The following is a 144,179-nucleotide window of genomic DNA, read 5'->3' on the forward strand; positions in this document are numbered from 1 at the left end:
GTGAAATTGTAGCGTAAACCTCGAGAACTTTAACCTCCTCCGAGCGTCGATACGCTCAGATAGAAAGAGAAGCTCTAGCTGTTACTTGGTCAGCCGAAAAATATGAAGAATATATTTTAGGGTGGCATGTAATTTTTGAAACAGATCACAAACCATTGTTGCAAATATTGAAAACAAAAAATCTCGACGATTTATCTCCCCGTTTACTGCGTTTCCGTTTAAGATTGATGCGATATGATATGCAATACATTCCAGGAAAAGAATTGTTTATAGCGGATTCTTTATCTAGAAGTCCCCTGTCAGATGTCGAACTGTCAAATGAACTAGAATGCGAAACAGATGTATTTGTTAATTTTATTGTGAAAAGTTATCCTATTAGAGACGTATATCTCGAAAGAATTATGAAAGCGCAGAGTGAAAACGATGTCTGCCAACAATAGCATGTTTATTCCGTCGACGGTTGGCAAGATAAAAGCAAAATTCCGAAGAATTTAGTTTTGTTTTATCAGTATCGAAATGACATAAATTTTTCTCACGGTCTGCTTCTTAAGGGTACTAGAATTGTGATTCCTTCTCTTATGCAAGAAGAAGTTTTAACAGCCATTCATTCGGGACACCAAGGAATTGTAAAATGTCGTCGAAGGTGTAAAGAATCAGTATGGTGGTTAGGTTTAAGTGCTCAAATTGAGAAACTTGTAAAAAATTGCCCAAATTGTATTGAAGAGCGAACAAACCCGAGAGAAACTTTTAGAACCGAAAACCTGCCAACGCGTCCATGACAAAGAATAGCTGCTGATTTGTTTAAGCATAATAAATGGTATCTTATTGTTGTAGATTATTTTTCACGCTATTTCGAAATAATTAAATTAAATTCGCTAACAGACGAAATTGTAATCGAAGGAATAATCGAGCTCTTTTCAAGGCATGGAATATGCGAGGAACTTGTTTCTGATAACAGACCTCAATTTAGAGAGGGATTTGCAAAATTTGCAAAAACATTTAACTTTCGACACATAACTAGCTCACCTTATTATATCCAATCGAATGGCGAAGTTAAAGCTGCAGTAAAAACAGCAAAAAACTTAATAAAGAAAAACGGTCAGAACAATGTAGAAATAGCTAAAGCTCTTTTATCCTATTGAAGTACTCCGTTATCAAATGGATTTTCAGCGGCTGAAATGCTTATGAGCAGAAAATTGCGCAACGAAGTACCAATTTTGCTAAGCAAATTGCAAAGCGACATTAAAACACACGAAGTTTATAAAAAAAATCTCGATTTAAAAACAAAACAGGCGAATGATTATAATACACGGAGAGAGATTTTGTATTAATATTTGTTAAAATTGGCAATAGAATTTAATATATTCTTTTTCAATTTAGGGAAATCGTGTTTTATATTAAAAATTAATATTGTGCATATTAGTAGGCAGCCCTTGATATATTTTACAAAAATTAATAAAATTGTAATACAATTTAATAAAAGAATTATAATTTTTAAAAATGACTATATTAAAATCGCAGTCCGTGAAAGTATCGAAAGAATAAGAAAAATTGAAATAGTTCTTTTAAATTTTAGAATATAATACATATTTCAATCTTTAATATAGTCAATACTAAAAATTATGAGTGAGTCGAAAAGGAAGGAAATAAAAAGACGTAGGAAGGAGGAGGATAAAATTATCGTTTCGAAAGTATTTCGCACACACACCAATAAGCTAACGCAAGCATCATACTATACATCATACTATACAAACACAAACTATATACAATTTCGGAGATCTATGTTAAAACCTATAAACGCATACATATAAACTTAACTTAAATACAAATAAACGCAATAACGCACGCACGCTGTACATTGGGAGATACAGTTCTCAACTTCCTTATATACTAAACTCGAGAAATTTTCGGAACTTGTGAGAAAGTGATATTTTCTCCATATTTTGTTTAAAAAAGTTCTTAATTTATTTTACATTATAAATACATACTTTTGTATGCTGGGTCAAAATTTTATTCAGAAATGTTTATCATAATACTGTTTTAAAATTGTTTGTTTCTGGAAAATGATTTCTATTGAAATTATATCCAATTTTTCGTTATATAAAAAAACCCATCATTTAATTTATTGGCATAAGAAAATGCAGCATATTTTAAATCATTTTTTTAAATACCTTCCAATGTCCTAATTCATTTTCGTACACGGAAAAAAATTAATATCTAAACTTGAAATAATATTAATTTGAAATCCAATGGAATGTAAGTATGTCTAAAATAGACATTATAGTCACAATTAAATTCACATCTCTGATTTAGAGATTTGTTAATTTCACAACTTATCTGATGTGAATTATATTGCGTTTTAAGTTCATCATTGTCAAAGAATATTTAAACCATTTTAATTATTTAAGTATTAATTTTATATTTTAAATGCAGTTTCATTCCCAGTTTTCACTTTCCATATTTTACGAATGTTTTTCGCGTTATCACGTGTGGGACATATTTTTATTCATTAGTATTTTCAGGTTAAACTTTCGTTTGACACTTGAAAACCTAACCTATATTGAAAGTTGTACCAAACCATGTTTTTTTATTAAGAAATAGAAAAAGAATGTTTATATTGTGTGATGTTGAGATAATTTGATTCAAATAAAGAAATGAAATAATAAAAAATTCATATTATCTTTAAAAAATGTCCAATTTTTTATGATTGTCAATGGATTTGTTTATAAGTTCATACTAAAAGAAAAATATACATTCTTTGAATAATTCTCACTTTAAATTGTGATAAATCATAAAATTTGATATTTCTAATATCATTTTCAGGCATAAAAATACGGATTCTTCACACTGATAATATATGCGGATTAGATATAACTCTAAATTTCAGTTTTAGAGATCTGTTCAAATCACACATCCGATTCCAGTGATAGTTTATGCCTAAATCTCATATTAAATCTCTAATTTAGAGATTAATTTTTTTCCGTGTAAATTTTGAATGCTCTCAAATGCTCATTTAAAAGACAATGGACTATGCCTTTTACTACAATTAGGAAATCTTCATTGTCGATTAAAATTATTGAATGAACAAAATAAAATTGTTCACCAAATTCCGACACATTTTGACACATCAAATTAAAATATTTTGGGGTAAACACAACGTGCACATGTTGCCACGAGGTTTGACTCGGATAATTTCGGAACTGCTCGACTGAAATATTCGGCTAATCTCGGACAGCTTCGTAACCGCTCTACGTCAGCCTGACGTCAGCCCATAGCCTGCTATGGCCTGCTACTAGGCTGGTCATAATTTTTATTATAGTCGATAATACTATTCATAACTAAATTAACAACTTATGTAATTCTTCGATAGTATTTAGTATAATCATCTGGTAATACTTTTTACTATTGCATACTTTCTTACTTATAATATTACAACTTCTTATTGACTATTTCAATTTCTATTACTTCAGAATAATACAAAGTAATAATTTGATTATAAACTTTCTTAAAAATGGTAATATTAATTCATAAATGTACATGATTTCCCCAAATTGCAATCGGTTTTACTAAATACTAATATAATAATACGAAATATTAAAACAGAATCTCTCTCCGTGTAAAAATTAGTTTTTTGGAAATAACTCGAAAAGTTTAGGGTTTAGCAAAAAGTTGTCAACAGCAAAGTTGTAGATGATGCAAAACCGAGAAAAAAAGTCTCTGGTAGCAAAATCGCATATGCAATAATGTCGGAGATAATGGAGTCGGAATATTGAATTTTTTTCAAAAAAGCGCACAAAAAATATAAATAGAGAGTGGTTTTTCCGAAAATTACGACTTTTTTGTGTACAATTATGTTTTTCGAGTATTTTAGGGTGAGAATATGTCAAAATCAGTTAACTGACTTTTATTCCTTTCAAAAAATTCGATTTTCAGTGTTATTTTAAGATTTTTTTGACCATTTAAGAGACTATAACTTCGAAAATTGAGTTTTTTAAAAAAAATGTTGTAAAGAAAAGTTGTTTGTATTTTCCTAATCTAAAATAATATAAAGTTAAAAATTCTGAAATTTGAAAAAATTGAGTTTTCAAAATTTTGAAACTACCGTAGTTTTTGTAGTTTTCAACGAAAATGGCTCGTTAACGAACTTAACCTTCATTTTTACACCAACTTTAAGTGTGTTAAATTTAAAAACGATCAGATAAGATTTTTAAAAGTTATTGTGTCAACAACATTTTGGTCTACAGACGGACATACATACATACAGACAGACAGACAGACACACAGACTCGCCGGACCATGTTTTTCGGGTTCAGGGGACCTCAAAACGTAAATATTTCATAAAATTATCAAAAGTCAATTTTCGACCAAAACTAATACTTTCTCATGTGATGAGAATGTAATAAAAATTAGTTTTTTGGAAATAACTCGAAAAGTTTAGGGTTTAGCAAAAAGTTGTCAACAGCAAAGTTGTAGATGATGCAAAACCGAGAAAAAAAGTCTCTGGTAGCAAAATCGCATATGCAATAATGTCGGAGATAATGGAGTCGGAATATTGAATTTTTTTCAAAAAAGCGCACAAAAAATATAAATAGAGAGTGGTTTTTCCGAAAATTACGACTTTTTTGTGTACAAATATGTTTTTCGAGTATTATAGGGTGAGAATATGTCAAAATCAGTTAACTGACTTTTATTCCTTTCAAAAAATTCGATTTTCAGTGTTATTTTAAGATTTTTTTTAGTTTTTTTGACCATTTAAGAGACTATAACTTCGAAAATTGAGTTTTTTAAAAAAAATGTTGTAGAGAAAAGTTGTTTGTATTTTCCTAATCTAAAATAATATAAAGCTAACAATTCTAAAATTTGAAAAAATTGAGTTTTCAGAATTTTGAAACTACCGTAGTTTTTGTAGTTTTCAACGAAAATGGCTCGTTAACGAACTTAACCTTCATTTTTACACCAACTTTAAGTGTGTTAAATTTAAAAACGATCAGATAAGATTTTTAAAAGTTATTGTGTCAACAACATTTTGGTCTACAGACGGACATACATACATACAGACAGACAGACAGACAGACAGACAGACAGACAGACAGACAGACAGACAGACAGACAGACAGACACACAGACAGACGGACAGTTTAGTTCCAATAAAATAAAAAAAAATTTCCCAAAATTTGAAGCCGATTGATTAATATTAACACGTGCCAGAGATCCATCGAAATTTCCCATTAAAAATACATAGGAAAAATGCACTTTTTAAAAAAAAATTCATAACTTTTTTAATTTTCATGCAAAAAATTCTCCAGGTCACATTTGCCTTCATTTTTAGCTGCACTATAAGATAGCACTTTGCCAAAAATTTAATTTTGAAAAATTTTTAAAATGGCGGATGATTAAAGTGGGTCATAAAAGAGGCATTATTCCTGAACTGCCCCAAAAATAAAAAAAAGTTCTTGGATTTTCTTTATACTTTGGAAATATGTTACCCTAGTAGGTACAAGTTACTACACCAATTTACAGGTCCAACCCCCCACCCCAATCAAAAGGGTGGGGGGTTGAAATTTCAGATTCAACTCGAACATGCATTCTTTAAACATTTGTAGTTTCTACTTTAATTATTCAATTAAAAAATGTAAGTAGTGTTTTAGAAAGGTTTTTTTGTGTACTTTTAAAATATTTTATTTATATAATAAAAAAAAATTTTTTTGCAAAAATTTTTTAAAATAAATAGTTTTTTGCAATTTTGTGCAAGTTCGGTAGTTTTTATTTTCTTTTAAATAATCTCAAATGAAAGCTTGGGAATTCCCCTAAAAGAAGATATAAGTCTGAAAATGGGCCGAAACAATTTGCCAAAGATATAGTGTAATAAGTAAAATTTGTCCGTCCGCTCGCGCACTCCAGCGCGATGAACAGTGGGATTTTTTTTCAACTTACTATTGAAAATTGTCTAGAAACTACAAATTTTATCGGATGTTGATGATCTTGATTTAAAATTACTAAGAGATCCATCAAAGTCGATTTTTGAATTTTTAATTGTTTATTTTTTTCTTGTTACTCAAAAATTTGACAAATTACAATATTTTTAGAAAAAATCATGTTAGTTTTTTTATTTTTCCATTACACATGATCGAAATCAATTTAAATTACTCTAGTATGACCACCGGACAATTAATAAAGCATAATACAATTTATTTAAATTGTTGCAAACAATGTTAATTAACAAATAGATTACTTCGGACCTTATTCATAAAAAAAATTGGTTTTTTTGCAGACAAGTTAAAATTTATGTCTAATTTAGTAAAAAACTATTTTACAGTTAAAAATTATCATTAATATTAACAATTATATAAACAATAATCAACTTCCTTTTGTATTTGTAAACATTTTCGTCATTTTTCAACCTTTAAATATTTATATCATATGTACATTCTTTCAAAAACTTAAAAAATTTATTTGCTTAAACAATTACATTTGTTATAAACAAATTTTTCATTTTTTAACAAATAATTAGCTTTTTTCATCAAACAAAATTTTTTCCTTTTTTATATTTACTATCATAAAAAAGAACTCCTTAATGAAATGGGAATACTATAAATTATTCATTTAATTCTAACGAACATTATAAGTTAAGAAATATTTAACTTTGTTATTTTTTCACAGAAAAATATATTTATTTATATGCATTTAAATGTAAACTGTTTTAACTGAATAATGGTTTACTTCATTAAAAATATAAATGGGCAATTCCACGTGAGATTTCAGTCGACCTCTTAAAATCGGCCAAAAATATTTTTTTTCTATTCTGTATTGAAAAAAAACAGATACGTATTTTTTTATTATTTTTTTGGAGGCCAAATTTTTGAGTTATGAATTTTCAAAATTTTCGCTTTTTAAATGTAGGTATATTTTTAATGTCAGATAACTCAAAAAATATTGCTTCTTTTCATTTTTTGACAAGAGAAAAAAAGTTTTGTTTTTCTCTCTACTTTTGAATAATCATAACAACAAATTTTTTTTTCATTTTTTATTAAAAAAATAAAAAAATTTTATAAACAAATTAATTTTTTTTAACTTTGGGTATGATAAATTTTTAATTTTCTTTTTTTAAAACATACCTGGAAATGATAAGAAGGTTTTGCAAAAAGTTTCAGAGTGGGCCTGACAAGTTTGATGGGTCCAAAAAAATAATTAAGCTCTCCGTGCAGGTCGCACGCACGTGGCACAATTTGATTTTTTTACAATTTATTATTAAAAATTGTTTAGAGCCTAAAAATTCAATAATAATCAAAATCCGATAAAATTTGTAGGCTCTAGACAATTTTTAATAATAAATTGTAAAAAAATCCCATTGTGCCACGAGCGTGCGACCTGCATGGACAGCTTAATTATTTTTTTGGATCCATCAAACTTGTCAGGCCCACTCTGAAACTTTTTGCAAAACCTTCTTATCATTTCCAGGTATGTTTTAAAAAAAGAAAATTAAAAATTTATCATACCCAAAGTTAAAAAAAATTAATTTGTTTATAAAATTTTTTTATTTTTTTAATAAAAAATGAAAAAAAAAATTTGTTGTTATGATTATTCAAAAGTAGAGAGAAAAACAAAACTTTTTTCTCTTGTCAAAAAATAAAAAGAAGCAATATTTTTTTAGTTATCTGACATTAAAAATATACCTACATTTAAAAAGCGAAAATTTTGAAAATTCATAACTCAAAAATTTGGCCTCCAAAAAAATAATAAAAAAATACGTATCTGTTTTTTTTCAATACAGAATAGAAAAAAAATATTTTTGGCCGATTTTAAGAGGTCGACTGAAATCTCACGTGGAATTGCCCAAATATTTCTTAACTTATAATGTTCGTTAAAATTAAATGAATAATTTATAGTATTCCCATTTCATTAAGGAGTTCTTTTTTATGATAGTAAATATAAAAAAAAGGAAAAAATTTTGTTTGATGAAAAAAGCTACTTATTTGTTTAAAAATGAAAAGTTTGTTTATAACAAATGTAATTGTTTAAGCTAATAAATTTTTTATGTTTTTGAAAGAATGTACATATGATATAAATATTTAAAGTTTAAAAAATGACGAAAATGTTTACAAATACAAAAGAAAGTTGATTATTGTTTATATAATTGTTAATATTAATGATAATTTTTAACTGTAAAATAGTTTTTTACTAAATTAGACATAAATTTTAACTTGTCTGCAAAAAAACCAATTTTTTTTATGAAGAAGGTCCGAAGTAATCTATTTGTTAATTAACATTGTTTGCAACAATTTAAATAAATTGTATTATGGTTTATTAATTGTCCGGTGGTCATACTAGACTAATTTAAATTGATTTCGATCATGTGTAATGGAAAAATAAAAAAACTAACATGATTTTTTCTAAAAATATTGTAATTTGTCAAATTTTTGAGTAACAAGAAAAAAATAAACAATTCAAAATTCAAAAATCGACTTTGATGGATCTCTTAGTAATTTTAAATCAAGAACATCAACATCCGATAAAATTTGTAGTTTCTAGACAATTTTCAATAGTAAGTTGAAAAAAAATCCCACTGTTCATCGCGCTGGAGTGCGCGAGCGGACGGACAAATTTTACTTATTACACTATATCTTTGGCAAATTGTTTCAGCTCATTTTCAGACTTATATCTTCTTTCAGGGGAATTCCTAAGCTTTCATTTGAGATTATTAAAAAGAAAATAAAAACTACCGAACTTGCACAAAATTGCAAAAAACTATTTATTTTAAAAAATTTTTTTTTATTATGTCGACAGTATGAAGTATGAGTGTGTATTGTAAAGAGTGGGGACGAGTTCACAGTCCTTTAAAACTAAAGCATAAGCAGGTGTGGTCAGATTAATTAGTCGCTACTCAAAGTGATAGCACGTTTGTCTTCCAATAAGGCTCAGTGAAGAACTTGAAGGATTGATTATCTCCAAGTTTTTGTACTTTTACTTGTTAAATAAATAAAGTAGAGTTGGCTCTCAGTTGAGTAACCAACTCACCAAAAATAATAATATTAGTTGTTTCTTACGGCGACAACATAATTGGTGGCAGCGCTAGGATATTCAATAAAATTTGGAAGTTCATCCAGATTTTGAGTATCCAGAACCCAGAGTTAGTTCCAGATAAACAAAGTGATTATCTAAAGTGAACGAGAAAGTAAAGAAAAAGCAGAGATCTACAGAGTGATATCCAGAGTTATCCAGATCTACAGAGAGGTATCCAGAGAGTTATCCAGATCTACAGAGTGATATCCAGAGAGTTATCCAGATCTACAGAGAGGTATCCAGAGTTATCCAGATCTACAGAGGTATCCAGAGAGTTATCCAAATCTACGAAGCAGAGTTCGAGATTATCCAGAACTACGATCCAGACCAACAGTAAGGTATATAAAAGAAAATTACGAATCTTTAGAACAAGAGTATAAGTCCACTTTACGTACGTTGAACGGCGACCTTCATAGGGTGTGGCTAAGTTTGTTTTAAAGCGTTGGTATACTCCGTGATTTTATGAGTATTGCCATCGACAATAAACTAAAAAAAAACGAATTTCATATTCTTGTGTACTCCTTGTAGCAGGATTGCAAGAAATGAAATTTGAAATTAGAAAACGCGAACGGATATAAAATAAAAATTGTACGAAACGATATAGGAAATTTATAAAATTAAACTGGATTTAAATTCATATAGAGAAAGTAGGGAAAACGAAACAATAGACACAGACAGTTCATCCCTTTCAATATCACTGACTGACAGACTAAAATTAGACAATATTCTAAACATCATGCCAGAAACATCAAGTGCTTCAAATGACCATTTGCAAAATATTCTTGCAAAAATGGAGAGATTCGAAACGAGATTAGTAGCGATGGAACAACCAGTTAGAAGAGAGGAAGGTTTACCCTTAAATGAAAACGAATTAAATAGCGATCACGAAGAATTAGAAGAAGTTACAGAATATGATTTTGGGAAAAGCATAAAATTAGTACCAGAATTTAACGGAAGCGGTTTAGAAAATTTCATTCATCTAATAAGATTATCTAAAAGAAAAACGAAAAGAAATGAAAGATTAACATTACTGCATGCAATAATTGCACAAAAATTAGTAGGAAGAGCAGCAAATACAATTAGAGCAGATGCAGTTAAAACCTTTGCCGATTTTTTTGAGAGATTAAGAATTTTATTTGGAGAAAAAGATAGTTTAGAATCACTTCAAAGGGCTCGCGATTCATGTATAATGGGCAAAAATGAAGGTTTAGAGTCATTCACCTCAAGATTTATGCAGTGTCAGGATAAAATCAGGCAGTCTATAGATAGTATGAATATAACACCTCAAGAAACTTTCGTAAGACATCTTAAGAAATATACGTGAAGAATTTGAAATTAGAATCCGTCCTCAGAAACCGAAAACGCTGAATGAATGTTTTAATATTGCCTCAGAAATTAACGTGAATTTGAAAGATAAAAGAAGAATTGACAATTTTACCAGAAACCCAAGAAATGAAAACCCAGTACCAACACCAAGATTTAGCAAACCGAGAAATTTAGAAAAATTCAACCATTGTAAAAATTTAGGACATACAGAGGATGTTTGTAGAGGAAAATTAAAAGGTTTACCACCACGTCAAGAAAAAACTCAAAATTTTCAGTCACGACCAATCAACACCAAACCACCAGACCGAGTGCAGCTAAGCGAAGAATTTTCTTTATCGGAGAACCCGCTAAGCACGACTTTCCACCGATACCAAGAGAACGAAGAAGACACGACACACCTATTGTGGCTTTAAAATTTGATAAGTTAGCATCAGGAAAATTTGTAGTTGATACAGGATCAAATATATCAATTATAAAAGAAAGTATGTTAGAAGGGAAAAACTTTAAAAAATACGCGCCTCATAATGTTTTAACAATCGGAAACAATCCCATAATGTTCGAATATTCTATTTGTTTAAAACTTTACGGTAAAGAATCAGTTTTTCAAGTTACAAAAGATGAAAATGCATTTAGAGAAAACGGTTTAATTGGAATGAATTTACTTTACGATCAAAAATTTAAAATTGACTTGGAAAAAGGTATTTTAAATTTAGGGCCTAAAATACTTCATCCGCAATCTAGTGCAGATAAGAGAGATAAAATCTGTTTCATTAATTTTGAAGGAGGATATTCAGCAGTTACAAAATACAATTATGAAGGAAAACCGATTTTACCACTAAATACAGCAAAAATTGAAAGTATGTATGATGCTTATGAAGACTTATGGATAGATTCTATAAATAAATTGAGTGACGAAAAAATTTATCAATTCAACAGTAGTGAAAGAATTAAAGAATTACTATCGAAAACACGACTAGACCACATAAAAGAAGGAAAAGAAGATTTACTAAGAATTATAACAGAATTTCACGACATTTTTCCATTAGGAAACGACCCTTTACCTTTAACTAAATTAACAGAGCATACAATTAGAACGACAGACGATCAACCTGTAAATACAAAACAATATAGATATCCACCTATGTTACAGGAAGAAGTTTACGAACAAATTAACGAAATGTTAAAGAAAAATATTCTTCGAGAAAGCATGTCTCCTTTCAATTCACTGTTGTGGATAGTTCCAAAGAAAAAAGACGCTTCAGGCAAAGTAAAATGGCGAATTGTTATAGATTATCGGAAACTAAATGAAAAAACTATTTTAGATAAATATCCTTTGCCATGTATTGATGAGATTATTCAACAATTAGAAAATTCTAAATTCTTTTCTTGCTTTGATCTTGCTTCCGGATTTCATCAAATAGGAATGAATCCCAAGGACAAAGAAAAAACAGCTTTTAGCACAAACGAAGGTCATTATGAATATAATAGAATGCCTTTTGGTTTAAAAAATGCCCCTCCAACATTTCAAAGAATGATAAATAATGGATTAAAAGGACTAATAGGTAATGGATGTTTTGCTTATATTGACGATATTATTGTTTACGGAAGAACTTTGGAAGAACATAATAAAAATTTGAAGAATTTGTTTATAAGACTACGACAAGTTGGACTCAAATTACAGCCTGATAAATGCGAATATTTGCGACCAGAATTGGAATATTTAGGTCATGTTATTACAAAAGAAGGTATAAAGCCAAATCCAGATAGAATTGAAAAAGTGAAGAATTATCCAAGACCAAAAACTCAAAAACAGATTAAGCAATTTTTAGGGCTTATTGGTTATTACAGGAAATTTATTAAAAACTTCTCTAAAATAGCAAATCCATTAACTAAACTACTACGAAAGGAAATTACATTTGAGTGGACACAGAAAGAAGAAAACGCATTTTCCGAATTAAGAGATAAATTAATATCAGCACCGATTCTACAATTTCCAGATTGGAATCAAGTTTTCGTTTTAACAACTGATGCATCAAATGAAGGATTAGGAGCAATTTTATCACAAGGACAAATCGGAGAAGATAAACCAATAGCATTTGCTTCAAGAACATTAAATAAAGCTGAAATAAATTACACGACGACTGAAAAAGAATTATTAGCAATTTTATGGGCAGTTAAACATTTTAGACACCATCTTTTTGGACGAAGATTTAAAATTGTAACAGATCACAAACCCTTAGTTTGGTTATTTAATGTAAAAGATCCGACAAGCAGATTAATGAGATGGAGACTAAAATTGGAAGAATATGATTATGAAATTATTTATAAGAAAGGAGTTGCTAACACAAATGCTGACGCCTTATCGCGAATTCCAAGGGTTCAGATGACAACAGATGGTACATATGACACGTTAGAACAGCAGAACGCGCGTACTACAGGTGTAAACGAAGAAAATGATAACATGGAAATAGATACGCAAACAGAAGTCGACAATTCAATAGTTGATGACGAAAATAAAAACGAAAATATGGAAATAGATTCACAGACGGAAGAAAGTGATCAATCAATAATTAAAGATGAATTTAAAGTAATAAAGACTATAAAATTGATTACAGGTACTAAAGAAAAACGACAAGGATATGAAAATTATTCTCTTTTGGAACCGATAAGTAATTTGAGAAGTATACTTAAACCTATAAGAGACACAAATTATATTTGGAAAATATTAGTTTATGGAAGGAAAACAATACCAAAAGAAAGAGCTATATACAAAGTAGTAAGAGATTTTAACGAGGAAACAGAAGTACAATGGATAAGAGATATACCTCAAATAGAAAATGATGACGCGAATAAAATACGATTGAAAAGAAATAAAATAGAACAAACCGGACAGTTAATCATAAGACAAGAATTTGGACCGACAAAGATAAAAGAAATTTGGATAACGAACGAAGAAACAGAAGAAGATAACAAAATAAAAATTAGTCCTCAGGTGACAAATGACCAATTAACAGAATTCTTAGAAAAAGAAACTAGAGAAGAAAGAATAAGAATTATTTACGAAGATATAGATGAAAGCAAAATATCAAGAATTCTTTTTAAAATGTGGAAAGGCGGTGATAAGGAAATATATTTAATAAAGAAACACATTGAAACAAATAGAAGAAAAATTATAGCAGAAGCACATGAAGGAATATTAGGAGGACACTATTCTAAGGATATTACAGTGCAGAAGATAAGAAATATGACAAACTGGCCCAACATTACAAAAGATGTTGAAGACTTTATCAAAACATGTGATCTATGTCAACGATTTAAACAAAATGAAAGAAAGCAGGAATATTATGAAGAATCAGATATACCAGAAGGACCAAATGATAAAATATCAATAGATCTAGTGGGACCATTAAATGAAACTACGAGCGGAAATAAATACATTTTGGTGATTCAAGATTTTTTGACTAGATATGTGCATTTGGAATCATTGAAGGACAAATCAGCAACTTTAGTCATAGAGGCTATGTGGAAAGGATATTTAAAAACGAACGGAAAACCCTTAGAAATACTTACTGATAATGGAAAAGAATTTATTAATAACGAATTCTCAGATTTAATGACCGAATTAAAAATAAAACATGTAAAAACTTCAGTTTATCACCCACAAAGTAATGGAAAGAATGAAAGATCACACAAGAAGATTAACGAATATTTAAGTATTTATGCGCAAAAAGATGAATGGTATAAAGAGTTACCCAAAGCAATGTTAACATACAATATGACAATAAACAGAATTACAGGATTTTCTCCGTTTGAACTACAGAATGGCAGAAAAGCAAGAGAAGCATTTGAAACAGCAAACAAAATAACGAACCTCGTAAAGAAAAACGAATTAAAACAATTAGAACATGAAAACAAATTACATGTTGCAAGAAGAAATATCAATGAATCTCAAAGAAAACAAATTCTGACTGATAAAAAGACAATTGCAGTTGGGGAATAAATATTCATAAGAAATCATATGAGAAAAAAGGGAGACCCCTTGTGGTTAGGACCACATGTAGTTTTGCATAAAATTGGGAATACATACACGATAGAAAATAATAGAAAGGTACATAGAGAAGATATTAAGAAATATTTTGTTTTAGATAGTGAAGAAGACGATTTGGATGACAACAACAATGGCAATTCTGATGAAGATTTTGATAATGAACCTCGTGCTGGTTGTAGCAGAAACTGATTATAATATAACGGAATTAAAAGGCAATATATATAAGGAAGAAATAGGAAAAGCGTACTTATATTCAGAGGAATGGAAATTGATGATTATGATAAATGTTACGAGAACTGAAGATAGAATAGTTGTTATTCAAAAAATATTAACACAGGTTAGTCATCTATGCATAACTAAATGTCAAGAAAATTACGAAATTAAAACTATCGCTTCTAGATTTAGTCGTTTAAGGGAAAAAGAATCACTATTATATAACATAATGGGTAAACAAAGAGTTAAAAGAGGACTTTTAAATATAATAGGAGACGCATCAAAAATATTATTTGGGACATTAAGCGATTCAGATTTAAATATAATTAATAAAGAATTTGATCAATTATATAATGATAATAAGGTTTCAAATGAAGCAATAAAAAACAATACTAAAGTAATAAAAATGATCTTAGATTCGTCATCTCAAGATTATAAGTTCTTAGAAAATAAACTTGTAGCAGACTACGATATGTTCAACCAAATGAAAGCAGAAATAAATAATAACAAAAAGAGCTTGTTTATACATCAAAAATTATTGATAGTCGAAACTTTAATAGAAGAAATGAACGATGACATAGATTTAGCAATAAGTTCAATTAATCTAGGGAAACATGGTATTATAAATCCTCAAATTCTAACGCCTAAAATGTTGCATGAAACTATTGATGGATTTGAAAAGGAATTTAGAACTAAATATCACATCGAAAGCGATAAGAGAAACTATCAACATATTATAGACATTAGTGATATCACTACAATTATTAAAAATCATCACTTAGTATACATAATTAAAATTCCGATTTTAGATGAAGAAGAAATGACAATAGTAAGAAATTTACCAACTGAATACGTACCGATTGACAAGACAGATTTAGAAAAATGTAGTACTATAGAAGACTATAAAATTTGTAAGAGAAATCAACCGAATTATTTAACGTATCAAACAGAAAATTGTGACGCGGATTTAATAAAAATGTCTAATAAGAATTGTCTAAAATCTCCATTACTACTCAGCGATGAAACGTTTATGAAAACAGAAATAGGTTATATATGTGTATTTGTAAAAGAGACAGTTATAGATATAGTGTGCGAAAATAATAATTATAATGGTAAAAAATTGGGTACTTTTCTAATAACAGGGAATAGATGTAAGCTATATACAAATGAAATAAAACTAGATCTTAATATATCGATAAGAAATATAACTAAATATGTCGAGGACACAATCACAATAGAATTAGATTTTGAGAAAGATGACTTAAAATTAATTAACGATAAATTACCAAAATTACCAAGATTTCTTAATTTAGATAGAATAAAAGAAGCGAAAACTAGTATGGAAGATACTGAAACGATGTTAGATAAAATAAAAACACATGAAAGATTTAAGAGTTGGACAGAAAAGTCTTTGACGTATTTAGAGTATATAGGATATGCAAGTATTGTAATTATAATCTTCTATATATTGTTTAAAACGGGAATTATACAGTGTATTTTAAATTTGATAAGATATTGTATTGGGAATTGTTACACAAATTGTAGTTTTAATAATACAGGTCCAACTCAGCATGTAGCTATTGAGAAAAATCTGCAAGGATTAAATTTTGAATTATATTCGAAACCTCCTAGAAGGAAACCTGCATCGAATTTTTAAATAAAAGTTAATTTAAAAATCATCGACAATTTAAAGGGGGGAGGTGTCGACAGTATGAAGTATGAGTGTGTATTGTAAAGAGTGGGGACGAGTTCACAGTCCTTTAAAACTAAAGCATAAGCAGGTGTGGTCAGATTAATCAGTCGCTACTCAAAGTGATAGCACGTTTGTCTTCCAATAAGGCTCAGTGAAGAATTGGAAGGATTGATTATCTCCAAGTTTTTGTACTTTTACTTGTTAAATAAATAAAGTAGAGTTGGCTCTCAGTTGAGTAACCAACTCACCAAAAATAATAATATTAGTTGTTTCTTACGGCGACAACAATTATATAAATAAAATATTTTAAAAGTACACAAAAAAACCTTTCTAAAACACTACTTACTTTTTTTAATTGAATAATTTAAGTAGAAACTACAAATGTTTAAAGAATGCATGTTCGAGTTGAAGCTGAAATTTCAACCCCCCACCCTTTTGATTGGGGTGGGGGGTTGGACCTGTAAATTGGTGTAGTAACTTGTACCTACTAGGGTAACATATTTCCAAAGTATAAAGGAAATCCAAGAACTTTTTTTTATTTTTGGGGCAGTTCAGGAATAATGCCTCAAAAATGCACTACAATATATCCAAGGTTTTAACACATAAGTGTTGTCAAAAATTCAAAAAAATTTCTTACTCGGGGCTATTTTCGATCGTTTATCATGAATCTGATATTAGAAATTAATTTTCAAAATTTTGGATCCAATATGGCAGGTTCCAAATTTTAATTTTCTACATTTTCGAAGTAAATATTCTAAAACAACGTCAAGGGCGATATTTGGAAGCGCTATTTACACTCAGAGAAAAAGTTTATTTCACTTAACCAAACTGTTTAATTAACCTATTCTATTTGTCACGATAAAACAATTTTGTTGATTTAAATAAAAATTTGGTTTATTTTAATAAATACGTAAAATTTGTTTGGTTATTGGAAAGAAATTTTTTATTTGAAGTTGTTTGTTTCATTTAACCAAATTTGTGTTTTGAATAGAGAATATTGTTTAGTTAAATACAGTTTGTTCGACACAACACACAAATTTGTTTGATTCAACCAAATCATTTTATTTGAGTCAAACAAACATATTTGCTTGTCTCAAAAAGTACATGTGTGAATTTAAAAATGGCGATCTCACTTGTCTACAGTCCGCGTTCGCGTCAAATTTATTTGTTAAATCGGTAAATCAAAGAAAAAAAATTATAAGTGTCGGTTAAATAAATATTAAATACATTGTGTTCATTGACTTACTGCATATTTAATTTGTACCAGTGAGAAGAATATTTACAAAAAGGTTTTGTGAAGTTTTCAGTTTGTTGTTTCGAATAAACTTTTTTCTGAGTGCACGTATAAAAATCATAATTATAATATGTTTAATGTAATATTTCAAATGTTTTTTATAATTAAGTAATTTTGTTTATATGAAGAAATAAATATATAATATTTTACTTAATTGTTATTTATTTTCCTCTAATAATGTTTGAGTTTCCTAATTTAATATTTTCTAGTATACATATTATTGGTTAATTTATAATTTATTATATGTATAATTTTAAAATATCAATAATTATATAATAAATTATAAATTAACCAATAATACGTACTAGAAAATATTAAATTAGGAAATTCAAATATTATTAGAGGAAAATAAATAACAAAATTAAGTAAACAAAAATATTTATTTAAATGAACCAAATATCTTTACTAAAACTATTTATTTGAATCAAACAAATCTTTTCTCTTGAAATAAACAAATTTTTTAGTTAAATATTAAATAAAATTTTTTGGTTAAGTGTAATAAGCATTTGGTTAATACAAATAAACGTATTGGAAGAAATTTTTTGGTTGAATCAAACAAACGTTTGGTTGACTGTATAGCAATGCATTTATTTGGTTGATTCAACCAAAATTTGGTTGATTCGAACAAATTTTTTTCTGAGTGTACGAATCTAATGTTAAAATTTTATTTTTCAAATTATTCGATCCACTATGACGGATTCAAAATTATGATTTTCTACATTTTTAAGTAAATAGTCTAAATATTAATTTATAGATTAATATTTCCAAAAAATAATTATTGGGATGTTTTAGAAACTCTTTTATAGAAATTTAACTTTTTATACCTCTGCTCTTAAAAATTGATTATTAAAGGAATATTTAAAAAAAAATTTTGAATCCGCCATGCCATATTAGATTCGGTAATTTAAAAAATAAATTTTTAACATTAGATTCGTAAATAGCGCTTCCAAATATCGCCCTTGACGTTGTTTTAGAATATTTACTTCGAAAATGTAGAAAATTAAAATTTGGAACCTGCCATATTGGATCCAAAATTTTGAAAATTAATTTCTAATATCAGATTCATGATAAACGATCGAAAATAGCCCCGAGTAAGAAATTTTTTTGAATTTTTGACAACACTTATGTGTTAAAACCTTGGATATATTGTAGTGCATTTTTATGACCCACTTTAATCATCCGCCATTTTAAAAATTTTTCAAAATTAAATTTTTGGCAAAGTGCTATCTTATAGTGCAGCTAAAAATGAAGGCAAATGTGACCTGGAGAATTTTTTGCATGAAAATTAAAAAAGTTATGAATTTTTTTTTAAAAAGTGCATTTTTCCTATGTATTTTTAATGGGAAATTTCGATGGATCTCTGGCACGTGTTAATATTAATCAATCGGCTTCAAATTTTGGGAAATTTTTTTTTATTTTATTGGAACTAAACTGGGGGGTGGCGTAAACAAAATTCGAAAGTCGCATTGTTACGGACACCCTATTGTGCACGTTTGTACGCTCGCTTCATATTCCGCCTCGCTACGGAGTTTAATTCCGCGGTACGCGCTCCCACTAAAGTCGCAATATCTCGAGAACTATTAGAGTCTCCATAAATTTTTTTTATGAAATGAAAGGTGAAATTACAAGGAATCGATATTTACTTATTAGAAAATTCAAAAATTAGGCCAACTGAACTAAAAATTAATTCAAAAAATTTTTTTGACTTTTTTTTGACAAATTTTGGAAATTTTTTTTTGTTCATAATATCAAATTAAACTACGTATTTTTAACTATATCGCCTGTAAATTTTATTAAAATCGATCAAAAAGTTTCAGAGTTCTTAATTTTTGGAAAAAACGCAACACTCATTTTCAATATTGCGTAGCGGCCGCCATTTTGAAAATTTTTCAAAATCCTTTTAGGGTTAAATTTAATTCATATAAGACTTCTATTTCCCAAGGTTTCGAAGAAATCGGAAGACCACTTGCAAATCGCTTTTTTTCTGACGGAGTCTTACCCATAAATAAAATAATACTAATAAAGTTAATACTTGAGTATTATAAGAATAAGAAATGAATAAAATTTAAATATAGAATATAAAACTAACTTGAACGTAGAGAGAAGTTAGAATTTAATTAACAATAATAAAATAATGAATATAAAATAATAACAATTAGAAAATCTTAGCAAAATCTTAAAATAAGCCCTAGAGTCTCGCTCAGACGTTGACGACCACATTGCCATTTTCTCCTGTGAGTCTGCAAAAATAACAAAAGAAAACACGGTGTTAATATTTAACCCCTACTTGCCTTCCGTGGCATTTTACAAAATATTCGCGAAACCGTTCTAGAATAAGTTTCCGTACTTTACGTAACCGACGATTTCCTGGGCGCTCTAGAAAATTAACCATCCTGCTTCTAGGGGTTAATTAATATTTCGGCAAGCTACCGAAATTCTTGCCAGAACAATAAAATACGTGAATTTATTTGACTTTAATTTTGTTGACTCTACAGACACAATTTCTACTCCTGAGAGCACCCGGGATAAGAATTTGTGTCCGTGACGTCACCACGGGTGGACAGAAGAGCACCTCTGGCCACCGGGGGTGGCAAGCAAGACATTAAAAACTAGAATATGTTTAGCAACCTTCCACGAGAGCACCCCTGGTTAGTCGCCAAACACCTGGTAAAAGAAAGTTCGTTCGACCTAAGAGCACCTGGGTAGAACGAACATTTCTCTTGACGGCATACTACTTACAGAAGAGCACCTCTCCTGAGTATAATGCCCATGAGTTCGTACCTGTTAGGCAAGAAGAGCACCTTGAGCCATGGCGGTAGACGAACTGACGATCTACGATCGTGCAACGAGGTACCTTGGTCTCTCGTGAGCTAGAGAGACGAGCGCCGACGTTTCTCGCTCTCTGCAATGGCTAGCGCGACGACTATGGCAATTGCTTATGCATTGCAATATACCTTCGTTACAAATTCAATTATTTACATAAATGATTCTCCGAAAGAATATAATTACGTCGATAAATAACAAAATTATTCCTGAAAATTCAATTATTTTGAGGAATTTTAATAAAATTCATTGCAAAATCCAATTATTCTCATTAATAACAATATTCATCAAAAGAATTTAATTATTTTTAAAAGTACTCAAATTTTTCTTGGAAATTTAATTATTTTCATAAATAATATAATGCTTTTTATGAATTCAATAAATTTCAAAAAAAATTTAATAAAATGCTACACAGACATTCAATTATTCTTAAAAATTTCAATAAAATTCTTTGTATTTAATTATTTTTAAAAACTTTTCGCAATTCAATGATTTTCAATATCTCCTATTTTTATAAAATTTCCAAACAAAATTTAATTATTTAAAAAATTTGTTGTAAAAATCTTCGTAAAAATTCAATTCTTTTCATGAATAATAAAAATTTCAAAGAAATTGAATTTTTTAAATTAGAATTTGCAGAAAATTGGTCGAAAGAAATTAATTATTTAAGAATTTTCATAAAAATCTTACCAAGAATTAAATTATTTTCATAAATATTTTAATTCTTTCATTAAAATTCGTTGCAGGAATTCAATTTATTATAAATTTATTATAAATATTTTTGATGAAAATTGGAAAAAAGTGAGGAAAATAAAATGTAAAATAGAATTTTTGTCAGTTTTGTGAAGCGTCTTAACGATTTTTTTGTCGTCAAGTTTAATTTTTCTAAAGCTACTTTTTTACTACTTTTATTATTTTTAAAGCTATTTTTTGATACTTTTTCAAAATTAATCATCGAGTGCGAAGTCTAAAATCCTATACAATAAATGTAATACAAAATTTAAGCAGTCATATATTTTATTTATTTGTCTTTTATATTTATTTATTTATTTATTTACTTCTATTAATTTACTTTGCTTTTGTTTATTATTAATTTATTTTTTATTGCTTTTTAAAGTAAATGTATATATTTTTATATAATTATTTTGAAAATGAATTATTCTTTAACAAATCCTAATAAATGTCATACAAAATTTTATAACTAAAATGTTTTACTTATTTGTTTTTTAATTTTATTTATATATTTTTAACTATATTTATTATTACTTTATTATTAGGTATTATTTTTCTATTTTAAATTGTTTTTAAGTAAATAATTACGTTTTGCTTCCTCATATTGCTTCCTCATAAAGGAAGCCTTATAGTGATGTCGATTTCCGAATTTTTTAGAACTAATTATTTTTACAAATTTTCAAGTGTAGTATACATAATTCGTCGAGAGGAACAAATGTCCGGATGTATGTGTGTATGTATGTGTGTGTGTGTATGTCACCGATTCTTGTGGACAAATTTTCTCTTACACGTCTTGACGGATTTTGATAAAATTTTGTAGGTGTATTACGGTCACGAATACCAAAAATCAGACAAAAGGATTTTCAAAAATATCTAAAAAAAAAAATTTTTTCAACAATTTTTTAATTTTTGAAAAAATTAATTTTTGGATTTTTTGAAATAACTTTTTTCTATATTAAAATTTTTATTAATTCTTGTCAAAATTGCATTCCTGACATAAAAACGAATCGATTCATGTATATAAAGTATATATTTTATCAAAATTTATAGAATTAATAAATATTTTAAATTTTCACAAAAAATTGAAATTTTGTATTTTTTGACAATTTATCTTAACACTTTATTTTATATTTTATTAATTTATATTTTTATATAATTATTAAAAAAATGAACTATTATTAAAAAAAATTACCTTTGGTTTATAATAGTTATGTTTATAAATTTGCTCAAATTTATCCAAGGAACCTTGCACCATATCTTTTCCCCAAGTTGTTTTATTGAAGGTCTCAAGTTTATGCTTTGGATCTAAGATAAGTATAGCACAATAAACCCAGTTGCTTTTTTGATAGTGCTTCATTAATTTTGAGTAACAGGATTCCAATCCTTGTAAAAGAGAAGAATCAAGCCAAGAGTTATCAATTTCGGGTTCGATTTATCATTTCATAGGTGGAATTCCATCTAGTCGAAACGTTAATATTACAAGAATACATAGTTTCTTCCATAATAGTGCAGCAACTTTGCAATTTGTTTCGCCATTGCTCTGAAAACTTCAAAATTTTTGAAAGATTTCTCAATTTAACCAACGGGAATTTTTCGTTTAAATCATCTGTATTCTCTGATTCGGTAATTTCAAATTCTTCATTTTCTTCTCTTTCAGTATCAATATTTCCGTCAAATTCGTCTTCACTTTCTCCAAAATTGCATTTGTCGATGTTTAGTTTGCTGAGCAAATCTTGTACCCCTAAATTTAAGATATGTGCATAACATTTAAAATGTTGGTCTTCCGCATCAAAATTTAACAATAGTCGGGATAATTATCTCATACATGACGTATTAACAGCTGCATTGTCTAATGTTATTCCTAATATTTTCTCCTTTAAATCGTAACTGTCAATTGCCTTGTAAAAAGTTTTAGCGATATCTTTGCCCGTATGCTTGCCATTAGATGGAATCATGAAAAGAGTTAATGATTGTATTGTCCACAAATCGTCTAAAAAATGGGCTGTTACTTCATAATATGAATGGTTAGCGATAGAAATCCAACCGTCCATATTAAAAGAAATTTTCGACTTATTGTTTTTCAAAATATTCAAAACTACTGCTTCTATTTCAAAATATCTATCCATAGTTAGAGATTTCAATTCGTTTCGAAGTGGCAAAGTTGCATTTGGATTTAAATAATGGAATAATTGTTGAGTATCATTATCATCAAAGAACGATATCGGTAAATATTTTTTAGCGATCCAATCAACAATTTTCTTATTGAAGATTCCTTGCACAAATTTCTAGAATAAATAAAATTTTATTTATTTTATTTATTTTATTATAAATTTTATGTAATAATATTTGCTTTAAAAATCTTTTTAATTTAGAAGAAATATGAATAATAATTTATTAATTCGGAAATATTTAACAAGTATCTAACAATTTTAACCTCTTTATTCTGATCAGTAGTCTCTTTACTTGGATATGTTTTCGAATAAACGTCCGGGTGTTTTTCACGAAGATGTCTCATTAGACCGGTTGTGTTACTGTCCTTCATTTTAATTGTGATACTTGGAGGCATGCATAATTTACAATTCTCTTGTAAAAAATATTCAAATGAATTTTCTAATGGCAATGCGTTATATTTTCGTCTTTTACTTTTGAAACAACTAATTCCGTCTTCATTACTCAGCTTACTGTGTAGAAATTACAAAAAATATTAATTTTTTATTTAACACTAGTACAACTTCTGCGCGCTACGCGCGCCCATTAATTGTTTTTTAACTATAAAAGATTATGCTTCTTTTAAACAAAAACGCTTTAAATGAGCACTTCAATTTTTTTTAATATGTCAATCATTTAGAAATGAATCCCACAAATTCCACAATACATTTAAGTAATTTTCATATGCTTTAATATCTTAAAAATGTTCATATAAAATATTTCGAATATCCAGTAGTGCGAAGAATTTTAATATCCTACAGATATCGTAGGATATCTTAGATATCCCCTATAAACATCTTGAGATTATTCATTAGTCTTTGGAAATTAAGATATCAATTAGATGTAATAATGTTATTTATAGACGCCCTACTCTCTAAATATGAATCAGCGGAAAATCGCTGATTAGGTAGCTATAAGTATGCAGCTGATTTAATCAGTGTATATAAGCTAACAAATCAGTGACTATTCGCTGATTCATTAGTGTATATACGCTGATTGAATCAGCTGCATACTTATAGCTACCTAATCAGCGACTTATCACTGATTTAAATTTAGAGACTACAAATATCTTAGGGATACCCTAATTGTATATAAATGGGAAACATTCAGGGTATTTTTAAATATCACCTAAGTAACACATGACATTACAGTAATGTGACCGTAATGTTCCATGTAATGTTATTAATATACCAATGTAATACAAAAATGAAATTTCAATAACATTAACATGTCCACCCCAATGTGATATTTTAAGTTATTGTAGTTACATTACATGGTAATATTACTGTAATATTGCAGTAATGTGAAAGTATTATCGCAAAGAAAGATAAAAACAATTCTTCTTATATGAAAGGTGATCTTTTTTCGTATTATTACGGTGACATTACTGTAATACTACTGTAATAATATCTAGTATATATTTTATATATAAAAATTATTTTTCTATTGTAAAAGTAACTTAAAATTTTTTATACATTTTACTTGCATTTTCTAAAGAAACGCATGTAGATAAGGTCTCGTAAAAATATCAATTCTATAAAAAATTCGATACAAATAAGCCTATGAAACAAATGTTACTTTTTTGGGACATATAAAAAAGTTAGACAAATCACTAGTGATTCATTCGGACGAAACGAACCGTTAGACGAACGAAATTTTTGTTTTGCAGTTCACTTGATAACTAAACTGTCATTTTGAATTGTTTGACAAAACGAACTTCTATGTCAGAAGCACTCAGATCCAAAAATGTTTCTGATGTCGTAATTTGAATAAACATTATTAAATTTTTCTATAATTTATAATTATAAACTACATTTTAATTCAGTAGTACATTCAAGTTTATTAACCCTCCTGCGTACCTATTTTCACCCATAAAATTGTTTCCAAATGCACAAATTTTTCACACTGTTGGATTTTTCTACAAATTGGTACCTAGGGGTTTTTGGGGTCGCTGATTACGAATCTGAGGTCAGATTTAAAGAATTCAAAATGGCGGATCCAATATGGCGGATGAATTTTTAAAAAATTGTTTGATTGTAATGAAACTTGATATCTAGAGGTTTTGGGGTCGCTGATTACGAATCTGAGGTCAGATTTAAAAAATTCAAAATGGCGGATCCAATATGGCGGATGAGTTTTTAAAAAATTCATCCAAATTTCTTGAAAATTTATAATCGGGGTTTTTTGAGGTCGCTGATTACGAATTTAAGGTCAAATTAGAAAAATTCAAAATGGCGGATCCAATATGGCGGACAAATTTTTAAAAAATTGTTTGGTTTTATTAAAAAATTTTAATGAAACTTGGTGTCTGGGGTTTTTTGAGGTCACTTATTACTAAGCTGAGATCAGATTTTAAAAATACAGAAGATCAGAGCCAATATGGCCGCCAGTTTTAAAAATATTTTAGATTTGTTATAGATATGTTGGTATACTACATAATGATGTTTTATAAATTTAACAATTTAACACATATTTAAACAAATAATTATAGATGTTGATTAACTCCTTGCACAAAAGACTTAGAAACATGCTTTTTCCAAATTTTAAAAGTTAACAAGATCAGTATTATTGTAAGATTCATGTTTGTTAATTGCAAAATTGGAGGTATTTTATTCAACTTAGTTAATTGCAAAATTAGAAGAAATTGCATGCTCTTAGATGTTTTTTGTAAAAAGTTAGTAAATAACAACATTATTTGTTTAAACAATTAAAGAATCGTTCAATTTATGAAGAATCTTCATGTAATATTACTCAGCTTAGTTAATTGTAAAATTAGAAAAAAATTGTATGTTTCTAGATGTTTTTGTAAAAAGTTAGTACATAACAACATTATTTGTTTAAACAATTAAAGAATCGTTAAATTTATAAAAAATCTAAATGTAATATTACTCAGCTTAGTTAATTGCAAAATTAGAAAAAGCTGCATGTTTCTAGATATTTTTTGTAAAAAGTTAGTACATAACAACAATTATTTGTTTAAACAATTAAAGAATTTTTAAATTTATAAAATATTCTTATATTGCCATTTTGAGTTTTGAAAATCTGAACTCAGATTTGTAATTAGCGACCACGAAAACCTCTAGATACCAAGTTTTATTAAATTCAAACAATTTTTTTAAAATTCATCCACCATATTGGATCCGCCATTTTTAATTTTTGTAATCTGACCTTAGATTCGTAATCAGCGACCTCAAAAACCCCCGATTATAAATTTTCAAGAAATTTGGATAAATTTTTGAAAAACTCATCTGCCATATTGGATCCGCTATTTGGATTTTTTAAATATGACCTTAGATTCTTAATCAGCGACCCCAAAAACCCCTAGATACCAAGTTTCATTAAAATCAAACAATTTTTTTAAAATTCATTCGCCATATTGGATCCTCCATTTTTAAATTTTTAAATATGACCTTAGATTCGTAATCAGCGACCTTAAAAACCCCTGATTATAAATTTTCAAGAAATTTGGATAAATTTTTGAAAAACTCATCCGCCATATTGGATCCGCCATTTTGGATTTTTTAAATATGACCTTAGATTCGTAATCAGCGACCTTAAAAACCCACGATTATAAATTTTTAAGAAATTTAGATGAATTTTTGAAAAACTCATCCGCCATATTTGATTCACGATTTTGGATTTTATTAATCTGGCTTCAGATTCTTAATCAGCAACTCCAAAAATCCTTGAGATACCAAGTTTCATTAAAATCAAACAATTTTTTTAAGATAAGTATGTATTTGCAACTTTTATTTTGTGACCTATCCTCTAGTGTTTATAACAAATATTTAATACTTTGTTTATTAACAAATACTTTAATTGGAGACTTTATTATGTATGTATCATTAACTATAAACCTTACACTGTAAGTTGCACTTTGTCTCGTGTGTTAAAGTTAATTTGTTTAAAAGTTATGAGAAAAAATATTTGGACGAGTATACTCGTCCTCGCGCATTTGATAACAACTTAGTTTGGACGAGTATACTCGTCACGGTATGCAGGAGGGTTAATGTATTAATAAAAATAAAAATTTTATTCGGTATTAATTAATCCATTTTTTAATTAATTTTTTATAATTACCTACTATTAAATGAATCGAAGATAATATTACTTCAAATAAAGAATCCTTTTATAATTTAATACAATAAAAATTAACAAATGTATTACTTATTATTAATTATAAATACTCATATTAAATAATATAACAATTAATTAGTTATAAGAAACTTTATAATAACAAAATTGATTAAATTGATTAAATTACATATATTTTGGAAATAATTTGCAAAATGGTTTTAAAAATTTTATAAATCAAACCTATTTTATTTTTTTTAGTTTGTAATATTTAATTTCTGAAAATATCCTATTGAACTCAAATAATTAAAATAAAGTATTAATTGTAATTAAAGTAATCTGTTTTTAAAATAAATAAATTTAAATATCGCTGCCCTGCAAGGGTTCTGCGAATAGAACGTGGTATAGTGTTCCCGAACTGACTTTTTGTGCTGAACACGAATCACACTGTAAAAAGAAAGGTACTAATTCAGTACCAATTTTTGGTACTAAATCGAGATTTGGTTCTATTTTAATACCGAAAATCAACTCTAATTTAGAAGCTTTCATTTACAGTGCAGGGCTTGAAAACTTCCCATCGCGTCACGTTTTAGAGAAAATTGGTATTGAAACCCCTAAAAACTGCGTTTTTGGACATTTTTAAAAAATTATACAGCTAAATCCTGACGTGCTACAAACTTCGCTAATATCAGAAATTAAAAATTAAACCATGCCCTTTCACATGAGCCCTATGACGATTTGATCGCATGCACCCTTAAAGCAGGGGGTGTGTTTATATCTAGGGGTACAAGAATAAAATGTTAATAGAACAAAAATATTTAAAACTCCGTCTATTTCAATGAAACGTTTAAGCGGGGTTGTTGGGGTTGCTATTACGAATAAAAAGTTAGATTTCAAAAATTCAAGTGTATTGGTTTAATTCAATACGAAAGTAAATAAAAATTTAAAAAAATTTATGAATTTTGTTGTTCGAGAAAAATCGGAGAAGCTTTATATGCAGTAAAGAAATGACGTTCGAAGTAAATGTTATAAAGAATACTAAAACTGTGTATTTGTTAAGATCATTTAGCTACAGGATTTATAATACTCTGCTTTCCAGAGTACACTACGGAGAGGCGATCTAAATTACACTCCATTTGTTGTAATTTTTTAGGTCTTTTTGTTCTTTTATATTTTTTTTGTATTTCTAAAAGTACTTTTGTGTTTTATTAAAAAAAATGATGTCTTAAGAAAATTTGAAAAAACAACGAAACGAAAGTGAGCTAATGCAGAAATCATTGAGTTTCAAAGAAGCTTGGTTTTAGAAAAAAAATTTTATATTGTTTAAATAACTGATTTTAATGTCTTTTGTACTAAAAATATTTGTTTGCTCTATCTATATAAATTGTAAAAAAATGTTTTAATTTATTATGTGGAAATAACTTACAGTTCACTGATTGTTTGATAAAAAAACTCAATATTCATTAACTTATTTTTAAACGACGAAAAATATAGAAAATGAATGGAAAATTTCTGTTCTGTATCCACTACTGAAATTGAAAGAATGTTACTTTTCAAAACTGTACTTTTTATAAACTTATCATTCAATTTACATAAAAAAATTGTTTAATATTCTTGAAACATTGAAGAATAAGGTTTTACAATTGCCAGTGATGTGACGTAGATCAACCCATTAATGGAACATGAGTGGCACTTTAATGGTAAAAATTTTGTATCTTTGATGCCAAATTACAATTGCCAGTATTGGGCCAAGCGCCGCCTCAATACTGGAAATTGTAATTTGCCATCAAAGATACAAAATTTTTGCCATTAAAGTGCCACTTATGTTCCATTAATGGGCTGATCTACGTCACATCACTGGCAATTGTCTTTTGTTATTAAAGATTGATCAACTTTTCCGTGAATGTACCATTATTATGCTGAGAGCCGGCCCAGTCTTAGAAAATTTGAAAATCTGACCATCGACGCCATCATTGGCCCAGCAATGGGACGTTTTTAACACCAGTAATGGCCCAGCAATTACTGCCAATTCTCGGCAGACATTATTGGGCCAATGATGGGCCGTTTTTGCAGTCTTGGCATTTCGCACTTGAGTTACCACTAATTCATACTCTCTCTCTCTCTGCTCATTGGTCACTCAATAGACTGCCCACTGGTTGAAAGAAACCCTTTGAACAATAGGCCAGGTACTCGAGCAGGCCTCTCGTTTCTCTTTCTATATATACATATATATATATATAATATTCAATATATCATTTAGTGAAAATTTTTTTCTGTCTCCCTTTTTCTAGTAACTAAACATCAATCGCTCTCTGTTTATAACGCAGAAAAGTTAACGCATACTTATCTCTCTTTCATTTATTGAAAACATTATAAAACTATCTCTCTTCAGGTAACGGTATTGCTTTCTTCCTCTTTTGAAGGAAAATAACATCAGAATGTCTCTCTTTACCTAATTTGCATATCTACTGATTTCATATAAGGATTACAATTAAATTTATAATTAGACTTAAAAATTTATTAAATTCTAAACTCAATTTTAAAAATTTTCAAAGGTTAAAAAGATTTATTTCATTTTCTAAATAAAGTAACCGTTTTAAAAAATTAGATTTTAAATTTTACCTCGGCTGTAATGATTCGGACATTTTTATTATTAAAGCAATTACTTTCCGTTTTTAAGATTCAAATGACGTCTTGCATTTAAATTAGTTCGATCGAAAACGTCGATCGAAACGAGACGATAAAAAACAATAGAAAGTCATTCATCTCGACTAAACGAACAACTTTGTTATTTTTCGATAACAATCGAGCGACACCTAAAATTTATCAGATCGATATGCAACACTACTCCAGACATTTATTTAGAGTGATAACACCCTTCTATAATTAAAATTGCAATGCTCTAACTATTCCCGTTCGAAAGATAATGAATTTTAACGGTTTTGGCAGTTTAACTTTTCGCCCCAGTCTCCCCTATATCTAATAATAAATGTTAATAATTTTGTTACTGAATAATAAAAAATATCAATTATTTATCGATGTTTATTAAATTATCCATTAAATATTTTTAATTGTAAAATGTTTTAAAAGTTGAATTTTGTAATGATTATAATTTTATTATGAATTATTTAATATTCATTTTTAATAATTAAAATAATTCAGGATTAGTATGTGTAAAATTTTTAGTCATAGTTTTCACTTTGCCCTTATAAGTAACAAATATACGGCACTGGCATTAATATATTAGATTAGCCAATGGCAAACTAATAGCAGATTCATAATTAGCATTCCGGACGTCCTTGACGCAACTACTTAAACCGCACGGCCACTGAGTCTCAATGAGAACTCGGGCTTCTTTTCTTTTGGTTTAAAACCAAAAGTCTCATTGAGACTCAGTGGCCGTGCGGTTTAAGTAGTTGCGTCAAGGACGTCCGGAATGCTAATTATGAATCTGCTATTAGTTTGCCAAAATTCAAAATGGCGGATCGAATATGGCGGCTGTCAAAATAAAAAAATTGATCGGATTCGCTTGAAACTTGTTACACGGGGGGTTTTTGTGGTCGCTGATTATGAATCCGATATCAGATTTAAAAAATTCAAAATGGCGGATTCAATATGGCGGACGACATTTTCTAAAATTCATCGGATTCCCTTGAAACTTTTAACTCGGAGGTTTTTAGGGTCGCTGATTACGAATCCGATTTCAGATTTTAAAAATTAACAATGGCGGATCCAATATGGCGGACAACATTTTCTAAAATTCATCGGATTCACTTGAAACTTTTTACTCGGGGGTTATCAGGGTCGATGATTGCGAATATAGCATCAGATTTTTAAAATACAATGCGGCAGTTCGAATATGGCCGGCGCCATTTAAAAAATGTATTAGACTTACTTAGAACTTGTTACTTTGGATTAATTGATGTTGTAGATTAAAAATGTAATATCGGTTTTGAAAATGTCGGATCCAATATAAGAACAAACAAAAAAAATATTAAAAAAACAAAATAACTAATGGAATGTAAAATCCGACCGCATACCTCCACGTGGTAAACTCTGGGGTCATAAGTAGTATACCTACCAGGTGACTGCGGGGTAAAAATGTTGTATTTATCATCGTTTAAAAAGTTGTTCGTAATCAGCGAAAACCCTCTAGTTAGGAGTTTTAAATGAATCCGATGAATTTTAGAAAATTTTGTCCACTATATTGGATCCGCTATTTTGAATTTTCAAAATCTGAAATCGGATTCGTAATGAGCGACCCTGAAAACCCCCGAGTAAAAAGTTTCAAGCGAATCCGATCAATTTTGCTTCCTCGTGAGGAAGCTTTGTAGTCGTTTAATTAACAAAATTTTTAAAAATCCTTTTAACAAATTTTCTTCTATATAGGACTATGTTATATAAGACTCTGAACCACACGGGAAAAAAAAGTTCCCAGATATTTCAGGAATTATTTCCTAACTCTTGGATACGTGGTAACAGCTCTGAACTAGCGACGAACATTCAATGGTAATCAATGAATGTTTGAAAGAAGTTCGGGAACTGTATTAGAAAAAGCTATAAATAGTCCATTAGTCTCTTTTTCATTACTTTCTCAAGTAAAGTTCATGGCACTGGCCGCAACTGTTTCTGAAATTCTCGGGAACTCGTCAAGGAATCTTGGTGCGCAGAAACCCAGTGCGCACCAGTCTCAACAAGTCTCACCGTCAGTAAGACTTGCGTGCCTTATATATTTATTTTATGCTGAGGTATTTAACTCGCCTGTTTAGCTCAGCTGGATAACCCAGTGAGAAATTGCCAATAGACTTTAATCGGTCCAATATCGGTCCAATATTGGTTGCCGTGCTGGGCGCCGATTGACTCCCAATATTGGACCAATATGGGCTGATGCTTGGGATGTAACGGCATCGCCAATCATCGGTTGTCAATATTGGTCCAATATTGGCCGAATATTGGCAACCAAGAGAAAAAAATTTTTTTAAATAAATTTTTTTTAATTAAATAATAATAATAAAAAATTAATGTTTATAATTTTTGTTTAATATATTTATTTGTTTAATTATTTATTTTTAATAATTCATGTAAATAATAAATAATTTATTATTTATAAATTATAATTATTTTAAAATGCAGCAGCTATTAGAAAATAGCATTCTGCAAAAAAATTCTATCATTGAAAAATCAATGATAGGCGAGAGAAATCCGCGTCTTTAAATAGATTCGCAGATGATAGACAAGAGATATCCGCGTCATTAAACGGATTCGCAGATATACTCTGGTCTCGCGACGAATCTCTCGATACTTATATACACTGGAGTCGCCGTGTCAGTTGCGAGAACGGTTACAGCGTCCCTCTTGCGGCAGAGATAAGAATTGTCACGTAAACTGCTAAATCGCTTTACCGACCGCCTTATTATACCTGCAGTTTACGTGACAATTCTTATCTCTGCCGCAAGAGGGACGCTGTAACCATTCTCGCAACTGACACGGCGACTCCAGTGAATATAAGTATCGAGAGATTCGTCGCGAGACCAGAGTATATCTGCGAATCCGTTTAATGACGCGGATATCTCTTGTCTATCATCTGCGAATCTATTTAAAGACGCGGATTTCTCTCGCCTATCATTGATTTTTCAATGATAGAATTTTTTTGCAGAATGCTATTTTCTAATAGCTGCTGCATTTTAAAATAATTATAATTTATAAATAATAAATTATTTATTATTTACATGAATTATTAAAAATAAATAATTAAACAAATAAATATATTAAACAAAAATTATAAACATTAATTTTTTATTATTATTATTTAATTAAAAAAAATTTATTTAAAAAAATTTTTTTCTCTTGGTTGCCAATATTCGGCCAATATTGGACCAATATTGACAACCGATGATTGGCGATGCCGTTACATCCCAAGCATCAGCCCATATTGGTCCAATATTGGGAGCCTTTATTGGACCGATGATCGGTCTCTTGGCTCCCAATATTGGACCGATATTGGACCGGTGAGAAATTTCTCACTGGGAAGACGCCGGACTTCTATTCTCGGGTACGCGAGTTCTGTTTCAGCCGCCGTCGATTTTTCTCTAATATGGTTTTTTCTATTTCAGAAACTTAATAAAAAATAAAAATTGTATGTGACCTTCAAGGATAAATGTGTGTGTGTGTGTGCGCACGTGTCAAGGAGGGGAAGTGGGAGGGGGGAAGCAGAATCCATTTTTTCTTGCATTCTTTTCGATTTTCTTGAACAGTTCCCGACTTTTTCAAGAACAGTTTGCCGAGAAGTGGTGAAATAGTTATAATTTGTAGAGAAATAGTAAATTACATATTTAAACGAGGCAACCTTTAGTTATCTGTGTATTACCCGCCGTATCCAAAAGTTAAGAACAAAGTTCCCGAATAATCCTCGAACTTTTTTTTCCGTGCAGGGTTGTTATTACTAGTACAATTGTACTTTTCTAGTACAATTTGACATGTTCTAGTACACTAGTACCCCAATGACCTTTTTAGTATACTGTAAAAAGTACAATTTTAAAAGTCAGTACAAACTAGTACAAATTACAAAATTTAAAGTTTTTATTAAAAAATAAATATTTTTAAAATTCTAGTTGCTATTGCCTGCGCGCAGGCAGGCAGCCAGTGCAGCCACCAAAGGTGTGAGTGCGCCATAAGAATAGTTAAAACAGAATTTGATTGGTAGATTCCTATCGGTCCAAGTTTTCTGAATGTTTTATGTTTTCTAAACGGTCAGTTAAACGGTGTGGTAAAGACTAAAGAGCAAAATGTGCACCCGAAGTGCTAGAAGAAAACATATTTTAAATCTGTCGCAATCCCGAAAAAGAAGAAAAAAAACTTGTAAAATGCAGGTAATTAATGTTAATTAATATATAAAAAATATATATATATCAAATAATTATAAAAAAATTAAATTCAGTATGTTTGTAAATTTGAGGTTATGTTTGAATATAATATTCTTTTCAATTTACTCTTATAAATAGTCTTCTAAACTTGTATATTTTAATTGTAGAACTAAGTAATAACATATATTTATTATTAATTTATATTTATATATTTTCTATCAATAAAAAAAGTTAAATTTAATGCAAACCTTACTGTAGGATTAAATTAACATATTTTTATTTCTCTATTCTACAGTAAAGTTTCTCAGTTTTTATTTCGTAGAAATTGTTTATTCATTTATGAAATCTTTTTAAAAAGCTTTTTGTAAATCTTGTAATTTCTTTTTATCATTTCATTTTTTCTAGAATTATTAAAATTAATTATTAAAATGTTAAGTTTTTAAACATGTAATCAACGTTTTTTAAATTATCTTTCAAACTTCCCATTAACCGCCATATTGAAAGCTACAACAAATTTAATTGGTCTGTTCTACCGGAATAATAATTCTGCTGTTAGAATTAAATTTTTGTTTATATTTGCAAACACAGCATGTTTATTAGTGATCTACATAACTATATAACCTATAACTCTGTAAAGTTTTCTACAAGTTGAATCTTTTTTATAGTATAGTAGCCTATATTCGATGAAAAATGCTGTTCCTTTGAATACATAAAAATTTCTTTTAATTAATTTTTACAATAGTTTTTAAAATGGATAGGTAAGTCGTATTATTTTCATTTGATTAAATTGTTTAAAAAATAATTTTTGCTTGAGAGAGTAAAGTTTTTTATAGTTTATAAGGAATTGCTTATTTTTCAACTAGAATTTTGTAATCGTTTTAAAGATACTAATATTAGAAAAAAATTACTTTTCTTAAATATACTTTTATAGATAAAAGTAGAACAGTTTTTCTGGTTTAAGTACTTTCGCCGAATAAAAATAGAAAAAAGTACTTATAGTTATTCTAAACATATATTTTATGTAAATTTAATGTTGTAATAAATTTTCTCATTTTAAAATCATTCTTCTAACTATTACTACATCAGAAATTGAGGTTTTAAAAGGTTTGGATTCGTTTGCAATAGATGAACTTCAGGATTCTGATTTCGAAGAAGAAACTGTTACAAAATCAAATAATGAAAATACTGCGAATACAAAAAAAAACGAAACCCCGTGTTCAAAAAATATATAAGCAAAAATTTCGAAAACAGTGGCTTAATGATTTTAAGTGGATTTGTCAATTAGATGGCAAACCAATGTGCAAATTGTGTAACACGTTTGTTACAGGAAGCTCCTTTCATCTTAAACGTCATGCTGAAAGCGCAAATCACATTAAAAAAGTTAATGCCATCGCAAGTGTACCTGATATCGCTGTTGCTATCAATAAGATTAGTTTCGAAGATCATGTTAAAAATGCTGAATTTAAGTTATCATGCTTTATTTGTCAAGAGAATTTGCCGTTTTGTTTAATGGATGTTCTGCCCAAGATTTTTGCTGCTACTTTTGTAGATTCCGAAATCGCCAAAAACTTAAAAATTGCGAGAAACAAAAGCACCAACATTATTTTGACAAAATTGGCACCTTATGCCAAGAATGATTTAATTAAAAAATTACAAAGAAATTTATTTTGCATGATAGTTGATGAGGCAACTGACATATCCGTTACAAAGAGTCTTGTAATTATTGTTAGATTTTGGGACGAAGACGGAGTACATGACCGTTTCTTGGATCTCATCGAATTTACTGATGGCACCGCCGAAGCTCTATTTACTGCTATTTTAAAAATCTTTGACGACAACAAAATTCCTTATACGAATTTAATTGGATTTGCAGCTGACAACGCGAGCGTCATGATGGGTGTGCGCACTGGATTGGGAAAACGATTAAAACAATTGAGGCCTTGGATCCAATAACTCGCCCGACGCTCGAAGACACGCGCTAATACCAGTCGGGTAGCAGTGAGTGGCCCAGAGGCGCTCACTGCTCACTGACTGGCAGTTGCGCGTTCCTCCGAGCGTCGGGCGAGTTATTGGATCCAAGGCCTCAATTGAATCCTAACTTATTCATCTTAGGTTGTGTTTGCCACTCAACACATTTGTGCGCCTCGAGTGCAAGTTGCAAATTGACCTCAACTGTAGAACAATTCACCCGAGATATTTACACATATGTATCGCATAGTTCAAAAAGACTAAATGAACTGAAGGAGTGTCAAATATTTGCTAAAAAAACCACTGAAAATGCTCTATCCTGGGCAAACTCGATGGCTTTCAATCATAGTAAGTTTGGAAAAAATTAATTTTAATTATTAAATTATCTTGTTTGTTATTTTTTATATGATTTATTTTTAGCTTTGAAAATCTGAAATTAATTTGTTTAAATGTTCAACAAGATTATATTTATTTTATTTAATTCTTTTTTTTATTTACAGGCTGTGGTCAAACGAATTCTCGACAATTGGGGACCTTTAACGCTTTTTTTAGAATAGCTTCCACTGAAGACAAGTTGCCGATGGCACAAAATGTTTACAGCGCTCTACAAAATAACATTTTTAAAATTTATTTGACTTTCTTGTCGTATGCTTTAGAATTAGTTACTGACATTAATAGGGAATTTCAAAGCGATAAACCTAAACTACCACATCTGTTAGAACGTGTAAGTGGTTTGTACAAAATTCTGTTGAAATCTTTTATTAAGCCTGAAGTTTTAAACAATTTTGATTTTGCAAAAATTCATGTTACTAATCCGCGAAACTACTTGCCCTTAGAGGCTATGTACTTTAGAGCAAAGGTGGAAAATTTGTTAAATGACGAAAATTTTATTGTAGATTTAAGAGAGTTGCATGATTTTAAGCTTAGAGCATTGGATTATTACGTAGAGCTGTGTTCTCAAATTTCTTCAAGATTTGACTTTAATAGTTCCTATTTGCAATTCGCTTCAAATTTCACCATTAAAAACGCATTGAGTGGAAGAATTAACTCCATTGCATCTTTTAATCGTTTGTTTCTATCAATAGAAGTCGACCCCGAAAGGGTAAATATTAAGTGGCAGAATTTAAGCGAAGTATTTGCTTATGAGGAATTCCAAAATTTTAGTAATATTGACTTTTGGTTAATGGTGAATAAGACTAAAACTGATTTATCAGAACCTTTGTTTCCCAATTTGATGAAAGTAGTAAAGTATTTAATTGTACTACCACATTCTTCCGCGGCTTTGGAAAGGGCTTTTTCGCAATTAAAATTGATGAAAACAAGAATAAGAAATAGGTTAAATATTAAAACAATTTCAGCTGCGATGCGAATTAAAGATGCAATTAAATATAATGTAATCCAATATCAAAATCTTTCTGCCAAACATATTGTTAACTCGTTAAAGGAAAATGAGACTGATTTAAACGAAGAAGAATTGGTAGAAATTCTTCAAGCGATAGATGATAATGACGACTTAATAAATTAAGTCGTCGTCGTCGTTATCATCTATCGCTATTTTGTAAGCTTAAAATAAGTATTTAGAAGTTTAGTCCAATATAATTGTGTTTAAACATTAAAATATTTTATTAAATTCTAGTATTTTGAAGGCTATGTTACAATTTGTAATATTTATTATTTTTAAAGTGTAAACAAATTGTAAAAATATAAGTTAATAAAATTGTTTTATTAAAGCTAAATTAACTTCAAATAATAAAAATTCTTTATTTGTGATTTTATATTGGCTTAAAATAAATAACAAAATTTTTAAAAATTATCCTAAAAAATATTTTTGATGAATAACGCTTTTTCTACTTTTTTCGTGAGTTACGTGCTTTATAATTTCTCTCGTTTTCATTTAGGAGCCATCGAAATACAAAATTTTTAGTTCAAATTTTGAATTTACCGCGTGAAACATAGTAAGTACAATCCTAGTACGAAACAGCGCTAGTAACAGTACAATCTAGTACATATTTTGTCAAAGTCTAGTACACATCCCCTCCACTTTTATAACAACCCTGCCCTGAACAATTGTCCGAATGTGTGTATGTGTGTGTGTGTGTGTGGATCCCGATTTTTGTAAACAAGATAACTCGAAGAGTGTGTTGCGCGCTTCATTTATAGACTAAAAAAGTTCCCCAAATTGCAAATCGATTCATAAAAATTTATTCGAGTTATCGTGAAGGCAAATTTTTCTACAGACAGACGACAGACAGACAGCAGGAAGGAAGAGTAAGGAGACCGAACTCTGTGTAGAAAGCGCTTTAAAAATCTCAGAGAAATATGCACGAAAAGTGCCAGGCTCACTGTGTTCTAGTTGATCGCCAATTAAGTCGATCATGCGCATAAGCTGTGTTGTGTCTCTGTTTCTCGTAAAAATTGTGCGAGTGAGATGTAAGATCTAATGTTTACATTTAGCCGGTCTTAGTGAGATACATATACAATACATTTCGTTTTAATAATTATGTATTTATTTTATTTAAAAAATGTCGTGTTGTGTGCCCGGATGTAAAGAAAGAACAAAAAGAGTCTAAAAACATTAGTCTCTTCTATCCTTCTACGGTATATGTAAATATACTCTAGTTATAAACACAATTCTTCTTAACCATTTTCGCAAAATTTTTCCCTTTTCATAAATATATTATTAAATTATTTTGAAAATCTAAATAATATCACAATTGCAAATAAATAAATTTGCTTTTAAAATTAACACTGTTTAAACTATGTTATATTTACCTTGACATAACCACACTTTTCATCTATGTCAACACTGAACTTTAGTTCAATGCGCATGATCGACTTAATTGGCGATCAACTAGAACACAGTGAGTCTGGCACTTTTCGTACATATTTTTCAGACATTTGTAGAAGCAGAGTTCGGTCTCCTTACTCTTCCTTCCTGACAGACAGACAGACAGACACTTCTCTAAAAACCATTTTTCTGGAATCAGGGGTCATGAAACGTGAAGATTTACCAAAATTAGACAATGCTCAAAATCGCACAAATCCAAGACTTTCTCATTTTTGATGAGAATGTAAAAAGCAAATTTTACGAAAAAATTTTTAAAAAATCAAAATTTTGGCATATTTTGAGTTCTTTTTTGTCCCTAAATTTGTATATTAACCTAAATTTGTCATCTGGAAAAAAATGTAAGTTTTGACATGTTTTTAATGTTTTTTTAATGTTTTGTCTAATGCTTCACTCACTATAAACCTCAATTTTTTGCACTTTTTTGAAAAAAAAATTTATAACTTTTTTGTTTTTTGTTGTACAAAAAAGTATCTCAAGGAAAAATTGCTTGATTTTGTTCAAAATTTAAGGAAAAAAATAAAAAAAATATTTTTTTGAAAATTGTCAAAAATACAAAATTTTGAAAATTTCAAAATTTTGTATTTTTGTTGTTTTTTGACGAAATGGGCTGCCCAACGAACTCAGGCTTCATTTTTATAAACTAAAAAAGTTTCCCAAATTGCAAATCGATTCATAAAAATTTATTCGAGTTATCGTGGAGACACTCTCTAAATCGGAATAAGTGAAATTTCACTTATTTTAAGTGAATATTCACTTATTCCATGTTTCAAAACTCTTCTACGTAGAATAAGTGAATATTCACACATGAAATAAGTGAATTATATTCACTTATGAAATAAGTGAATTATATTCACTTATGAAATAAGTGAATTATATTCACTTATTAATAAGTGAATATTCAATTATGAGATTAGTGAATACTCAGACATTAAGAAGTGAATGTAAATAAATAATCAGGATCAATATTATATAAAAAAAAATATTTATTTACTATCAACTATTTAACACTCTCTTCTCTTCTCATTATCAGTCTGAAACTTATAAACATACCCTCACAGCACCGGGATATTCAGGATATCCCAGAGACGTCCTGGGCATATCGATTTGTTTTCGGAAGTTTGGATATCTCTGGGATATCCTAGGGACGTCCATGGATATCCAGAGGATAATCCAGGGATATCCAAACTTCCGAAAACAAATCGATATCCCCAGGACGTCTCTGGGATATCCTGAATATCCCAGTGCTGTGAGGGTATCAATTTTTCAACTTTTTAAACTAAATTCCCAAACGGTCATTCATCTTAATATTAACCGCAAGCAATGTCGCTTAACTTTGATGATCAACGAGAAACACTACAATGACACTTAATAAGTTGCCTTATACTCGTAGAAAATTATTGGGTGATACTTATAAAGAGTTAGTTTATTGTGTTCTACTTTAACGTTTTGTTTAAGATTTCTCTTATTATATATGTATATAAATACTTAGTAAATAAAAAGTTAGTTATTAGATTACTGTTAATATAATATTTAACTGAATATTTTTTTAAAATTTTATTAAATTTTAAATGACAATTTTTATAATTAAATAAAATAAAACATTTCTAATATATTAACTGAAATGATAAAAACATTAAAAACATTTATTATTACATTAAGTATTTAAACATTTAAAAGTAGGTGTAAATAATAAATTGTAATATAATGCGCAGATGAATTTCTTTTTAACTAAATATTTCACTTATACATAAGTGCGGATTTCACTTATTGATAAGTGAAAACAAGTTCACACATAAAAAAGTGAATATTTCACTTATGTATAAGTAGATTCTACTTATTAATAAGTGAGAAAAAGGTTCACACATAAAAAAAAGTGAAAATTTCACTTATTCAGATTTAGAAAGCAAATTTTTCTACACTGAAAAAAAAGTTCATTGAATCAAGTAAATGCATTTTCTTGACCTGATTTATTTGAAACAAACCCATATTTTCTTATTGGAAGAAATTTATTTTCTTGTGTCAAGTAATTTTGAGCATTGATCAAAGTTATTGAAATAAGAAAATATGGGTTTGACATAAGTAAATATCTTACTGTTTCAAACGAACTGTTTTACATGCGCCAAGTCTCGAAAAAGTATTGAATCAAGAATATCATGTTCTCACGTCAAGTAATTTACCTTGAGTCATTTGGTATCTTGAGTCAAATAATTTTTTTATTTCCTTTAAAGCAACTATTTATTTCATCCAACACCCATAGTCTTGAGCCAAGAAAATGGGAAGATTAATACAAGTTAATAATTGTTTCAACTCAATTAAAAATTATTTTGTTTCAAAGAAATATTAATTAATCTAAGCATTTCTTTTACTTGAAGCATTTCTATATTCTCATGTTTCAAAATCATTAATTTCTTGCGAGAATATTATATTTTCTGGAATGAAATATTTTATTTATTCAATTCAATTAAGTGTAAGATCTTGAATTAAATCATTCTTTTGTTTCCTTTAAAAAAGTTTTTACTTAATTCAACGCTTATATAATCCTGATTCAAGAAAATACGAAGGTTAATATAAGTACACGGAAAAAATTAATTTAGTACATTTTACGAAACTAATTTTGGAATAGCGGATACGGAGAGGAGTTTAGTATAAGATAAAACAGAATCAATAGTAATATATGATGACTGCGTTTCTCGAAAACTCAAAAAAAATTCTATGGAATTCACAAATGATCGGTTGGACGTTCTAATTCAAGAGTTTTGTAAAATGTTTAGCCTGAAGCGCATGCGCCACGGAAAAAAATATTCACGGAGAAAAAAACGAATAAAGCAGAAAAAAGAATTTCTTAATGTACCAATGAGCTCTCAAGACCATTTTTTCTCGTCTTCTATAGGAGATAGATGATTGGTTCGACACATGTAACTGCACTCTACAACGCAATGGTTCGCTTGGATTGGCTTATTTTATTCTGACACTAACTTAACGGAAATACGCATACATATAAACGAATTCTGACGCAACGCACATACAATATAACTCGCACTTGTAGATGAAAGAATTGAGTTTCTTTATATACTAACTGAGGAGATTAAAACTGCGCTTGTGAGAAATGTCAATATACTGAATATTAATTTTTAGAAAAATCATTTTTTTAAAAGTTATACAAAATATTTTATAGTTTTTAAAATAACATTTTTAATTATAATTGGTTATAAAATCTCTATAAAATTTTTCAATTTTAAAAAAATAATTTTATTCTTAATTTTAAATTATAAATAAATTGCAAAAAAATTTTCAAAATTAAATTCAAACTCAAAAAATTTTAATATTAAATTGTCTAAAATTTGAAGTAATAACAGTTAAAACTAATAAAAATTAGAATTAATTAAAATTTTGAGAAATTAATATATATGTACATTTATTGTCATCGGTAAATATTATGATAAACTATAAAATTTATTGGAATGTAAATTAAAAGAAATTAATAATAATTAAAAGTTTGGATTACAAAATCACATAAAAAATGTTACGAATTTGGAACAATGAAATGTGAAATACGTAAAAGAAAACAATTATCCAAATGTTACCGGCAGGTAAAGCAGTTCTCTTTTTCCTTCCACATATTATCTCTATATACAGCAGACAAGTTAATACCGACGCGACGAGACAAGCTTCAACATATCTATTTATAACGCGACTTTTGGTACACCCCGTATAGAATTTTACGAAACTTTGTGTTCGAGAATTCACGATAGACAGCGAAGTGGAAACTCAAACCACGCGTTTTTAGATTGCACGAAACATTTTTACCATTTTCTAATAAAATGTTCACCAGAAAATACGAAACATTTCTACATTCAAGCTTGTTTTATAAATTACAACACTGGTTGCAGTTTCTCGAAAATTGTTCTGCTTAAAGTAGTGAAAGTTTCTGGGTTTTTGAAAAACTTCGTCAAGGAATCTTAAATATCCGCTAGTGCGAAATTAGTTTCGTAAAATCTGCTGAACTTATTTTTTCCGTGTAAATATTTGTTTCAAGTTGATTAAAAATTACATTCAATTAATCCCATATTTATTTGAAGAAAGAAATTCATTTTCTTGTGTCAAGTAAATATTAGCATTGAACAGAATTCTTGAATTAACAATTTAGTATTTGGCAGAACTCAATATGTAATTATTTCAACCAAATATTTTACTTTTCCGAAGTACCAAAAAGTATTGAATCTAGAATATCATGTTCTTAAGCGAAATAATAAAGTATTGTGTGGAGAATTCATGTTTCTTGAATCGAATCATTTTATTTATTTGCTTTGAAACTTTTTTTTACTTAACACAATGTTGTATTTGTGATAAGTATTAATTAAATGTAAATATATATGTAAAATAACAATTATTTAAATAAAAAATATAAATGTTAATTAATTAAATAATAAAAATGTTTGACCTAAGTATTAGAAAAGATGGGATGGGGGTAAGGGGGGGGGTAATTTAAGTAAATAATTTACTTGTATTGAGAAAGTATTTTTTTGATTGAAATCTATAAATTTTCTCAAATCAAGAAAATATTTTCTTGGACAGAGAACATACTTTCTTGATTTGATACATAAATGATTTTGAATTAATATATTCTGCATTTCTTACATGCTACTTAACTTCTTGATCGAATTCCATATTTTCTTGGATCAAGAATATCTGTTCTTCTCACAAAATAAATGTTTTCTTCATTTAAATCTTGAATTACTTGAACGAACGTTACAAAAAATTGAATGAATCAAATAAAATAATTCAATTAACTATATATATTCTTAGAACAAGAAAATATTTTATTCATTTAATACATTTCATACTTCGTATAAGAAGACTAACTTCTTGGTCGAATTACATATTTTCTTGGATCAAGAATATATGTTCTTCTCCCAAATATCCTATGTCAAGAAAATCGTTTTCTTGAATCAATACTTTAATAGTCTTGGCCGTATTCAATCCCACGATTTGCTTCAACCAAGAAAAATTTTCTTGGTTCAATACTTTTTTTTTTCAGTGTACAGACAGACGACAGACAGACAGACAGACACTTCTCTAAAAACCATTTTTCTGGAATCAGGGGGTCATGAAACGTGAAGATTTACCAAAATTAGACAATGCTCAAAATCGCACAAATCCAAGACTTTCTCATTTTTGATGAGAATGTAAAAAGCAAATTTTACGAAAATATTTTTAAAAAATCAAAATTTTGGCATATTTTGAGTTCTTTTTTGTCCCTAAATTTGTATATTAACCTAAATTTGTCATCTGGAAAAAAATGTAAGTTTTGACATGTTTTTAATGTTTTTTTAATGTTTTGTCTAATGCTTCACTCACTATAAACCTCAAAATTTTTTGCACTTTTTTGAAAAAAATATTTATAACTTTTTTGTTTTTTGTTGTACAAAAAAGTACCTTAAGGAAAAGTTGCTTGATTTTGTTCAAAATTTAACGAAAAAAATAAAAAAAAATATTTTTTAAAAAATTGTCAAAAATACAAAATTTTGAAAATTTTGAAAATGTCAAAAAATTCATAACTATTTTCTTTCTTGTTGTACAAAAAAGTGTCTCAAGGAAAAATTGCTTGATTTTGTTTAAAATTTAAGGAAAAAAATACAAAAAAAATATTTTTTTGAAAATTGTCAAAAATACAAAATTTTGAAAATTTCAAAATTTTGTATTTTTGTTGTTTTTTGACGAAATGGGCTGCCCAACGAACTCAGGCTTCATTTTTATGGACTAAAAAAGTGTGCCAAATTGCAAGACGATTCATAAAAATTTATTCGAGTTATCGTGGCGACAAATTTTTCTACAGACAGACGACAGACAGACAGACAGACAGACAGACGGACAGACACTTTTCTAAAAACCATTTTTTTGGAATCAGGGGGTCATGAAACGTAAACGCGATTTAGCAAAATTAGACATTGCTCAAAATCGCACAAATCCAAGACTTTCTCATTTTTGATGAGAATGTAAAAAGCAAATTTTATGAAAAAAATCAAAAAAAGGCAGAATTTTGGAAACTTTTGAGTTCTTTTTTGTTCCTAATTTTGTATTTTTACCTAAATTTGGCATTTAAAAGAAAAAAAGGAAGGTTTCGATATGTTTTTAATGTTTTCTCATGTTTCGGCTAATGCTTCACTCACTATAAATCTCAATTTTTTGCACTTTTTTGGAAAAAAATTTTTTTAATTTGTGTAAAAGATGCAATTGTCGATTCTAATGTTAAGAAAGCTGTATTGGCATAATGTGAACTAATTTTTATTAACACGGCCCCAATATGACAAATTTTCTACTGAAGAGAAGGCTGACAAAAAGTCCAAAAAAAGCAATAAATAGCAAATTAAAAAAAAAAAAAAAATTCATAACTTTTTTGTTTTTTGTTGTACTGAAAAGTGTCTGAGGGAAAAGTTGTTTGTTTTTGCACCAAATTTAAGGAAAAAATTTAAAAAAAATATTTTTTTGAAAATTGTAAAAAATACAAAATTTTGAAATTTTTAAAATTTTGTATTTTTGTTGTTTTTTGACGAAATGGGCTGCCCAACGAACTCAGGCTTCATTTTTATGGACTAAAAAGTTTCCCAAATTGCAAATCGATTCATAAAAATTTATTCGAGTTATCGTGGAGACAAATTTTTCTACAGACAGACGACAGACAGACAGACACTTCTCTAAAAACCATTTTTCTGGAATAAGGGGGTCATGAAACTGACCCCCTTATGGTGAACCCCTTATGGTGACCCCTTTGGTGAAGATTTACCAAAATTAGACAATGCTCAAAATCGCACAAATCCAAGACTTTCTCATTTTTGATGAGAATGTAAAATGAGTTCTTTCTGCAAAATTATGTTGCTGTATAAGAAAATCTTATTCATTTATTTCTAAAATCTTATTCTTTACACCAAGACGGATCGATTGGTATATATAAAGTATATATTTTACTTAAATTTATAGAATTAAAACCAATTATAGACAAAAAATTTGCACTTTTAATAAAAATTCATTTTTTCTTAAAAATCATGTTGCTGTACAATAGAATGTTATTATTTATTGAGAAATAAATAAAAAATCTGATTCTTTGCATCAAGACGAATCGATTGATGTAAATGAAGTATATATTCTATTGAAAATTATAGAATTAATTACAATTAAAGTTGAAAAATTCACTTTTTGACTAAAAATTTTTTTGTTTATTTAGATTCATATTACTGTATAAGAAAATTTTGTTTTTTCTCTTAAGACAAATGAACTTTCTTTTATAAATGTTAAATTGTATGAAAAATGATTTAAAAATGAAATATATTTATCGTTTATGGGTGATTTGCACGTAACTGTAATATTTGGCGGCGTCACAGAAAACACATTCAAAATAAAAAATTTTTGCTTGGGTATGGATACATTTCACAGGTATATATAAAACCTATTCGCAACCACAAATATGTACAAATAGATATTATAATTTTTGATAAATTGCGGAATTCCCTCAAAAATTTCAGCTCCGTGGCGTGTCCGTTTTTTAAAATTTTAAGTTAAAATTCAGAAATTTTATTGAAAACGCCGAAACTGGAAACGAGAATTTTTGTAATATGAATTATGTATATAGGTGAACAATTTGTACATATAATGCATCTTCTAATACTTCTTATAAAATAATAAAATGTAAAATAGTTTTGTCCACAAATTTTTTCAATTTTGTAATAAGATTTTTTTCCCTATAATTTAACTGTTTATGGCACATTTTAATGTTATCTGAGAATTACAATCTAAAATAAGATCCATTAGCAACAAATATCAGTAAAAAAGAGGTTCAAAAATTAGAAGTTCTACACTCAAAAACAATTTTTTTTGTGAAAATGTGAAGGTCACAAAAAAAGTGATCAGTACCGTGGTATTACTATTCTTTTAATCTAAACACTCTCTGTTGTAATTATTACGATTTTTTTGAAAATTACAATAGAAACAAATTATCTGCCCAAAGAAAAGAATTATTTTGCAGAATTGTCGGAGTTAGGTTAGTTTAAATGTCAAATTTCAGCTCCGTGGCGCCTGTGGCGTACAGTGTTGTTATGATTGCTAGTAGAATTTTAAATTTTCATGGGAATTAGCTTTGATAATTGTGACGTATATAAAAGGGGGGCGGTTCCCCACCTATCATTTCAAGAGACTTTATTGAGTTAGTAGTCATTCGACCGTGCTCCAAGTGAGATGTAAATTCTTGTAATATATATATATAATAGTTCTGATTTATAATAAATAGCATTTTGAGTTAATGAGTGTAAAGTCCTTTTTTACCAAAACACTTCCTACCGATACTCTTCTCAGTGTTCATAACATTAGTGGCGACCGTGACAGGACACTGAGTGCATTCGTGGTGTAAATTTGTGAAACGGTTTCAAAAAAGGTAGCTATCCAAAATGGACGAACACAAAGCGGCACGTGCAGTGATACGCGCATCATTTACAAGAAATATGACTACTCTAGAACGACATCTCAAAGCGGAAAATATCCAACCTGGAGAGATGAAGTCATGTTTAGACCTATTGGAAGAAAAAATCCGAGAATTAGAATCCTACAACAAATTCATTTTCGAGCATATGATCAAAGCCAAGATGGCTGAAAGTGAGATCGCAGCAGAGGTAGATAGCGTTGATGGATACAAGGCGAAGTTCTTTCGCGCACGAGCAGAAGTAATGAGAGTGTTGTTCCCGCCAGTTCCTACACAGACACAAACAGACGAAATGTCGGGACGCGTATCGGTCCTATCGTGTTGTGGTAGTGGGGAGGGAAAACGATCATTCATACTTCCGAAAATTGAATTAACGAAATTCAGTGGCGATGTTCGCGAGTGGCTTCGGTTTTGGGCACAGTTTAAAAAAATCCACGAAGATGATTCTATGGATAAAGGCGACAAATTCCAATACCTTATCCAGGCGATGGTAAAGGATTCGAGGGCTAGCGAGTTGGTGAGCAGTTACCCGAGTACTAGTGAGAACTACGAAAAAGTTATCACGGCACTGCAATCACGGTTCGGAAGGGAAGAGATGTTAGTGGAAGTATATGTGAGAGCGCTCCTTGAGCTTGTATTGAACAATGCCACAAGGACGGATACGAAACTTCAACTATCAAAAATATACGATAAACTAGAATCTCAGTTGCGCGCTCTTGAATCACTAGGTGTTACAACGGACAAGTGCGCCACAATTTTGTATCCTTTAGTCGAGTCCTCGCTACCTGAAGAGCTGCTCCGCGCTTGGCAGAGATATTCGTCATCAGAGAAAAAAAATGTCGCGAAGGATCGATTAACCAACCTCATGAAGTTTCTACGTTCCGAAGTAGAGAATGAGGAAAGAATTTTGCTGGCAGTGCGAGGATTTTCGAGTACTTCCGCCGAGAGTGTCGCGCGTGACGAAAAATTCGTGAAAAGAAAATCAAAACCTAGCAGTGAGGAAATACCGACTGCAGCCGGATTGGTTTCGATTAAAGAGAAAACGAATTGTATTTTCTGTGATCAAGAACATGAAAGTGCTGAGTGTAGTTTTGCAAAGAACATGTCTCTTGAGGAACGACAGAAAATCGTGAAAAGTAAAAACGGCTGTTTCAATTGCTTAAAAACGGGACATCATTTTCGAAGGTGCAAGTATAACCAAAAGTGCGGATGGTGTCGAAAGAAGCACGTGATTATTATGTGTCGCGGGTTGAATACTTCAAAAGGAGGTGATGAACAAATAGGTGTAGCCTCCGTGAGTGTTCAAAAAAGGAACCCCTTGAGTATGCTGAGAAATCCCGAAATTTTCTTACAGACGTTAAAAGTGAAGTTAAACAACGGTGAAAAACAATGTATAGTGAGAGTCGCTTTGGACTCATGTTCTCATCGTTCATACATTTTGACGTCAATAGCAGAGAAAATGGGTTTTAACGCAGTTGGTCAACAAAGGATGATACATTTACTTTTCGGGGGTGCAAGAACGGAACCGCAAAATCACAAAGCGTACGATATTCACGTGAGCAATTTAAGTGAAACATTTAAGTGCAATTTCGTGGCCCTTTCGCGAGACACGATCGTTGAGAACATTCCTTGTGTGGATAACGGTCCGTGGATCGAAGAACTGGAAAAAAAGGGCATAGTACTCTCTGATCAGGGAACGCCGGGTGAACCGATCGCGATTCTGATTGGGGCAGATTTTCTAGGAAAGTTACAAACCGGAAAATCATTCGAGATGATGAGTGGCCCCACCGCAATCGAGACGAAGTTGGGATGGACCTTGATTGGCGAAAAGTTAGTAGAAAAGGACATAGCAAAGGTGAATACAGCCCTGTGTGTTGCGTCGTTGTTTGTGCGCGAGGCAAGTGTTTCAGACCTCTGGAACCTCGACGTTATAGGTATCGCTGATCCGACGGAGACGAAAACGAAGAGAGAGCATCAAGAGGACGTGAGGAGAGAATTTCAAGAGTCTACAACGGTTGAGGGAGAGGGACGTTTTCAAGTATCCCTACCATGGAAAGTCAATCACCCCCCCTTACCTGATAATTTCGATGTGGCGCAGAGGAGACTAGTTCCCATGACAAAGAAATTGATTGATCAAAATCTTTTCGTCGAATATGATCGAGTTTTCAAAGACTGGGAAAGTGAGGGGATAATTGAAAAGGTGCCTGATGGGGAACTAAGTGTCAAAGGTCACTACCTCCCACACAGACCGGTGATCAAGGAAAACAGTACAACGCGTGTTCGACCAGTGTATGATGCTTCCGCGAAGAAAAAGAATTCTCCGTCGTTAAACGAGTGTCTTGAAACGGGACCGAATCTAATTGAACTTGTGCCAACAATGTTGATACGGTTTCGTGAAAAAAGTGTCGGTGCAGTGGCTGATATCAAAAAAGCCTTCCTCCAAATTTGCGTGCGGCCTGAGGATCGGGATCATTTGCGATTTTTATGGTGGACGGACAGTGACGCGTCAAAGTTACTAGTGTATCGTCACGTGCGCGTAGTTTTTGGAGTGTCTAGTAGCCCATTTTTGCTGGGTGCGGCTATCGATATGCTCCTTTGTGACGCATTAAAGGAGGAACTGCCAGAAACAAAGAAAACAATGATAAAAAAATTGCAAAGGGCGTTCTATGTTGACAATTGCATGGTTAGTTTTGATTCGAAAGAAGAAGCAGTTCGGTTCAAGGAGATTGCAGTGGAAGTTATGCAGCAGAGAGGTTTCGAATTAAGAGGGTGGGAGTACTCGGGAGAAAACTCCGATCAAGAAACTGGTGTGCTCGGCCTAAACTGGAATAAAAGTGAAGATGTGTTGAAACTGGCATCCGGATCGTTCAGCCAAGAAATACCTGCAAAAATAACAAAGCGAGTTATTTTAGCCGCTTCCCACAAAGTGTTTGACCCGATTGGTTTTGTTTGCCCTGTGTTGTTGAAACCGAAACTGTTATTACAGTTAGTGTGTTTGAAAAATCTTGACTGGGACACAGAGGTGGACAGAGAAATTAGCAGTACATTTGGTGAGTGGCACAAACAGTTGCATCTATTGTCAGAAGTAAAAATACCACGTAATATGTGCGGGGGTGATATGAGATCGGTGACCTTTCACGTTTTTGTTGATGCAAGCAAAGTGGCGTATGGTGCAGCAATTTTTGCACGTACTCAATTCAAGGACAAAGTAAAAGTTATGATAGTACAAGCAAAATCGAGAGTTGCACCTACGAAGGGCATCACAACAAAAAACAGATCACTTCCGAGTCTAACAATACCGCGATTGGAACTTTTAGCAGCATGTATGGGTGCGCGTCTTATGGACTCAGTGACAAAAGCTCTAGAACTCAAACAAGTGAATGTGCAGTTTTGGAGTGACTCTACCACGGTGCTTGCGTGGATACAAAGAAACTGTCCTTGGGAAGTGTTCGTGTCAAACAGAGTGCAGGAGATTCGACAGTTGAGTGATCCCGAGAAGTGGAAACACGTCCCTGGAAAAATCAACCCAGCTGATCTGCCGTCGCGCGGTTGTACAGCGCAAGAATTACTCGAGTCGAAATGGTGGGAGGGGCCTCAGTGGCTCTACTCCCCTCCTAATCAGTGGCCTTCCGATGAGTGTGTGGCGAGCGAAGATATAGTTAATTCAGCTTTAAAGAAATCAGCGAGAATTTTAAACGAAACCGAAAATTGTGCATCACTTTTGACAGTCGAGTGTCCCGGAAGTAATAAAGAACAATTCAGTGAACGATTAACGCGTTATTCATCATATATAAAAATTATTCGAATTATTGCGTGGACAAGACGCTTTACATCAAATGCTTCAAAACAACGAGATAAGAGAAAATATGGCGAGCTGTCAAAACAGGAATTCTGCGAGGCGGAAGTTAAAGTGTTGCGCGTTGTACAAAAAGAGACGTTTGAAAGTGAGTCCGATGCAAAAATCAAATGTCTCAACCCTTGTGTTGATGAAAGTGGATTAATTCGACTACAAACACTCATCTCCAATCGAAAAGATACGGAAAATTTTCGGTACCCGGTAGTGTTGGATCCTAGTCACGATATCGTAAGAAAATTAATTGAATTTCATCATGTACAGTTACAACATGTTGGGGTTCAGGGGACATTAACGAATTTGAGAGAAAGATTTTGGGTTCTCACGGGAAGACGTGCAATCCGTTCTGTGATAAATAAGTGTGTGATCTGCAAAAGACACAAAGCCAAACATCTGGAGGTCGCGCCGGCTCCGTTACCTGAGGCTCGTGTTCGCGATGCAAAAGTGTTCGAGATTGTGGGAATCGACTATGCGGGACCTGTCTATTTAGTTGGAGGACAAAAAGCATGGATCGGCTTATTCACATGTGCAGTGTATCGGGCAGTGCATCTGGAGTTGGTTACGAGAGCAACAACGGCTGGATTTTTGGAGGCTTTAAGAAGATTTATATCCAGAAGAGGGCGTCCGAGTATTGTCTATTCGGACAATGGCACTAATTTTGAGGGCACAAATAATCTTCTAAAAAAGGTGAATTGGCAAGAGATTGAAAAATTCAGTGTGATTCGCGAAATCGAGTGGCGATTCAATCCTCCCTCTGCAGCCTGGTGGGGAGGATGGTGGGAGAGGCTCATCAGAATTTTAAAAGACCTCTTGAAAAGAGTTTTAAGAAAAGCCTCCCTCACATATGAAGAAATGAATACCACCCTGTGCGACTGTGAAGCAGTAATCAATGGTCGACCCATTACTTACCTATCTGACGATGCTTCGGAAATATCTTGCTTGACACCGGCTATGTTCCTGCAGGAGGTCACCGAGACGGGAGTAATGGACCTGGATCAAATCGACAGGATTGACTTAGGAAGAAGATTCGAGTATCGACAGAGAGTCAAGGATGACTTGCGTCAACGGTTCAGAGCGGAATATCTCGGTCAGTTGTCTGGGAGAATCCGTCAAGTGTCGAACGACCGTGAAGTGAAAGTGGGGGAAATTGTGTTAGTAGGTCATGAGAATCAGAAGAGGTTAAATTGGCCTTTGGCTAGAGTACTCGAGGTTTTGCCGGGAAGAGATGGAAAAGTGCGCGTAGTAAAATTGAAAACAGCAACCGGTGAGTTGATAAGGCCTGTACAGCGTTTATTCCCTCTGGAAGTAGCCGGTCCGATACCGGCAATAAATTCTGTGAAAGTGATGAGCGAAAAATGTGTGAATAAATCACCGATTGCGTGTGACGAATTGAGAAATGAAAAACCAAAGAAAAATAATGTCGAGAATGAAAATTCGAATGTTGAAAAACATACCAGGAGCGGACGTATGATAAAAGTTCCTGATCGTTTCAAGTTTTAAATAAAACATATATGTAATTTTATTTTGGACTTTAAAAAATTGTGAAAAAGGGTAAAAAGATTTAATTTTTTTTAGAGTTCTATTATGAAAGAAGTGTGTTTTGAGTTTGACAACTCAAAAGGTGGGAGAATGTTATGATTGCTAGTAGAATTTTAAATTTTCATGGGAATTAGCTTTGATAATTGTGACGTATATAAAAGGGGGGCGGTTCCCCACCTATCATTTCAAGAGACTTTATTGAGTTAGTAGTCATTCGACCGTGCTCCAAGTGAGATGTAAATTCTTGTAATATATATATATAATAGTTCTGATTTATAATAAATAGCATTTTGAGTTAATGAGTGTAAAGTCCTTTTTTACCAAAACACTTCCTACCGATACTCTTCTCAGTGTTCATAACAAGTGTGAAGGTGCAAATTCATGGATCAACAGTTGCTACAATAACACATATTATAGAAGAGGACAGACATAGTTGTGTCCTTTTATATTTCAGTGCTTCGGCAACCGTTGACTTATTAAAAAACACCTTATTATTCGAAAAAACACGCCTTTACTTTTGGTGCTTAATTTAAAATGTCTTTATGTCAACCATGCAGAAGCACAGTATTACTGTTGATCGTAACGCTTTTATTTGTGAATACTTTTCTGAAATTAGTTTTATGCGCTAATTTCCTAATGTTATGAAAATAAAATTTTCTGGTTATGTCAAGCTGATAGTAAATAGTAAATATTTTTGCTGGGGCTATTTTGTGCATCAAAATGCTTTTTTTAACTCAGTGACGCTCAGTGATTTATTCAAATTCAGAATTAAAAGAAAATCAACTTTTGCTTATGTTATACTTCCTTCTGAAGGTTTCCTATGAGTTAGTCAATGAAATAAATTTTTTTGTCAGAGTTGTAGTCATTAAAAGTTGTGCACAAAATAGACCCCGGGATGGGGCTACTTTGTGCATTGATCTTTCTGTTTTTATGTTACGTAAACATTTTTTTGATCCTTTCTTATTCATTAAATCTTTTGTGTAGATATTTCAAAGTAAATTAAAAAAGAATAAGATATTAAACAAAAATTTTGTAAATATTATACAACAAAATGTAAAATAAAACATTAAGATTTTGCTAAAATCATGATTTATTAAAAATTAACAACCTTTCTTCAAATTTTATATTACTCAGAAAATAAATAACACTTTTTCTTTTTAAATATACATTTTACAATAATACATTATAATCATTATAATACTATCATTTAAACACATGTAAATAACTTTGAATCTCATCATTTCAATAGGAGCTTTTTTAAACGTTTTGAATATGATATTTTTCAAAAACTTGAAATTAATATTTTAAAGTTAAATGAATAACAATTTAATATCTAATACACTTTTCAAGTTATTAGAGAAACGAGAAAAATAGTTTTAAAACTAATTTGAAAAACTTATAAATATTAATTAAAGTTAATTTTTTGCCGTTATGTTCCTCACCGGTTGAAGTTTTAATCGTTTTAAGGATTTTAATTAACTTATTTTTGGTTTTTTGACAAAGAAGTTCTTTTTAATAATTTTATATATTAAATACCTCGCGTACATAAAGTAGCCCCAGTTGACGGCAGTATTATTCAATGCATATATATAGGGTGGTCAGCTCCGTGGCAGCCAATTTTCGAAAATTTGTTATAATTTTTTTATAATTATAGCTGTAGTAAAATCGTTCAAATTACAACTATATTATGCCCTAATGATGAGGAAAAGTCATATTTAACATTAAAAAAACAAAATTTTTTTTCTTTTAAAACTGATCTTGAAATTGCACCGTTACGTGAAAATCACCCTTATGCTTCCTTCACGAGGAAGTTCATGTAATGAACATCTGGATTTACAGCTTGTTTTGTAAACTCCAGTTTCTAGTCGACAGGAAACTATATTCAGTTTTTTTAATAATCAAAAGAACTTACCTTAGTGATGTTCAATTGTAAGAAACACTATCGACCTAAACAAAATGAATATTTCGATTGAAGAATTCGACGCAGATTACAAAAAAATGTTATGTGAATACAGGTATAATAAAATTTTCACTAGTCTGGTTACTTTTTGGAAATTTAAAATTAAAGTTAAAAGTTTGGGCTCCCTTTTAAACTCTATTTGAGATGTTTATCACGTCCCGTTAATTTTTTACAGCGGTTTGAAAACGACAAAAATGTCATTTTTTGACACGTTAACCCCGTTTTGCTCAAAATTCATCCGATTCTTTTAGTGAAGGAGCTTCTTCCTTTCACCATCGCCAAACTACCTTGCGGGTCTTGGATTTAGGTTCCAATTGTCCCGACTCGCTGTCGCCTAATCGTCGATGGATTTAAATGGATTCTCTGTATGAATAGACCCACCAGACATATTCTTCACGCCAGAAAAATTATGTGAGTGGTACTGGATTTAAAAATTATTTAATTAATTTTATTAATTTTTTGTTACAGCATTATTCTTTTCAAAAATGTAAAAAAGAAAAATTTTTGATTTGTTTAGATGACCTCTTAAAAATGACTAATTAAATTAAACGTTTTCACAGTATGGACTCTTTACAAGAGGGTAGTTTAAACAAAAGAATATATTTTTTCCTTTTGCAACACATAATAATTTAACATTAAATTTTATTATTCTTTGTTTTTTATTAAGAAACGTTAAAGAATAAATAGTGGTTGTCACTGTCATAAATACATATGAATTTATTTATTTACATAATCTCTGCCGAGTAAAATATGTAGCAGCTCCAATTATTAGAATTCCAAGACATGCACCCAATGTTATTGTTGTAATTAAAAGAACATTGCTCTCCTCTGCATCTCCAAGAGCACTAATTTCCATTATGTGAGCAAAGTTTGAAACGCCATAATCATTTAAAACACTGAAATAATACAAATATTTTTTAAACATGGAATGTATTGTATGTACGTCCGTATTAAAACACAACTTTTAAGATTTTATTTTACGAGATAATTACAATTTTATTTTATTTTTATTATTATACTTTGAAAGAAATAAAGATAATTAAATAAATTTTTTTTAAATTAAAGCTTATAGGCTATACTTTAAAGATGAAACTAAGCGATTGCTAAAAAATAAAAATTTATAATTGTTATTAACAATTTTTTTAAACAATTGCAAATTGAAGAATCTTCTCAATGTTTTTAAAAGATTAAATTACCATGTATTGATGCGCAAAACTCCAATGATTAATTTAAAAAAAAAAGAAAAATCAGTAACCTTCAATATTATAGAAATTGTGTAAATTGTTCTGCCAAAATGCAAGCGAAAATTGACTCGAGTTCCAGGAAAAAGATAAAATGTTTCAAAGTAATAATAAAATGACCTAAAACTTCAACACCTGATTACTTCAATAATACATTTTTTTGAAAAATATCTACCAAAAATCATAGATAACTTGAAAATTGGAGACAAAAATTTTTGACGCACAATAAAAGAAATGATTTCGATATGTTAGGACTTTGATTATGTTTAAGAATTTTTGTCGAGTTTTGAGAAACCAAATCCTAACACATTTTTTGATGTCCTTTTCGAATGGCATAAGTTAGCTTTTGATCTCGTGTTAGTTTGTAGGAAAAATGTCATTGTTTAATTTAAGGAAACCGTTGAAATTTCAAACTCTGATCATTTTAACGCTTTTGCGGTGTTAAAAATGAACATCATTCCTAACTATACTTTTTGAAGCTCTTCCGAATGGCTATATGTGAGAATTTGATCTCTGCTTTGAGATCTCTGTTCTGAGAAAGAATTTAAACAATATAACTATGCCGCTGGGTTAGTGGAAAAAAAGGACACCTCGAATTTTGGTTGAAAAAGAGGACACCTCGCATCTTAGTTGAAGAAAAGGACACGTCGAAAATATTCATTTTATATCAATTTTCATTTGGCGATACTATGTGTAATGTAATTGTTTTTTGAGTTTTTGTAATAGAAGATATATGAAAACGGAATGCTAAAAATTTTACAAAATAACAATTCCTAAAGCTCAGGAACCGCTTTTTCGAATGCTGCAATAAAAAATATTGAAAGTTTATAAATGAACAAATTACATACAGTTATTTAATAAAAAACACGACTTTTTAAAGTATTTTTTCAAAAATCAAATTTTTTTCTTATTTATGGCAAAGGAATACGTCTCAAAGGTAAAAATAACACGTCAAAAAAGTCTAACCTAAAATGTAGTAAAATAAAATTAAAAAAAGCAAAATGGCGGATCAAAAATGGCGTTCAAAGTTGACTTTTTAATAAGTAATATACTGAAAGTGCACATTTTTTTAAAAACTTGATAGATTCCCTTGAAACTTTTTACTTGGGCGTTTTTGGGGTCGCTGATTACGAATATGATGGTAGTTTTCAAAAATTCAAAATGGCGAATCTAATATTGCGGACACTTTTTTTAAAACTTTATCGGATTTACTTTAAACTGATTACTCGGGGGCTTTTGGGGTCGCTAATTATGAATATGATAGTAGTTTTCAAAAATTCAAAATGGCGAATCCAATATGGCGCACACTTTTTTCAAAACTTCAACGGATTTGCTTGAAACTGATGGTTACTCGGGGGGTTTTTGTGGTCGCTGCTTATAAATATTACAGTAGTTTTCAAACATTAAAATTTCGGAACATATATATTATTTAGGTTAGAAATTACAGAAATCTAAACTGTTTTTTTGTTTTAAAATAATTACTAATATTAAAATTAATAATAATGATACTAATTATAAATATTTTTTTGTTATAATAATAATACTAATAAGAACTGTTTTTAATTGTTATTATCATAATAATAATGGCATTTTTTATTACTTTAACCCATTAATGCCCAAATGACCAAAATTTTTACTTGGACTTTAATACACGATTCGAAGTATTTATAGACAATAAATTTTAGCAGCAATGAGATGTAGGGGGTTTTGGGGATCGCTCTTTCATATTCTGGGGTCAAAATAGCGATTCGGTCAATACAAAATCCAATATGGCGGCTATTTTAAAAAAAAACCCAAAAAATAAGTACATTTTTTAAAAATATTTTTTTCAGATCTAAAAATTGTTTTTAAACCTTTCTTAAGGTTTCATAGAACAGCTATAAAGAGAGAGCAAAAATTGAAATTCCATTAAAATTTCCTAACGCATTTCACCTTTCCAATAAGTTCATGGGTGAAGTGGATCTCCACGATATGCTATATTGGATCCGATTTTGATCCGATTTTGAAAAACTGACATCGGAATCGTCATAAGCGACTTCGAAAACCCCCGAGTGACAAGTTTCAAGCGAATCCAAATTAAAAAAAAAATGTCCGACATATTGGATCCGCCATTTTGAATTTTGAAAAACTGACATCGGAATCGTCATCAGCGACCCCAAAAACCCCCGAGTATACATTTTGAATCGAATTTGCAAACTTTTTAAAGGTTGGTGTAAATTTTGATTTTTTTACTATAATGCATTTACTTTTCCAAAATTTTGATTCCGCTATCTTGAAATCAGAATTTTTCTATTTTCTATTTTGAAAGTACAACTATTTTTCCCACTAATAGCATCCCAGTAAACAAAAACTAATTCAAATAAATTAAAAAGAATTCACAATAAAGAGTTTCAGTGAATCCCGCTTTGTGACAAATACGAATTGGAGCTATGTTGCAATTTTCCTGAATTCGTCAAACTATTGAACTTCCAAACCTTCTATTCAAACTAATTCAATGGACAAGTTTTGGGGCCTTTAATATTTTTTAAATCGTCAGCACGAATTCAATGCATGCCTTGGTCATTTCTTACGAATGCGAATTCGTTTGCACAACTTTAGGCAAATTGAATCGAATTCAATCGAATATACAAAGAGCTTGAATGAATCCCGCTTTCTACCAAAAATCTTAATTCATTTCAATTCGTTTGAATTAGTTTTTTTTACTGGGATACTTTACCCTTAAACCGCACCCTGGGTGTGCGACACCCATATTCTAGCTTTTTACTCTAATATCTCGTTTAAATTCGTAAAAATTGAACATGTGTTGATATTGGACAGTACATTTTGTACTTAACTTTATGTTTCGTGAGTGACATTAGTCTGTCAAGTGTCTCTGTGTATTTGATAAATTTATGAAGTTGACGGCGAGAAATTCTCACGAAATTCTGCTTTGCATTGTGTTTTCTGCTCAACATGGGACCGTACCCTTAGAGTTTACGATTATCCAATTATCATTGACATTCTTTTAGATCCAACCAATCACCGTTAACCCAGAGTTAACTCGGGCGAGTGCCGAAAACAGCCCAAATGAAGTGCTAAAATATAGTTTCCAAGAGTGTCGATGGATGGATGCGTTATTACTATTATTATTTTTTTATTAAGACTATCTCCTCCGACGGCCGCAAGCGGCCGTCTACGGTGCTAGTTTTTATATGTCCATTGTCCAAGTCCATTATTTCATTAATAATAATATTCAAATTTTTTCAGTTAATAATTTGCTTATTTATATTTGAAATGTTGACGTTTTTTTTGACAATGCAAAATAAGATTTATTATGAGTACTTTCTCTTAACAAAAATAAAATTTATATATTCGCGCTCTTTTTAAATAACATACGACTGCAGCGCCACCTTCACATGTACAAACAATTTTAAAAACACCCTTCTATTAAGATTTTACATTCTCATTGCCCATTCTTTACTTCGATACTTTTCGATACATTCGACCTTTCCACTCCATGTCTTTTTTAAGAAAGGATATTATTATTATTTACTAGAGGTGTAAGTTTATAGTTTCTTGTCAATTCGTAATTAAAGTTCATAATTGACTTGACAAAAAACTATAAACTCTACACCTCTAGTAAATATATTCAGCCTCAAATCGCAACAACTACATCTAATTGAGGAGCTGGATTCTATAACCGGCTCTTCGCTCGAACTCATGCAGAAGATAGTCCCTTCGTCAGTTATGTCATGAAAATTTAAAACTCAAAAAAAAAATATTTAAAAATTATGACGTTGTAGAGGAGAAAAAAATACATCTTTTTTCTATTTACAATTTTTTTCTAGAATGCAAGTTATTAATACTAAAAAATAAAAACTAAAAATTTTTTTTCTGAAAAATTAATTACCTTTTGATAAATATATCGTCATTTCTCAGTCAAATATTAATGAAATGAACTGATTTTTTTTAGGCATGCACAATATATCTTACCGAAGCCCACAAGCCAAAGTAAAGTCAAAAAAAACAAATTGTTTATTAATTATTAATTTTGAAAGTTGTTATTTACAACAACAGGAATTTCAATTTTCAACGAGAAAAAGTATGCGACGAAATTTCACATTATGAAAACTTCTCGCGAGAAAGTTTTTCCTTTATTATTCAGGAAGTTTTTCCAAAAAGAATTAAACCGATTCGATGAGAAATAAAGAAAATAAAAGAAAAATAGCGAAACAGTATTTTCGTTCGCAGCGAAAACCCTGTTCGGCAGCCATGTTTATCATATGACTCGTAGCTTACGCACGCTCACACACTCACGCTGCTGTGTAAAATAGAAATGTGTGCGTGCGTACGTTACAAGTCATATGACAAACATGGCTGCCGAACAGGGTTTTCGCTGCGAACGAAAATACTGTTTCGCTATTTTTCTTTTATTTTCTTTATTTCTCATCGAATCGGTTTAATTCTTTTTGGAAAAACTTCCTGAATAATAAAGGAAAAACTTTCTCGCGAGAAGTTTTCATAATGTGAAATTTCGTCGCATACTTTTTCTCGTTGAAAATTGAAATTCCTGTTGTTGTAAATAACAACTTTCAAAATTAATAATTAATAAACAATTTGTTTTTTTTTACTTTACTTTGGCTTGTGGGCTTCGGTAAGATATATTGTGCATGCCTAAAAAAAATCGGTTCATTTCATTAATATTTGACTGAGAAATGACGATATATTTATCAAAAGGTAATTAATTTTTCAGAAAAAAAATTTTTAGTTTTTATTTTTTAGTATTAATAACTTGCATTCTAGAAAAAAATTGTAAATAGAAAAAAGATGTATTTTTTTCTCCTCTACAACGTCATAATTTTTAAATATTTTTTTTTTGACTTTTAAATTTTCATGACATAAATGACGAAGGGACTATCTTCTGCGTGAGTTCGAGCGAAGAGCCGGTTATAGAATCCAGCTCCTCAATTATTATTACATAGGTATAGAGTAAGAATTTTTGAAACGTGACACCTAAAATTCAAAAAATTTATTTTTGGCCAAAATGTTGTTTTTTCTATAGTGATTTACATAAAAAAACACTATGTCAAAGGATTTGCCAAAAAAAAAATTTTTGTTATTGTTATAAACAATTAAAGTTTTCAGACACTTTTTTTTAAAAAATTAATTAAAAAGAAACTTGTTAACCGATTTTAATGATTCAAGAGGCATTCTTTTTTATTTGAGTCAAAGTTTTGAATAAAATTTTTTTCGTAAAAAAATATTGAAATTTAATAAATAAACAAATTATTTATTTATAACAAATTAGCAAAAAACCATGTTCTCATAATCGAATTTCAAAATGAAAAAAATATTACTTATTCTCTGATTACCACTGAGTAATATTCCGTTGAGAAAAAAAATGGCACGGCTTGGACAACTGACTTATTTAAACATTGTTTATCCCGAGCAGAACGGGATTTGCATGTGACGTCACGCGCAGCGGTCCTTTGACGCGGGAATCTAAGAGAATATCAGAGGAATATCAAAAATAATATTAAAATAATGTTTAAGTATTTCTTATGGACGAAAAAAATATAACAATTTAATTAATTGTTTAAACAATTAATTTTTGTTATTTTTTCATAAACAGTAGTTAGGGCTAGAAATTTCTAGTCTTCTCGCAATTTCTCAATTTTTCAATGAGTAAAACATGTACTAATGATAAAAAATAAAAAGTTAATTAATTAAACATTGTTTAAACAATAATTAATTGTTGTTATTTTTATCATAAACTGTACTTAGGGTTAGAAATTTAGTTTTTTCAATCGTGCAATTTTTTATGAAAAAAAATCTACTGATAAAAAATAAAAAATTATTTATTTAAAAATAAATATAAATTAAATATATATATATATATAGTTTTTTTACTATAAAAAGTTGCATTATTGGCAAAAATGCAGGAATTTATAATTGATTATAAATTATAGATTATTATATTATTTATAATTATATTATATTATTATTATTATTATTATTATTATTATTATTATTATTATTATTATATTATATATTATATTATTATTATTATATTATTATTTTATCCCTAAATTTATAATCAATTGAAAAATTATAAATGCTCTAAATTTATAATCAATTGAAAAATTATAAATGCCCTAAATGTATAATCAATTGAAAAATTATTAATTGTTTATCAATGGTTAAATAACATTCTTTTAGTTTTACTATTATAATTAAGTATTTAAATTATAAAAAAAATTTAAAATTGAGAAAAACTAAGGAATTTCTAGTTAAGTACAGTTAATTGAAAAATTAACAAAATAAATTGTTTAAATAATGTTTAAATAATTAGATAATTTTTAATTTTGTTATACTTAAGTGCTTTCGTTACAAAAAATGCATAATATAGAAAAAGAACAAGTAATTTCTAACTATAATTGCAGTTATGAAAAAAATAACAACAATTAATTGTTTCAACAATTTAATAAATAAGTAATTTTTAGTTTTAATGATTAATATATGTTTACGCCTGAAAAATTGCATAATTGAGAAAAAACTTTAAATTTCTAGCCCTAAGTACCGTTTATGAAAAAAATAACAACAATTAATTATTGTTTAAAGAATGTTTAATTAATTTATTTTTTACCATTAGTAGATGTTTTACTCATTGAGAAATTGAGAGAAGACTAGAAATTTCTAGCCCTAACTACTGTTTATGAAAAAATAACAAAAATTAATTGTTTAAACAATTAATTAAATTGTTATATTTTTTTCGTCCATAAGAAATACTTAAACATTATTTTAATATTATTTTTGATATTCCTCTGATATTCTCTTAGATTCCCGCGTCAATGGACCGCTGCGCGTGACGTCACATGCAAATCCCGTTCTGCTCGGGATAAACAATGTTTAAATAAGTCAGTTGTCCAAGCCGTGCCATTTTTTTTCTCAACGGAATATTACTCACAATCAGTGGTAATCAGAGAATAAGTACTATTTTTTTCATTTTGAAATTCGATTGAGAACATGGTTTTTTGCTAATTTGTTATAAATAAATAATTTGTTTATTTATTAAATTTCAATATTTTTTTTCGAAAAAAATTTTATTCAAAACTTTGACTCAAATAAAAAAGAATGCCTCTTGAATCATTAAAATCGGTTAACAAGTTTCTTTTTAATTAATTTTAAAAAAAAAAGTGTCTGAAAACTTTAATTGTTTATAACAATAACAAAAATTTTTTTTTTGGCAAATCCTTTGACATAGTGTGTTTTTATGTAAAGCACTATAGAAAAAACAACATTTTGGCCAAAAATAAATTTTTTGAATTTTAGGTGGCACGTTTCAAAAATTCTTACTCTATACTTTACACAGGTCTCCTCAGAGGTGGGCAGGTTATTCTAAAATGTACCGCTACAAACTTGGTGGGGAGTTGTTTCAAATGACTCTTAGATTCCAATTTTTCAAACCGATAAATCGTACCTGATCCTCTTTTCGAATTATCTCTTACACAGATAGTCGGAAACTTGAAAAATTTATTATCTTAATGTGTAAGCTTTGATTCAGAAGACTACTGATTTTTCGTTATTAAAAATTTTTTGGACAAACATTTTATAGATAATTATGGTTCCGAATTGTCGCTTCTTCAAGAAATTTTTGGATTTTTTTAATTTGGACACGTCTGTCACATGTTACAGTGCTATATATGCATACATATAATTTTTAGTCAACAAGTTTGTATCCAAGCGAGAATTTCGCATCTTAAAAGAGCATCATTTATATATGGGGCAAAATTCCTCAACTGGCCAGGTTAAAAAATGAATTTTCTCTAAACTTGGCTAAAATGTTACTATTATATTAGTACAAGTGTAAATATAATTTACTAAAAATAAATGTAAATAATAAATAATAAATGTAAATTTAATTTTTTTTTGAATTTGATAAAATATTTTTTGAGTTATGTGCTCTCTAAATCTGAATCAGCGATAAGTATGCCACTATTTCAATTAGCGTATATGCGCTGTGAATTAGTGAAATTTCACTAAATAATCAGTGAAACTTCACTGATTAATTAGCGCATATACGCTGTTTTAAAATAGTGGCATACTTATCGCTGAGAATCAGTGAAATTTCGCTGATTCAGATTTAGAGAGTGTTACGGTATAACCTCACAGTTAAAAAAATAAAATAAAAGAAAAATTATTAAAATTAAAAATTATTTTAATAATCCTATAAAATATTATTTATTATTTAATATTTCCCCTTGTCTAAAAAGACCACTACAAGATAGTGTCTAAGATTTTAGGACAGACGAAAATAAATAAAAAGGCAAAAGCTTCACAAGTGAAGCCCGACCCAATTTAATTATTTTTCGTTTCCTTAAAATTTTAAATACTAATTTTGGATTCGAATCAATAATTAAACCCAACAAAAAAAACTTCAAAATTAATTAAAGGTGTTAATAATAAATTCAGTGCGTGTGTGTGCGTGAAGTTTAGAATTTCCCCTTTTCTTTTGAGTTTTATTCTTGCGTGCATTTGCCTAGGTTAACCGAAATTAAGGCCTAAGCAAATTCGTACAAAGACAATTGAGAATGTTCGCCCGCCGAGCATCTCAATACTCAGGCGGTAGTAAATAAGAAATTTATGTTTAAAAGAAGAGAGGGTGAGTTTTTGAATACTGTATCGTTCCTTTTTACTTTTCTCTCTTTGTATTTTTCTGTAATGATTTTCTTACTTCTTGGTTTAAAATAAATTGTACTTTTTATTTGAAATCTTGTTCTTTTTAATGTCTTTATATTTGATCTCTGTTATCATCATTTTACTAAATTAGAAAAAGGTGTTGCTTGGTAAATTCTTTTAAAAGACAAAAACGGATCCCATAAATTAAAAACAGGGCCATCCGGCCCTGGCAGCTTGATTCCTCCCGTGTAGAAATTACCCTACTAGGGCCATAGTAAGGAATGAAACGCCGCGCCCGATCAGGGCCAGATCGGGGCGAAAAGAAAATGTGGATTTCCTGATCAGGGTCACATCGGGCGCGGCGTTTCATTCCCTAATAGGTCGGCCCTATCCGGCCCTAATCAGGGCCCCAGCGAAATTTCTACACGGGCTCCGGCGAACCTCCGCAGGCGCGCGGTAGAATTTCTTTTCATCGCTCGACAAGTAAATTTGATATTTCAAAGTTTTGATTTCTGGATTTTTTTTTTCAAATTTAATAATTTAATAAATAATTATTTTTCGGTTCGTAACATTATGGAGTTTCAAAATTTTGATTTTTTTGAAAATATCTTTTTTTCGATTTAATATATTGATATGTAACATTAATCAAATTTAAAGTATGAATAGTGATTTTTAAAGGGGTTTTCACGGGCTATAAGCTGGTGATGAAAAAAAGTTGTTTTCTTTCAATTTGACCTTGAAATTCAAGGTCAAATTCTTAATTTCAATATATCTCAAAATCGATGTTTTTTATTTTTTTCTAACCTATCCCAATCGAAAGCTTACCTTTTTTCCTATGAGCCATGTAAAAATCAGAGTGGACCATGGAACTTTTTGAAGAAATTAAATATAAATCATCATTTTCTATGTAAAATAATGATAAATTATTATTTTCCTTAAAAATTTCCATGGTCCCACTCTGATCTTTACATGGCTAATAGGAAAAAAGATAAGCTTTCGATTGGGATAGGTTAGAAAAAAATAAAAAACATCGATTTTGAGATATATTGAAATTAAGAGTTTGACCTTGAATTTCTGCCCGTGTAATGTATACTATTTTTCTTTATATACGGTCGAAAGTACGCTCGCTAATTTCTTTTTTAAGAAAATTGCAATCGTGTTTCATTTGACTGCCGGCCATCTTTATTTACTTTTGCTCCTCGCTTCAACGCCTCTAGCGGACACTCGTGAAGCTCTGGTTTTTTCTCTGTCTCTCTCTTGCAAACAATATTCGCCTGCCCCGACATTTGATGCACGAGCGAAGCGAGTGCTTCTGGTCGGGGGCAGGCACGAAAAAAAATGTGAAAAAGATAAATTAATATATTATATTTTCAAAAGAATTTTTCTGGTGGTACAAAATTAATTTTATGTTTCTAAAATTCTAAACGTTCTAATGAACCTAATTTCATTATTTCTTCAAATTATTAAAATTTTATTATAACATTTTGGCACGTATTAAAAAAGAAATTAAAAAATTTTTAATTATTTTATTTTTGTTTTTAATGTTTATGAAAATAAGTTTTGAAAATAATTATATCAGCAAAAGATTTCGTTCATTTCAATATTCAGAGCTTGTGGATAATAAATTTATAAAGTATAAAAAGTTTTCTTGATAATTTTTTTTTCTCATTTTATATTGCGATAACAATTACTCGTTAAATTGTCACTGAACTCGAAATTTTCTTATTTACCGACAGTGGTGTTTTTACCGACAGAGAATTCTTTTACTTCCGCTGTAATAGAGGTTGGGTATGAAAGGGCGGTATTCATAGTCCCGACTTAAGCAAGGATTTAAGCTTTGCTTGATCAAGTCGGTCTTATTCGATTGAGTCGAGCTTAAGACCATATGTATTCATAGTAAAAAATAAGCAACTGCTTGGTAAAGGAAATGCACCTTAAGAATTGCTTGACCAAGCAAATGCGATGATCTTATTGAGCGTTCGGCTTTTTCCGTCAATATTCTCTTGTATCTACCAATAAGCGACGGTAGATAGCTTATATTCATTAGAAAAAATGACGCTAATGCACATAAAATATCTTATAATGGAGAGGAGGGGGGTTAAAAAAACTTAAAAATATGCATAATATTTTAAGATAGCACATATGAGTTTTATGCGCAAACTCCGCGTGCTCTTGTTTGATTCGTTGAGTTCATACTTTGGCTGAATCCTCAAGAGAAACCGGGAATTACAAATAATAAAACAATAATATTCCGTTAAAACGGAGGGAAAAACCTTACAAGCAGAATGGATCAATCAATAATTAATAATATTAATTATTGTTGGAAATCATTCCTCTTGAGAGTAAACCCAAATAATTTATTTAATAAAAAGTTCAAGAGTACAAAATGACTAAGGAAACTTAGAAGCAACCTTTCTAGTCAATAGTCAACTAAATTCTGACTTGCAGTTATAGTCTAGTGGAGTTGGTTTCCGCTGTTAGTCCAGGTTGGGGGAAATGCGCATGTTCAAAGTGACGCGTATCCCCCACTATACACTTTATGCACTTCACTAATACTAATACTGTTTCATACGTCACACCTGTCGGTGTTGATACACACACATTCGTCATAGTTTTATTATTCCTATCCTTATCATATTATAGTTATTTTAATTATTTAGTTTATATACAATTAATAAACTAATAGTAATATTTACATTTATAATAAGCATATTTACTCTTGTATTCGACGCTCACATACGTGTTACAAATATAATAAATATTATATAAATAAATTATACAATGCTGATGATCATGATAGTTATAACAAATTTATTGTTTAACTATAAATCTTAAAGGTAATTTATTTACAAGTGTTAATTCACTACTAGTAATATTATAATAGTTGATTAAATTTTAGATTGATAGAAATAATGAAATATAGAAATTACGATTATTTATAAAAAGTAGTTGAGCGATTCTAAAAAGCGATTCTAAAAAGTAATGAAAATTGGGTTTTTCCAGTACGTGACAATTTTAAAGTTAAAAGGATAGAAAGTTTTTAGGTGTACAATTTCGGTAGTATTACCTGAACAAAGATCTGGTCTATAAAAGTAAGCTGTTCTGATTTTATGACTTCTTAAAGGAGTATACTTTTTGGGTATTTTACAATTGTACCTAGTGTTAGAAAAACAGATTGGTTTGGAAGGAAATCGAAGAGTTTAGATTTTATTAAAAACATGTGTTTCTTAATCCAGATTATCTTTATGATGTTTCAGAAATATTTTCAGTTTCTTAAAGTAGAATTACTCATTCTTTAGAATATTTGAAATGACATCCGCTAAAACATGAAAATATGTTTAGGTACTTTATTATATTTTTCTTTAGTCATTCTCAGTCTCAGGTTTATTTTTATTGAAGTATGAATTCAAATATATTATTTTAATAATTTTGATTTCACCGCGACATACAATCATGATTCGATTAATCTCGAAGTATGATTCGAGCGAGATAGTAGTCGCTCGTCACACGAAGCACAAATGTTTGACTTTCTGCTGCGAAATCGCAGAAGGAAGTACGTACTTTCGACCGAGGTATGAAGAAAATATATTTTTAAAAAAATTAAAATTTTGAAACTCTATAACTCAACAAATGTTTTATCAAATTCAAAAAAAATTTACATTTACACTTCTACTAATAATAGTAACATTTTAGCAAAGTTTAGAGAAAATTCATTTTTTGACCTGGACAGTTGAGGAATTTGGCCCCATATGTGGACGTCCGCATGAAAAAGGACCACTTTGTCGGTTCTAGATTCGGAGATAATCGCAATTTACTAATTTTGAAAAAAAAGAAACTTTTTTTTATTCTTTTTTCTAAATCTATACAGGGTCACACACGTCGAATCATGCATTTTTCATTAATTTATTAATACTCTTTAAGTATTCTTAGTTATTAGAACCAAAAAAAGAGATAGTAGACATAAAAAAATTTTGATGGACTTCATTTTTAAAAATCTAAGGAAATATCGAAGTTTTTATTTCTAAAAAAATAAATTAGAAATGGTAATGTGAATTTTACTGTTTTTTCGGGGAAGTTATTCAGATGAAAGTTATTTTAAGTCTAGTACACCTTAAAGATGAAAAATCAAAAGGTTTTGAATTTTTCCGCCTCCTCCATTTTGAAACAGAAACAACTTTTGCAACAGACCGATAAAGTTGTTCTTCTTCCATTTTTTTGTCTAAAAAGAAAATAAAATACTTAAAGAGTATCAATAAATTAATGAAAAGTGCATGATTCGACGTGTCTGACCCTGTATTTATTTATGCAAAAACTCAATTAGTTAACCCATTAACGCCCAACTCGTGAAAATTCTTTGGTCATTTTCAAGCTACATAATCTATATTAATAAAATCAGACTTTTGTCTGTACATTGCACGAAATTAATTTTTTCTAGCATAATTTATTTATTTGAACAACGGAGAATCCAAAAATGGTAATAGAAAATTTCCTGTATGCATGTATGTATGTATGTATGTATGTATGTATGTATGTATGTATGTATGTGTGTGTGTGTATGTATGTATGTCCGCAAAATTTTGTTCGCGTATAACTTGAAAACGTCTTGACCGATTGAAGTAAAATTTGGCAATCTTTTAGGTATTGGTCTAACTTAAAATATTAGCTATATTTGAAAAAAAATATTAAGCTGAACAAAAGTTATAAAATTTTCAAAAAATTCAAAAATTTTTTTTTTTAATTTTTGCAGATTGGCATAAATTTTTTAATTTATTAATAATATAAATGATTTTAAAGATATATAACAATAAATTGAATTACAAAATAATATTAATACGAAAAAAATTATGGATTTTAAAAAAAAATCGAATTTTTTTTTTAAATTTTGACAAATTGCTGTAAATTAATCAGTTATGACTTTTGTAAGATATATGTAAACAATAAATTTACAGATTTTAAACATATTAATTAGAACAGAAAGTATTCAATTTTTTCAAAAAATTAAAAAAATGGAAAATTTCCAAATTTTATATTTTTTAATGTATATCTTTTAAACTTTCTGTAATTAAATATTACATGTTATTAAGTCATATTTTAGCATAATTTTGAAAGAAATACTGTCCTATAACTATAAGATGGAAGTAAGTATAAAAAGGTTTTTAAGGTATTTGTCGCGTAAATTCGTTTTCGACAGTTTTTTTTAAATTTCACATAATTATTCTTTGGATATTTATCTACAAAATAAGGCCTATTAAAATAAAATTGACAGTCTGTAAGTCTCAAAAAATGAAATCAAAGTTTCGATTTTTAACATGTAAGGTATAGGAAAACCATATGAAAACTACAGATTTTTAATTTTCGCACTTATACTAATCGACAGATTTTTTAAAAAAACTAAAGTTTTATTTATTGAACCAAAATGAACTTTTATAAAAAAAATGAAAATTTTTCACTGTCTTGTTTAAAAGATATTTAACATCAAACTTGAAAAATTATTTTAACATTTACTGTAAATGACAGGTGAATTCGTAAACGTGGCAATAGCGCTTGTTAAATACTACAGCTCGTCTGCTACTTTTGGCGCGAAATTTTAAAGACGGCCATACGCCAAACTTGCGACGTTGCCACGATTGTTTTTCATGCAAAAGGTTATGAATATACATTGAGAACATCTGTGTGTCAAACTGTACGTCCGCAAAAGTTTTTCGGAAACTCGCATTCATTTAATCGTTTCATAAGTACAGTCAACGGATACAAACTTTTGATAGTGACCACTCGCGCGACAAATACCTTAACGCATAACTCGTAAAAATTCTTTGGTCATTTTCAAGCTACGTAATTATAAATAAAACGGTTGACAATTTATACCAGAGGTACATTTTCTAAAGGTTTTGGATGTGCTCTTTCCGATTCCGGTGTCAAAAATAAATTTCTTCTAAACCAAAATTAAATATGGCGGTTTTAATGTTAAAAAACACAAAAAAAAATCATTTTTTCAAGTTTGACATTTTTTTCACCTCGAAAAAGTGTAAGAATAAAATTCTATTTTCAACCATCGGTGCAGAAAAATTATACACTTTCGAGAAAAGTAAAGTAGAATTGAAGATTTTAAGATGGCGGACCAATATGGCGTCAAATCTAAAGTAAAATTTAAAAATTTTGGTCAATATCCTTCATATTGCCGAAAAGTCAATGAATTCGCCTGAAATTTGTTACTCGGGAGTTTTTGGTGTCGCTGATTACGAATATGAACTTTATTTTCAAAAATTCAAAATGGCGGATCCAATATGGTGAACAAGTTTTACAAAAATTCATCGAATTCACTTGAAACTATGAAAATATGATATTCATTTTTAAAAATTCAAAATGGCGAATTCAATATAGCGGGCTTATTTTTTAAATTGATCAAATTCACTTGAAACTTGTTACTCGGGGGTTTTTGGGGTCGCTGATTACGAATATCAACTTCATTTTCAAAATTTCAAAATGGTGGATTTAATATGGCGGACGAGTTTTATAAAAATTCATTTAATTTACTTGAAACTTGTCCAACGGGGGTTTTTAGGGTCGCTGATTACGAATATGAAATTCATTTTAAAAAATTTAAAATGGCGGATCCAATATGGCGGACTTATTTTTTAAATTGACAAATTCACTTGAAACTTGTCACTGGGGGGTTTTTGGGGTCGCTGATTACGAATATCATCTTCATTTTCAAAAATTTTAAATGTCGGATTCAATGTGGCGGACAAATTTTTTAAACTTGATCAAATTCACTTGAAACCTGTTACTCGGGGTTTTTTAGGAAGGGACGCTGATTACAAACCCCTGAGTTACAAGATTTAAGCCAATAGAATGAAATTTGAAGTTTTTTGTCCGCCATATTGAATCCGCCATTTTGAAAAATAATTTCATATTCGTAATCAGCGACCCCAAAAACCCCTGAGTGACAAGTTTCAAGTGAATTCGATGAATTTTTGTAAAACTCGTCCGCCATATTGGATCCGCCATTTTGAATATTTAAAAATAAAGTTGATATTCGTAATCAGCGACCATTAAAACCCCTGAGTGACAAGTTTCAAGTGAATTCATTGACTCTTCGGCAATATGAAGAATATTGACCAAAATTTTTAATCTTTACTTTAGATTTGACGCCATATTGGTCCGCCATCTTGAAATTTTCAATTCTACTTTACTTTTCTCGAAAGTGTATAATTTTTCTACACCGATGGTTGAAAATAGAATTTTATTCTTACCTTTTTTCGAGGTGAAAAAAATGTCAATCTTGAAAAAATGAATTTTTTGTGTTTTTTGACATTAAAACCGCCATATTTAATTTTGGTTTAGACGAAATTTATTTTTGACACCGGAATCGTAAAGAGAACATCCAAAACCTTTAGAAAATGTACCTTTGGTATAAATTGTCAACCGTTTTATTTATAACTAGCTGTCATACCCGTCTTCGACTGGTTTTAGTTTCTACAAATACATTCAATAGTGTGTCTACCAGTCTCGAAAAATGGGAAATAGCGGGGAATTTAATTTGACCGGAAAAAATAATAATTAGCTACTATTAACTATTTCATTAGAAAAATATTACTATTTTAAATCAGTGATTGACTTTTTATCATTAAATAATTTATTTTTAATTAATTAAAATGCAGAGAACAATGTTTGTCAATTATTTGTAGAAATTTAATTATTGTATTATAAGTTAACCCAAAATTTCCACCAGTTTTTGGAGTTATAGTAAAGTCAAATTCGAACTATAATTGTATCATAATTGCTAAAATCTCAAAAAAGACCTATATTGCAGGCTGAATTTACAGTTTTTCCCGATTAAATTAAATTCCTGCATATTTCCCGTTTTTTTCCATTTGGTAGAACCCCTGTTAAAAGTATTAGTAGAAACAAAAACCCGTCGAAGAGTATTTTTATAAAATAAGTGAATTTTTGTAGCCATTTGTAGTTTTATTTATTGTTAATACTTATCAAGAAAATTTATATTTAATGAGAAAAGATACACCTGGAAAAATTTGGACAAAGCTTGGAAAAACCCAGATACTAATGAAAGTATCGCATATCGCATCACAAGTATTCTTGAATTCCTGCGAATATTATCGTAAAAAATCTCCATTTTTAATATTTTCGAAGTTTTTACAATTGAACATTTTTTGATTAATTGGATAAACAAATTATTCTAAATTCCATTATTTTGACGTCAAAAGTTTATCTGAGACCCCAAAAATACTACTGAATTAAGCTTGATAGTAATTGGTCCGTCAATTATAATTTTTCAATTTTTTGATATTAATGGGTAATTAATTTATTAATAAAATAATTATTTTATAAAAATGGTTCAAAAATCTTTAATTAACAATAAAAAATATAAATAATTAAAATATTTTTGAAATACTCCGTGAAAATATTACTAGATACTAGTACTTTCAAATACAAATATTTATTTCAAATTTCGCAACTTTGCGAAAATAGAGGGCCACTTCAGGAATTTTTACTCTTTTCGCGTAATCACGTACATTTTTCGTTATTAGACTTATGTATCTGAATGGCTGATGATTTTGTTAAATCTGTTTGATTAAGTAAAATTTAATATAGTACATCCCTGTATTTGTTAAGGGACCGTTCATAAATTACGTAAGGCATTTTTCTTAAATTTGGACCCATGCACCCACGTCTGTAAGGCTCCGTAAGATTTTGAACCACCTACCCTCCTATCTTACGTAAGTTTTTGCTTAGGTATTTTTTCGAGAATTTACTAGTAGCATTGCAAAAAATGGTTTAACTAATAAAATGAATTAATAAACAAATGTTTGGTGTTTAGTGTACACTACCGTCGGGAATTATCGGTACGGCTGCACGCGCGGGGCCCAAAAACATACCAATCTTCAAATCACGATTTATTTGTAAATACAAATGTCAGAAAATTAACAAATATACCATTCGAAAGATTATTAAATTCTACGATTAATGATATGCAACTGAAAATTTTAATAATTTATACAAAGCTTGCAGCAATCTACAAATTTGACAAAAAAATTTTTAAAATAAAATTTTTTTGGAAATTATTTTAACCCCTGCACATTTTTTTAAAATTGTAGGAAAAATTTGAAACTTATAAAGGTGTAATCATTCAAGTCTCATCTTTAATTTAAGACCAAACGAGTTAAAAAATATTATTCGGTTCGAGAGATATCATTATAAACGGCCGAGCATTTTCAGCCAAAAAACGTTCAAAATCGACTAATTCAATGCATTTGTCAAAAAACATGCTCGGACGTATATAATGATATCTCACGAACCGAATAAGATTTTTTAACTCTTTTGGTCTTAAATTAAAGATGAGACTTGAATGATTACACCTATATAAGTTTCAAAATTTTCCTACAATCTTTAAAAAATGTGCAGGGGTTGAAATAATTTCTAAAAAAATTTTATTTAAAATTTTTTTTTGTCAAATTTGTAGATTGCTGCAAGCTTTGTATAAATTATTAAAATTTTCAGTTGCATATGGGTAAGACTCCGTCAGAAAAAAAGCGATTTGCAAGTGGTCTTCCGATTTCTTCGAAACCTTGGGAAATAGAAGTCTTATATGAATTAAATTTAACCCTAAAAGGATTTTGAAAAATTTTCAAAATGGCGGCCGCTACGCCATATTGAAAATGAGTGTTGCGTTTTTTTCAAAAATTAATAACTCTGAAACTTTTTGATCGATTTTAATAAAATTTACAGGCGATATAGTTATAAATACGTAGTTTAATTTGATATTATGAACAAAAAAAAATTTCCAAAATTTGTCAAAAAAAAAGTCAAAAAAATTTTTTGAATTAATTTTTAGTTCAGTTGGCCTAATTTTTGAATTTTCTAATAAGTAAATATCGATTCCTTGTAATTTCACCTTTCATTTCATAAAAAAAATTTATGGAGACTCTAATAGTTCTCGAGATATTGCGACTTTAGTGGGAGCGCGTACCGCGGAATTAAACTTCGTAGCGAGGCGGAATATGAAGCGAGCGTACAAACGTGCACAATAGGGTGTCCGTAACAATGCGACTTTCGAATTTTGTTTACGCCACCCCCCAGTTTAGTTCTAATAAAATAAAAAAAAATTTCCCAAAATTTGAAGCCGATTGATTAATATTAACACGTGCCAGAGATCCATCGAAATTTCCCATTAAAAATACATAGGAAAAATGCACTTTTTAAAAAAAAATTCATAACTTTTTTAATTTTCATGCAAAAAATTCTCCAGGTCACATTTGCCTTCATTTTTAGCTGCACTATAAGATAGCACTTTGCCAAAAATTTAATTTTGAAAAATTTTTAAAATGGCGGATGATTAAAGTGGGTCATAAAAATGCACTACAATATATCCAAGGTTTTAACACATAAGTGTTGTCAAAAATTCAAAAAAATTTCTTACTCGGGGCTATTTTCGATCGTTTATCATGAATCTGATATTAGAAATTAATTTTCAAAATTTTGGATCCAATATGGCAGGTTCCAAATTTTAATTTTCTACATTTTCGAAGTAAATATTCTAAAACAACGTCAAGGGCGATATTTGGAAGCGCTATTTACACTCAGAGAAAAAGTTTATTTCACTTAACCAAACTGTTTAATTAACCTATTCTATTTGTCACGATAAAACAATTTTGTTGATTTAAATAAAAATTTGGTTTATTTTAATAAATACGTAAAATTTGTTTGTTTATTGGAAAGAAATTTTTTATTTGAAGTTGTTTGTTTCATTTAACCAAATTTGTGTTTTGAATAGAGAATATTGTTTAGTTAAATACAGTTTGTTCGACACAACACACAAATTTGTTTGATTCAACCAAATCATTTTATTTGAGTCAAACAAACATATTTGCTTGTCTCAAAAAGTACATGTGTGAATTTAAAAATGGCGATCTCACTTGTCTACAGTCCGCGTTCGCGTCAAATTTATTTGTTAAATCGGTAAATCAAAGAAAAAAAATTATAAGTGTCGGTTAAATAAATATTAAATACATTGTGTTCATTGACTTACTGCATATTTAATTTGTACCAGTGAGAAGAATATTTACAAAAAGGTTTTGTGAAGTTTTCAGTTTGTTGTTTCGAATAAACTTTTTTCTGAGTGCACGTATAAAAATCATAATTATAACCCGTGTGGAAATTGCCTTGTTTAGCCTTGTTTAGCCTTGTTATAAACAAGGGATTACAAAGGCCCTGGCCAGTTTTTCTCGATTGAACAAAATTTAAGAATATTTAACTTTTTATAAACTTTTATTTATGTAATAGTTATTACAAATATATTTATATTACAATAAAAGTATAATTTATAAATTTTTTTTCAAGGCATTTACCAATAATACTGACGAAACCCTTATTTAGGGCAATTTAGAGCATAACTTGCAAACGCCTTTTTAAAATGTAAGGCATTCCCCAGAATATCTAGTTGTAGCCCTAAATAAGGTTTTAACCAGCATTACTCGTAAATGCCTTACAGAAATTCTGTCCTTAGCCTTAAATAGGGCTTTTCCCAGAATCCCTCGTGTATGCCTTACAGAAATTCTGTCCTTAGCCTTATATAGGGCTTTTCCCAGAATCCCTTGTGTATGCCTTACAGAAATTCTGGCCTCAACCTTAAGTAAGGCTTTTTCAAGAATCCCTCGTGAATGCCATATAGAATTTCTGGCCTTAACCTTAAATAAGGATTTCGTCAGAATCACTCGTGAATGCCAAATAGAATTTCTGACGAAAGCCTTTAAAAGGGCTATCACCAGAATCACTTGTATATGCCATAGAGAAATAATGGCGAAAGCCTTAAAAAAGGCTTTCACCAGCATCACTCCTGAATGCCATTTAGAATTCTTGGCGAAAGCCTTAAAAAGGACTTTTGCTAATATAGAATTCCTGGAGAATGAATTAAAAAGGGTTTTCGACATAGTATTATTCGTGAATTTCGTACAGAACTTTTTATCCAAGGCTTATTTAGTGCTTTGGACAATATTACTGGTGAATGACATTTAAATTTTCTCGTTATAGTCGCAGTTAAGGCACTCACGAGAAATGCTTTTAAACGCCTTGTTTAATAGTACCCGTCAATGATGCGCAATGGCGTTTCTGTCGACTCATGACTCATGATATTTGAGACTCAGCTTGTAGGTTAGGTATGTGTCAGTGCGAATTTTTACACGGTTCTGTTTTGTTCATTTCTGGTTAAATATTGCTATATATTTTTAAGTACACAATTTACAAATAATCACTTTCACTAGATAAACAAAAAAAACACAATTTGTTTAATAAAGATGTAAAATGAACAAACCGTTACTGACTATCTCAAAAATGACACTGAGTAAGTAATCAGGCTGAACCCTGGCTCATGCTTGGGCAGGTATTTTTACTCCCACTTTTCAGAATTTAATTTTTATTTATTGCTCTAAACTTTAAAGAAATAGATTTTACGTGCAGGCTACATCAGGCCAAATTAAAATTCCAGTTCAGATTTTAACCGAAAAAAATTTTTTTGTATGTCCACAAGTTTCTATTGTACGAAGCGTATTATGTCCTTCTATAAGAGTTTTAAAATTGTTATCATAACTACTTACAGTGTAGCTGGTTACCTATTATATCTATTCAACTGAATTGGGTTTTATAATGGTTCAACTAAGTACTTGAAAAATTTTCCTTAGAAACAAATCCCTGTATTTGTTGTAAGTTTTATAATTATTACTGTGTACAAATAATTATGCTTTCAAAATAAATGGAGGAAAGTAAAAAAACCCTGTAAAAACAACTTATGGGAATTCCCCAAACATATAATGAGCGAGAAAAAGCAAACTCGAACAGCAGGGGTTCTAGGTATCTTTCGAATTTTTCTAACGTACATATTTCGATTGCAATAAGTGAGAGAGAGATAGAGAGCATTTCCTCTGCTTTTTGAATGTAATATTTCTCTAAGCGATGACTCTCCGACCTCCGAAATGGTCGAGCGGTTTAAAGCGTTTCCCTTGCGTCCCCTACGTCATCAAATCCAGCGTTTGCGATATATAGTTAGGTGTTCGAATCCTTGCGTTAGAAACTTTCTCGATATAGGAATAGGTTTAAGAAAGTTAAACTACGATTTACATATAAAATAAAATGTAATACTGTGTGTGAGTGTGTAGTTCTTCCAGCTTCAAAACAATAAATGAAAAAAATAAATAATTCCAATGATCTGGATTTAACTTAAATTTTTTTTGTAATTTATTTAGTACATTTCAATTTATATTGAAATAATTTTGTTTGTATAAAAAATTTTAGTCTTATTAATTGCAAAATATAAATAGGGTATTAATATTACATTTTAATTGAATTTTTTAAACTGAAATAATATTTTTTAATATAAAGGCATTTACGATAAACAATAAAGGCAATTACAAGAAAAAAGCAAGGCATTGTCAGAAAATAATAAGGCATTGGACAGAAAAATACAAGGTACTAGCTAGGAAAAGACGAGGCATTGGCCAGAAACAAACAAGGCAATGGCCAGAAATATACAAGGCACTGGGCAGTTGACCCTGTTAAAGGCATTCTCCAGAAACAGCATTACAGCCTTGCTAGATACTCGCCAGTATACGGTCTCCTAACTCGCCAGTGCCTTTTGATTCTTAAGGGAGATTGGCTAGGGCCTCCCCAATGCCTCGTCGTATTTTCCACACGGCAATATGTTTAATGTAATATTTCAAATGTTTTTTATAATTAAGTAATTTTGTTTATATGAAGAAATACATATATAATATTTTACTTAATTGTTATTTATTTTCCTCTAATAATGTTTGAGTTTCCTAATTTAATATTTTCTAGTATACATATTATTGGTTAATTTATAATTTATTATATGTATAATTTTAAAATATCAATAATTATATAATAAATTATAAATTAACCAATAATACGTACTAGAAAATATTAAATTAGGAAATTCAAATATTATTAGAGGAAAATAAATAACAAAATTAAGTAAACAAAAATATTTATTTAAATGAACCAAATATGTTTACTAAAACTATTTATTTGAATCAAACAAATCTTTTCTCTTGAAATAAACAAATTTTTTAGTTAAATATTAAATAAAATTTTTTGGTTAAGTGTAATAAGCATTTGGTTAATACAAATAAACGTATTGGAAGAAATTTTTTGGTTGAATCAAACAAACGTTTGGTTGACTGTATAGCAATGCATTTATTTGGTTGATTCGAACAAATTTTTTTCTGAGTGTACGAATCTAATGTTAAAATTTTATTTTTCAAATTATTCGATCCACTATGACGGATTCAAAATTATGATTTTCTACATTTTTAAGTAAATAGTCTAAATATTAATTTATAGATTAATATTTACAAAAAATAATTATTGGGATGTTTTAGAAACTCTTTTATAGAAATTTAACTTTTTATACCTCTGCTCTTAAAAATTGATTATTAAAGGAATATTTAAAAAAAAATTTTGAATCCGCCATGCCATATTAGATTCGGTAATTTAAAAAATAAATTTTTAACATTAGATTTGTAAATAGCGCTTCCAAATATCGCCCTTGACGTTGTTTTAGAATATTTACTTCGAAAATGTAGAAAATTAAAATTTGGAACCTGCCATATTGGATCCAAAATTTTGAAAATTAATTTCTAATATCAGATTCATGATAAACGATCGAAAATAGCCCCGAGTAAGAAATTTTTTTGAATTTTTGACAACACTTATGTGTTAAAACCTTGGATATATTGTAGTGCATTTTTATGACCCACCTTTAATCATCCGCCATTTTAAAAATTTTTCAAAATTAAATTTTTGGCAAAGTGCTATCTTATAGTGCAGCTAAAAATGAAGGCAAATGTGACCTGGAGAATTTTTTGCATGAAAATTAAAAAAGTTATGAATTTTTTTTTAAAAAGTGCATTTTTCCTATGTATTTTTAATGGGAAATTTCGATGGATCTCTGGCACGTGTTAATATTAATCAATCGGCTTCAAATTTTGGGAAATTTTTTTTTATTTTATTAGAACTAAACTGGGGGGTGGCGTAAACAAAATTCGAAAGTCGCATTGTTACGGACACCCTATTGTGCACGTTTGTACGCTAGCTTCATATTCCGCCTCGCTACGAAGTTTAATTCCGCGGTACGCGCTCCCACTAAAGTCGCAATATCTCGAGAACTATTAGAGTCTCCATAAATTTTTTTTTATGAAATGAAAGGTGAAATTACAAGGAATCGATATTTACTTATTAGAAAATTCAAAAATTAGGCTAACTGAACTAAAAATTAATTCAAAAAATTTTTTTGACCTTTTTTTTTGACAAATTTTGGAAATTTTTTTTTGTTCATAATATCAAATTAAACTACGTATTTATAACTATATCGCCTGTAAATTTTATTAAAATCGATCAAAAAGTTTCATAGTTATTAATTTTTGAAAAAAACGCAACACTCATTTTCAATATGGCGTAGCGGCCGCCATTTTGAAAATTTCTCAAAATCCTTTTAGGGTTAAATTTAATTCATATAAGACTTCTATTTCCCAAGGTTTCGAAGAAATCGGAAGACCACTTGCAAATCGCTTTTTTTCTGACGGAGTCTTACCCATATCATTAATCGTAGAATTTAATAATCTTTCGAATGGTATATTTGTTAATTTTCTGACATTTGTATTCATAAAGAAATCGTGATTTGAAGATTGGTATGTTTTTGGGCCCTGCGCGTGCAGCCGTACCGATAATTCCCGACGGTAGTGTATAGTTCTGTATTTCTTAGAATATACTTAATTTATATAAAATTTATTAAACATATTTTCCTTTGGTCAAAATAATAAATATTAATGCAGAAAGAACGACGCACAAAAAGTACATAAGTTTGTTCCCGGTCAAATTTGTTAATATTTATTTTTTATTTTTGTTTCAAATTACTTTAACTCAAACATAAATCTAAAATCCAAAACAAATTTGACCGGGAACCAAATTCTGTACTTTTTGTGCGGGGTCCTTTAGCTTAATATTAACATCTTTGGCATTGGGACGCGTCGCGTCTTCGTTGCGTTTTGGCTCATTCTGGAACGACCCTATCATAGCTTGAGAATTTCCGAAATTTATGGAGTAGTGTAAGAAAATATATCTTACGTAAGAAATTCGTTTAACCAGGTACCCACCCATGTAAGTTAAAATAGAAAAATTGTCCACCCACCCCCCCACCCAAATGACCTTACGTAATTTATGGACTAAGCTTATAATAAATATATCATTATCTTTTGACACCTGAAAACCTTACCTATAAAGAGTTGTAATAAAACATGTTTTTTTATTAAAAAATGGAAAAAGAATGTTTATATTGTGAGATGTTGAGACAATTTGATTAAAACAAAAACAAAAAAAATATAAAATTCATATTGTGTTTTAAAAATGTCTAACTACTTTTTGATGCTTCTCAATGTATAGTTCATACAGAAAAAAAAATATATTTTGAGAATAATTTCCACTCTAAATTGTGAAACATTATAAATTCTTATTACATCGAGTTATTACAAAAATACGAATTATATAAATATACGACTAAAATTTTTAATATTGTTCATTCAAATAATATATTACATTTGAAATTATTCAAATAAGCTGATAGGTTTATAGAACAATATATGTTCCATGTCATAAAATTTAAGATTTCTAATATTATTTTTAAGCATAAGAAATACGTGTTCTTCACAATATTAATATTATTATTAATATATTATATTCATAATATTCAGAATATTAGTATTTACTAATATTCGGATTAGATATAACACCAAAGGGTATAGCGGAATAAGGATGGAAAATATGCCTTTGCTCCAAAAAAGTTAAAATTATTTTTACTAAAAGTTGGTACTAATGAGATGAAAATTCCCACCAAATACTTTTTGAAACAAAAGCATTTTTACAGGAGTTACGGAGGGGGGAAGCAAAATCAAAAACTTGATTTTTCTCGAAAACGGCTCAACCGATTTTAACTCATTAATGCCCATGGGCACAGGAACGCAGATATCAAAAAAGTAACTATTGGGATCCTGGCATGGGGTCTAACAATAATTTTTGACGTTAAAAATTTTGTTTAAAAAAATTGTTTAAACAATTTGTTATAAACAAATTAAGAAAAATTCATTTTTATAAAAAACTAATAGCACCATTCCATCCTACGCGAAAACTACTACGAGAACATATGGGGGAAAATTTCTGAAGTGGACCACCTTAAAAAAAAGTTGTGGGATTGATTTGGTATTTCGGTAATTTGTTATCCTATATGGGTAGTGTTACAAACGAGGGAATATATGTTGTCCAAGGTTGTTTTTTACATTAATTTAAAAAAAAAAAAATTATTTTTAATGGGTACTGTAGTGCTTAATGATTACTATTATGCCTCAAAACGTTACCCGGTTTCAAAAAAATTTTTTTGCAAAAAATAAGCATTCAAGTGCTAAATTCTCAGTTTCCTGGCATGTCCCAATGTGAAAATGAAAGTTAATAAATTATATAAATATTATTTTTAAGCGATTAAATACAAATTTACACTTGGATAATAATTCCAAATAGTTGTACTTCACAAAGATTTAAATACTTGTTACAATACTTGATATTTTATTAAAAAAATATTATCTTAAATTTTGTCCCTCGAATTAATTCTCAGTTTCCTGGCATCATAAAAAACGTTAAAATTATTCAGAATTTTTATTCCGATTAATTCAATATTTTTCACAGTGCTTAGTAAAGGTTAACTAAATATCGAGGGGCTGATCACTCAGAATCCAATTCAACAATAATTTGAAAATTTATTATTATTTGCATGGATTCATATGGAATCGACTGAAATCGTAGGTGACGAATTCTCTGAATCTTGGATTCACATGAAATCGCTTGGATTCGTAAAAAGCGAATCCTTATGATTTCTTAAAATTCGGGCGGATTCTCCACGGATTTCTTTGTATTCGTAAATAATCGTTCCCTTACGAATCTTGGATTCGAGAGTGAACAGCCCCTCGCTAAATATGATATCACTTGCATTTTACTTAACTTGCAGTTCAATTAACTAAAATTTTGTACTTTGTGATCGAAATGGGCGTTTGGTCAGACAAATTCTCAGTTTCCTGGCACGCATTTAAAAAAAATATTTTATGTTTTTATACTTTTGTTGTTCTAGGTGTCGTAGAACCTTATTCCCTGTTGAGCAGTATTCCGAATTTTGTTATTAAGCCTTGTTTTTCAATTTTTTAGACGAAAAATGACCAAATTCTCAGTTTCCTGGTTCTCAGTTTCCTGGCACTTTCTGACAGAATACACATGTGCACATTTAAAATTTTATTTTTTTGACTGGCCACTTTTAGATAACTTTGATAATACTTTTAACTTCAATCTAACATACTTTTTAAAACCTGAACGTAAAAAAAATGTTGTGCCAAAAATTTCTTCATTTTCTTCCTTCGTTTGTAGAACTACCCATATAAGAGTAACAAATTCCCAAAATATTAAAATATTTGAAAAAAAATTGTAGAAAGTAGGGGGGGGGGGAAACTTTCACATTTTAGAGAACATTGACATTTTGAAATCGCTATAAGTTGGATAAAACTTTATGGATTTTAATTGGTAAATAACGGATTTTAAAGCATTTTTCATGTACTTTCTGATACTTTCAATAAAATTTCCAAAAAAAAATTTTAACTTCTTTTTTTTCAAAATTAGTTTTCATTTTTGATTTTTGACTGCTTTGGGTATTTTTTTAAAAAATAATTTCATCGGAAAGCTGAGGTTTTTCCAATGAGCCATGAAATTTTTAGAGTGGTACAGAAAATAGTTTAAAAGAAATTTAATAACAATGTAGACGTTGCGCGCGCGGCACGCGCTTTTGAAGTGCCGGATTAAGGCCAATTGAGGCCTAGGGCATAATAATTTTTGAGGCCCTATGCCACTTCAATTAACTAAAATATATATTTACGTTTTGTAAAGATTTTATATTGCCTCATTAATTAAAACACAATATATTATTATAATTTTATTTTTAAACATTGAATTGAAATTTTATCAATTTTTACTGATTGGGCAATTAAGGGGGAAGTCTACTGTGACAAGGGAAAAAAACAGGCCGATTTTTCGGATTTTTTTTTCTAACAAAATATGACTGGTACATTAAATTAAATTAAACCGTCATCTTTATTATACTAAAGTACACCAAATGGTGTACAAATGAGTCAGTAATATGTAGATGACAACCATATTTTGTTTTTTTGTTTTAGATCACCCAGACGTGTGAATTCATGTGCATCATTTGGGCACCTAAAAAAAGACGGGCTCGTGCTTGAAGGAGTACCACGACGGCAATTTTTAAAATTTCGACTTAAATTTTTTTTACACATGCTTGAATATATAATAAAGATGACGGTTTAATTTAATTTTATGTACCAGTCATATTTTGTTAGAAAAAAAAATCTGAAAAATCGGCCTGTTTTTTCCCTTGTCACAGTAGACTTCCCCTTGAAAATTAACTAATTCTATTCGCGAGAATAAAGTCAGTGATTCTTACTAAAATTTCACTCATCTTCAGTAGAATTGCACTTATTCAGATTTAGAAAGTAGATGAAATTTTTTAAAATATATGTAACGAAGATATTAAAATTATATCACATTTGAAATGAAGGGCAAACATGTCCATTTTAGATAGTTTTTCAAGTTTGTAATGAACATGTAAGAAATATTTGAATTATTGTTCATCGATTAAGTGCTTTATCGATATATCGTTTATATCATAAACCGAAGTATAGGTGGCGTCTTTGTTGTACCCCCTTTGCCTCAGTTCTCTTAGAGAAGCCTTCGCGCTATGTCGTGTATATTTATCGCTAATTTAATTTGTTTTATAATAAAGAGATAATTCGTGTTCCAATAATAATACTGTGTTTTCTGATGCTTCCCTAAATCCTCTGACAGAACAAGAAAATCCTAAATGCAATAAAAACATTTAGGATAATTGACGTTATAATTATCCGAATACACATTAAACATCAAACTTGAGAGCACACATTTTATGCATATCAGTAGAGCAAAATTCAAAATTTTAAAAAGTATCCATTTTTAAAAATTAACAATAAAAGTATACATCTGAGATTTCATCAAGTCTTTTTATAAAAATTACATATTTGTATATTCTGTGTTTATTTTTTTTAACAATTTGGAGGCCCCCTAAAAAGTGAGGCCCAGGGCAATGGCCCCTCTTGCCCTCCCCTTAATCCGGCACTGCGCTTTTGGTGCACCCGTCAGACCTGCGGGTTCTGACTGGACCTAATTCAGTAATAGCTCTCTGCATTCTTCAGGGTTGAGATTCAATAATAAATTTTTAATAGAAATAAATAAATATAAAGAAATATTTATGGTGAATTTAAGTAATATTTCATACTAAAAATTTTTATGTGAGTACAAAAAAATAATAAATAATTTTGAAAGTTTTATGCTTTTGGTTTATAGATTATATTATAATTATTTTATAATAAATTTTAAAAAAAATTTTAATTACTTGAAAAAAATATTTATTGAATTTATTTAATTAATTATTATTTTACTAAAAAAAATTATTATTAATTGTTTCCATTTTAAAAAACAAATAAAAATTTTGTAACAACAATGGTAATTAACATATAGAGTTGATACAAATTTATTACATTTCCTTTGAATAAAAAAAAGTTTTGTTAAAAATTGTTGAAGAAAAATATTTGCATAATTCCTATTTTATAATCACAATTTTTGTAGAAAATTTTCGTATTCTTTTTTTAAGAAAAAACCAAAAGCATAAAACTTTCAAAATTATTTATAATTTTTTTGTACTCACATGAAAATTTTTAGTATGGAATATTACTTAAATCGAGGACATCGATAATAATAAGGGTAAAATCGATTCTCTAGAATTAATTGTCGAAGATCAAAAAGGAGCACTACAACTTGCAAAATTGGATAACGAAGCACTCAAGAATAAGATTGCTTTACTTGAGCGTAAACTTAACTTACAAGAACAGACATCTCTTCAAACGTCGTTGGAGATTCATGGACTACCAGTAAGTGAAAATGAGTTTGGCTAGTGTTGTCTGTGATATTGCTAAAGCATTGGATGTTAAAATGGATGAAAAGGACATATCAAACACTTTCCGTTTGGGTAGAGGGGATGTTAACTCTCTATTTCCTCCTGTTATAATGGTCAAGTTATTTAGGCAAAACTTAAGGGATGAAATTATTAATAAAAGGAAGCACAATGCTAGTTTCTCTACAAATAATATTGGCTGGTTTAATGACAATAAGCACCTCATTTTCATCCGTGAACCACTTTCTATGTTGAATCGCAGAATTTATTCAGCAGCTTTGAACCTCAGGAACAATGGCAAAATTAAATACTTATGGATAGCTGGAGGAAGGATTTTTTGTCGTCGGGAAGATGGAGCACTGAGATTGCAACTATCCAGTCTACAAGATTTGGACAAATTCAAGTAGCAATCATCGTTATGGCAACTTTCAATTGTTTTTGGATTTTTATGTTATCTTTCTTTTAGGAGCTTTTTGACGTTTGGATTATATCTTTGTTTATGGTTTGATTGTCAAACATCTTATACGTGTAAGTTTATCATCTACTTCACTTTTTAATGAAAAATTGGTACTTCTTGTTAATGTTATACATTTTTGTTTCTTTATTAATGAACATTATTTATTGGTTGTTATTCATAAATATATGATCATTGCAAAGCAATTGCTTCAATTTTTAATATCTATTATTTTTCGTTGTGTTTGTTTACTTCAATTTATTTGCAGAGTTTTATTGTTTATAGTTGAAACACGGCATTTTTATATTGTAAAAATGGACTTTCTCTCCCTACTTCTTTGGCTTTACTTGATTGTTGCTTCCTCATAAAGGAAGCCTTATAGTGATGTCGATTTCCGAATTTTTTTGAGTCAATTATTTTTACAAATTTTCAAGTGTAGTATATATAATTCGTCGAGAGGAACAAATGTCCGGATGTATGTGTGTGTGTGTATGTCACCGATTCTTGTGGACAAATTTTCTCTTACACGTCTTGATGGATTTTGATAAAATTTTGTAGGTGTATTACGGTCATGAATATTAAAAATCAGACAGAAGGATTTTCAAAAATATCTAAAAAAAAAATTTTTTCAACAATTTTTTAATTTTTGAAAAAATTAATTTTTGGATTTTTTGAAATAACTTTTTTCTATATTAAAATTTTTATTAATTGTTGTCAAAATTTGCATTCCTGACATAAAAACGAATCGATTCATGTATATAAAGTATATATTTTATCAAAATTTATAGAATTAATAAATATTTTAATTTTTCACAAAAAATTAAAATTTTGTATTTTTTGACATTTTATCATAACACTTTAAAATAATTATTCTAAAATAAAAAATTAAACAATTGGTATATATTATATTGAGGAAGCTTAATGATCATGAAATGAACAACTTGTTTATTTATGTAAGATAAAATGGAGCCTTTGAATATTTGCCATGTTAATGCTTAGTCTTTACGTGCACATATACTTGAGTTTAGGGATTTTTTCAATAGAGTTGAACATGACGTCATAGCGGTATCAGAAACATGGCTAACGCCATACGTAATGCCTGACTTAGTTGGACTAAATAATTATTTTCTTTTTCGCAGAGACAGGGAGATGCGCAGAGGTGGAGGAGTTTGTTTATTCGTGAAAAAGAGTTTAAAATGTTCTATGGTGAGTGCGAGTATTGAGGGATCACATCCTACAGCCGAGTTTCTTTTTATAAAATTACAGTCACAGCTTGACGATGCATTAATAGGAGTGGTATATAAGCCACCGAATGCATCCTTCGGATGTGAACTGGAGAACCAAATATGTTCTTTGATTCAGAATTTTAATAATGTAATAATATTAGGAGACTTTAATTGTGATTTGAATATTTCTTCACCTTTAACTAATTACCTAACCTCTATGGTATATTCATCGGGATTGTTTATTGTGCCACACAGCTCGACTGACCATTTGATCAACTCTAGCACAAGAACTGATGCAATTTTTGTTAGTGATATTGATAGGGTTATCTCTCATGATTAACATCCGGTACCTTTCTTATCTAGTCATGATTTAATAAGTATTAAATTTGACATGGAAGTTTCGGATTCATATTCGCATCAATTTAAATTTATTCGAAATATAAATAGCATTCCCAAGGATGAATTTCTTGCACACTTGGCTGATTATGACTGGACGGCAATATATATTGAACAAGACATTAATGTTAAGGTACGGATGTTGACTTCATTTTTGACTTCAGCATTCGATGTGTTTGCCCCATGTCGTCCGCCGAGAGTGAGAGGGAAATTCATGCCTTGGATGAATCACGAAATACGACAATTAATTAGGGAAATAAATAAATTGCGTCAACTGTTTAAGAGAACAAAAAAAATAGTGATCAAATTAATTTTAGAAAAATTCGTAACTTAGTTAAAACTAAAATCAGAGATGCGCACAATAAATATAATTACAATACTATTAAGAACAATGTCAAATCTGAAAATATTTGGCACATCTTAAGAGAACTGAATCTCATATCAAATAAAAAAAAGTAACTGATAATAGCTTTCAAGCACGTGAATTCTTAAATGTTTTTTCGCAATCTCCTATCTCGATTCCCTCTACCTCTGATGGTTTGCCGGTCAATAATGAAATCTTTGATGAAAATAAATTTTTCTTTTCGGATATTGATCATGTTACATTATTTAAAAGCATAGATTGCATTACAACTAATGCTATGGGGCATGATTATATATCTATGAAGATGATTAAATTGGCACTTCCTGTTATTTTTCATCACGTTTTACATATATACAACTATTCCTTGCAAACAGGAACTTTTCCAGAAATATAGAAGATGAGTACTGTGCACTCTATTCCTAAGATTTCCAATCCTAAAAAGCCATCTGATTTCCGTCCGATCTCAATAGTGTGTTCTCTCGCAAAGCCGCTTGAAAAAATAGTACGCACCCAGATTAATAGTTTTTTAAATGTGACTGGTTTATTTGATCCTTTACAATCTGGCTTTCGTTCTAAGCATAGTACTTGTACTGCACTACTAAAATTTACAACAGAACTTGAGCTCGCTTTGGACATGAAGTTGGTCACAGTTGCTGTTTTCTTTGATTTCTCTAAGGCTTTCCCTTCAGTGAATCATAGGTTATTGATAAAAAAGCTTTTTTCTCATGACATGTCTAGATCGGTTTGCAACTGGTTTGAGTCTTATCTGGATGATAGACTACAGAGAGTTGTGGATGGGAATGGAGATTTTTCCGATTGGGATAAACTTGAATGTGGTGTACCTCAGGGAGCTTCATTGTCATCCTTACTCTTTAATTTATTTATCGCGGATCTCGGTGTTGACCTTAAGTTTTGTAAATACCATAAATATGCTGATGATTTTAAAATTTACCTATCAGGTCCATTGTCATTGCTCCCTGAACTTATTCAAAAGGTTCAAATTGATATTAATTATGTTGTTAAATGGGGAATTGATAATGGACTTGCTCTTAACCCAGATAAGACTCAGGCTATGATAGTTACAGCAAATAGAGGTATTTCGGTGCAGGATTTATCATCACTACCGCCTCTATTAGTAAGTGGGGTTCCAGTCACATTTAAAGAAATTGCGACAAGAACGTTATTGGTTAAATCATTAATTCTTCCTATCTTTGATTATTGCTGCCCTGTATATAACGGAATTTCAGATGATTTGAATACTAGACTCGAAAGAGCCCTAAATGCATGTATACGTTTTATTTTTGATCTGCGGAAGAGTGAGCATATTACTCAATATAGAGTAAAGGCGGGTTTATTGAATGACGCGGCCAGAAGACAACTGTTTACTGGAAATTTACTTTATTCAATATTTAAAAGTAAAACACCATCTTATTTGTATGAGTTTTTTAACTTTAAAAACTTAGAAGAGTCAACATATAATAGGTTGCGTGAGAGAAAGTCAATTTTAAAAGTGCCTGCACATAGAACTAGTAAAATGCAAGCATCGTTCATTGTTAGAAGTGCTAGGTTGTGGAATAAATTATCCATTGAAGTTAGAAATGTACCAACACAATTAATATTTAAGAAGATATTTTTCAAATTGTTATTTAATAATAATAGTAATATATTAGATGTAACTTATTGGTAATATATATATACTAGCTGTCGTACCCGTCTTCGACGGGTTTTAGTTTCTACCAATATATTTAATAATTTTCCTACCAATCTGAAAAATCAGAAAAAAACCGGGAATTTAATTTGACCGGAAAATTAATAATTAGTTACCATTAGCTATTTCGGTAGTAAAATATTACTATTTAAATAGTCTCCAACCTTTTTGCAAAAAATCAAAAATTATCAAAAATTCGAAAAGCCGAATTTCTTAATATTTAACATTTTTTTCTTCTCTTTTATATCATTAAGCTTCATTATTTTTGTGCTCTTCAAAAATACTTCACCTAATTTGTTATCTCCACCCTTTAGTAAAAAATCTAAAATTATGAAAAATTAGAAAAAATTCAAAAAACCGAATTTCTTAAAATTCAACATTTTTCCTTCTTTTTTATGGCATTTAGCTTTAGTATTTTTGTGCTCTTCAAAAATAGTTTACTTATTTAATAGTCTCCACCCTTTGGTAAAAAATCTAAAATTATGGAAAATTAGCAAAAATTCAAAAAACTGAATTTCTTAAAATTCAACATTTTTCCTTCTTTTTTATGGCATTTAGCTTTAGTATTTTTGTGCTCTTTAAAAATACTTTACTTATTTAATAGTCTCCACCCTTTGGTAAAAAATCTAAAATTATGGAAAATTAGCAAAAAATTCAAAAAACTGAATTTCTTAAAATTCAACATTTTTCCTTCTTTTTTATGGCATTTAGCTTTAGTATTTTTGTGCTCTTTAAAAATACTTTACTTATTCAATAGTCTCCACCCTTTGGTAAAAAATCTAAAATTATGGAAAATTAGCAAAAAATTCAAAAAACCGAATTTCTTAAAATTCAATATTTTTCCTTCTTTTTTATGGCATTTAGCTTTAGTATTTTTGTGCTCTTCAAAAATACTTTACTTATTTAATAGTCTCCACCCTTTGGTAAAAAATCTAAAATTATGGAAAATTAGCCAAAATTCAAAAAACCGAATTTCTTAAAATTCAACATTTTTCCTTCTTTTTATGGCATTTAGCTTTAGTATTTTTGTGCTCTTTAAAAATACTTTACTTATTTAATATTCTCCACCCTTTGGTAAAAAATCTAAAATTATGGAAAATTAGCCAAAATTCAAAAAACCGAATTTCTTAAAATTCAACATTTTTCCTTCTTTTTTATGGCATTTAGCTTTAGTATTTTTGTGCTCTTTAAAAATACTTTACTTATTCAATAGTCTCCACCCTTTGGTAAAAAATCTAAAATTATGGAAAATTAGCCAAAATTCAAAAAACCGAATTTCTTAAAATTCAAAATTTTTCCTTCTTTTTTATGGCATTTAGCTTCATTATTTTTGTGCTCTTCAAAAATACTTTACTCATTTAATAGTCTCCACCCTTTGGTAAAAAATCTAAAATTATGGAAAATTAGCCAAAATTCAAAAAACCGAATTTCTTAAAATTCAACATTTTTCCTTTTTTTTTATGGCATTTAGCTTTAGTATTTTTGTGCTCTTCAAAAATACTTTACTTATTTAATAGTCTCCACCCTTTGGTAAAAAATCTAAAATTATGGAAAATTAGCAAAAAATTCAAAAAACCGAATTTCTTAAAATTCAACATTTTTCCTTCTTTTTTATGGCATTTAGCTTTAGTATTTTTGTGCTCTTCAAAAATATTTTACTTATTTAATAGTCTCCACCCTTTGGTAAAAAATCTAAAATTATGGAAAATTAGCCAAAATTCAAAAAACCGAATTTCTTAAAATTCAACATTTTTCCTTCTTTTTTATGGCATTTAGCTTTAGTATTTTTGTGCTCTTTAAAAATACTTTACTTATTCAATAGTCTCCACCCTTTGGTAAAAAATCTAAAATTATGGAAAATTAGCAAAAAATTCAAAAAACCGAATTTCTTAAAATTCAACATTTTTCCTTCTTTTTTATGGCATTTAGCTTTAGTATTTTTGTGCTCTTCAAAAATACTTTCCTTATTTAATAGTCTCCACCCTTTGGTAAAAAATCTAAAATTATGGAAAATTAGCCAAAATTCAAAAAACCGAATTTCTTAAAATTCAACATTTTTCCTTCTTTTTTATGGCATTTAGCTTCATTATTTTTGTGCTCTTCAAAAATACTTTACCTAATTTGTTATCTCCACCCTTTGGTAAAAAATCTAGAATTATGGAAAATTAGCCAAAATTCAAAAAACCGAATTTCTTAAAATTCAACATTTTTCCTTCTTTTTTATGGCATTTAGCTTTAGTATTTTTGTGCTCTTCAAAAATACTTTACTTATTTAATAGTCTTCACCCTTTGGTAAAAAATCTAAAATTATGGAAAATTAGCCAAAATTCAAAAAACTGAATTTCTTAAAATTCAACATTTTTCCTTCTTTTTTATGGCATTTAGCTTCATTATTTTTGTGCTCTTCAAAAATACTTTACCTAATTTGTTATCTCCACCCTTTGGTAAAAAATCTAGAATTATGGAAAATTAGCCAAAATTCAAAAAACCGAATTTCTTAAAATTCAACATTTTTCCTTCTTTTTTATGGCATTTAGCTTTAGTATTTTTGTGCTCTTCAAAAATACTTTACTTATTCAATAGTCTCCACCCTTTGGTAAAAAATCTAAAATTATGGAAAATTAGCAAAAAATTCAAAAAACTGAATTTCTTAAAATTCAACATTTTTCCTTCTTTTTTATGGCATTTAGCTTTAGTATTTTTGTGCTCTTCAAAAATACTTTCCTTATTTAATAGTCTCCACCCTTTGGTAAAAAATCTAAAATTATGGAAAATTAGCCAAAATTCAAAAAACCGAATTTCTTAAAATTCAACATTTTTCCTTCTTTTTTATGGCATTTAGCTTCATTATTTTTGTGCTCTTCAAAAATACTTTACCTAATTTGTTATCTCCACCCTTTGGTAAAAAATCTAGAATTATGGAAAATTAGCCAAAATTCAAAAAACCGAATTTCTTAAAATTCAACATTTTTCCTTCTTTTTTATGGCATTTAGCTTTAGTATTTTTGTGCTCTTCAAAAATACTTTACTTATTTAATAGTCTTCACCCTTTGGTAAAAAATCTAAAATTATGGAAAATTAGCCAAAATTCAAAAAACTGAATTTCTTAAAATTCAACATTTTTCCTTCTTTTTTATGGCATTTAGCTTCATTATTTTTGTGCTCTTCAAAAATACTTTACCTAATTTGTTATCTCCACCCTTTGGTAAAAAATCTAGAATTATGGAAAATTAGCCAAAATTCAAAAAACCGAATTTCTTAAAATTCAACATTTTTCCTTCTTTTTTATGGCATTTAGCTTTAGTATTTTTGTGCTCTTCAAAAATACTTTACTTATTTAATAGTCTCCACCCTTTGGTAAAAAATCTAAAATTATGGAAAATTAGCAAAAAATTCAAAAAACCGAATTTCTTAAAATTCAACATTTTTCCTTCTTTTTTATGGCATTTAGCTTTAGTATTTTTGTGCTCTTTAAAAATACTTTACTTATTTAATAGTCTCCACCCTTTGGTAAAAAATCTAAAATTATGGAAAATTAGCAAAAAATTCAAAAAACCGAATTTCTTAAAATTCAACATTTTTCCTTCTTTTTTTATGGCATTTAGCTTCATTATTTTTATGCTCTTCAAAATTACTCTACTTATTTAATTCTTTCCACCCTTTAGTACAAAATCAAAAATTATTAAAAATTATGAAAATTTGGAAAAACCGAATTTCTTATAATTCAACATTTTTTCTTCTCTTTTATGGCATTTAGCTTCATTATTTTTGTCTAATGTAGCAAATTTCTTACTTTACATACTGATCTTTAAATAAAAAACTTTAATAACTTTTCCTGAAAAGCTTGCTCAAAGATTAAAAATCACTATTTTTTTTAGAAAAAAGTTGATCTAAAAAAACGAAAAAAAATTTCAAAATACGTCTTTTTTAATAATTTTATTGTAGAAATGGGTTGTATTTATCTGAAAAAGTTAGCTAAGGATAGTTTTGCATTCATTTTCCAAAAAATAAAATATTTGAATTTTTTTGATTTTTCGAATTTTTTGAAAAAATGTCATAACTTTCGTTCAAGTTAATATTTTTTAATCGGATAAGGCTATGATTTTAAGTTACATTAATACCTAATAGACTGCCAAGTTTCGCATTATTCGGTTAAACCGTTTTCAATTGATGCGCGAACAAAGTTTTGCATACAGACAGACAGACAGACAGAAGGACAGACAGACAGACAGACAGATAGACAGACAGACAGACATTTTTTTTTTTACATTTTTCGAATTCTCATGTCTCAAGAAGAAAAAATATATAAGAATTTTCAAGATTGGAGCAATGTACAGACAGAAGTCTGGTTTTATTAATATAGATATATATATATACTAGCTGCGATACCCGTCTTCGACGGGTTATTAGTTATTGTTATTCCTAGTTATATATTAATAACTGCGATACCCGTCTTCGACGTGTTTCTTAGTATTTTTATAGTTTTCCATATTGAGTATTGATTGGTATTTAACCAACTACATTGAAAATAATTTTCTTGATGATTATTAATATTAATTAATGAAGAAGAAAACGAAATTTTAAGGAAAGAAAAATGATAATGTTTACAATTTTTAAAATCGCCCAAATGTAAAAACCATCATGGCTTAATAACGGCCCAGTACTGGCAAAGTTGTCACCTAGTCTTGGTCGATATTATTGGGACTACTCTTGTGGTGTTAATTTCGGTTTGACGTCGGCAGACGTTAACGGCCCAATATTCACTGCCATTACTTTCCCAGTATTGGCAAAATACAAAAACTAATATAAATTATTCCATTTTTTATTAATTAACTACGTCCCAATATTGGCAATTATATTTTGCCATCATTGCAGATACAAAATTTTTACTATTAATGTGCCATTACTGAGCCGATCAACGTCCCAATATTCTGAAACTGAAAATACCAACGTTCATTCGACGAAAATTTTTACTTTAGCTAATTGCTTATTTTAATATTAACACCCTTTTGAAAAAATTACAAAAGGATCACGGATTTCCCGAAATTCCTGGAAATTCAACTAAATTATTGTTTCCTCGCCTCGCAAGCATTTTTTTCTCTTAATAATCAGAATCCATTTAAAAAAATTGCAAGAGGATTCGAGGCGAGGAAAGTTGTGATTTTTATTTTTTTGTCACGGATTTTCCAAAAATCCGAGAATTCAGTTTTATCCAATACTTTCAATTACAACTTTCCATCATAAATAGAAAAGTTTAGCCTAATAGTCTGATAATAATGTGCCACTATTGGTCCGTGCTAAGTCCCGTTACCAGCAATGAGACGTTTTGAATGCCAGTATAGGTCCAGTAGTTTTTGCCAGTTTTCTGCAGACATTCACTGAAAAAATTACATTTTAATTTTAAGAAAATCTTAATATTAAAATCTTAATATTCTTATATTCCCCACTTAGATTATGTGGGAAATATTCTTACAATAAGAAGAAAATTAGTATTGTAAGAATATTTCCTACTTAATTTAAGTGGGGAATATTCTTGGCGCATATTTAAGAAGTTTTTCTTAAAATTAGAATGTAATTTTTTCAGTGCTGACGGGCCCGTTTTGCAGTCTTAGAATTTCGCATTTGGAGCTTATAAAAAACCATTTATTATCTTTTTTCCGAGAAGCACCACGTGGAGGTGACCACTATTGGTTGTTTTTGGCAAGTTTTTAAATCCCGTGCAGAAATTGCCCTAACAGGGCCCTGACCCCGCATGAAACCGGGAACCCGACCGGGCCCCGGCCTGGTAGCTAGTCCAATCGGGCTTTTCGTCATGGCGCTGGGCGGGTTCCCTGTTTCACCCCGGTCTGGACCCGGCCAGGCCCCTGTCAAAATTTCTACTCGGGATTATTCTCCAGGAGCTTTGTAAAACTAAAAAAAAATTCTTGTTAATTAAATTCGATAAAAAATATGAAACATTTTTATTTCAGTATTACTAAATTATCTTGGATCATAATTTGTAAAAACAAAAAACATCTTATTTAGAAGTAATAAGTAGGTAAAATCAAAAAAATTAGATATTAATATTTTCAATTTTTATGGGTAAAAATATTTAAACTTTTAAATTTTATATTTAAAATTCCTATTTTTTCTATTTTTATAATAAAATTGAAATTAAAATTACCAAGAAAACAAATTAATTAATTAATTAGAAAATATCAATACCAACTTAATGCAAGAATTAATTAATATTTAACCCTTTGAGTAGCAGTGATACATTTAATTTATATGAACATTTTTTTGTTAACTTCTGTATAACTTTCTTGATTTTAAAAACTGAATATTGAAACAATTTTTTTGGTCAAATGAGGCAAATTTCTTGCTTTAAATACTGGTCTTTAAATAAAAAAAGTTTAATAACTTTCCATAAAAAGCTTGTTTAAAAATCAAAAATCATCATTTTTGTAGAAAAAATTTGATCAGAAAAATCGAAAAAAATTTCAAAATACGTCTTTTTTTGAAATTTTAGTATAGAAATGGGTTGTATTTATCTAAAAAGTTAGTTAAGGATAGTTTTTCATCCATTTTATAAAAAATAAAAATTTTTCATTTTTTTGATTTTTCGAATTTTTTGAAAAAATGTCGTAACTTTCGTTTAAGTTAATATTTTTTAATCGGATAAGGCTATGATTTTAAGTTACGTTAATACCTAATAGACTGCCAAGTTTCACTTCAATCGGTTGAACCGTTTTCAAGTGATGCGCGAACAAAGTTTTGCATACAGACAGACAGACAGACAGAAGGACAGACAGACAGACAGACAGATAGACAGACAGACATTTTTTTTTTTACATTTTTCGAATTCTCATGTCTCAAGAAGAAAAAATATATAAGAATTTTCAAGATTGGAGCAATGTACAGACAGAAGTCTGGTTTTATTAATATAGATATATATATATATATATATATATATATATATATATATATATATATTAAATTTATTCTTTTCTTTTCTATAAAAAGTTTTTTTTTTATTCATAAAGTATTGTTAATTGAGCGATGAATATATTTTTTTAAAAATTTTTTTCTTTTCTTTTCTATAAAAAGTTTTTTTTTGTTTACATAAAGTATTGTTAATTGAGCGATGAATGGATGATTGATTGAGTTTTTGGATTATATAACTTTCTACTCAGCCATGTACTATGTATTGATCCTTAGAGGGCTCCTTAGCCCTAGAAACTTATGTTATTAAATAAATTAAATTAAAATTATGTGAAAGAGTCAATTTCAGTTGTGAGATGAATGTTCTATGAGCTCCATCACATACCATAGGTTTCAATATCAGTTATAATTAAATATAAAAATCTCCCTTCTCAAAGAACTTGCCAATCTCAACGACCGTCTCCCTCTCAGGATTAAGGGGACACCCAAGTCACCTAAAAACAATGCAAAAAGAGTCAACTTTCGGTACACTTTTCTCGAAAACTATTATTCCAATTGCGTTCGCCCTTTTTTTATTCGATTACAAATATAATCAATTATATGAATGAGAAGTAATACGACGTTATCTTCAATAGAAACTTTTTTATGAATATTTATACCCAAAGCAAAATAAAAATCCCATTTTCTCTGATTCATTGACTCATATCTCCGTTTGTACAACTCAAAACGATGTTAAACTTCTTATTCGTATTCTTGGAACCTTACTAAACAAAGTAAAAAAAAAATTACAAATCGGTTTAGTAGATTCGGAGAAAAGAGTACCGAAAGTTAAAGAATTGGAAAAAAACAATTTTTACAGGAGACACGAAAAAAGAAAAAATACTAAAAACTCATGGTATTCAGAATCATGTAATCAGATTTTTTCTACTCTTCAGAAAAGGTTTTAAAAAGTCTTGTTCTATTCCTAATTGAGTCTACTTTTAGAAACTCAAATTTAAAAAAATTGATTTTTTTGTCATTTTTCCACTTAGGTGTCCCCTTAAATATGAGTGGGTTCAAGTCGATGAGTTCAGGATTAAAATTAGTGTTGCCGCGATAATGGCGAGAGGCGAGACGAGACGAGAGAACTTTGACTCGAGACGAGACGAGACAGTATTTTTTTAATTATCGCTAAAACGATACAAGACGAGAGAGGTGTCACGAGAGACGAGAATTCTCGACGAGAATTACGAGAATTCTCGATGAGAATTTTTTTTAAATTGCAAAGTTTTATTCTGAAAATATATAGTTACGGTTAACATATATATATAAAATATGATAGATATATGTATACTAAAATCTTTTATTGTTTACGTTGCATTTAATAGTCTTTTTAAACAAAATATAAGAAATTATAAATATTTTATATAAATTATATTTTTTTTATACATAATATTTAGTAAATAAATTCTTTCTTAACTAAAAGTTGAAATTTAATTCATTTTTCAGTGTTTTTTTTAATGAGCAATATTTAACGGAAAAATAAATTTAAAAAAATTGTGAAAAAAATTTGGGTTTGGATCATAAATTCAGTTTCTTTGCTTATTTTTAAATATTATTGTGAAAATGGGTTCTATATTTAGCTAAAAAAGTTAGCAACTTTTATATTTATCTTTTTAAACATTATTTGATTTGAATCAAATAAGAAAGTATTCACTTGAACTTGAATGAAATAATTTTTATTTTACTGAAATAAATTATTTTTGAACCAATGAATTCAGAATTTGAAGCAAATAAAATTTATTTGATAATAAACAAAACAAGTAATCAGTTATTGGAGACAAAAACATTTTTTTAATGCAAAAAATAAAAAAATTTGCATTTTTGATTATTTGAAAATAAATTGTAACTATTATTCAGCTTAACATTTTTTATTCCAATATAGCTAAAATTTTAAACCAGACTAATACCTGAGAGACTACCAAGTCTCACCTTAATCGTCAAGTCATTTTTTCGTAATGTGCGAACAAAATTTTACAGACATATATATGTATATCTAAGATAAATATTAACATTAAAAAAAATTAACACGTCAAATTTTTTACAATACTATACTTCTATAAAGAAAGCTGAAAAAGACGAGAGAAAACTAGAATGTGTAGCATTCTCGACGCTCGAGACGAGACGAGACGATAATGTGTAGCATTCTCGACACTCGAGACGAGACGAGACGATAATATGTAATATTTTCGAAACACGAGACGAGACGATAATATGTAATATTTTCGAAACACGAGACGAGACGATAAATTGCCCTATAATAACGAGACAAGACGAGACAGTTAAAATTATCGCCTCGTCTCGTATCGCGGCAACACTAATTAAAATCAGCAAGCCTAACCGAAAGAAAGGAGAAAAAGGTCGGTCTTCCCGGTGAAAGCATCGGGCAAAAACACTATAAATGGATAAGGTCCTAAAATTCTGCTCCACATTCACAACCAGTGGGGAGGGACCAACCCATCCTAGCAAAGTGGGAGCCTATACGCAGATGCACAGTGGGCCAGAATCGACAAAAAGTGGCCAAAAGTCAATATGGCTGTAGAAGTTTAAAATTTTCTTTTTAAATCTTGATACTTCAAAGTATTTACATAAGAAATATGAAGAGCATTATGACTCTTAAACACAAATTATTACTTTCGAAACTTAAAAATTAAGAGCATTTTTGCAAAATCTGAACTATATAGAAGTGGCTATAGATTCTAATTCTTGAAAGTTGGTCTTAACCCTTTAACGCCTAAATGGACAAAATTTTGTCATGAAGTTTGAGGACTTATTTCGGTACTTAAAAATCAATAGAAAAATTCACGAATAATCATTTATGTTTTATTATGCGCTCTATCGAATGGCGTTAAAAAAAGTCAAAAAATTATAAAAAAAAGATATTAATGTTTTTTATAAAAAAAGTCCGATTTTTTTCCAATTTTTGTTTAATTTTCAATTTTTTCTACTATGAAATAGCGAAAAAATAATTCCAAATGTTACAAATAGCGTGACATAGATATATAACGTAAAAGATAGGACTATAGAGAAAATTAAAAATTAAAATGGCGGCTCAAAAATGGAGTTTGAAGTTCAATTTTTTTTCAAAATTTGATTCGAAAGTACGAAATTGTTAAAAGTGTTTAGATCAGCTTGAAATTTGTTACTTGGGGGTTTTAGAGGTCGCTGATCACGAATCTGCAGTCCAATTTTTAAAATTCAAAATGGCGGATCCAATACGGCCGCCAATTTTTCAAAAACTGATTAGATTAGCTTGAAATTTGTTACTCGGGGGTTTTAGGGGTCGCTAATCACAAATTAGGAGTCCAATTTTCAAAATTCGAAATGGCGGATCCAATATGGCGGACAATTTTTCTAAAAAATCATTAGATTCACTTGAAACTTGTTACTCGAGGGTTTTTGGGGTTGCTGATTTCGATTATAATGTCCAATTTTTAAAATTAAACATGGCCGCTTCAATATGATACACAAATATTTAATTGAAATTCGATAATCACGTTCTTTAGCCATTAAAATACTTAAAATATTTTTAATGTTTTCCAACTTTCACCACGTGGAGGTAAACGTGAACTGGAAAGTCTTTTGTTTATTTTTAAAATAAATTATGTCTTTTTTTAAAATATATTTTTTTCGATTTAATATATTGATAAGTTAAATTAATCGAATTAAAACTGTGAATAATGATTTTTGAAAGGTTTAATAAGAGCTGCAAGCTGGAGATAAAAAAAAATTGTTTTTTTCAATTTGACCTTGAAATAAGTAATGATTAAAATAAAACATATACATTTACATTTTTTGACCTTTAAATTCAAAAATTATAATAACAAATAAAAAGAAGAAAAATACATAAAAAATGAAAAAAGAAAAAAAACAAAAAATAGAAAAGTAAAAAAAATATAAAATTTAGAAATAAAAAAAAGACTTTCCAGTTCACGTTTACCTCCATGTGGTGAAAGTTGGAAAACATTAAAAATATTTTAAGTATTTTAATGGCTAAAGAACGTGATTATCGAATTTCAATTAAATATTTGTGTATCATATTGAAGCGGCCATGTTTAATTTTAAAAATTAGACATTACATTCGTAATCAGCGACACCAAAAACCCTCGAGTAACAAGTTTCAAGCGAATCTAATGATTTTTTAGAAAAATTGGCTGCCATATTGGTTCCGCCATTTCGAATTTTTAAAATTGGACTTCAGATTCGTGATTAGCGACCCCTAAAACCCCCGAGTAACAAATTTCAAGCTGATCTAAACATTTTTAACAATTTCGTACTTTCGAATCAAATTTTGAAAAAAAATTGAACTTCAAACAATTTAATTTTGTAACCGCCTTTTTAATTTTCTCTATAGTCCTATCTTCTAAGTTATATATCTATGTCACGTTATTTGTAACATTTGGAATTATTTTTCCGCTATTTCATAGTAAAAAAAATTGAAAATTAAACAAAAATTGGGAAAAAATCGGACTTTTTTATAAAAAACATTAGTAACTTTTTTGTTTATAAATTTTTGACTTTTTTAACGCCATTCGATAGAGCGCATATGAAAACATAAGAAATGATGATTCGTGAATTTTTCTATTGATTTTTAAGTACCGAAATAAGTCCTCAAACTTCATGCTAAAATTTTGTCCAGTTGGGCGTTAAAGGGTTAAGATAAGTTGCAACACATGAAGCAGTACTCTCAACTAGTAGTTCCCAATGGGAAATTTACAACTGGCGGAGTACTGCGCCAGCACTGTCAGTACTGGCAGCTACGCTGACAGACAGCACTAAGGAGACTGAACTAATGCTATGGAAGTGAAACCATTCGTCGCATTGAAACTATACGTAAGACTGAAAATTATGGTTTTCGCGCATGCGCACATGCAATATATTTGTCTCTGTCTTTCTCAGTAACTCAGATGCGACTGAGAAAATCATGATAAACTACAAGTTGAAAAGGTTATGTTTAATGTTTGTGAATGTTGTGCGTTTCAGGAAATATTATTAATAATAACTATTAGTAAATTGAAAAAAAATTAATTTAATAAATATATATGTGCATACAAAAATATATAATAAAGAGTGTATATTTTTCAGTGATAAGTAATATATTAATAATATAATGAAATATTTATAAATGTTTAGAATAAATTTTTTTGGTATATAACTACAAAGTGTTTTATTCTTTGTGGAAACAATTGAACAATTCCTATAAATAAATAATATTTACGAATTTGTAATTTACTTTAATTATATACTTAATAAATAAACAGCTTTAAATGTCACATAAAAGTTATCAATAAGTTAATTTATTCGTTTGTCGATCATTGTAATATGATGTTTTGCATCCTGGTATGCAACAAACCATAATTTTGAAATTTTATTTTAGGAATCATATGTCAAAACATAACCATAACCTATTGATATGTTTTTGTTCTCTCACTTGCTCATATTTTACGATATAAAAAGAGAGGGCAATATGCGCATGTACTGCGCATGCGCGCGGAGCATAAGTTTTGTCATTCTGCGAGTATAGTTCCCCTACAGAAAAAGGTTTCATTTTTGAGAGACTTCACACAGAGACGCATGCATATCCCCTAATCGCCAAGTCGTCGAATGATCAAATAGTCGAATGCCAAGTAATCGAATGGACAAAACGTCGAATGCTAAAAACATCGAATCGGCATTTAGTCGAATGCTTAAAACATCGAATTGTCAATACGTCGAATGTTTAAAACGTCGAATTATCAATTCGTCGAATGTTAAAAACATCGAATCGTCAATACGACGAATGTTCAAAACGTCGAATTATCAATTCGTCGAATGTTAAAAACATCGAATTGTCAATACGTCGAATGTTCAAAACGTCGAATGATAAAAACGTCGAATGCTAAAAACATCCAATCGTCATGTAGTCGAATGCTAAAAATATCGAATCTTCAGTTAATCGAATGCTAAAAACATCGAATTCTCAATTCGTCGAATGTTCAAAACGTCGAATGTTTAAAACTTCGAATGCTAAAAACGTCGAATGTTCAAAACGTCGAATGCTCAAAACGTCGAATCGTCATTTAGTCGAATTATAAAACCATCGAATAGTCCATTCGTCGAATGCTCAAATAGTCGAAACGCCATCTGTTCGAATTATCAAGTAGTAGAATGGTAAAGTTGTCGAATGTTCAAAACGTCGAATCGTCATTTAGTCGAATGCTAAAAACATCGAATCTTCATTTAATCGAATGGTAAAAACATCTAATTCTCAATTCGTCGAATGTTCAAAACGTCGAATTATCAATTCATCGAATGTTAAAAACATCGAAACGTCAACATGTCGAATTATCAATTTGTCGAATGCTCAAAAAATCGAATTTTTAATACGTCGAATGCTTAAATCATCGAATTTTCCATTCGTCGAATGTTCAAAACGTCGAATGATCAAAATGTCGAATGCTAAAAACATCGAATTCTCAAATCGTCGAATGCTCAAATAGTCGAAACGCCATCTGTTCGAAATGTCAAGTAGTAGAATGGTAAAGTAGTCGAATGGTAAAGTAGTCGAAATGCCATCTGTTCGAATTGCCAAGTAGTAGAATGGTAAAGTAGTCGAATGTTCAAAACGTCGAATGATAAAAACGTCGAATGCTCAGAACATCGAAGTGTTAATTCGTCGAATGCTCAAAACGTCGAATGATAAAAACGTCGAATGCTAAAATCATCGAATCGTCAAAAGTTCGAAAAAGTTCTTTGTCTTCAGTAGACATTAACTTAAAACAAAGAACTTTTTCGAACTTTTGACGATTCGATGATTTTAGCATTCGACGTTTTTATCATTCGACGTTTTAAGCATTCGACAAATTAACAGTTCGATGTTCTGAGCATTCGACGTTTTTATCATTCGACGTTTTGATAATTCGACTACTTTACCATTCTACTACTTGGCAATTCGAACAGATGGCGTTTCGACTACTTTACCATTCGACTACTTTACCATTCTACTACTTGACATTTCGAACAGATGGCGTTTCGACTATTTGAGCATTCGACGATTTGAGAATTCGATGTTTTTAGCATTCGACGTTTTGATCATTCGACGTTTTGAATATTCGACGAATGGAAAATTCGATGATTTAAGCATTCGACGTATTGACAATTCGATTTTTTGAGCATTCGACAAATTGATAATTCGACGTTTTAAACATTCGACATGTTGACGATTCGATGTTTTTAACATTCGATGAATTGATAATTCGACGTTTTGAACATTCGACGAATTGAGAATTCGATGTTTTTAGCATTCGATTAAATGAAGATTCGATGTTTTTAGCATTCGACTAAATGATGATTCGACGTTTTGAACATTCGACAACTTTACCATTCTACTACTTGATAATTCGAACAGATGGCGTTTCGACTATTTGAGCATTCGACGAATGGACTATTTGATGGTTTTACCATTCGACTACATGACGATTCGACGTTTTGAGCATTCGACGTTTTGAACATTCGACGTTTTTAGTATTCGACGTTTTAAACATTCGACGTTTTGAACATTCGACGAATTGAGAATTCGATGTTTTTAGCATTCGATTATCTGAAGATTCGATATTTTTAGCATTCGACTACATGACGATTCGATGTTTTTAGTATTCGACGTTTTTATCATTCGACGTTTTGAACATTCGACGTATTGACAATTCGATGTTTTTAACATTCGACGAATTGATAATTCGATGTTTTGAACATTCGTCGTATTGACGATTCGATGTTTTTAACATTCGACGAATTGATAATTCGACGTTTTGAACATTCGACGTATTGACAATTCGATGTTTTTAGCATTCGACTAAATGCCGATTCGATGTTTTTAGCATTCGACTTTTTGTCCATTCGATTACTTGGCATTCGACTGTTTAATCATTCGACGACTTGGCGATTAGGGGATATGCATGCGTCTCTTCACACAGTCAGTTCAGTCTCCTTAGTCTTACTCCCTGCAGCACTGGTATAACGCTGGGATGATAACGCTGTGTAACTCTAGCGAAGTGCTGCTTGCCAGTGCTGGCTGAGAATATTGCCGCAATAAATGCCGTATTGTTATTAATTAGTCGTAAATTAATAATTATAAATAATTTAACATCAAAATGGTAAATAATATTAATAAATAGTTATTATTCATAAAATATTTCTCTTCTTAAAGAAATTATATTAAAGATGGAGACTAACAATGGATATAGTAAATAAAGTACAAAAAAATTGTTTATAACATTTAAAAATTAAATAATAGACAATTACAGTAAGTGTGCATTAGATTTTCATATTTTAGTACCTAACGATTGGAATCTAGACATATCGCAAACCTATGAAAATAAACAATATTGCTGACGAGGGGAATCGAACCTACTACCTACGGACTTACAGACTAACGCTCTAACCACCATGCTAACGACACATGTGTACAGTAAAGTATTAATATCTCAATCATTCAGACTTACAATTGTTGAATCAAAGATGAGAAAAAAATGGGGATATGTTACAAATAATAAACTGAATTACAAAAAATTAAACTAAATTTTTAATAATAGACTTAAATAACTTTACTTATTGCATTTAACATTTTACAAGTGGTAATTTTGTAATAATTTTTTATTCATAGTAAGAAGTATAATAGTATTTTAATAAGAACCAAATTATTGTTGAGATTAAAGTTTAAATTTTGTTTATAATTTTAATTTGACTAAATAATTTATTAATTACAAAATTAGACAATTATGTTAAATTATTATTATTATGAAATTTAATAAAATTAAAAAATGAATAACTGAAAAGTAAAATATTTTAATTTTTTTCAATAAATTTATATTTATAAACATTCATAAACTTTTTTTATAATTTTTTTCAAGTCTATTTCAAAAAAGGAATGTTGGCAAAGAGCGTCGTGAAGAATTTTTCTATACTCAGCCAGCACTTGCCGCCGTGGCTTGTCCAAGCTTTGGCGAAACAAAAATTCTGTACTGCGCCAGCACTAATTGTCGAGGCTCGGCTAGACTACGGCCGAACAATCGTCTGAGTACTAAGCCAGTGGTGAACAATGGTACAACACTGGCATTTCCCATTGGGTTGTCTTAAAAAAAGAAAAACAAATTTCACCAGGTATAATTGTTAAATGTTACTAATTGAAACAAAACTCAAAGTTATAATTGTACTGAACAATTTAAGCGGGAATATTGGAGTCCGCTGAATTACACAAGTACACTCACAGAAATGGTCTATTGAATATAAAACTAATTTCCTTTTAAAACACGTCCTTTAATGTTTAGCAGAAATAGTTTTATTGTAAAAGGAATTTTTTAAATATAAAAATGTTAGAAATTTATATAGAAAAAGAAAAAAGTTTAAATAGTAAAAGATTTCATTTGTTTTTGAAAGGAAATCCTTTTATCCCAAAATGATTGTCATTTCATGTGATTTGACATTTGTGTATTAAACGCTTCACTATAATTCGGGAGAAATGGACAATTTAAAGCAATTTGGTGTGAAAGAATGTGATTTGGATATATTAATCGGTAAGTCTATTATTAATTTTTATATACTGAAAAAAAATTGTCAGTTTGTAAATATTGAAAAATAAAAAATTTTAAGGACTAATTACATAATTATCAAACTGCATATTTTGCCATCGTTCATTTATATTATAACTATGTAGGGGAGGATGGGGCAAGGATAGTTAGGTAAGACCTTTTCGGATCTAGCAGACAAACTTGATTATGTATCTGGAAATGAAAAGTATTTTTGGAAAGCCTGGTTATTTGGCTATAATTTTGCTGTACATTATTTTACTGTAGACTCAAATTCCTACGAGATACGAATGAAAAAGTAAACAAAAATTTTTAACTATCCTTGCCCCAGTACCGGGGCAAGGATAGTTAAAAGAATTCGAATGCTAAAAATGTTATAGAAAATCAGTAAATTTTTGTTTTCTTCATTTTACTGGATTTAGACTATTCAATATTGATATCCCAAGTATTAAAAATATGTATGGAACATTTTCTGAATTGCAATTATTGTATTAAAATTCATCTGAACTAGAATCAGAGGTTTAACCAATTTTTTTCAGACGACCACGAATTTCTTGGTCATAAGCTTCGTTTTCCGTATATAATTACGCACCATTATGTATATCAACCCAAAGAGAACAATTAAACACTTTTTTAAAATTTGCAATGGTATTAACATGATTTTACCGTGCCGTATTATCTCTAACTATACTTGCCCCGTGAGCCCATATTTCTGTTTTTTCTAAATTTTAAGAAATGACGTGAATTAATTTGAAAATAAATACGATATTCGTGTTCAGCAGGAAATTCCACTCCGGAAAACACTTACGTAAATAAATATTCTGAAACTCTAATGTAGAAAACAATATGATAAACATTACGTTGACATTTTAGCAAAACAGACTTTTTTCAAAAATAATCTCCCAACTTCGCAAATGGTGACAGATTGACTTGCAATTTTTACAATCATCTTTTGGTGTTAAAACGCGAATATACTATGAATTACGCGATTTTTGAGCAAGCCGTCTAAGCATAACAACAACTAACTATCCTTGCCCCTTAACTATCCTTGCCCCATCCTCCCCTATACTTTTATATTATTTATTATAGAAAATGGTATTACCCTTGATATTTTAAAACTAATGAGTGACGATGATTTCAAAACATATAACCTAAATCTTAGTATCGGTTCCAAAATTCTCATTCGGAAATTTTTTAAAATTGAAGAAGGAAAAGAAAGTCTTATTAATCCATTAAATTTTGAAAATGCACTGGTTGGTAATTTATATTTACAATAATTATTTATTTATAAAATATTATTGTGTAATTTCATGACATATTAATATAATAAAAAAATAAAAAGTTTTAATAAATAAATGTAAATAAAATTATTAATAAATTATAATTAATTTTAAATAATTATAATATCATTTTTTTTAAATGATAGATTTTCCCTTTTGACGATAAATCTGTTGATAATAATGATCTTGAAGATCCTTCATTAAGCCAACAACAGGAAATATCAAATTTAAATTCGAAAAGAAAATTAAACGTTGATTCTGACGAAGTGACAAATAAAATAAGAAGTTTTTCTAATCCTTCCAGTAGCTCTAATATAGAACCGTTAAACAAAAAAACTACCTGCGCTTCAGAAAATCAAAAACTTTTAATTTCAAATGATGAAATCTTTATCGAAAAGGAATCAATTTTGATTTCATCGTCACTTTATCTATCCGATAATTCTCTAAATAAAGAAGTAATTCTTTTTTAATACTGTAACATGTATTAATTTTCAATTAAAAATATGATACAAGTCATTTTCCCTAAGCTGAATGAAAATTCTGATATATTTCCTAAAACTCTTTTAGTTAGTTCAAGTCCTTTTGCTTGAAAATTTGGAGGGACAAGCTGCGTTAGCGAAATATAAGAATTGTTCGATGCTTGATGACAAGGACAGATCAACAATAGTTTCAATATTAATAAATCGGTGCAAAGTTGGAGAGATAAAGAAGCCGCTCCAATTTTTCGATAGATTATCTGATTTTATCGTGGAAATTTTCCCAACTGAATTAAAGGACATCTATATTATTAAACCGTTGTCAGATGGAAATAATTCTAAAAATGCAAAAGGTATACTGTCAAAAATATGTTTAAATTAATATGGTTATAAGGATCAAATTTACAATCATTTTGTGATTAAAATTTTCAGGTAAACTAGCAGATAAGTGGAGAAACGTATTGTTTCGTCTTCGTTCGGTCGGAATCCAAGAAAAAAAATCACCTGAATTGCCGGTTCAAAGTACACATATTTACATACTGCCAGAAGAATCTGCATCCGGTCACATTAATTGGCTGAAGACACATAGAAAATGGGAAGAAGTGCAACCACATTGGGAAACTACGACTGAATATCGTCGTCAAAGAATCAAAGATTTAAGTCTTGAGGACCTTTTCACTGAATGGCCTGTTTTGAAGTCGGATTTAACGCCTCGACTGGTACTCAGTTCAATACATTTTTTCATTTGATTTAAAATTATATTTTTTATCTGAAATTACAATTTTTAATTAAATATAAAATATAAATAAAATTAATATTAATATCATAATAAATTAATTCAATAAATGTAATATAATATAATAAAATTATTTTTCCTAACTAACTAAATTAACTAACTTACTAACTAACAAAACTAACTAAACTAACAAGCTAAAGAAACTAAGGAACTAACTAACTAACTGAACTAACTAATCTGACTAAATAACTTACTAACTAAACTAATTAAACTAACGAGCTAAGTAACTAAATTAGCTAACTAACAAACTAACCAAATTAACTAAACTAACTAGCTAAAGAAACTAACGAACGAACTAACTAAATTAACTAACTAACTAACTGACTAACTAAACTAATTAAACTAACAAACTAAAGAAACTTACGAACTAAGTAACTCAATTAAATTACTAATTTACTAACTAACTAAATTAACTTACAAACAAACTAAATTAACTAAACGAACTAAACTGAGAAAATAACTGAGTAAACTAAGTAACTAACTAATAAATTAACTAACAAAACTGACTAAACTAACTAATCTGACTAATTAACTAACTAACTAATTAACAAAATAAAGTATCTAAATTAACTAACTAAACTAACTATCTAAATAACTAACTTATTTGTACAAATTTTGAAAATACATTTATCGACCACTGTATTTTTTAATTATAAATCTTATGAAAATATAAAATGTTATTAAAAATGAAATTGTTAGTTACAATTATAAAAACATCCTACATGCATTTCCTCGCAAGGCTGCACTCGAGCAGCAAACTTCCCTCTCGTAAAATCACTCACTTTCACCACTAGTTGTACAATGTACTATTAAAGAAATAAATATAATAAAAATGTAAATGATACCTGTAGAAATAATTCAATTTATCGATATTACAGATTTTTCTCGATTTTGATAAATTATATCCTGGCAGAGAATTACGAACGACAAACCACTGGAATAAACTTTTCTTTGATTTATATGAACTTAAGAAGAAAAACATCACAAAACCAGAAGGGAAGAATTTGTGTCAAATATATGAATCGTCTCTTCCTGTGAGTCAAAGTCAAGTAGAAGTAAATCAAGTCGAAGCTGTTGTAGATGAAGCAAGTATCCCGAAGAATCCTGCAGGGACTAAAATTGATTTAGATGTCTTAAGAATACTGTTGCTGCCCTTTTTATTATCCTCGAAAACTAAAGTTAAGACAAACGGCGTTAATATCAATCCGACTATTGCAGAAGTGCAGAATGGTCTGATTGTATGTGCCAAATCTAGACACACCTTAATCTCAGATATTGAAAAAAGACAACAACGCTACAAAGAGAACAAATCTCATTGTCAGCCAGGTTTAGCTATCGTATCGATAGATTTACTTACCATTGAGTATATCTTCGTTTCTTTGGACGACCAGTTGTGGTCATTTTCATCTACAATCCACGCTCTAGACTTTCTCTTTCAATTATATTTTGTCTTAAATATCGAATTCCCGCCAGATTGTTATCACATATGGCTTTTCTTACAAAAAATGTTGTACGACATTCATCTTCCAAAAGTTGACAAAAAAATACCTGCTATTACCCGTTCAATTAACGATCTGATTGCCTTTCGATCAATTCAACGTTAAGTCAAATTAATCGTATTTTGCTAATTTATGACGCAAATCATGTTCAAATGCAGTGAATGTAGTTATTCTTTTTCATCTACATTGCAATTAATTTTACACTACGAACATGAACATAATTATTCACAAACGAGTCCTTACACTTGTGGTAACGTTAATTGTCAAAGAATTCTTGTTGGCAAACAATTGTTTACGAAACATTTGAATTCCTGTTCCAAAACTAATATAGAATCTTCATCAACTTTTTCAAGTAAACAATCAAACTTTACTTCTACTTCTACCTACGAAATTCATGATAATTTCGATTTTAGGAAAAATGATTTCGTCAAATTTTGCAATTAAAGAAACAAATATTTCTTCTACTTCTACTTATAAAATTCTTGGTAATTACAATACTATTGAAAATGACTCTGTAAATTTAAATTTAGCGAATGAATCTTCAGTATCACTGTCTTTAAATAATACTGAAAAGTCGCAGGTTGTAAAAGAAAATTTTTTAGCGAATATTGAAGATGCAACAAATGGATTTGTACAAATATTTCAAGGTTCAAAGTCACTTCCACATTCTGTTGTTCAGAAAGTAGTTGAAGAATGTGATTCTTTTTTAAATAATGGTTTGTTTGAATCATTTGAAAATGCTGTATTTTCAGTGGCCGATTGTGATGATCTGAAACTAAAGGAAATTAAAAAACTAATTTCTTACTTTTTCTGAATGCTTTACAGATTTAAATTCTCATTATTTGCGAAAAAAACATCTTATAGAAACAAAATGTTATATTGCACCCCAAAGTCTCCAGTTAAATGAAAAAAATGCATTATTAGGTTTAGAACCTGTAGCTCAGTATATTCCAATGACACCTGTGTTAAAAAAGTTCTTAGAGACGGGAAATAATTTCAAATTACTTGATACTTTCATGTCTGAAGTAAAACAAGATGATCCTCGAAACCTCAGACATCTTTGTCAAGGTAATTTATGGAAAAATATTTTGAGAAGATTTCCTAATAAGTATGTAGTGCCACTTGTAATATATTTTGATGACTTCACTGTTGGCAATTCATTAGGCCCTCACTCCTCTAAAAATAAAATAGGTGTTGTATATTACAATATTCCTGCATTTCCTCCTGAATTCGCAACAAAATTAGATAATATTTTCATAGCACAAATATTCAAATCTTCTGATAGGGTAGATTACGGTAATGAAATTATGTTTAAAGTACTGTTGGACGAATTGGATAGTCTTAAAAAATACGGAATTCCTATTGAAATTGACAAAAGCATCATTCGAATACATTTTGCTATGTTTATATTAGCAGGGGATAATTTAGGGGTACACGAAATGCTAGGATTTACTAAAAGTTTCATCGCAACGTTCCCTTGTATAATTTGTAAAGCTGATATTGATTCTATTCGTGAAGGCAAAGCACTAGATTCAAAATTACTAAGAAATCCTACAAATTATGAAGAAGATCTCATGATTGGAAATATGTCCAAAATTAGAGAGCTACAATGCAGTAGAAAATTTTTCAAGTGACTTAATGCACGATTTTTACTTAGGATTTCTTCGCTACGATATGGCTTTGATTATAATAGAGTTAATGGCGCGCACTAAAACTTCATTAAATGATATCAATTCGAGAATTTTAATTTTCGATTATGGCATTCATTCAAAAGATAAGCCACCAGCAATTAGTCCAACGCATTTGAAGCAAAATTGTATTATTTACTACGCGTCTCAAATGATAACTTTTGTGAAGTATTTCACTTTCCTTTTTGGTGATTTAATACAGAAAGAAGAACCAGTGTGGACTCTATTCTTAACACTACGTCAAATTGTAGACATTTTGATGTGTAAAAGTTTGCAAATTGAAGTTGTAAACTTATTGAAATGTCTTTTATCAAATTATTTCTCGTTACGCAAGGAATTATTTCCGGAGGAGAAACTAAAACCAAAACATCATTATATTTTACATTATCCAGATTTAATTCTTCTATTGGGACCTATCATTCTTTTATGGTGTATGCCTTTTGAAGCTAAACATCAACAACTTCTTTCGTATTCAAGAAATAATAAAAATTTTAAGAACCTTCCATATTCTCTTGCTGAAAAACACCAATTGACATTAGCTATCCATTTTAAAGAAATAGATTCAGAATGCAAAAAAATAACTGCAGGTCTTAGTCGGGAAATGGGAATTGAATTTTTAAACTATTATCATTTTTTTGTCACCTTCTTCCGCTTACTGAAACTTCAAAAATTGTTCTAGAAACAAATTGGATTCAAATAAATAATAAAAAGTACAAATTAGGACAGTTTCTAAGTGACACAAATCAAGACGAATTTGAGCCTACGTTTCTTGAAATACTAAATAATTTTTGTACAAAAAATGATGAAAAATTCCACTTTGTTGTAAAATCATGGACAGCAATTGGTTTTAATGAATTCGTACATGCGTATCAAGTTGAAGCCACAAAAAATTGGCAGATATTAGAAGTTTTCCCATCATCTAATTTTGATTTGTTTGAAAAACACGTTTCCGCATCAGATGGAAAATTTTATATCATGTGTTATTATTAACTATTTATAATTAAATTGTTTACGTTTTAAATAAAACATTTATTTTTAAGTAAGAAATTGTAAAATGTTTGAATTAATATCACCTTCTTCGTTTACATTGTATTAAAAAGGAGAGCAATAAATTTTTAAAAATAATAATTAGTTTTTTAATAATGTATTTAATATTTAATATTCAAAATTGTTCCATCAATATTATTCTATACGTTCAAATTTGAAAAAAAATAATTTTTGAATTTTTATAATTTAAAAAATTGAGAATTTGAAAATTTATAAATTTTTAGAAATAAAAAAAATTAAAAAATAATTTATTAAACTTAAATAATATAATTAAAATTAAATAAAATAATTCAACTTTAAATTTTATTTTAAATATTTTATAAATTTTGGAACAAATTAATTAAATTATTATAAATTAATTAATTTATTACTAACAATGCGAATAAATAAAACTATAATTAGAAGCTTTCCTTTTAATAGTAAAAAAATCTTTTAATAATTAAAGGATACATTTTAAAGGAATTTCCTTTTAATAGAAAAGGAAATCCTCTTACATATATATTAAAAGGAAAATCCGCTTAAGATAAAAGGATTCCTTTTTATTTAAATAGACTGTTTTGTGAGTGTAGCACGAGGTATAAGAAAAGTTACATAAGACGAGCCGTACAAGAGTTGGCGCCGGAATCCTATAGGGATTTCAAAATGTCAATGTTCTCTAAAATGTGAAAGTTTTACCCCCCCTCCCTACTTTCTACAATTTTCTTTTAAATATTTTAATATTTTGGGAATTTGTTACTCTTATATAGGAGAACAAATTACGAAAATACCAACCCAGTAAAAAAAATGTATTCATAATAGAGAAAAAGTATTGGTGGAGACGTTCGGTGAATGCGTTTTCGCGACAAAACCGTATTGGTGGGTTACGGTGAATACATTTTGCTAACCGTGAATACATTTTTTTTAAACTTTCGATTTAAAGATTCCTAAGCAAAGTTGAGAATATTTATAAAGAGCGTAAGTGACCTGAAGTATAAAAATGACGATTGCGAGAAGGAAATAAGAAATTTTGAGAAAGAACGAAAAATTAAATGTGACAAACCTACAACGTATGATGATGAAAAGGAACATTGACGATACCGACAGAAACTTGAGAAATCCGCTTGTTGGCCAAAAGACTAAATTGCCATTTCGCTAAATTAAAATTTTACACAGTAAGAGGTTAGGTTCGAAACACTCAGTCGGTAAAACAGTTTTGCTGTGCGTGGTTTAGCAAAATGGCAATTTAGCCTTTTGGCCACTAAGCATCCAAGTAAATGTATGTGAAACAGTAAGTTCCGTCGGTAACGTCAAAGTTCCTTTTAATCATCATACGTTGTAGGCACAGAAAAGCATATGGTAATTGATAAACATTTGACAATCTGTTTGTCACATTTAATTATTCGTTTTTTCTCAAAATTTCTTATTTCCTTCTCGCAATCGTCATTTTTATACTTCAGGTCACTTACGCTCTTTATAAATATTCTCAACTTTGCTTAGGAATCTTTAAATCGAAATTTAAAAAAAAAGTATTTACGCGGTAAGCAAAATGTATTCACCGTAACCCACCAATACGGTTTTGTCGCGAAAACGCATTCACCGAACGTCTCCACCAATACTTTTTCTCTATTCTGAATACTTTTTTTTTACTGCGAAATCAATCCCACAACTTTTTTTTTTAAGGTGGTCCACTTCAGAAATTTCGCCCCATATACATACATGATTTTTTAAAGAAGACCTATTGTTATAAAAATATTATAAAACAATTAGCCTGCATATATACTCGTTCCAGCCCATGGGCACAAAAACGTAGATATCAAAAAAGTAACTATTGGGATCCTGGCATGGGGTCCAATAATAATTTTTGAGGTTAAAAATGTTTTTAAAAAAATTTTTTTTAAACAATTTGTTATAAAGAAATGAAGATAAACTGATTTTTATAAAATCATGTAATATATTTTCTCGTAGTAGTTTTTCGCGTAGAATCGGATGGCGCTATCAGTTTTTTATAAAAATCAATTTTTCTTAATTTGTTCATAACAAAATTTAATATTTTAAATTTATTTATATCAAAAAAAAATTTTTTTAAACAAAATTTGTAACGTCAAAAATTATTATTAGTCCCCATGCCAGGTCCTAGTAGTTACTCTTTTGATATCTGCGTTTCTGTGCTCATGGCCTGGAACGAGTATATATGCAGGTTAATTGTTTGTAACATTTTTATAACAATAGGTCTTTTTTACAAAATTACACTACCGTCCACGAGTATCAAGACGATTACTCGCGACTCTATGAAAAAACATGCCATCACTTTTTCAATCATATCTCGTAAATAAAAGGAGATACAAAAAAAACATAAATACGGTTAGAAAGCTAATTAAATTTTGCGTAAAATAAGCCGTCTTTGAAGTCATTTCGTTAACTATTTGTTGAGTTGTAGAGTGAGAAAGAAGTAAAAAAATTTATCAAATTTTCTCATTTTTGTCTCTTGACTTCAACTTTTTCTAAAATCTAAAAAAATTTAGATAAAATTTTTCTAAATACACAGAAATCTTCGTTAGAATTTCAGCTTTAATATAAGCCATCAAAAATTAAAAAAGGTTAATCCGTCTTTGATATACCTATCATTAAAAATGTGAAGCCGTGTTTGGACGATTGGTGCATTGGAATTTAACTGTGACGAATCGATTAAGACTTCGCGCGGTAGCGAATGAGTGAGAAAGCAGGAACGAATTCATGCGGGGGAGCGATGAACTTTCGAGTTTCTTTATATTTCTCGTGAAACATCATTATTTATTATTCCCAGCATAAATCCGTCCCTGTTTTCTATGCCACTCGCAGCCACGCGAAGCTAAAATCGAGTCGTCACAGTTAAATTAATGCACCAATCGTCGACACACGGCTTCACATTTTTAATGATATATCAAAGACGGATTAACCTTTTATAATTTTTGAAGGCTCATATTAAAGCTGAAATTCTAACGAAGATTTCTGTGTTTTTAGAAAAATTTTATCTACATTTTTCTAGATTTTTGAAAAAGTTGAAGTCAAGAGACAAGAATGAGAAAATTTGATAATTTTTTTTATTTCTTTCTCACTCTACAACTCAACAAATAGTTAACAAAATGACTTCAAAGATGGCTTATTTTACGCAAAATTTAATCAGCTTTCTAACCGTATTTATGTTTTTTTGTATCTCCTTTTATTTACGAGATATGATTGAAAAAACATAGAGTCGCGTGTAATCGTTCTGATACTCGTGGACGGTAGTGTATGTAATATATGTTCTCGTAGTAGTTTTTCTCGTAAAATCGAATGGTGCTATTACTTTTTTATAAAAATGAATTTTTCTTAATTTGTTTATAACAAATTGTTTAAAAAAAATTAGTAACGTCAAAAATTATTATTAGACCCCATGCCAGGATCCCAACAGTCACTTTTTCGATATCTGCGTTTCTGTGCCTATAGGCATTCATGGGTTAATGACAAAAATATGCTTTTTGTAGAATCAAAAGACGAATTATGAAAAAATACTCGAAAAATTTTTGCCTGAAAAAACCTGGAAAAAAGTTTTTGAAATTTTGAAAATTTTTTTAATAGGGTATTACAGAGGTACCATTTTATAAAATTGACAAAAATATCTCTAAAAGTGTCTACTTTAACATATAATTTTTCTAGATTTTTAAATTAAGTGGGTGTGAAGTAGAAATTTGGTTACTTTGGGGTAATAGAACAATTTTGTCTTAGTTTTTTGTACAATAAATATGATGTTTTAAACATGTCTAAGGTAGTAAAAGTTATTGCATTGAGAATGGTTTACATTATCCAAGTGTTGGTTTCGAACTCATCACGTCAACTAATATCGAAAATCTAGATAACGACCAGAGATTCCATTACCTGTTCTAATCGTTATCCTTTTAAAAGTAAGATATTATTTTACTCATTAGAACATTGTCAACTCTTCTTTCCTGGTTAAATTTCAAACAAATATTCTCTTACAAAAATTTTTTTGAACATTTCAAAATGAAACTTTTATGAATTTAAAAAGAATTTAAAAAATTTTGTTGTAATATTTTTACTTGTCTTTTCCGCATATCTAAGGCTCATTAAAATCCATCCAGTAGTTTTTGGATCTCGAAATCAACCCCTGGTAAAAATTTCGGACTAATTCCGGATTAAATACGTCGGAACTGGTGTACCTCAAGGATCGGTATTGGGGCCTCTTTTGTTTATACTTTTTACGAACGATCTGGGGAGTGTTCTCAAGTATTCTAAGCATATGTTTTTTGTTGATGACCTGACAATAAACCGCACTATTTCGGATAAATTCTGGATTCACTAGTTAAAATTAACTGATTAATTTCGGACTTCATCGGACCAACTCCGGTTTCACTAGTTGTTCACTAACCGTATAGAGTTCGGATTTTTCCGGATTAATTTCGGGTGACAAATACCTGACCATAAACCGCATTGTTTCGGACAAATTTCGGATTAGTACGAAATCTGTCCGGTTTTTTAACCAGGGAAACGATTCGTTCCCTCTCAACATAACCTCCAACTATACTGTGTTTGCGCAACAACTTTATACTTGTTGGAAATCACAGACGTGATTTCTATAAAAACTTAGCATTTACACAATTTTCGTAGATAGTGTAAGTTGTGTCAGTAGTTCAGGAAATGGTGCCAATTGAAGCTTGTGGTTGTTCGATAACAAAAACTACTTAACTTTAAAATGGTCTCGACTATTTATTTTGTAAAGTCATTTCAATGCAACCTAAATTAATAATTAAAAATATAATACCTTATTAAATTTGTGTGAGAAAGAGGGATATGCGTCTGTTGATCAAGTCCATAAATTAAAATTTGGATCATAATATTCCTAGTTCCTTTATTTTTAGCTTTTTTTATATTTGAATTTATATTAAAGTTGTTTATGACTCCTGCTCCGATATACCCTATAATGCAAGTTGTAAGGTTCTTCTGTATTTCAGCAACAATATGTTCAACGTCTTCAATAACAGCATCAGTTACATACAGCGCTACCATATTATCAGATTTGAGTGATTTGAGTGATATATTTAAAAATGAGGAATGAACACCATCGGAAGCAATAACTGTAACATATTCTGTCATTTTTGCATTAAGATTAATGTAAAGACTTCCTATGTTTGGATGAACATAAAATGCCACGTTTTCTTTAACACTGTAAGTAATGATTGCATTTTCTGCTTCATCCGAATCTGTTGCCTATAAAAAAATTCATGCATGCATTATTAAATAATATTAAAAATATTTAAATTAACAATCTTATGAGAACTGTTAGTGAAGGTCAGAGTGAATATTATATGTGACGCTACACAGTGAAAGGGATCTATCTTTCAAAAAATTATAGGTTATGGTTATAATTCTTGATAGGATAATATATATGAAGTAGATTATTTTTAATGTAAACTAATGATTTGTTTATGAAACAGATATATGCACGTAAAATTCAAGCAAAAAATTATCAATCAAAAAATCTGTCAATTTTGCACTTGCAAGTAGCATCATGTCAACTGACGAACTTTGGGTAGGTCATGTCATAAGGGTGCAACTGTTGTAACCACAAAGTACTTAGGAGCTGCAACAGTTGTATGAAGAAAACAAATTCTAGTCTACGAAAAAATCAGTCTTTTTTAGGACTAAAAGAATTAAAATACGTTCTAAACACGCGATTTCAAGATGTAACATTGGGGTCTCTTCTCTTTTGTGAGGTGAGATCGTGTCACTACAGGGGTGAGGTATGGGATTCAGTGGCTCGTATTATAAGGAGCAAATTGAGTGCAGGCAACTGTCGCGATGGTGTGCTACCATCTCGTGCAAATAAGAAAATTAGTACATTGCACAACACGTGTGGTGCACTATCTGAATTAGAATATTGCGCTATTTCATGAGTTTACCCCTCGCTAAAAAAGTATTGGGAGGTACAGGATCCCGTATTGCGAGTGCCATCTTGCCAATACAAAATTCGCAAAATACAGCATTGTGTGTCGTAGTGAATACGGAAATCAAAGAGTCCCAATGCGGTGCAAGTTTTAAGCTTTTAAAAAAAAGAAAATACGTGACAGGAGTAAATACTTACTGTCAGTGGAGAAAAATACAGAATCTACTGCATTTCGCCACTAAAGGGCATAAGCAAGTAGAGCGAACACAGTGATGGCCCAGCTGTCATATGATTTGCATTACATTACTTTCCAATTTTTCATTTTATAACCGCATTTCTGCATGAATTTAAACAATATTTTTTATTATTGTAATTTAGAAGATGTTTACCAATTGTACGTTGGCAGATTTGTAAAAAGTGTCTGTGTTTGGCAATAAATATGTTAGTAAATGTTTGATTACCTATTCCATGTTATTTAAACTAGTTAGTGTTGCATTTGTTGCGTCGCATTGAAACCAGCCTACGCCGCATTGGACTCATATTTGACAGTTAATCTTTATTTCCTTAAAGTTTAATTTTTACACTCACTATTATTATTTTCTCGTTCCTTTCACTCGCATTTTTCTACACTGGCACTAATTGTTTACTTCTGTCACGTATTTTCTTCTTTTTAAAGCTTAAATCTTGCAACGCATTGGAACCCCTTGATTACCGTATTCACCACGACACCCAATGCAGTATTTCTCGAATTCCGTATTGGCAATGTGGCAGTCGCAATACGGAATCCCGTACCTCCCATTACTTTCTTTACAGGGAAAATCATAAAAAGGCGTTGATAATAAAAAGCATACTTAATAGAAAAGATCGTTGAGAAAAGTGTATACATTTTGGATAACAGAACCACTGTGAAACAGACGTCACTAGTTCAACGCTCGCGATGGTTTCGGGGGGTGACACCCCCTGAATTAAAAAGAATCAACTAAAAAGAATTATACTCAATCTTGACATTTCAAATAACATGTTTTAAAATGAACTATAAAACTATAAAATAGTTTTTATTTATTTATTTTATAGTAAAATATGAAAATAGTAAGGCACGGTATAAGTAGATGTTTGGTTGTATTTAAATACTGATATATTAGCTCTTATTGAAACTAGTTAGACTCAATTTTGAAGTTATGTTTGCCTTTTCTTCAATGAAGTTGGCCTTGAATGACCTGAAACGTATGTTAAAATTTACTTAACCCCTTGACAGCCCATGGCCCATATATGACTACGAAAAGTCGTGCCACCTCTGCGTCTGTGGCCACATATGGCCATCTAAAAAAAAAATACAAAACATAATTCGATTTGAGTAGCGAAGTATATACTAAGTTTTTGGAGTCGCTGAATCCGAATTTGAAGTCAGATTTAAAAAATTCAAAATGGCGGATCCAAAATGGCGACTACAAAAATTTAAATAATTCAGATTTGCTTGAAACTCGTTACTTGGGGGATTTTCGGGGTCGCTGATTACGAATATGATATCAGATTTTCAAAATTCAAAATGTCAGATCTAATATGATGGCCCAATATGGCGGATAATTTCAATATTTATGCTATTCGATCGAAATTTGTTTCTCGGGGGTTTTTGGGGTCGCTGAATTCGAATTTGATGTTCGTTTTTCAAAATTCAAAATGGCGGATCCAATATGGCGGATAATTTCAAAATTATTGCTATTCGATCAAAATTTGTTTTTGGGGTAGCTGAATTCGAATTTGATGTTCGTTGTTCTAAATGCTAAATTGCGGATTCAATATGGCGAACAAATTTATTGCATGTTAACGAATTTTTATCAAAAATGTTTACTTAACCTTTTTAGGTTTTTTTTGTTTTATTCAAAAATTCACAAGAATAAATATTTTTAGACAAATTCATTAACTTTTAAAAAAGTAGGTCGCCCATATTGGATACGCATATTTGATTTTTAAAAAGGAACATTAAATTCGAATTCAGCGACCACAAAAACCTTATACATATATGATAAAAGCATATTTTTTGTAAACTTTTTTTTCGGTCCGTTTTTAAACCACAAGCGATTTTTAACTGGACTGCGAAGGGGTTAAATTGATATAAAAATTAACTTTTGAACAGCAGAAAAAAATTAAGTCGAATTTGATATAAACTTTGTTGTCACCTAAGAGCTATTCACCTGTATGTTAAAATTGACTTACATAAACGTAAGGTAGTTGCACCAGTGAAAGAATTAACACCATTAAGGGGGAGTGACACCTTTGAGGTGCCTTTTGAACCTGTTTTTCATGAATTTTTTAAAACACAGGAATAAAGTAAACAACATTTGGTTTCGAGGACTTTATTTATTAACTTTTTAAGTTTACGAAAATATATTTATATTTAAAGAAAGTTTCAATTTGTTACCTATAGAGGGCGCCGAAGTTGGTCTTGTTTCTATGCAGGGCAAATCGGTGGACAATATTCTGGTTAGACCGTTTAATCGAAAACAAAAATTCAAAGTTTTTTTTGAATCTGTGATAGATTTAGCTTTCGAGTACGTAGGTTATTTTAAAAATATTAATTTTTGTGTATTTAGCAGCTGTTTGATAAAAAAAATCGATTTTTAGGGCGAAATTTTTTCAAAATATCTATTGTCAAAAAAACCCACAAAGAATCCGCTACGTACTCGAAAGCATTAGTAAATGACGAACAAAAAAACTTTGTCCGAAGTCAATCCGATCAAAACTGTTACGACTAGACTGCCCACCGTTTTGAAAAATGTCATTTCGAGAAAAACGCATTTAAACTTATGTAATGTGAGACAATGAAAAATGCAACCACTGTTAATCTACGATGCCTGCTCCATATAAGTGACTTTTCTACATAAATATTTTCTTCATTTCCATTCTTTAGAGCAATTTGAAGCTGTCTTCAGTATTCTTGAGCTGCTACGATAAATGAAAAAATAGCCAATGGCGCTAATGTCTCTGCTGCATCTTTGTCTTTGCAATGTGCGACATTTTCTACTGATCTTCTTCCTTGTGACAGTGCGTCATTAAAAGTTGGCCATATTAATATCAATTCGCTAAAGTCAAATATTAATCTTCTTCGTACACACATGTCATCAAATGATTTTCATATTATGGCTTTAAGTGAAACGTGGCTAACTGAAGAAATTAGAGACAGTGTGGTAAATGTTGACAATTATTTTTTAATTCGTAGGGCTATCCCTAAGTAGATAAGCGTGGTGGTGGAGTAGCTGCATATGTTAGAAGAGATTTTCTTACAAGGGTTCTTTTTTCATCTCCTGGTAAATTTGATAATAGGCCTGAATACATTATTTTGGAAATTGGAAGTCAGGGTGTAAAACCGTTACTCTTTACTGTAGTACATCGAAGGCCAAGAGGGAATAACCTTGATGACTTTGAGTATCACCTTACAAGATTTATTAATGCATATAGTCATGTAATAATATGTGGTGATTTTAATTATGATTTAAATAAAAATACATTTGAATCTAATTATATTAAAACTTTTTTGAGTTGCTCGCTAACCACGGTACAGAACGGACGTGTTTACATATAGCTCCGTATTATCAAATTTGTATATTAAGTGTTTGATTTTAAATTTCTTTTTCCATTAAAGTTACATTCGTTTAATTAATAATGACAACGAACGATGATTTAAAAGTTTTATTGATAAACATTCAAAGCGATTTAAACAAAAAATGGACATAATAGAAAAGGATATTAAAGAGTTAAGAACAGAAAACGCAAAATTCTCAAAAGATTTCTCGAGTCACAACGCTCAGTGTCGCGAGTTGAAAGTGAAAAACAAAATATTATCTATCTGGATAAAAAAATATGAAAATTATTTATTGATTGAAGATATGAATAGAGTGCAAGCTTCAGGATCGTTATCACTGCTCCCATACTTTTTTTTTTTTTTTTTTTTGCTTAGGGAATTTTGGGAAATCTACCTACAGATACCTTGGATTCCGCACTCCAAGGTTATGTGGGGTTGGTGTGATAAAACAAAAGGAAATATAAAAAAAAGAAAAATAAATATATAAAATAGAAAATTTAATAAACTGGCTACCTACTGCCAGCCCGACCCACTAAAACCCGTAACCTTTCTTCTGGAGCCCTTTACCCTCCCTCGGAACTGTCGTAAGACTTTAGCCTTCGAGGGTGGCGCTCCAACTCTGTCGCCAATGCAACTTTCTGCCTTTCTCTGCGGTTATCCTGCGTCTTTAGTTAAAAATTTAAAACTATTTAAATAAATAAAATAAATAATTAAAAATTATTCGCTCCTTTTAATATTCCTTATTTACTTTTAGTCCTTGCGAGAGTCTTCTTCGCCTCCTCAAGGGCCGTCCTGAAGACTCCGCATCCTCCACTTCCTGCAATATGGGTGGTTGACACCTTATTGCCAATCTTTTCCTTGCACAAAAAGCAACTTGAGTTGTTTTTACAGTTGGAGAACCTGTGACCGGCCTCACCACACTTAAAGCACGCAGCCGATCTGTCCTCCTTCTGGCATTTGGCTCCAATATGGCCGTATCCCAGGCATCGATGACACCGGACGACCATTACTCTTCTTTTGATTGGGCAACACATAAAACCAATTTTTACGTGTCCCAATTTCTCCAGCCTGTTCGCCTCTTCCAGGTTGGTGACTACAACCGCGAGCTTCATCCCTCGGCGGTTGGGTCCTAAGACCGTCACTCTCCTGTTTACTGGCTTACCCATTGCTTCAGACAACACTTGTTGCACCTCAGCTTCTTGGGTAAGGCAATCCAAATCACGGATCTCGAGTGTAACTCTTCGATCCAATGACTGCACCTTACCCTTGCTTCCAACCGCCTTGGTGACATCAGCGGTGAAAGCGTCCTTATCGGAGTCTCCTCTGAACTTAATCAGAAGGTCCCCCTTGTTTGTAGCTTTTGCTGCTACTATTCTCGTATGGCTGTCCTCTGGGTTGACCTCTTTGCGAAGCTTACCCAGAACGTCAGCATACGTCAATCCTTCACCGACTCGGATTAGAATTGTGGATCTTTTTGACCCAATTCTTTCCAATTGAGGAATCTTTGAATCTGGTACTTCCGTTTCCATTGGAGGAGCTTCCTCCTTCTTCCTCTTATCGGTTTTGGTTCGAGTCTCTTCTGGACTGTCACCCTCTCTCTTCCGTTTCTGAGCATCTGTTAAGACGCTTTTGAGATTACGCCTATAAAAACGCTCTCTCTCTTTCTTACGGTCCTTGCGGTTGCATTCCGCACCGCTCAGAACGCATGCCAAATCGACGTCCGACTCATCGGCAGCGGCATGCTTTGCCCTTGCCTCCTTTAGCAGGACGTCGATGACCTTGAGTCCATCCTTTACCGTCCTATTGACGGTCTTCTGAATGTCGCAAGATTTTATCATCTTTGCGACCTCCAACTCCATTTTTTCGAGACAAGTCGCCTCCTCCTTTCTGAGCCGCAAGCATATCTCGCGAGTCTCTTCTATCGCCTCGTCGTCTACTTCTGAATGGATAGCGCTATGAACGGTTTTTCCGCTACTGCAGCTTGACACACTCAGAAGGCTCGACGTGCTTCCTTTCCTCGTTTTTTTATTTTCCACGATGTTCTGTGGATCTACCCTTTCCACGATCACTCGTGGCACTGCAAGAAATTGTGCGCCCCCACAATCCGCGCGCACTTTAGCATCGGTCCTGGGACCGATGGTGAGATTTCCCGTTTCCGGCTTGCTCACATGGGGTACCTTCTCAGAATTTTTTGAATTCATTTTTTCTTGCTCCCATACTTAGAATTAAATATAGGAACCAAGAAATATTTTGGACAAAAGATACCTTTAAAATATATTAAATCGTTTAATCCGCTTGTATCACTTGTCTAAGAAGTAATCTGTTTAAACTCAAGACAATATACAAAAATCAACACCTATATGAAGAACCTGTGCCATATATTTTGGTAATTGTGTGCCCGAATACTCTAGAGAAGTCGGCTTGGACCAACACGTGGGAACATAACCTCAATTTCAACAACATCACTCAGCGTTATTCGTGAGATAGATTTGACATAATTATTCCAATCAGGCTATAATTTATTATCTCGAGGACTACAAATTTACAAACCATTTCAAAGATTCAACATTCTTCTTGGAATACTCAAACATCAACTCACTGCACGAAACTCAAACTGCTCGGATCATTCGAAGGAAATACAGTTCATTTCAAGTTCCTAAAATCCTACTATCCTTTCTTTTCTACCTATAACCTAAACCATTATTTTAATTAATTCCTATATCCTTCTACCCTCCACAATCGAGAGACAAGGAAGAATTTAAAAGTTAATTGTTGTTTTACTAATTTGTCTTCGTTTGTTCAATTTATTTTATCTTTTAAGTTCTTGTTTTACAAAACTTGTTATAAATATGCTTTTTAACTAAGTGCTTAGCAGTCGACTCTTCATAATTTCTCTTTTCGAATCACTGTACACTTATGCTTCTTGCCGCCTCTGCTTTTGCTGTTCCTCTCATTAGTAACTAAAAGCAGGAAAGAGGGAACCAATAAATAAACAAGTTACAATGAAATTAACATTAAGGGAGTAAACACAAAAATAAATAAACAAAAAGATTTCTTTTCCTTTTTCACTAAATCGACAGCTGCTTTAACAGCTTTTGTCATACATAACACAAAGGTTACTAATTGCTAATTTTTCTCTTTGATTGTCTCTCCCTCCTTTTCGCTCCGGATAGAATGGAGAAAGGGGTGTTATTGTGATTGTATATATTATTGATTTGTGAAAATTTTTGTAGATTATTAACTTTGTGATGGACTCCACCTTTGATGTCCCGGGGGGCGGATCGGCCTTGCCTGGGACTGGGGCGCTCGCGACAGCTGAGGACTCCCGGAGTTTCTCTGGACACAATCTCTCGGGTGCACCCTATACGCAGGTGAACATGGTCACCCCACCTCGGAATAACTATCCTGAAACACAACCATCCGGACGAGCACTTTCTCCGGACCATAACATGAAGACATTATTTGGATTTCTATCAGGCTAATTTTCGCCCAACAATCAAAATTTAAGATCACAACCTCCTACCGCTACGCAACAGTTAGAATCGGCTAGCAAGAAGCGAAACCTAAACACCCGCCAGACTGAGAATTCATCGACTGAGAGTTCCTTTAACCTTGTCAATCCCAACACACACAAAAAACTTTCCTTGGATACAGGTAATCAGTCCGCGGCCCTTATAGACTTCGGAAATGCACATCGTTCTGCTCCTACTCTTGATCCAAGCGGCATTCCTGGAACCGCTAATGATCGCGTGAATCCTACTCCATCCACCTCTAATTCCTCTTCTGATAGCCATGAACCCATGGGCGTGATTTGGCAACAGAGCGATCTAGTTTGGCACAACAACTCAAAGAAAACACTAACACCTACCCTGATCATATCTCCCCTCATATACTCTTCTGATGGAGAGCACTATCCAGGGCAGGAATTTGGTCAGATTTGAGCCTGTAAAGGTAATTGACTTGTTGACTCCTTTTATTTGCGGCGAAAAAACCATCACAAGATGCGGCAAAGATCAAATCAAAATACAATGTAACGATCTAAACTCTGCCAACTCCTTGATTACATCCCGGGACTTAATTCAAGCAGGCTATAAAGTATTCGTTCCTGACTCGTTTCTCAGAAAAAAGGGTTTCACGACATGGTTTCCCTCAACTCGCTCTATCAAAGATATAATTTCTATTTGTTCGACGAGTGACCTAGAACACATTACGTGCATAAAAAGAGTAGAATTTAAAGTAGAATTTACCTTTGACATACCCACAGTCCTTCGCAATATCCGATTGGGTGATTTCATTATTGCCATCACACCTTCTATCCCGCGACCGCGCAGATGCTATAGATGCCAACGATTCTGCCACACGCTGGATCAGTGTAGATCAACATACCCCTCATGCGAACACTGTGCTGGTAGACACTCTATTATTTACTGTCCTAAAGCCGAACATAATCCTACATGTAAAAATTGTGGAGGAGATCACCCTGCCTCGACCTCTATCTATCCAATCTTTAAATGGGAATTTGGGATTTTACGACATCGTTTCACAACCAACTGCAATAGAGAAGAGGCTAAACTGCTCTTTTTCGCGGAAAATCCTGATTTATATAATGCAGTGGAACCTAGACCAGATTCTTCACTAGTCGAAAATTTTATTGAGAATTTAAACTTAGATCGTGATCCACCCACCTCTAAAACAGGTCATTCAACTTTACGGGATGGCTCCCCAGTCCCTCCCCCACGTCTGGATGAAGCAGAATCTCCACCTACTGCAACCACGGATTATCACGATCCAACAAATCCTATACAATCGGTCGATTCTCTCATAAGATTAAACCAAAACAAGAGTCAATTAATCTCATCCATGTATGAGAATAAAAACAATAATAATAATAATACTTAATAATAATAATAATAATAATAAATAATAATAATAATAATAATAATAATAATAATTAAATAATAATAATAATAATAATAATAATAATAATAATAATAATAATAATAATAATAATAATAATAATAATAATAATAATAATAATAATAATATAATAATATAATAATAATAATAATAATAATATAATAATAATAATAATAATAATAATAATAATAATAATAATAATAATAATAATAATAATAATATAATAATAATAATAATAATAATAATAATAATAATAATAATAATAATCATAATAATAATAATAATAATAATAATAGAATATAATAATAATAATAATAATAATAATAATAATAAAGTAATATAATAATATAATAATAATAATAATAATAATAATAATAATAAATAATAATAATAATATAATAATAATAATAATAATAATAATAATAATAATAATAATAATAATAATAATAATAATAATAATAATAATAATAATAATAATAATAATAATAATAATAATAATATAATAATAATAATAATAATAATAATAATAATAATAATAATAATAATAATAATAATAATAATAATAATAATAATAATAATAATAATAATAATAATAATAATATAATAATAATAATAATAATAATAATAATAATAATAATAATAATAATAATAATAATAATAATAATAATAATAATAATAATAATAATAATAATAATAATAATAATAATAATAATATAATAATAATAATAATAATAATAATAATATAATAATAATAATAATAATAATAATAATAATAATAATAATAATAATAATAATAATAATAATAATAATAATAATAATAATAATAATAATAATAATAATAATAATAATAATAATAATAATAATAATAATAATAATAATAATAATATAAAATAATAATAATAATAATAAATAATAATAATAATAATAATAATAATAATAATAATAATAATAATAATAATAATAATAATAATAATAATAATAATAATAATAATAATAATAATAATAATAATAATAATAATAATAATAATAATAATATAATAATAATAATAATAATAATAATAATAATAATAATAATAATAATAATAATAATAATAATAATAATAATAATAATAATAATAATAATAATAATCCCCGCCGATGGTTGTCCACTACCGAACATCATCGATGTCTTTGATGTGCTGGGAGAAGTGGATGCTTATCCACTGCCAGACATGATTGACATCATGGATATGTTCGGTAGACCTTGCCGTGGTGGCGGGCTTTTCACTAAAGGGCAACCAACAGGGTGGTTCCCTGATTCTAAAACCAAAAAAAATGAATGAAATGGATAAAGATTCAAATAAATTACTCCAAGCGGGTACCTCAAATGAGGGTAATCCCGTCACCGATTCTGATCGGGTTCAAGCCCCGGTAGTCGGTGCAGACGGCTCCAAGGATTTTGGAGGGAGCCAAATAAAAAATTCTGAGGATGTGGGACTTAGCAGATTCGAAGAAAATGTTTTAGAACAGGTCGATCTGATCCCAATAATACTGGATAGTATGTGGCGTGCTTGCAAAAAGCAAAAAACATTAGCAAGGATGTTAAGGATGGAATGGTGGCAATGGAGAAGGTGCACGAGGTGCTTTGCAGAAACCTGCGATTTATACCTAAGCCCTTCATTAGCCCAAGCAAACCAAGGTCGAATCCTGAAACTCCTAGATCGATGTCGCACGCCACATCCAGCGAGAGCAAGTCCATCGACCCAAGGAAGCGCCCTAGAGAGTTTGAAGGTCCGGAGACTGATTCTTCTGTGACCACTCCCAAGGGTAAGAGGGTTAAGAGCAAGGAGACCAAGGCAAACCCTACTGTTATGGAGACGGAGGTGAGTAAGGCTGCTTCGGCCAGGGTTGCTTCTTATTCGGAGGCAACTGTGGCAAATAAGCCTGAAAACGAAAAAGACTTTGAAACTGTCTCCAATAGGAAACGGGAGGCCCGTAAGAAAAAGGCCTTGAAGAAAGCGGAGGAGAGGGAGCGACTTCAGAAGCGCCCCCCCAAAATTAGAACAACGGAGGCAATAAAAATTGTGGCCCGGAATCCAGAGACCTACCATGATCTCATAAAACTGGCAACAACTTCGGTAAAGCCAGAGGAAACTGGAACAGAGATTGTGAAAATTAGGAGAACTCTTAAAAAAGAGGTTCTTGTTGTTGTGAAAAAGGGGGGTGAAACTTCAAAGTTCGCTCAGAATCTTACCTCCGTTCTTCTGGACAAGGCCGAGGTTACGGCTCTTGTCAGTAAAAAGACCCTCGAAATTCGGGATCTTGTCGAAACAACTTTAGAGGAGGACGTTTTAACCGTCTTAAAGCAGAAGTTGCAAAAGCCCGAATTAGAGGTGACTTGCCGACTTCTGACACGTTTTGGTGGTACGAAAGTGGCACTAGTACGCTTGAATGAAACGGACAGCGAGAGTCTGCTTAAGCTGGGCAAAGTGCGTATTGGCTGGATAAATGCATCCATCCGAACGCACTTAGAAGTGACAAGATGTCAAAAGTGCCTAGCCTATGGACACGTGACCCGAATTTGCAAGGGCCCCGACAGAACAAAAAACTGTCGGAGATGCGGCGAAGCGGGACACTTCTCCAAAAAGTGTACTAATGACAAGCCAAAGTGCATAACGTGTACAGATTTGGGAAAAACGGAAGTCAACCATATCCCTGGAAGAATTTCCTGCCCGGTTTACAAGGAGGAACTGGAGAAACTTAAAAGGGCAAATCCTTAAAGCTCCTTCAAGTCAACCTGCATACAAGTAAGGATGCACAGGTGCTCCTGATGCAAACAGCTAGGGAAAATGAGGTGGATATCCTGTTCTGCAGTGAGCAGTATCAAGGAAGCGACCTCGCACCTTGGTATCAGGATAAGGCGAAGAGAGCCGCCATCAAGCTGTGCAACCCAGAATTGCGGGTTGACAAGTTCTTGGAGACAAGCAGCGGGTTTGTGTGGATAGAGGTGGCTAACATACGTATGTATAGCTGCTACTTCTCACCCAACGACCCGCTGACCACCTTCGAAGCCAATATAGAAGACCTAGAATCGAGCCTCATAGAATCCAAGCTGGATGTCATCATCACTGGCGATTTTAATGCAAAGTCGCCAGAGTGGGGTGAGACGAGGCTCGACAAGAGAGGAATTCTGATTGGAGAAATGATCTCCAAGAACGATTTATTAGTTGTAAACCGGGGAAAAACATGGACGTTTAGACGAGGTGCGATCGGATCGATAATAGATCTAACGATAGCATCGTCTAATATATTTAGCCGCATAAGCGACTGGCGGGTCTCTGAGGAATATACAGCAAGTGACCACCAGTACATTGAGTTCTCAGTCTCAATGGGAGACACACGAGGAGGAAAGAGACAGGAAGCTCCTAGTCGCAAAACCTTCTCGTGGAACATTAAGAAACTCGACAAGGAGAAGTTCAGCCGGTCCCTAAAAGAATCTATCTTAATTGAGGATTCTGGTTGGGTGAGGAGGCCGAAAAGTCTAAATGGAGAGGTGCGAGCGGTGCGAAATATAATCGTCACCGCTTGCAATGCGTCGATGCCACGTCGCAAAGGCGCCTTTCCAAGGAAAAAATCCTTGCACTGGTGGTCAGAAAAACTGTCCTCCTTGAGAAAGGAATGCCTCAAAGCAAGAAGGACATATACCCGTTCTAAGGGAGATCCCTTGCTGAAAGAGGCTTTCAAGGAGGCGAAAAAGGACCTCAAGAAAGAGATCCGCAAGTCGCGACGCCGTAGCTGGAAGGACCTAATCGAGGAGGTCGATAAGGACCCATGGGGTCTGGCTTTTAAAATCGTAACTAAGAAATTAGTGACGAGGCAAAAGACCCCCGGCCTGGACAATCCCGATTGGGTCAGAAAGATAATAAGTTCTTTGATTCCTCCTGCAGAACCATACCTTAGAAGGGACTGGAGTTTTTGCAAAGTCGAAGAGGAAGAACTCTTCACACTTAGTGAACTGAAAAAAGCAGGCAAAAGATTAAAAACAGGCAAGGCGCCTGGAATCGATGGGATAAGTAACGAGATCCTAAAGTTGGTAATCGACACTTCACCCCAGATTCTGCTTCGATGCTTCAATCTTTGCCTTGAGAGAGGAGAGTTCTTCCGCGACTGGAAGCGACAGAGGTTAGTCCTCCTAAGGAAAGGTGAAAAACCTCTAGATAAGGTTTCATCGTACAGGCCTATATGCCTGCTAGATACGATGGGTAAACTTCTAGAGGATATGGTTCTCCAGAGAATGCAGGGCCACTTGACCGAAGAGAATCGTCTATCCGATTACCAATTTGGTTTCCGTAAAGGCAAGTCCACAGTTGATGCCATCCAGGCAGTTGTGGACATAGCCAAAGCAGGAAAAAACAAATTGGGACCTGGGAAAAAGAAGAGCTTCTGCGCGTTGGTAGCAATTGACATACGCAACGCGTTTAATTCCGCAAGATGGAAAGATCTCATCGAGTCGATGGAAAAGAAAAACATGCCGCCCTACTTGTTGCGGATAATGGATAATTATCTTAGCGACAGGTGGGTTATATATGAGGGAGACACCTGCACTCTCAGGGAAGAGATGCAGCGTGGGGCTCCTCAAGGCTCGAGGGTGGGTCCATTTGTATGGAATGTATCTTACGATGATTTTCTGCGAATGGATCTGCCCGAAGGTGCGATGATCATCGGCTTTGCGGACGACGCGTTGTTCGTGTGCACTGCCGAGAGTGAGGAGGCTCTTGGGACATTGGTGAACGAATGTCTGCGACTAGAAAAAAGCTGGCTGGATACCAGAGGTCTTGAAATGGCCCTGGAAAAGACCGAGGCACTGCTAGTCACAGACAGACGTGGTTATGAGCTCCCACGAATCGTGATAGACGGATTCGAGGTCAAGTGGAGTAAACAAATTAAATACCTTGGTGTGGAGTTGGATGGAAGGTTAAACTTCCACCACCACATGGCTACGGCGTCGAATAAGGCGATCGAGTGTGCGGCTAATCTTTCACGGTTAATGCCAAATGTTGGCGGACCCCGTGAACAAAAAAGAAGACTGGTGGCGAGTGTCGCCCACGCTAAAATGCTCTATGCAGCACCAGCGTGGGCCCCATCCCTGAGGAGTAAAAGATGTGTTACCATCTGTGAAAAGATACTGTCGGCGCAGAGATCGATAACAACGCGTATCATCTCTGCATATAAGACGGTATCTACGAGTGCTGTGCAGGTCCTTGCAAGTGTCCCGCCAGCAGATCTCTTGGCGAGGGAAAGGGAAGAAATGTTTCTCTTTTCTAAAGAAAGCAGTTCCTGGGATGAGGAATTAAGACCAAGCAAGGGCCTGATCCGCAAAGAAGCGAGGCACAGGCTCATAGAAAGATGGCAGGAAAGATGGGATGGTGAGGGAAAAGGTCGATGGACCTATCGCCTTATCCCGGCACTCGCCACCTGGATAAATAGGAAACACGGTCAGGTTTCCTATTATTTGACTCAGGCGCTCACAGGTCACGGGTGTTTTAACTCGTACCTGTGTCGCTTTAAATTACGCGAGAACGAGGTGTGTGCATATTGCCAGTTCCCTGAGGACAACGCGGAGCACACCCTCTTCTCATGCAAAAAATGGGACTTGGAGAGGCGGGCCATGTTCGAAGGTGTAAACAGTCAAGTTACACCGGAGAATATGGTATCGCTGATGACCCAGTCGGAAGAGAATTGGCGGCAAGTCGAGAACTTCATAATCTCGGTTATGTCGAGGAAGGATCTCGACGGCCGCCAAAAAGCGTAATTTAAACAGCTTTTAATTTGTTTGTTTGTTTTTTATTAATTTATTTTGTGATTTATTTGTCCCTATACATTTTTTTAATTTGTTTGTTTTTTTTATTCATCTTTGTACAATTTTATGTTTTCAATATTTTATACGCGTTTATTTTTATTTTTTTTTATATATCCGTTTATAATTTTATCTTTTGACTTTTTAAACTTCTTAAAATTTTTGTTTTTTATTGTTGTTGTGCTGTTAATTCCGCTTTTATATTGAAATAGTTTTAAATTTTTTAACTATTGACGCAGGAGAACCGCAGACACAGAACAAAGTCGCAGCAGCGATAGAGTGGAGCGCCTACCCTCGAAGGCTAAAGTCTTACGACAGTTCCGAGGGAGGGTAAAGGGCTCCAAAAGAAGGGTTACGGGTTTTAGTGGGTCGGGCTGGTAGTAGGTCGCCAGTTTATTAAATTTATTATAACATTTATTTATTTATCCTTTTTTTAAATTCCCTTTTTTTTATTTTACCAACCCCACATAACCTTGGAGTGCGGAATCCAAGGTATCTGTAAACAGATTTCCCCAAAATTCCCTAAGCAAAAAAAAAAAAAAAAAAAAAAAAAAATAATAATAATAATAATAATAATAATAATAATAATAATAATAATAATAATAATAATAATAATAATAATAATAATAATATAATAATATAATAATAATAATAATAATAATAATAATAATAATAATAATAATAATAATAATAATAATAATAATAATAATAATAATAATAATAATAATAATAATAATAATAATAATAATAATAATAATAATAATAATAATAATAATAATAATAATAATAATAATAATAATAATAATAATAATAATAATAATAATAATAATAATAATAATAATAATAATAATCCCCGCCGATGGTTGTCCACTACCGAACATCATCGATGTCTTTGATGTGCTGGGAGAAGTGGATGCTTATCCACTGCCAGACATGATTGAATCATGGATATGTTCGGTAGACCTTGCCGTGGTGGCGGGGCTTTTCACTAAAGGGCAACCAACAGGGTGGTTCCCTGATTCTAAAACCAAAAAAAAATGAATGAAATGGATAAAGATTCAAATAAATTACTCCAAGCGGGTACCTCAAATGAGGGTAATCCCGTCACCGATTCTGATCGGGTTCAAGCCCCGGTAGTCGGTGCAGACGGCTCCAAGGATTTTGGAGGGAGCCAAATAAAAAATTCTGAGGATGTGGGACTTAGCAGATTCGAAGAAAATGTTTTAGAACAGGTCGATCTGATCCCAATAATACTGGATAGTATGTGGCGTGCTTGCAAAAAGCAAAAAAACATTAGCAAGGATGTTAAGGATGGAATGGTGGCAATGGAGAAGGTGCACGAGGTGCTTTGCAGAAACCTGCGATTTATACCTAAGCCCTTCATTAGCCCAAGCAAACCAAGGTCGAATCCTGAAACTCCTAGATCGATGTCGCACGCCACATCCAGCGAGAGCAAGTCCATCGACCCAAGGAAGCGCCCTAGAGAGTTTGAAGGTCCGGAGACTGATTCTTCTGTGACCACTCCCAAGGGTAAGAGGGTTAAGAGCAAGGAGACCAAGGCAAACCCTACTGTTATGGAGACGGAGGTGAGTAAGGCTGCTTCGGCCAGGGTTGCTTCTTATTCGGAGGCAACTGTGGCAAATAAGCCTGAAAACGAAAAAGACTTTGAAACTGTCTCCAATAGGAAACGGGAGGCCCGTAAGAAAAAGGCCTTGAAGAAAGCGGAGGAGAGGGAGCGACTTCAGAAGCGCCCCCCCAAAATTAGAACAACGGAGGCAATAAAAATTGTGGCCCGGAATCCAGAGACCTACCATGATCTCATAAAACTGGCAACAACTTCGGTAAAGCCAGAGGAAACTGGAACAGAGATTGTGAAAATTAGGAGAACTCTTAAAAAAGAGGTTCTTGTTGTTGTGAAAAAGGGGGGTGAAACTTCAAAGTTCGCTCAGAATCTTACCTCCGTTCTTCTGGACAAGGCCGAGGTTACGGCTCTTGTCAGTAAAAAGACCCTCGAAATTCGGGATCTTGTCGAAACAACTTTAGAGGAGGACGTTTTAACCGTCTTAAAGCAGAAGTTGCAAAAGCCCGAATTAGAGGTGACTTGCCGACTTCTGACACGTTTTGGTGGTACGAAAGTGGCACTAGTACGCTTGAATGAAACGGACAGCGAGAGTCTGCTTAAGCTGGGCAAAGTGCGTATTGGCTGGATAAATGCATCCATCCGAACGCACTTAGAAGTGACAAGATGTCAAAAGTGCCTAGCCTATGGACACGTGACCCGAATTTGCAAGGGCCCCGACAGAACAAAAAACTGTCGGAGATGCGGCGAAGCGGGACACTTCTCCAAAAAGTGTACTAATGACAAGCCAAAGTGCATAACGTGTACAGATTTGGGAAAAACGGAAGTCAACCATATCCCTGGAAGAATTTCCTGCCCGGTTTACAAGGAGGAACTGGAGAAACTTAAAAGGGCAAATCCTTAAAGCTCCTTCAAGTCAACCTGCATACAAGTAAGGATGCACAGGTGCTCCTGATGCAAACAGCTAGGGAAAATGAGGTGGATATCCTGTTCTGCAGTGAGCAGTATCAAGGAAGCGACCTCGCACCTTGGTATCAGGATAAGGCGAAGAGAGCCGCCATCAAGCTGTGCAACCCAGAATTGCGGGTTGACAAGTTCTTGGAGACAAGCAGCGGGTTTGTGTGGATAGAGGTGGCTAACATACGTATGTATAGCTGCTACTTCTCACCCAACGACCCGCTGACCACCTTCGAAGCCAATATAGAAGACCTAGAATCGAGCCTCATAGAATCCAAGCTGGATGTCATCATCACTGGCGATTTTAATGCAAAGTCGCCAGAGTGGGGTGAGACGAGGCTCGACAAGAGAGGAATTCTGATTGGAGAAATGATCTCCAAGAACGATTTATTAGTTGTAAACCGGGGAAAAACATGGACGTTTAGACGAGGTGCGATCGGATCGATAATAGATCTAACGATAGCATCGTCTAATATATTTAGCCGCATAAGCGACTGGCGGGTCTCTGAGGAATATACAGCAAGTGACCACCAGTACATTGAGTTCTCAGTCTCAATGGGAGACACACGAGGAGGAAAGAGACAGGAAGCTCCTAGTCGCAAAACCTTCTCGTGGAACATTAAGAAACTCGACAAGGAGAAGTTCAGCCGGTCCCTAAAAGAATCTATCTTAATTGAGGATTCTGGTTGGGTGAGGAGGCCGAAAAGTCTAAATGGAGAGGTGCGAGCGGTGCGAAATATAATCGTCACCGCTTGCAATGCGTCGATGCCACGTCGCAAAGGCGCCTTTCCAAGGAAAAAATCCTTGCACTGGTGGTCAGAAAAACTGTCCTCCTTGAGAAAGGAATGCCTCAAAGCAAGAAGGACATATACCCGTTCTAAGGGAGATCCCTTGCTGAAAGAGGCTTTCAAGGAGGCGAAAAAGGACCTCAAGAAAGAGATCCGCAAGTCGCGACGCCGTAGCTGGAAGGACCTAATCGAGGAGGTCGATAAGGACCCATGGGGTCTGGCTTTTAAAATCGTAACTAAGAAATTAGTGACGAGGCAAAAGACCCCCGGCCTGGACAATCCCGATTGGGTCAGAAAGATAATAAGTTCTTTGTTTCCTCCTGCAGAACCATACCTTAGAAGGGACTGGAGTTTTTGCAAAGTCGAAGAGGAAGAACTCTTCACACTTAGTGAACTGAAAAAAGCAGGCAAAAGATTAAAAACAGGCAAGGCGCCTGGAATCGATGGGATAAGTAACGAGATCCTAAAGTTGGTAATCGACACTTCACCCCAGATTCTGCTTCGATGCTTCAATCTTTGCCTTGAGAGAGGAGAGTTCTTCCGCGACTGGAAGCGACAGAGGTTAGTCCTCCTAAGGAAAGGTGAAAAACCTCTAGATAAGGTTTCATCGTACAGGCCTATATGCCTGCTAGATACGATGGGTAAACTTCTAGAGGATATGGTTCTCCAGAGAATGCAGGGCCACTTGACCGAAGAGAATCGTCTATCCGATTACCAATTTGGTTTCCGTAAAGGCAAGTCCACAGTTGATGCCATCCAGGCAGTTGTGGACATAGCCAAAGCAGGAAAAAACAAATTGGGACCTGGGAAAAAGAAGAGCTTCTGCGCGTTGGTAGCAATTGACATACGCAACGCGTTTAATTCCGCAAGATGGAAAGATCTCATCGAGTCGATGGAAAAGAAAAACATGCCGCCCTACTTGTTGCGGATAATGGATAATTATCTTAGCGACAGGTGGGTTATATATGAGGGAGACACCTGCACTCTCAGGGAAGAGATGCAGCGTGGGGCTCCTCAAGGCTCGAGGGTGGGTCCATTTGTATGGAATGTATCTTACGATGATTTTCTGCGAATGGATCTGCCCGAAGGTGCGATGATCATCGGCTTTGCGGACGACGCGTTGTTCGTGTGCACTGCCGAGAGTGAGGAGGCTCTTGGGACATTGGTGAACGAATGTCTGCGACTAGCAAAAAGCTGGCTGGATACCAGAGGTCTTGAAATGGCCCTGGAAAAGACCGAGGCACTGCTAGTCACAGACAGACGTGGTTATGAGCTCCCACGAATCGTGATAGACGGATTCGAGGTCAAGTGGAGTAAACAAATTAAATACCTTGGTGTGGAGTTGGATGGAAGGTTAAACTTCCACCACCACATGGCTACGGCGTCGAATAAGGCGATCGAGTGTGCGGCTAATCTTTCACGGTTAATGCCAAATGTTGGCGGACCCCGTGAACAAAAAAGAAGACTGGTGGCGAGTGTCGCCCACGCTAAAATGCTCTATGCAGCACCAGCGTGGGCCCCATCCCTGAGGAGTAAAAGATGTGTTACCATCTGTGAAAAGATACTGTCGGCGCAGAGATCGATAACAACGCGTATCATCTCTGCATATAAGACGGTATCTACGAGTGCTGTGCAGGTCCTTGCAAGTGTCCCGCCAGCAGATCTCTTGGCGAGGGAAAGGGAAGAAATGTTTCTCTTTTCTAAAGAAAGCAGTTCCTGGGATGAGGAATTAAGACCAAGCAAGGGCCTGATCCGCAAAGAAGCGAGGCACAGGCTCATAGAAAGATGGCAGGAAAGATGGGATGGTGAGGGAAAAGGTCGATGGACCTATCGCCTTATCCCGGCACTCGCCACCTGGATAAATAGGAAACACGGTCAGGTTTCCTATTATTTGACTCAGGCGCTCACAGGTCACGGGTGTTTTAACTCGTACCTGTGTCGCTTTAAATTACGCGAGAACGAGGTGTGTGCATATTGCCAGTTCCCTGAGGACAACGCGGAGCACACCCTCTTCTCATGCAAAAAATGGGACTTGGAGAGGCGGGCCATGTTCGAAGGTGTAAACAGTCAAGTTACACCGGAGAATATGGTATCGCTGATGACCCAGTCGGAAGAGAATTGGCGGCAAGTCGAGAACTTCATAATCTCGGTTATGTCGAGGAAGGATCTCGACGGCCGCCAAAAAGCGTAATTTAAACAGCTTTTAATTTGTTTGTTTGTTTTTTATTAATTTATTTTGTGATTTATTTGTCCCTATACATTTTTTTTAATTTGTTTTGTTTTTTTTATTCATCTTTGTACAATTTTATGTTTTCAATATTTTATACGCGTTTATTTTTATTTTTTTTATATATCCGTTTATAATTTATCTTTTGACTTTTTAAACTTCTTAAAATTTTTGTTTTTTATTGTTGTTGTGCTGTTAATTCCGCTTTTATATTGAAATAGTTTTAAATTTTTTAACTATTGACGCAGGAGAACCGCAGACACAGAACAAAGTCGCAGCAGCGATAGAGTTGGAGCGCCTCCCTCGAAGGCTAAAGTCTTACGACAGTTCCGAGGGAGGGTAAAGGGCTCCAAAAGAAGGGTTACGGGTTTTAGTGGGTCGGGCTGGTAGTAGGTCGCCAGTTTATTAAATTTATTATAACATTTATTTATTTATCCTTTTTTTAAATTCCCTTTTTTTTATTTTACCAACCCCACATAACCTTGGAGTGCGGAATCCAAGGTATCTGTAAACAGATTTCCCAAAATTCCCTAAGCAAAAAAAAAAAAAAAAAAAAAAAATAATAATAATAATAATAATAATAATATAATAATAATAATAATAATATAATAATAATAATAATAATAATAATAATAATAATAATAATAATAATAATAATAATAATAATAATAATAATAATAATAATAATAATAATAATAATAATAATAATAATAATAATAATAATAATAATAATAATAATAATAATAATAATAATAATAATATAATAATAATAATAATAATAATAATTTCCGAAGCCCCCTTTGAAGCTGAGGAGCACGGAAGCTGTTAAAATTACGGCAAGCGACCCAAGCTTTATGAGGGTATCTTGCCGCTGCTAAAAGCAAAGGTAAACCCAGAAGATACGGGTACCGTGATCCGGAAAATCAGGAGAACCTTTAAACAGGAGGTTCTCGTGATAGTGAAAAAGGGCGGAGAGACCTTAAAATTTGCAGATGCACTGTCTTCGGCCCTGCATGGTAAAGCTGAGGTCACACCTCTAGTGAATAAAAGGTCTCTAGAGATTAAGGATTTGGACGAAGCCACCTCAGAGGATGAGGTAACTGCAGCACTAAGAGAAAAGCTGGGTAAACCCGACCTGAAGATGGAGTGGTCGACTTTTGCCGCGATACAGAGGAACTAAGGTTGCTCTGGTACGTCTGACAGAGGCAGAAAAGTAACACTCTGCTAAAGCTTGGTAAAATAAAAATCGGCTGGATAAATGCTCCAATTCGCGAGCATGTTGAAGTAGCTAGGTGCCAAAAGTGCCTAGCATACGGACACTCAACCCGAACCTGCAAAGGCCCCGACAGAAGCAAAAACTGTCGGAGATGCGGCGGAGAGGGACACCTCGCGAAGAGCTTGTAAAGTTAAGCCGAAGTGCCTTACATGCTTGGACCTGGGAAAGCCAGAGACGGATCACGATTCCGGAAAGAGAGCCTGCCCGGTTTACAGAGAAGAACTGCAAAAGATTAAAAGGGCAAATCCTTAAAATTTTTGCAGGTCAACTTGCATACAAGTAAGGATGCACAGTTGCTCCTAATGCAAACAGCAAGGGAAAATGAGGTCGATATCCTGTTCTGCAGTGAGCAGTATCAAGGAAGCGATCTCGCCCCTTGGTATCAGGATAAGGCGAAGAGAGCCGCCATAAAGCTGTGCAACCCAGAATTGCGGGTTGACAAGTTTCTGGAGACGAGCAGTGGGTTCGTGTGGATAGAGGTGGCTAATATACGTATGTATAGCTGCTACTTCTCACCCAACGACCCACTGACAAACTTCGAAGCCAATATCGAAGACCTAGAATCGAGCCTCACAGAATCCAGGCTGGATGTCATCATCACTGGTGATTTTAACGCAAAGTCGCCAGAGTGGGGTGAGACGAGACTCGACAAGAGAGGAATTCGTATTGGAGAAATGATCTCCAGAAACGACTTATTGGCAGTAAACCGAGGCAATACATGGACTTTTAGACGAGGTGCGATCGGATCAATTATAGATCTAACAATCGCATCGTCTAAACTATTTAGCCGCATAACCGACTGGCGGGTCTCAGAGGAATATACCGCAAGTGACCACCAGTACATTGAGTTCTCAGTCTCTATGGGAGACACACGAGGAGGAAAAAAGACAGGATGCTCCTAGTCGCAAAACCTCCTCGTGGAATATGAAGAGACTCGACAAGGAAAAGTTCGGCCGGTCCCTAAGAGAAGCCCTTTTAATTGAGGACTTGGGCTGGGTGAAGAGGCCGAGCAGTCTGGATGGGGAGGTGCGAGCGGTGAGGAACATGATAGTCACCGCTTGCAATGCGTCAATGCCACGCAAAGGCGCCACTCCAGTAAGAAAATCCTTGCACTGGTGGTCAGAGGAGCTAGCCTCCTTGAGAAAGGAATGCCTAAAGCAAGAAGGACATATACCCGATCTAAGGGAGATCCCTTGCTGAAAGAGGCTTTCAAGGAGGCGAAAAAGGACCTCAAGAAAGAGATCCGCAAGTCGCGACGGCCGTAGCTGGAAGGACCTAATCGAGGAAGTCGATAAGGACCAATGGGGTCTGGCTTTTAAAATCGTAACTAAGAAATTAGTGACGAGGCAAAAGACCCCCGGCCTGGACAATCCCGATTGGGTCAGAAAGATAATAAGTTTCTTTGTTTCCTCCTGCGGAGCCATACCTTAGAAGGGACTGGAGTTTTTGCAAAGTCGAAGAGGAAGAACTCTTCACACTTAGTGAACTGCAAAAAGCAGGCAAAAGATTGAAAAACAGGCAAGGCGCCTGGAATCGATTAAGATAAGTAACGAGATCCTAAAGTTGGTAATCGACACTTTACCCCAGATTCTGCTTCGATGCTTCAATCTTTGCCTTGAGAGAGGAGAGTTCTTCCGCGACTGGAAGCGACAGAGGTTAGTCCTCCTAAGGAAAGGTGAAAAACCTCTAGATAAGGTTTCATCGTACAGGCCTATATGCCTGCTAGATACGATGGGTAAACTTCTAGAGGATATGGTTCTGCAGAGAATGCAAGGCCACTTGACCGAAGAGAATCGTCTGTCCGATCACCAATTTGGTTTCCTGTAAAGGCAAGTCCACAGTGATGCCATCCAGGCAGTTGTGGACATAGCCAAAGCAGGAAAAAACAAATTGGGACCTGGGAAAAAGAAGAGCTTCTGCGCGTTGGTAGCAATTGACATACGTAACGCGTTTAATTCCGCAAGATGGAAAGATCTCATCGAGTCGATGGAAAAGAAAAACATGCCGCCCTACTTGTTGCGGATAATGGATAATTATCTTAGCGACAGGTGGGTTATATATGAGGGAGACACCTGCACTCTCAAGGAAGAGATGCAGCGTGGGGCTCCTCAAGGCTCAAGGGTGGGTCCATTTGTATGGAATGTATCTTACGATGATTTTCTGCGAATGGATCTGCCCGAAGGTGCGGTGATCATCGGCTTTGCGGACGACGCATTATTCGTGTGCACTGCCGAAAGTGAGGAGGCTCTTGGGACATTGGTGAACGAATGTCTGCGACTAGCTAAAAGCTGGCTGGATACCAGAGGTCTTGAAATGGCCCTGGAAAAGACCGAGGCACTGCTGGTCACAGACAGACGTGGTTATGAGCTCCCACGAATCGTGATAGACGGATTGAGGTCAAGTGGAGTAAGCAAATTAAATATCCTTGGTGTGGAGTTAGATGGAAGGTTAAACTTCCACCACCACATGGCTACGGCGTCAAATAAGGCGATCGAGTGTGCGGCTAATCTTTCACGGCTAATGCCAAAGTTGGCGGACCCGTGAACAAAAAGAAGACTGGTGGCGAGTGTCGCCCACGCTAAAATGTTCTATGCAGCACCAGCGTGGCCCCATCCTGAGGAGTAAAAGATTGTGTGACCATCTGTGAAAAGATACTGTCTGCGCAGAGATCGATAACAACGCGTATCATCTCTGCATATAAGACGGTATCTACGAGTGCTGTGCAGGTCCTTGCCAGTGTCCCGCCAGCAGATCTTTTGGCGAGGGAAAGGGAAGAAATGTTTCTCTTTTCTAAAGAAAGCAGTTCCTTGAATGAGGAATTAAGACCAAGCAAGGCCTAATCCGCAAAGAAGCGAGGGCACAGGCTCATAGAAAGATGGCAAGAAAGATGGGATGGTGAGGAAAAAGGTCGATGGACTTATCGCCTTATCCCGGCACTCGCCACCTGGATAAATAGGAACACGGTCAGGTTTCCTATTACTTGACTCAGGCGTTCACAGGTCACGGGTGTTTTAACTCGTACCTGTGTCGCTTTAAATTACGCGAGAACGAGGTGTGTGCATATTGCCAGTTCCCTGAGGACAACGCGGAGCACACCCTCTTCTCATGCAAGAAATGGGACTTGGAGAGGCGGGCCATGTTCGAAGGTGTAAACAGTCAAGTTACACCGGAGAACATGGTATCGCTGATGACCCAGTCAGAGGAGAATTGGCGGCAAGTCGAGAACTTCATAATCTCGGTTATGTCGAGGAAGGATCTCGACGGCCGCCAAAAAGCGTAATTTAAACAGCTTTTAATTTATTCGTTTGTTTTTTATTAATTTATTTTGTGATTTATTTGTCCTTATACATTTTTTAATTGTTTGTGTTTTTTTTTTATTATTCATCTTTGTACAGTTTTATGTTTTCAATTTTTTATACGCGTTTATTTTTTCTTTTTTTTATATATCCGTTTATAATTTTATCTTTGACTTTTTACACTAATTACACATTTGTTATTTTTAATTATTGTTGTGCTGTTAATTCCGCTTTAATTGAAATAGTTTTAAATTTTTAACTATTAACGCAGGATAACCGCAGAGAAAAGCAGAAAGTCGCATTAGCGACAGAGTTGGAGCGCCACCCTCGAAGGCTAAAGTCTTACGACAGTTCCGAGGAGGGTAAAGGGCTCCA

The 144,179-nt window shown here is 31.3% G+C and overlaps 3 protein-coding genes across 3 annotated transcripts; 2 read left to right on the top strand and 1 right to left on the bottom strand.

Annotated features, from left to right (window-relative positions):
* The first annotated feature begins 10,939 nt into the window (after nt 1-10,939).
* On the top strand, nt 10,940-14,386 carry LOC122503453. Its single transcript, XM_043614008.1, has one exon. It carries the CDS (start codon nt 10,940-10,942, stop codon nt 14,384-14,386), a length of 3,447 nt encoding a protein of 1,148 aa, XP_043469943.1.
* A 33,202-nt stretch (nt 14,387-47,588) lies between these two features.
* LOC122503458 lies at nt 47,589-52,973 on the top strand. The gene has a single exon (XM_043614017.1). The coding sequence runs from the start codon at nt 47,589-47,591 to the stop codon at nt 52,971-52,973; it is 5,385 nt and encodes a 1,794-aa protein (XP_043469952.1).
* Nucleotides 52,974-55,612: 2,639 nt separating this feature from the next.
* On the bottom strand, nt 55,613-120,800 carry LOC122503477. The gene is made up of 3 exons (XM_043614043.1): nt 120,594-120,800; nt 118,227-118,672; nt 55,613-55,868 (listed from the first exon to the last, which is right to left on the bottom strand). The coding sequence occupies exons 1-3, from the start codon at nt 120,666-120,668 to the stop codon at nt 55,694-55,696; spliced, it is 696 nt and encodes a 231-aa protein (XP_043469978.1). The 5' UTR covers nt 120,669-120,800; the 3' UTR covers nt 55,613-55,693.
* Nucleotides 120,801-144,179: the final 23,379 nt, after the last annotated feature.

This window comes from Leptopilina heterotoma, unplaced genomic scaffold (genome assembly GCF_015476425.1).
Source record: "Leptopilina heterotoma isolate Lh14 unplaced genomic scaffold, ASM1547642v1 Lhet_1092, whole genome shotgun sequence".
Taxonomy (NCBI): domain Eukaryota; kingdom Metazoa; phylum Arthropoda; class Insecta; order Hymenoptera; family Figitidae; genus Leptopilina; species Leptopilina heterotoma.

Coding starts and splice junctions, on each gene's coding strand:
- LOC122503453 (XM_043614008.1), top strand. CDS start 10,940: ATGTTCGAATATTCTATTTGTTTAAAACTTTACGGTAAAGAATCAGTT.
- LOC122503458 (XM_043614017.1), top strand. CDS start 47,589: ATGGACGAACACAAAGCGGCACGTGCAGTGATACGCGCATCATTTACA.
- LOC122503477 (XM_043614043.1), bottom strand. CDS start 120,668: ATGGCCATATGTGGCCACAGACGCAGAGGTGGCACGACTTTTCGTAGT. Junction 118,673..120,593: donor GGGCCATGGGCTGTCAAGGG/GTTAAGTAAATT, acceptor ATTTTTTTATAG/GCAACAGATTCGGATGAAGC. Junction 55,869..118,226: donor TCTCACACAAATTTAATAAG/GTATTATATTTT, acceptor GTATTATTTCAG/TGTTTTAAATGATTATGGCG.